General features: G+C 43.3%; 2 protein-coding genes and 1 non-coding gene across 4 annotated transcripts; 2 read left to right on the forward strand and 1 right to left on the reverse strand.

Annotated features, from left to right (window-relative positions):
* Positions 1-7,613: 7,613 nt before the first annotated feature.
* LOC143526559 (cystine/glutamate transporter-like) lies at positions 7,614-23,999 on the reverse strand. Its single transcript, XM_077021029.1, has 12 exons — positions 23,410-23,999; positions 18,954-19,080; positions 14,848-14,963; positions 14,438-14,563; positions 14,029-14,128; positions 13,887-13,931; positions 11,442-11,565; positions 10,735-10,838; positions 10,265-10,361; positions 9,245-9,394; positions 8,874-9,051; positions 7,614-8,752 (listed from the first exon to the last, which is right to left on the reverse strand). Exons 1-12 carry the CDS (start codon positions 23,693-23,695, stop codon positions 8,697-8,699), a joined length of 1,509 nt encoding a protein of 502 aa, XP_076877144.1. The 5' UTR covers positions 23,696-23,999; the 3' UTR covers positions 7,614-8,696.
* A 17,392-nt stretch (positions 24,000-41,391) lies between these two features.
* fgfrl1b (fibroblast growth factor receptor like 1b) lies at positions 41,392-82,206 on the forward strand. Of its 2 annotated transcripts, XM_077021031.1 has the most exons (6): positions 41,392-41,896; positions 54,851-55,123; positions 61,296-61,379; positions 62,882-63,160; positions 76,785-77,138; positions 79,356-82,206. In XM_077021031.1, the coding sequence occupies exons 1-6, from the start codon at positions 41,755-41,757 to the stop codon at positions 79,736-79,738; spliced, it is 1,515 nt and encodes a 504-aa protein (XP_076877146.1). In that variant the 5' UTR covers positions 41,392-41,754; the 3' UTR covers positions 79,739-82,206. The 2 variants fall into 2 exon arrangements, with proteins under 2 accessions (XP_076877146.1, XP_076877147.1); XM_077021032.1 differs by lacking the exon at positions 54,851-55,123.
* A 25,406-nt stretch (positions 82,207-107,612) lies between these two features.
* LOC143527712 (U6 spliceosomal RNA) lies at positions 107,613-107,719 on the forward strand. Its single transcript, XR_013134247.1, has one exon. It is a non-coding gene; the product is annotated as a U6 spliceosomal RNA (small nuclear RNA).
* The last annotated feature ends 36,460 nt before the right edge of the window (positions 107,720-144,179 follow it).

Genomic DNA, 144,179 nt, shown 5'->3' on the forward strand with positions numbered 1-144,179 from the left:
AATAGGGTCTCTGGATGGACATGGTCGTATCAGTTCATACTGGCACCACTGGGACATCCACTGGGACATCCACTGGCCTCCTCTAATAGCAGAAAGCTCACTGGAAGCTTGAGGAAAAAGTCTTTAGGATTAAAAGATTGGGCGTGTGTCTGAGACTTGGATGAAAGATATAAGGGTGTTTATCGGAGAAGCTCCACCCCCAACTATAATCTGACCAGTCTTGGGGACTAGGAGAAGTCCTGCATGTTGAGTGTGGTGGGGTAGAAGTGGGTTAGTAAATTATAGCTGCATCTCAGAGGGAGGAAACTTAGTGTGTTTGTGTTAATGGGGCCCTCACCACCACATAAACACACCGTCCCACCCAACACACACAGCTACTGGGCATAAGCATGCTACACACATCTGATGATACACTTACTGTATCTGTCTTTATTGGTAAAACCGTTTGATAGTTAAACAGCATTCCACGGCATCAGATATTCATTTATTGTATTATTAGAAATCATGCTTATACCGAGCATGTTAAGAATAAGTAATTATCTATTTGTTTTATCTTCCATTTTGTAATGTAAAAAATGGACCAAGGCTGAAAGTTATAATATATATATAAGTTATAATATATATATATATATATAAGTTATAATATATATGTCACGTTGAGGACCCCGGCCCCTCCCTTTTGGGCGTGTGTCAACGTAGTCCACGTGCTTTGTCTGCGTCAGTGTATATACGTGGGTAGGGTTTTGTTGTGTGATTAATAAGTCTCACCTGTGAATCGTCTCGTGATCACGTGGGGCTACTGTGGTTTGTCTATTTAATGTGCGCTCGCGCAGTGTCCTGTGCTCGTCAATGTCTAAAGTCTACACGTTGCTGTGTGTGTGTGTATCGCTGTTCTTCGTGCGCTATTGCGCAATACCCGTGATTAAGTAAAGTGACGTATCTGTGAAGGATTGTGTGTCTCGTTCTTCGCCGCGACCCCACCGTCACAGATTGACGAGCCGCAAGAGACACAGAAATGCCAGGATACGCAACCCGGCCAAAGAAGGCACAGCGCCCCAGCAAGCGGCGTCACCGTACCTCTTCCTCCCCTCCACGCAGTCCAGCCACGCCGACTATGGAGCAGCTCCAACAGGACCCGGAGTGCTCCTATATGCTGTGCGCAGCTCGGGAGACCGCCATTCCCTGGCTGGCGGAGGAATACCGCCAGACGGCGGTAAAGGTGTGGCAGGAGCGACACCCCTCGTCTTCCCGGGAGCCCTCGCCCATACGGGTGGGCTTCGCCGAACTCTACGGAGAGGGGAGGACACCAGAGGAGGAGCCTGAGGAGAACCCCTCTCCGCGACACGAGGCTATGCCGACGGTCGAGGAGTTGGAGACCGACCCAGTGTGCGCCCTCCAGCTGTCCACAGCCCAGGGGCTAGTGGAGAGGGACCCCGAGCTGGCGGAGTTCTTCCGCCAGGGCGCGGTGAGGCTTTGGAGGGAGCGACACTCCCCTCCGTCCCGCGCTCCCTCGTCGCCGAAGGTGGACTCCGGGGTTTTCGGAGCGGTCGAGACCTCCCCGGAGAACGAGTTCGGGGCAGGGGACTCCACGGAGGAGGAGCAGGACGAAGAGGAAGATGAGGGCGAAGAACCCGCTCCCTCGGTGTGCGACGCCTCCACCGTAGACTACGGTGGAGAGGAGGAGGAAGCCTACCCTCCGTCTTTATGTGACGCATCCACCGTAGACTACGGCGGGGAGGGAGAGGACTACCCTCCTTCAGAGAGCGAGTCCGCTACCGAGGACTACGGTGGAGAGGAGGAGGAAGCCTACCCTCCGTCTTTATGTGACGCATCCACCGTAGACTACGGCGGGGAGGGAGAGGACTACCCTCCTTCAGAGAGCGAGGCCGCTACCGAGGACTACGGTGAGGAGGAGTCGGAGGAGTCGGAGGACGACGACTACCTCCCTCCGCCCGTGGGTTCCGCTCCTACCGAGGAGGAGGAGCAAGAGGACTACCCTCCATTGGGGTGCTCCACGCCTACCCCCGACTACGGTGAGACGGAGGGGGACTCCTATACGGAGGAAGAGGAGGACAGTCCGCCTGCCTCGGTGAGGTCGGTTAGGACCGTGAAAGGGAGTGCGGAGCGTCGTCCACACTCCGATCGCTCCGGCGAGAGCGCGATGGACTACTCCCGGGGTGGCAGCCCGGAGCAGTCCATGGAGTGGAGCCGGGGGACGGAGGACATGGACATCGACGGGGAAACACCAAACGGCCCGCACGGGGCGTCTGCCAGCCGCGCTGTACCAGGCGCGCAAGCCAGCCGCGCTGTACCAGGCGCGCAAGCCAGCCGCGCTGTACCAGGCGCACAAGCCAGCCGCGCTGCATCAGGCGCACAAGCCAGCCGCGCTGCATCAGGCGCACAAGCCAGCCGCGCTGCATCAGGCGCACAAGCCCGCCGCGGAGCACCTGGCGCGAACGCCAATCGCGCTGTACCAGGCGCGCAAGCCAGCCGCGCTGTACCAGGCGCACAAGCCAGCCGCGCTGTACCAGGCGGAGACCATGCAGCAAAGGCTGGAGCAGGACAAGTACCCGCAGCGCCTGCAGCACCCGATCTCTCTCCCCTAGTCGCTCTCCTCCTGGCGCGCAGCCTGGCGCCTGTCTCATGTGTGAGTGTGCCAGTGTTCGTATGTCTGCCCGTTTGTGTACCAAACCCCCTTTTCCCGTTTATTCCGATGTATGTCAGTGTGCCTGTGTGTGTATTCGTGTCTGTTCCGTTTAATGTGTCTTCCGTCTTTTCCCCCGTCTTCCCAGGGAGGGTGTTCTAGGCGGTCCGTGGCGGACGCTTCCCCAAGGGCGGTCACCTCCCAGACGCAGGACTGAGCGCGTCGGATCCGCCCATCGTCGTGGGTTCGGGGCACTCGGTCCTGTTGGCACCCCGGGACGGGTAGTGCCCTTGGAGGGGGCGTCTGTCACGTTGAGGACCCCGGCCCCTCCCTTTTGGGCGTGTGTCAACGTAGTCCACGTGCTTTGTCTGCGTCAGTGTATATACGTGGGTAGGGTTTTGTTGTGTGATTAATAAGTCTCACCTGTGAATCGTCTCGTGATCACGTGGGGCTACTGTGGTTTGTCTATTTAATGTGCGCTCGCGCAGTGTCCTGTGCTCGTCAATGTCTAAAGTCTACACGTTGCTGTGTGTGTGTGTATCGCTGTTCTTCGTGCGCTATTGCGCAATACCCGTGATTAAGTAAAGTGACGTATCTGTGAAGGATTGTGTGTCTCGTTCTTCGCCGCGACCCCACCGTCACAATATATAAGTAATTACACTACAATGCAGCCTCACCTCTGGGACATTCAAAAGCATAACTTATATAGATTAAGTGTTAAAGTGTCTTATATACAATACATGTTAAAAGTTCATCTTATACAGAACACATGTTAAAAGCAGAAAGGTATTTATCATTAAGGAGGAGCACATGGATTTCGTTCTGTATTTTCTAGAGGTAACATTTCCACTCACCCACCATTCTCCAGCACTCGTTTTAACGAATGATTACAGGAATAAATTAGCAAGTGCTAAGCATCACATGCATGGATGGCTAGATTCTCCTGGATGTTGAATCGACATAATCAAGGGTTGGAGAAGCACCCACATGGGTGCACTGTTGTTGTTTAACAGTCATTACATCCCCTCATCACACACCAGAATGTTCCAGTGTTCTCTCTCTCTCTCTCTCTATCCTCCTCTCTATCACCAACTCTGAACGCACATCTTCCCTCTCTCCTGTCTTCCAGAGCTCCATTAGTAGACGGTTAATCCTGTGGACAATATTCCCACACTTCATATGACTTTAAAAATGGAGAAGATGGTGCAGGAGTTAGGAGAGTCAGTGAGGACATGTGGGTAGTGTGGCACTGCAGGTACAACTAGGGTTAGTAACAACATACAACACACAGCAACCCTTCCTAAATCTAAACCTTCCCCAGTGCCAAAAGTACTTCTTGTCTCTTCAGTATTTCAAAGGCCTCCCAGTAAGTGTAACGTATAGTTGCTCCCTAAAGGTGTGCAGGTGTGCCCATGTGACTGAAGTTTCCCGCTTTAATCTACAGCAGGACTTTGAATGAAACACAAAGTGAATAATAGCAAACACAGTTTGAGGCCAAGTGCACACGAGGGGGCGCGGTGAAGGTGTGGCTGACGTGGTAAAGGTGTGACTGGCGTGGTAAAGGTGTGACTGGCGTGGTAAAGGTGTGACTGACGTGGTAAAGGTGTGGCTGGCGTGGTGAGGGTGTGACTGGCGTGGTAAAGGTGTGACTGGCGTGGTAAAGGTGTGGCTGGCGTGGTAAAGGTGTGACTGGCGTGGTGAGGGTGTGACTGGCGTGGTAAAGGTGTGGCTGGCGTGGCAAAGGTGTGACTGGCGTGGTAAAGGTGTGACTGGCGTGGTAAAGGTGTGACTGGCGTGGTAAAGGTGTGGCTGGCGTGGTAAAGGTGTGGCTGGCGTGGTAAAGGTGTGGCTGGCGCGGTGAAGGTGTGGCTGACGTGGTAAAGGTGTGGCTGGCGTGGTAAAGGTGTGACTGGCGTGGTAAAGGTGTGACTGGCGTGGTAAAGGTGTGGCTGGCGTGGTAAAGGTGTGACTGGCGTGGTAAAGGTGTGGCTGGCGTGGTGAGGGTGTGGCTGACGTGGTAAAGGTGTGACTGGCGTGGTAAAGGTGTGACTGGCGTGGTAAAGGTGTGGCTTGCGTGGTAAAGATTGTGGCTGACGTGGTAAAGGTGTGTTGGGTATAGAGACTGGCAGGCAGAGAAGATCCTGGGTGCCGCAGGAAAACGAAACAAGCCAACAGTGAAGGCTGAATGAAACCAAAACAGAGCTGCATTTCCTGACAGAATGCCCAAAATTCACTTATATTCAAAACAAATTCTACATAAAATTCAACAATAAACACCCCACATTCAACAACCTCTCTGGTCTAGAGAAACTCCCTTATCCTACTAGGAGAGCACAGATACTGCTGCACACTCACAGCTCAATACGTCATGGCCACCGTAAGAGGGACAGTGAGTGATCACACACACACACACACACACACACACACACACACACACACCCAACCCTTGCCTCTGATGTGTGTGTCTGCATATATACATGTGGTTTCCCCTTCTTACCTTCTTATCCCCTTATGTGTTTATTATTTGATTACAGCTACTGATTTTGATATTTACTTAAGGACTTTATCATTTAATTATTTTTTTTTGTTTTGATTTATTTTTTTATTCCTTAACAATTTTGCAGTGTTGAGCTCTGAGCTCAACTGTTATCTGTTCATTGTTCAGTGTTATTAGTATTGTAAGTGTTCAGGCTTTGGCAGTACAAATGTAGCAATATCTGTCATGCCAATAAAGGACCTTGAATTGAAAAAGAGAGAAAGATAGAGAGAGGAGAGACAGACAGACCGAGAGAGAGAGAGAGAGAGAGAGAGAGACATGAATATTTGTAGTAGTTCCTGTGGACCACTAGAAACACCTACACCACCTACAGCACCTATTTTATGGTTATAAAAGATCTGTGAAAGAATTGTAATTCAGTTCTAAAGACCAAACTAGATATGCTGGAAAATAACTGAACGAGTGAGAAGACAGATTACAAAGAATTAAGTGCAGCCCGTGTGAACCGCAGCTGACGTGTCTGCTGACTGACAGGATCTCGCAGCTATGTAGTTGTGCCCCGGTGTTTTCATTATATTTGTTGATCTGTTCAGTTTCACTCTATTGCCATCAAGTGACCACATTGGGAACTGCAGCAGCCAAAATGAAACCGATAAAATGCAACAAGGAGAATACGTAGCCTACTGATAAGTGCTTCAGTGACTCATCTGTAGGAGAGAATGAGGATTGGTATTAGGGCTATCAAATCAAGTCTTTACTGCACTATTTACATGTGATATATGCACTAATTACAAATTCTAAGTGTGAATTGGAGGTGAGTCTGCCCTTAGCAGCTGGAGACAGCTTGACAGGTTCAGGTTCATCTTTTCAGACCAAGATCAAGGTTACGCTTCATGTTGAGTTTCAGGACTGTGATGTTGAATGCTGAGTTGTATTATGTGTTCCTCACACATTGAATGAATGTTCAATACCCAAGGTCACGTTACACATTTTATTTAACACATGTACAAGTCTTACACAACCAATCACACACACCAGCATCCAGTTGCACACAGCGTACTCTCTACCTGAAGCCACAGCCCCCTAGGGGACTAAATCAGGTGCATGAAGGGGAGAGAGGACAGACCACCATCCACCTCTGGGCATGTACACACACAACTGGTGTTTGACATAGTCACACACACATAGTCTGTTGCATCATGTGAATTTAGGATAAGGGAAAGGTCAGAGTTATGGTGTTAATCTGAAAGGTTAGAGTTAGAATTAGGGTTATAACCATGAAGGGTTAGGGTTACTGATTTATACCATTTTTATTAGGTTTCTCTGGGGCTATGTAAAACCATATGTCTAAGTTAAAAGAACATGTTTGCAAAATTGTTTCATATGTCATGATTCTGATACACACACACACACACACACACACACACACACCCAATTCTAGAGCACCTGCTTCATGTTGTTGCATTTGGTATTTGTCCAAGAGTGAGAGGGCTGCATACTAAAGTGTGTGTGTGTGTGTGTGTGTGTATGTGTGTGTGTGTGTGTGTGTGTGTGTGTGTGTGTGTGTGTGTGTGTGTGTGTGTGTGTGTGTGTGTCTATCAGAATCATGTGCATTACTCACAAACATGAAGATGGATGATGAGTGTGTGGCTGAAGAATCGCTTCCATACTTTGCAAAGTTTCAACTTCTTTATTATTTCTTTCTCTTTCACCCCCCCCCCCCCCCCCCCCCCCAGTGCCCCTGTGACTGTCTGAGACGTTAAATGTGTAATACAGTTTAAATGTGTAATACAGTTTCTCTCCTGGAGTGGATCAATCATGCTGCCTCCAAATCCCATTCAAATGCCAAAACCATGGAAACAAATACACACACACACACACACACACACACACACACACACACACACACACACACTCACACACACAGAAAATGCCAAAACCACTCCTTAGAAACACACATACTTGTTTCTGCTCATGTTTAATCAACAGATATCTGTCTGTCATTGGCTCCACAGATATCATGCCTGTAGCGTGAGTTAGCCTGTAGCGTGAGCCTGTAGCGTGAGTTAGCCTGTAGCGTGAGTTAGCCTGTAGCGTGAGCTTGTTGCGTGACTTCTCCAGGAAAGGGGGAGTGTGCCAGACTTTGTTTTCCCCTTTTGTGTTGGTTCTTTTTCTGCCGTAGTTGTTAGGAGGTAGTTTTTGTTTGTTTGTTTGTTTCGTTTTGTTGTCATTTTTGTCCTGAGAACCATCAGTGAAACACCACCGAAAACATTCACGCCCTAACCATAACACCACAGGGTTGCCAACTTTTCAAGATCACTTGGAGTGAGATTTGAACCTGGAGGGGGTGACGAGTGTAAGTTGTTGATGGGGGGGTGTGTGGCGAACGTAAATTGTTACCAGGCGGGGTGTAAAATGGACACAAATTAAGTTTATATCGCGATCGATCGATCGCCAGTGGTTGATGCCAGAACGAACTAGTAACTCATTGAATCATAGATATGGATCAGAGGTACATAAACTAGATTTTTTTTTTTTCGCGTGAGAAATCTGTGTTGAAGACAAATGTGTGTGCCTCATGCTCAATGCGTGAGAGTTGGCAACCCTGTATTACCCCCCATCACCCTAGTGTTATACTATTACCCCCTACCCTTAACTTACATTCTACCCCCCTGCATTAACTTTTATACCCCACGCCCTTACTCCTTACATTCATGTGCGTGTGGCTTTGTTCTTCCTGGGTGCGTCTTGGTATTTTTTCTTTCTTTCTTTTTTGGTTCAGTAATAAACACTAACAGCATATTTTGTCAGCCCTGTCAGTTTTGCTGAGTCACTGTATTACTAACTCACTGGCCAGTGAGAAAAAGCATATTGTGTGAGATTGCTAGAATGATGAAGAGTAAATTTGAATGGTTGGAAACTGAATGGCTGATGGTTGGAAACTCTCTAGATGTGATATCTGATTTAGCCTAACACTGCTTCTGAGCTGTGATGTTATATTTGAGTCAGGATAATGATAATGTGTAAAAGGATATGTTCATATGTCAGTATTCAAAAACATTTCATCTGTCACCCACTGCATCTGCAGTAAGACAAATTTGATTTCTGAGGAGCCTCTGGCAACATGGTAGACACACTTTCACACTGCCTAAACCTGATTGATAGATCTGAAAACCCGGTGTGTGGTGTATATAAATACTGAATATATATGTGCTGGAATTCCATCACAGATCAAAGAAAATGTAATGACGCTCAGTATAGTGAAAATACAGCCAAAAAAATACAGCAGGGAAACAAAACAGGGTAAAAAGAATGAATGAGTGTACTCGTGCAAACATGATTCTGATTCAGCCATGAGTCTGTGTTCTCCTGTTTGGGTTAGGGTGAGGGTTAGGGTGAGGGTGAGGGTTAGGGAGAGGGTGAGGGAGTGAAGCAGTGGGCCCTTATAAAACATAAAAGGAATGAAAAGGAGAGAGGGATGAATGCACTGTGTTTTATGCAGAGCAATGAAAGCCAGAGACGATTAGGGTATGGATAGGGAGGAAGAGGGAAAGGTCAGTTCTCAGCAGGGACCACCTCCAGCACAATCTGTAGAGACCTGTTCACAAAGTCTGCAGAAAAAAACAAAAACAGATATTTTCCTTGATTACTGTCTACAAAATAGATCCATATTTATTACACAGACTAAATCATCATTTGTATTCAGCTGCTGTGATGGAAATGACTGCTGACCTGTGAGTCTCAGGAGCCATTTGGGTTTGGAGTCGAAGACAATGAAGATATAATATGCAGGAACTCCTGTGAGTGAGATAGCGAAGCCAATGCCTGTGTTGACCGGGTCAGAGTACAGTGAGAGGAAGACCATGAAGAAGCAGGTGAAGGAAAAAACTGCAGGAATGAAGATTGGGACCTGAGGAAATAGCAGGATAGCAGGATTACACTCAGGACAGTAAGATTACTCAGGATAGAATGATTACAATCGTGGGGCGTGGCATGTTTACTGGGTCTATGCCTATTACCTTAAAGGGGCGTGGCATGTTTACTGGGTCTGTGCCTATTACCTTAAAGGGGCGTGGCATGTTTACTGGGTCTGTGCCTGTTACCTTAAAGGGGCGTGGCATGTCAGGCCGTGTATAACGCATATAGATGAGTCCCACAACAGCCACTCCAATGAAGAGCCAACGCTGGAAGCTCAGGAAGTTCAGAAGGCTGTAGATGTCCCCCAGAAACAGGATGAGCAGAGTGACCGGGTACTGCAGGAACACAAGAGCAAACACTGTGAGGCTTAAACACACACACACACACCACACAAACACTGTGTGGCTTACACACACACACCACACAAACACTGTGAGGCTTAAACACACACCACACAAACACTGTGTGGCTAAAACACACACACACACGGCACAAACACTGTGTGGCTAAAACACACACACACACACACGGCACAAACACTGTGTGGCTAAAACACACACACACATGGCACAAACACTGTGTGGCTAAAACACACACACACGGCACAAACACTGTGTGGCTAAAACACACACACACGGCTCAAACACTGTGGCTAAAACACACACGGCTCAAACACTGTGTGGCTAAAACGCACACACACACGGCTCAAACACTGTGTGGCTAAAACGCACACACACACGGCTCAAACACTGTGGCTAAAACACACACACACACACGGCTCAAACACTGTGTGGCTAAAACACACACGGCTCAAACACTGTGTGGCTAAAACACACACGGCTCAAACACTGTGTGGCTAAAACACATGGCTCAAACACTGTGTGGCTAAAACACACACACACGGCTCAAACACCGTGTGGCTAAAACACGCACGGCACAAACACTGTCAGGATTAAACACACACGGCACAAACACTGTCAGGATTAAACACACACACTTCATGAATCCACTCAGGAGTAAATACATATGCATTCATGACCATAAATAAAAATTTCATGTGAATATGATATGCAAGGGGTTTGATAAGAAAGATCTATGGTATATTTCAGTGCAGTGTGTGTGTCTGTGTGTGTGTGTGTGTGTGTGTGTGTGTGTGTGTGTGTGTGTGTGTGTGAAGTTGTGTGTGTCTTGTCAGTAATAATCACCAGAACAATCACAGCAGCTATTGGTGTGTGTCGTCGGATGTGAACCATAGACAGAACTTCTGGAAGATGACCTTCTCGTGATGCTACATAAAACATTCTGGAGAGCAAGAGAGAGGTTTGTTACCACAGAGCCTAAGATTCGCTAGCTGGATAGCTCAAACAAGGAATGCACCATTTCAAATTGGTTTTGATGGGAAGAAAACATTCTGGCTGATGTTAACTTCTAGGTTTAGGGAAACCATGATAGGGTTAGAAAAACTACACAATGTTAATTATATAACTACACAGTGTTAATTACAAAACTACACAGTGTTAATTACATAACTACACAGTGTTAATTACATAACTACACAGTGTTAATTACATAACTACACAGTGTTAATTACAAAACTACAGAGTGTTAATTACATAACTACACAGTGTTAATTACATAACTACACAGTGTTAATTACATAACTATCAAAGGTCACCTGGAGAAGGCAAAGAGGCACCCATTCATAGAACCAAAACACGACAGGGACACAAATAAGGGAACTGCCAAAGAGAAGTTACCCATCAGCTTCTCAGCAAAGGTCTAGAGAGAGAGAGAGAGAGAGATGAATCCATGGAAACAATCAAGGACCCAACATTGAGCTTTCATTTTCTTCCATTGTGAGCATTATGCTTGTTTTTAACAAGTCTGCTAAAAAAGGTTCCTCATAGGAGTGACATGATCAACAGACCGAGAGAATTACACTGGGCTAATGGGAGGAGAAAGCTTTTAGAACATCTCCGAGCCCAGCTGGAGATCTCCACACACACACACACACACACACACACACACACACACACACACACACACACACACACACACACACACACACACACACACACACACACACAGCTGCTGTCAGTTAGAGGTAGAAATATGTGATTATTGCAGCAACAGACAAGTAAATGGCTGTATAAAGGACCCTCTCCTGAGGAGGAAGGTGTTTGCTATTAGTCATTAATGGTGAAGCAGATATGATGGTGCTGGAACTCTTTACTATAGAGCCAGTCTGCCTGTGCCTACACACCTGCATAAATATAACGGTGAGGAAGATCCTTGGGCAGGAGAACACACTAACCCAACCCTAACATTATACTAACCCAACCCTAACATTATCTTGAATTGTGTTGCTAAGCACTCACTTACCACAGCAACGGCGCGCGAGGCCAGCAGCTCGTGTGCTGATATCACTGTATAGTACGCCATGTTAGTCAGAGTGTACCAGACAGTCACAATCACCATGGAGATGCAGATAGCCAGTGGGACAGTCCTTGATTTAAAAAAAAGTAATCAATCCCAACCAGATTCACTAATGACATCAAACATCACAGATTAGATTTTTCTAGAAGTTAGGTACGGAGTTAGAGTTCATGTTAACGTGGCCCCGAGACTTGTCAGACTCCATGTTTGTTAGGCTCAACCGCACTGACGTTGTTAACTATAGTATCTGTGAAATCTGTCACATTTCATTGATGTCAAAGGTTTGAAGGAATGTTTTGTAAACAATATATTCTAGTGTGTATCAATTTGTATCTTGCATGTTTTCTAGATTTAAGTTTCGAGAAATGTACTTTTAAAACGGTTAATTTGCCCATTTAACTAAAGTGCTGTATGAAGTACTTAACCATATTTACTATTGACATCTCTAATCATCTTCTTGCTCTATCCTCTAGCTAGCTAAGAGGTGTATGAATTACATAAATCAATTATCGAGTGAATTACCACACTAGGTCATCAAAAAAAAATTAATAAATGTGAATCGGTTTATCAGCCTCTTTGATATATTGAACTGTTTTGGTCTGACCTTGTTCATGAATGACGGGAGACCAAACCTGGCAGGTGGAGCTCGTAACTATTCCATACTAACCCTAACCCTATAGGACCTATAAACCCTAACCCTATATGACCTATATACCCTAACCCTATAGGATCTATAAACCCTAACCCTAATCCAATCTCATAGACTCTCACCATATAATAAGTGCAATAATAACAAGTGCAATAATATGTGGAATATGTGCAATATTACTATTTAACTATTTAACATGCAAATCTTAGTGTTTAAACTGTTTATCCTATAACTGTACATAGAACTGGAAATCCTCTACACCTTTATTGTATTTAAATTTAAAAAATTTTATTATTCTATAGTGTAAAAATTTTTCTTATACTTTTTATATTCTGTATGTTTGCACTGAAAAGGGGAAGCTTTCAATCTCATTGTACATGTGTATAATGACAATAAAGGCATTCTATTCTATTCCTATATGACCTATATACCCTAACCTCTAACTCTTTATGACCTATATACTCTAACCCTAAGCATAAATGACCTATATGACCTATATACCCTAACTCCTAACTCTTTATGACCTATATACTCTAACCCTAACCATAAACTACCTATATACCCTAACCCCTAACCTTATATACTATAAACAGGCGCTTTTACCGCCATTGATTGGACATAAAAGCATAGTTTTGAGTACTTAAAGCTGTGTTTTTACTGCTTTAAAAAAATAACATTTAAACGTTGCAAAATGTGTTTGTGTTTGTTTTTCGTGGCATTTTCCCTCCACTCTGACAAATAAAGCGTGTTTGATTTGAGGCAAATCTTTTACTACTTTAGCTTTCCGTATATTGGTTAAACTATAATAAGGACATAACAGCTACATGCCTCACTAAATGTGCACCGTGAGATCAATGGTGACAACCACCACGGGTAGCTATAAAATCGGTTACTACTTTGTCACATAGCTAGTACTAATTTATGTTTTAGGATGGGAGTGGGACTGTCTTGTCTGGTCCTGTCCAGTAACATGCAGACATCTTTTTATTTCAAAACAGGAAATGTGGAAAATATGGAATCAACGAGGAGGAAACATTCAAACATTTCAGAACATGTCAACCTGTTGCTGTACAGTGTGCAACATTTTATTGTACATTATTTATTGTTCAAATAAAAAGGAGAAATGTTCAGCATCAGCTCTCTATGAGATATGAAAACCGAGCCCATGACTGCTATAATTTCTGAAAACCACAAGGTGCTGCTATTTTGACATTCGTGTTAAATGCTCTAATACTTCAAATCCTTTACCAGTACTAACCCTAATCCAGTACTAACCCTAATCCAGCACTAACGCTAATCCAACACTAACGCTAATCCAACACTATCCCTAATCCCTAACCATAAAAATCAGGAAGAAGCCGCAAAAGCTTCACAATGTTTGGACTAGATCTGTTGTTATCTAGAATTAACACCTAACTCTAGAATTAACACCTAACTCTAGGGTTAACACCTAACCACTCGGGTTAACACCTAACTCTAGGGTTAACACCTAACCTCTAGGGTTAACACCTAACCACTCGGGTTAACACCTAACCACTCGGGTTAACACCTAACTCTAGAGTTAACACCTAACCACTCGGGTTAACACCTAACTCTAGGGTTAACACCTAACCTCTAGGGTTAACACCTAACCTCTAGGGTTAACACCTAACCACTCGGGTTAACACCTAACCACTCGGGTTAACACCTAACTCTAGGGTTAGCCTGTCAGAATTTTGCTTCTGATTTTGAACCACACTGACCGTTCAGGATTGTCCACCTCTTCTGTCACAAAATTCAAATAAAACCTGTAAACAAAAGTAATGATTTAAAAACAAGAAATAAACACAAGGAAAGCTGTCTTTTCCCTGTAAGCCCTATAGGGCAGCACAGAGTAGGACCCACCAGCCAGCGTACGCATACATCCCTGAATAGAAGGCCAGTGGAAGGCTGGAGACCTGCACCGCATCCACCTGAAATGCATTCTGGAAGTTTTTTGTCTCTCCTACAAACACAACAAACCAAACATGTAAGAACAGGCCTTGTAGCATGATCACGGCACGGCACGGAGTTTAGGGGTCATGACCGAATGACATATTGTTATTTTTCTTTATTGCTGGTCCAGTACTTGAGATTTTGAAATAAAGGTAATAACTGGAATGTAAATAACTGGATGGAGGCTAACATTCAAGTGCACTTGTGGAGGGGCTTTCCCTTGCTTACAATTAGAGGAGTTCCCCACTCATGTTCTTGTTTTCCTGAATAGAGTTCAACAAAGCTAATACAATTATTGTTCAACTGTGGTGAAGTTTACCTTGGACAAGTTGGTACATTCCTGGTATAGCGATGAGTAGCATCGCCAAAAGCTTGATAAACGTGAGGACAATCTGCAGTCTGGCCGTCCAGCTCACACTCATGCTGTTAATGTACATGACAGCAGCTACAAGGAAATCAAACATCAGTCCAGTGGTGAGGGTTAGGTGTGAGGGTGAGGGTTGGGGTTAGGATGAGGGTTGGGGTTAGGGTGAGTGTTGGGGTTAGGATGAGGGTTGGGGTTAGGGGTTAGGGTGAGTGTTTGGTGTTGGGGGTTAGGGAGGGTTAGTCCCTAATGACCGTGGCTTCTTTCAGCAGGATGGTGCACCAGACGAGTTGAAGTCCATAAAGCAGATTAAATGAATGTGTAGTGTTTGACATGCAGTATGTGCCCTTGTAAAGTGGACTTACTGATTCCCATTGCTGTTGTCAGTTTGATTGCCACCTCGGGTACTTGGCATGGCATAAAGATCGGCTCCAAAATGTAGCGACCAAAGGCAAGAGCGATCACAGCCAGTCCTGCAGGCCTTGAAGACGAAAGGAAAATACTGTCATTGTTATTCCAGAACATGTGCTGCTACACATGGTGAGGGTCAGATGGTCTGTTTAGGCTCAGATGGTCTGTTTAGGCTCAGATGGTCTGTTTAGGGTCAGATGGTCATTAGGGGTGCAGGTGCGTTCTCAGGTTCCCCTGGTGGGTTTGGTCCTCTAAGGCAGTAGTGCTACCAGGAAGTGGTTTAAGATTACATCGTTTTCTCTAATGATGATGAGGCAGGATTCACGCTGCCATCACTCTGCTGGTCTCACTCCTGCACTTCTGACATGTCACTGTGAATGAGAGAGACTACAGTGTTTGGTACTACAGAGACTACAGTGTTTGGTACTAACACCAAACATGCAAACAAATGGGATGTTTATGTTTCAGGACGCATTTGTACATCAACCAGGAGTTCAAAATTATATGATTTGCACTGAATTTACCAAAGGTTAAAGGTAACAAAACTGCAAAATTAATCTCTGCAGTGAACAGTTTAATAGTCATTTATTATTTTTGGTTAAAAATAATTATACTAATTCTTAATATTACAGTTATATATTATTCTTCTATATATTTCAGTGCAACAAAAGGACTAAATTAAAGGATGTTTAAAAGTCTGCACACAGCATTTATTAAGAGAGTCTATGAAGGGAAATACATTTGTTTCCTTTGTAAATCACTTGCACATGTAAAGGGTCTTTGCAAAGTTACATACTGTATACGATGCTTATAATATAAATGTTATATTACCAATATAAATAATGGTAATTAGTGTTCTTAATTGTAATGGTAAATTCTGTTTCTTGGTCTGGGATACCCTCAACTCTGTGGAGTCACTGTGAAGGTTCTCCCTTTCACTTCTACATATTTGTGTGAGGCAGGGTTCTCAAACATGTCTGCACTCAAAACGATGGTCTGTGTTTTATCAAACATTGTGCCAAGAATTATGGATCTTTGCAAGACTCAGGTCTCACATTAACATCTCCTACGTGAAAGATAGGGGGCGCTAGTACAGATAGTTACTTTTAGGCCTAGTAATAAACAGCGAGAGTAACAAAGTCAGTGTAATTCGTTACTGTACTGTATTCTTGTTGTTTCTTTACTCAAGTATTTCCATTTTTGTACATTTCATAGTCAAATATTTCAAATGTTTTACTACATTATGTGAAATCCAGTGGCGGCTGGTGCTAAAAGTTTTGAAAGGGGCACAAAAAAACTGAAAAACCAAAACGCATACAAAGGTACAAAAAAGGTAACACACATGTCCCAGCAAGACTGTACTGTGTTTTGTCATAGCAGAAGAATAAGTGTATTACATTAACTTGTTGGTGTGTTAATATATACTTAAAATAACTGTTAGTTTGTTTAGGATTTGCTCCGGTAGCTAGTGTAGCCAACAAGCTAACCTATATTTTATTTAACGGTCATTTGTTTTCAAAATGCACAATCTTAAGGTCTTCACACACTCTCGAGTTTCCTGCTGGAATTACAAGAGGCGGGACATTTCTCACTTGTATTTGTAATGTAATATAAGAGAACCGTTCAGTCAGAGGCCTTGTAGGCTGAGGGTTAGGGTTAGGCTGAGGGTTAGGGTTAGGCTGAGGGTTAGGGTTAGGCTGAGGGTTAGGGTTAGGGCAGTGCAGTAGGATCTGACCCTAGGATTGTGCTCTTTTGAACTAAGATTGATGTCCTTCGTGGAATCTGTTGAAACACTCCTGCAGCTTGGGGGCCCCAGTCCTCACTGTCCCCACAACATTGGTGTTAACCTTCCACATTCAATCCCTGATATTCAAGGTCCCGTATTCCATTTTTAAAAATGTTTCCATAACCTGAGGTTTCTGTTACCACTGCTGTTTTCTGCATTTTATGTACAACCACGATGCTTGGTTGGTTTGACATTAGTGTGGGCTTCTGAAACATAGATGGACAGGCTTGATACACTGCATTCATACATTAATACGCAGCGGAACCATGATTGTTCCCTGCATGTATATATGGATAAATCCTACCAATGGCTCTAAGAGGCTGTAGTGAAGGAAGGCACAGAGGAATGGATCATGGCAGCAAAGGAACAAGCTTAGAATGCAAGATTAATAGTGGCTGGGATCTACCCCACCAGGCAGGACCCAGCAGAAGAGAGCCATAATGAATAAATGTTCAATTTTATATAGCGCCTTTCAAGATACCCAAGGTCGCTTTACAATTTTAACACAGGTACATGTCATACACAACTAATCACACACTGGCGAGAAGCGGCAGCCAATTGTGCACAGCGTACTCTCTACTGGAAGCCACAGCCCCCTGGGGGACTGAATGGGGTGCAGGAAGGGGAGAGAGGACAGACCCTAGTGGCAGAACACCATCCACCACTGGACATACAAGCACACACACACACATATACAACTGCTTTTTATTGAACAGAGACACACAGTGACACACTCGGGGAGAGTTTGTTAGGAAATCCACTAAGATAGCGACTTGAACCCAAGACCCCAGTGCTGAGAGGCAAACGTGCTAACCACCAAACCACAATGATAGTGGCGGATGTAGTGGCGGGTGTAGTGGTAGATGCCATTTGAACTACCAAGTCGTTTGGATGTTTGTTTGTTTGTTTTATTTAATGTTGTTCATTATTAACACTAGAAAAGCGGCTGTTTTGATCCACCACTAATGGCGCCTTGTGTCAATTGGCTGTCGCACTGCAAATTGTTTACAGATACATTACAGCCATGTTGTGATTAGTAGTAACATAGACATGAACAGAGCATTCACAGTGGTGTCAGCCTGCAACACAGCACGAAGCAGGTTACAACGTCTTCAATCTGCATGCTATAATCTTCAACTGCGTCAATTGACTCATCTCGCTGTTCTAGGTATAGACTGCTGTATCATGCACGCAACAATTGTAAATCAGCTGTTGTCTTTGTTTTTCAAGTGAGCATGCTAAATAAATACATTTTCCTACAAACGCATATTAAGTAGTCATGACGAAGACTTGTAATGTGCGTCAATTGATGTGTCCCGCTGTTCTAGTGTTAAGTGTTTATTGAAGTTCAGCATACACTTACATAACAATTTATATTAAATCAGGGTTGCCAACTTTTGATGTTCGCTTGGAGTGAGATTTTAACCTGGAGCCCGTGGCGAGTGTATTTTGTTGAGCGGGGGGGGGGGGGGGGGGGGTTGCAAACGAAAGTTGTTGAGCGGGGGGGGGGGGTGGCGAACGTAAAATGGACACAGATTCAGTGTTATATCGCCAGTGGATGGCGCCAGAGCTAGCGAACTAGTAACGTATTGAATCATATATGTGGATCTGAGGTAAATAAACTGGATATTTTTTTCCGGCGTGAGATATCGGAAGTGTGGCGTGAGAGCGTGTGAAAACGGTCAAATGCGTGTGTCTCACGCTCAATGCGTGAGAGTTGGCAACCCTGATAAAATCTAAGGTTTCTATTTAAATACATTTTTAGATTTTTCTTTCATTTGTGAGTAAGTGTGAATGGCCTTGTACAAAATGACCTGTATGAGCTGCTTCACTGTGCCTGGAGGTCAGATCAGATCTGGACACACATGTAGCATGTTCCCTTCACATTATTGATGCTTTGGGAGTGTTTTGCTGTTGGTTGCCAAAGGTCCCTTCATGAGATTCATAGCATCATGAATTCCACCAAGTAGCAGATATTTTATCTCTCAACCTGGTCTGCTAGGGCCACCGTAGCATCATGAGTACAGCTTGTACAGTGACTCAAAATGTCTAAACGAACACAAATGTCTCTGGAAACAATAAATGGTCTGCAGTGGCACTTCAGGCTCCAGACTTGTATGAACTGGACAGGACTGTATGTGCTATTTGTTTCAGTGCTTCTGATATAAGAGAACGTTGATATGAGGTCTGTATGCGTGTTGGGGGTGGGGGGGGGAGGTTTGTGTGTGGGTGTGGGTGTGTGTGAGAAGCAGGACTGTGGAATGTTGTACTGACCTAATGGCGATCATATCTGCCCAAAGTTGCATGAACGCCATCTGTGGCCCAAAAGCTTCCAAGATATAAGTGTAGTGACCACCTGACTTTTTAATGCAGGTACCCAGCTCAGCATAGCTCAGTGCACCTATGACACAGGGAAGAGGGAGGAGAGGACACATTCAGTACTATATACTATATATCAAACATGCTGAGATATATATATATATATATATATATAAAACCCATTCATGCCGCAGATAATGAATTGTTTAACATTTTGTATTTGTAACAATGAACTTACAAATTGTCTTGACTGTCAGAATCTCATATGAGTTTTGGAGGGTGTTACTACACTTGAGGTTTTATATCTCAGAACACAAAAAATTGTGCTGTGTGTGATATACCAGAGAAATAGACAGTAACCCTGGTAACGGTCCCTGGGATGTTTTCTATAGTGAACCACCCATCATCATCTGTGGCTGCCATTGCCATGGAAACAGGCAAGGTGCTGTCAGTAATGTGCATGTATACAGTAAATTTACCTAGTAATTTTTTTTTTTCTTGGTGTTGGTAGTAGTGGTGCATCTGCCTTACTTTCAAAGATAAAAATAAATGATTAGAAATTATTCTAATGCAGTAGGCATGGCAGTAAATCTACTTATCTATACTGAGATCAACACCGTACAGAACAGGATGTTCAAAGGTGGCTAGACTGGAGGGGGTAAGGTGGATGGGGTTAAGGTGGAGGGGGGTTAAGGTGGATGGGGTTAAGGTGGAGGGGGGTTAAGGTGGCTGGGGGTTAAGGTGGAGGGGGGTTAAGGTGGAGGGGGGTTAAGGTGGATGGGGGTAAGGTGGATGAGGGTAAGGTGGATGGGGGTAAGGTGGATGGGGGTTAAGGTGGAGGGGGGTAGGTGGATGGTGAGTCACTGTCAGAGTTTGCTGCTCCCATAAAGATCAGCTACACTCTGGGAGAGAAAACCACAGCAGTAAAGCCGTAACCCTGCAAACACAAAAGAGCTGAGAAGTGTGAAATACCTTCTGACACGCATGAATACACAAGCTGTTTAACAATACTGACACACACATGAATACACACGCTGTTTAACAATACTGACACACACATGAATACACACGCTGTTTAACAATACTGACACACACATGAATGCATGCTTCATACACACAGCCATCAACCTAGACAGTAAAGAAAAGACTGCCTGAGGCTACAAACCTCTGTCTCTCTCGCACTCAGGCATACACAAGCATATATATGTCAAGCTGTGGCCATACTGTTGTTTCACAGAAAAGTATTTTCATTTCTTATTTAATAAGTTTATATAGGTGTAATAATTTTTATGATTAATTCTGCAGTCTAATATTTAACTGCTGTGGTAACTGCAGTATTAGTGCTTAAATATGTGCTGTAATTTGAATCACTATCATGTTTATTTGTTGCTGAAGTTGCATAGACAATACCACCCTAACCCTGGTCAATACCACCCTAACCCTGGTCAATCAATACCACTAGGGGTGTGTTTAAAAAATCGATCTTTCGATTCAAATCGATCTTCATTTGAATGATTCGATATCGATTTATGAAACCTAACCCTGGGCCTGGTCAGTTTAACCCTAACCCTGGTAGGGGTGGAACGATTCCTCGAATAATTTGAGTTCCTCGATTACAAAAAATGATCAAGGAATCATAACGTCTTCATATTCTGTCAAGCTTGGTGCTATATATATATATATGTATATATATATATATATATATATATATATATATATATATATATATATATATATATATATATATATATATACTGTATATATATATATGTGTGTGTGTGTATGTATGTATGTATGTTTGTATATGTATATGTGTGTGTATGTATGTGTATTTATGTATGTATGTGTGTGTATGTGTATATATATATATAGTGTGTATGTATAACCAGAGTTGTATAGTAACGAAGTAGAACTACTTCACTACTGTACTTAAGTACTAAAATGCTGTATCTGTACTTTACTGGAGTATTATTTTTTTTCTCCTACTTCCACTTTTACTTCACTACATATTTTCCATCAGTTTAATACTTTTACTCCGATACATTTTTTATGTGCTGTATAGTTACTCGTTACAATTATAAACATGTTAACTGGCGCTGTCACCGGGTCAAGCGATCAGTCTGTCTCATGAGAAAACTGCGCATGCTCCGGTCGCGTCTCGTTTACCCTGCTGCTGCCTTCACTCAACACTTGATCTTCGTAATCTAGGTTCACTCGACACGTCGTGACTGCCGCAAGAGTCCGCGCGGCAAACATGATGCAATCACGGAGGCTCCGCCCATGCGCGTTGGCCACGCGCGCGGTCGCGTCGCGAGGTCGTGCACCTCTTGATTTATGTGCATGCGAAATTACAAGGTGGAATTCATGCAATTGTACGGCACTTTCAAGGTCCATTTTCAGTATTTTCCAGCACCTTCAGCTTAATTTACATATTTATACAAATACACATATACTCGAAATTATTACAAATAATTTGCTTTTTATCTCATTAAAAGAGATGGTACCGTGTTTGGTAACAGCAGAAGAGCAGCATAAGTGCTGCATAATAAGCTTCTTGGTGTTTTAATGTACATATATTGGCACCTTCCACACCTTCAACATTGAGTGATCGTGGCGGTGAGGGTGAGGAAGGAGACCGCCCCACATCAATGTAAGTTATAAATATAATGCACAGAAGACAGTTAGGTTAGATGTCTTAGCTAACTAGCCTAACCTAATTATGTTCATGGCGTGCTGCAGTATTCACTTAACATTAGCTGGCAATCATAAAGGCGAGGTCACGCTGAGTTGTGTTTTTAGCAACAGTAAGCCGTGTCTCTTCATGCTGACTAATTATGTGCCCATTTTTATAGTGTAGTGTTTTTATAGGGTAAGGGCATTTATTGAGGGTAAACGCAGGACAGTAGGCTCACCCTTAGAACCCGACGGACGGATTTTACATCCAAAATACACCTCTGCATCAAACCTACGACGTAGGTAACATAGGTTATCTGTTTTTTGTATACAAAGTGTTAAGCCCAGTTTTTTAAGTTGCTACTTGTTTATACATACAGACCACTTGTATTTGTCTTTGACATCTTTGATTTGTAAGTGATATATAAAAATAATTGATAATCAAACTTTGACGGCTTTCTTTAATTAATTCAAAACACAGTACTTGTACTTTTTACTTTCAGTACTTGAGTAATAAATGTTAGAATAAACTACTTGCAATACTTAAGTACAAAAAATGCTGAATACTTCTGTACCTCTACTTAAGTAAAGTTTTTAAGGAACACTTCAACTTCTACTCAAGTAAATTTTTTGAGAGTACTTGTACTTTTACACAAGTATGGGTCTCTAATACTTTATACAACACTGTATATATATATATATATATATATATATATATATATATATATATATATATATATATATATATATATATATATATAATGCATGTATGCAATGTAATCCAATATGGTATATAGCAGTGTTCTCAAGTCTCACGCATTGAGCGTGTGACACACGCATTTTACCGTCTTCACACGCTCTCACGCCACACTTCAGATTTCACACGGCGAAAAAAAAAAAAAAATCTATTTACTTCTGATCCATATATATATGTCGCCCTCCACTGAGAAATACAACAACAAGGCCCTTGCGTCTTGTACATGCCGACTCCGCATTACAAGTATAACACTATCCCTGATCTGGAATTAGGGTTAGGGGTTAGGGAAGGGGGGTGGGAGGCTTAGGGGTTAGGGTTAGGTGAAGGTTAGGGGTTAGGGCAATAATCAGCTGACATGAAGATACAGTAGATCTAGGGTTAGTGGTTAGGGTTAGTGGTTAGGGTTAGATCTAAAACTAGATCGAGCTGAAACATTTTTGTACAGCACTTATTGTTTTACTTACATTTTAATAATGTAGTTCAGTGTGGAAATAACAGTTTGAAATGCATCAGAACCTCTTCCACTCACTCATGCTGAGAGAATTTGATCAACATAACAGTGCAGTAGGAACCCAATACAGAAAATGCAAACTGGAACTGGTTTTGCCCAGCGTGTCGGATAGCGAGCGGTGAGCAGCTATAGCTCATGTTGCAGAATAGCAGTGGCAGTTTTTACACACAAACGCACACGCGATTCTGGGATCTTTTCCTACCCAGATCAAAATGTACTCACAGGCACATGTTGGGTCTGCCTGCAGTTCCTATCTGATAAGGAAACCTTCAGGCTTTGATTAGACAAGCTATTCTGATGTTTACACAGGAGTGTTTGACATTATTCTGTGTTCAGGTGCTCCACTGTAAAATAATAATGAGTGAATGTGCATCAAACTAACCAAGACTATGAATTGGAAGCAAAATAAAAATAAGTGTGTGTGTGTGTGTGTGTGTGTGTGTGTGTGAGTGTGTGTGTGTATCACTCACCAAACAGAGAGAGAACCCCACAAGTCACCCACACCACGAGGGACATCCCCACACTGCCTGAGTTTTTCAGGACTCCCTTTGGTGAGATGAAGATTCCTGCTCCAATGATGCTCCCAATGATAATAGATGTCCCTCGAAGCAGTGTGACCTTTTTCTTCAGTTCCACCTTCCCCGACACAGCGGCACCCTGGGGCTCCTTGTCCACTTGGGGATGGGGGGGTTCCGAATCCCTCTCTGAAATCATGGGGTCTTGAGGTTGTGGTGAAAATACAGTTTTTCTCATCATATTTACTACTCACACACTTGTTCACAGATGCACGCTCATACACACACTCATTCACTGTTCCTAAGACGTGCTCAGTAAGCTATTCCAGCTGGTGTTTATATCCTCTTTCCTGTATGCTGTGTGGTGGGAAGCAAATGCTGATGTCGCCACCCAAACCGATATTATCTTGAGTAGTCAAGGACCAACCTAACCCGACCCCCCCCCTCTCTCTCTCTCTCTCTCTCTCACACACACACATACACACTTTTCTCTTTTACTGCCGTGATCCTGTCTTTTCTGAGGTTTGCCCTTTCATTAGTGTTGCAGGTGGACAGGGAGGAGTCTTTGGGGAGGTCACAAACATTCCGTCATGGTGCAAAGTTGGGAGTTCTCAGCAGTCATCTGCGCTTGTGTAAATCTTTATTTAAAACCCTTGTGCTTCCTCCTTTATTCTTTCTCTACCTTCTTTCTGTTTTGTTCTCTTTCTCTTGTGTATGAAAATCGGTTAGTGTTGAACACAAGCCTGAAGGCAGATTCTTTGTTCTGTTCAAACCTACAAAGAAAGCAGGAACCATTCTTTACTGTTAACATAAACAGAAAGAGTAAAACTGGATTTTTGCATCAAAAATTGATGTAGATTCACTGTTCAGTTAAAGCCTGTAATGTGCATATTAACAACTTGTGTGTGTGTGTGTGTGTGTGTGTGTGTGTGTGTGTGTGTGTGTGTGTGTGTGTGTGTGTGTGTGTGTGTGATAGTTCCTGAAGAATAGAGCTAAGAGAAAAGAATGATGTAACATTTCATCAGCTCTAGTTTGACCACAGCCCCACCCCCAAACATCATCCCGTATCACTACCATAGGATTATATCCCCAACAAAGACTTTTGCTTTTATTGAGCTCTCTTAATCAGAATCTTTCTTTAAATGTACTTTCACTTTTAGACATACTGCCAGATTCACCAAAGATTTCAATTAGGAAGTGTTAGGGAAATGATGCTCTACTGGCTCATGCACTCTAATATTAGCCAGTCACTAAACTAAAGAGGAAACCAGTCCAAAATACACAGTGGCCTCAGATATGACTACAGTGTACATCAAAGCACATTTTAATGATGTGCTAATGCAGCTCCTGCTCTCTGAGTCTTCACCAACCCCTCATATCCAGCTGTGGCCTCCAAATCTTTTGTGTGATAGAATAAAATATTCATTAAGTAGCCAGTTAGAGAAATGAATTAACACTTGCACAGTACAATATTTTTCTACATCTTGCTGAATAGAAGTGTCATTTTTCTGTGCTCAGAATAGAAATGTCAAGCAAGGAAACTAACTTCTCAAAATGCTAACGATAAACATGAAAGGGAGCTTGAGCTTGATGTGAACGCCCTTAACCATTAACCCTAATGATCACACAGCAAACTGTACAACATGTCTTTTCCTTTTTGGGAGAGTCTGCTAAAGAAGGCAGAGGTGGGTTGGCACCACTAGTCATGGGCTCTGAAATAAAGCGTAAATAATAAATGAAGCTCAATCTGGCTTGGCCTTCTGTAGCTCACCTTGTAAAGCAGGTAGAGTAATATGCTAGGAATGTGTCATGGGTTCAATTCCCAAGGGCCACACAAACTGTCATGCTAGACGGAAAAGAATGAAATAAGACTTGCACAACTCGGCTCCCTGAAGTTCCTCTCTCTGATGTTCTGCTGAGATCATAACATCATCGTTGAGTGTATGAAGGTTGTGTGCTATGCCGCCTGATGAAACACAATGAAATAAAAGTAAATTTTATTCCCATTCAGAATGACATGCAGCTCTAACACTAACCCTAATCTCCCCCTGCACCTCTACTGCACCTCTACTAATACACATCATCCATTACGGGCATTTACTGCACCTGGAGGTCCCCCGTTGGACCAGGGGTAATGCTATGTAATCAGATAACAAACATAATAAAGTGTGCAGAAATGGAAAAAAACTCTAAATCTGCTCTAGGGTCCTGTAAGGTTTGATCTGGGGAATCCTACTGTACAGTTTGTATGCCAATATAAAGACTTTGTTCTGGCTAGTTTCAGGATAATGCAAGAGAAGGTATAACATCAGTATTTGTAGTATGTGTATGAATTGGATTCAGTCTGCAAATTAGGTAGAATTAGGCTGATTCTGTTTTATGTGGATATTTATTGTGGATGCAGGTCATTTCTAAGGTCTTTTTTTCTATAAACACACTAAAAAATGTTACTTTCTATTATTGCAGTTAACTGGTGTCAGTCTTTTATCTAGTTTACCTGTAATGTCCGGCGGCACAAGGAAGGATGAGACAGAATCCTTTGCGTCACGGACGCAACGTTTATTACCACACACAAAGATAGCGCAAACGGCGCACATCGAACACGGAACATACACGGTAATGTGTAGACTCAGACAACGACGAGCACAGGACACTGCGCAAACGCACATTAAATAGACAAACCACATATACCCCACGTGATGATGAGACAAGACACAGGTGAGACGAATTATCACAAGACATAACCACACCCACGGCGATCCGCAGACGAGTAGACGCAGACAACGTAAACACATGCCCAAAGGGAGGGGTCGGGGACCGTAACTTGACATTACCATATTAGATATTTTGTTTACTTTTACAGTATCATTGCATTTATGTGATTAGCTGTTATTCACTAGCTGTATTTTGCCATCAAATCCATCAGCATAGGTTAAGATTATAATATTAATTTATGCTGACGGATTTGATGGCAAAATGCAGCTAGTGAATCAATATAATCCCACCTTACCTTACATTTAAGGTAAGGTGGGATTATACTGAGCTTCAAGCGGGTGGAAGTTCTCCTTTAATTACCATGTATGAATCCGATGTATAAGGAATAGACAGCTAATCTTTGTGCACGCTGTGGTTTTAGCCACTAATTAAGGGCAACCTTAATATACTTAAGTATTTAATCAATCACTTCTATTAAGCTATACTTCAATAGTCTTTAGGTATTATTGAGGGGCTTTCTTTATCTTTGAGCTTCTGTTCTGTTGGGTTGGTTTTACCCCAAACATGTTCTACTAAGATAGTGTTAACCCGAATTCTAAGCTGTTCTGCTGGGTTAGAGTTAAAAATAGTCCTAACGTGTTCTGCCCAGTTAGTGTTAAAGCTAATCCTAACCTGTTCTGATGGGTTAGAATTAAATCTAATACTAATCTATTTATTCTTTTCATACTGGCTTTTGATTTAGGACTCTCCTGTGATGCACATATGTAAATTTTTACACCTATGCAATGTCACCAGATTTATTTTTTTGCAGAAGCTGAGATGCTCATTCATACTTTCATTACTCTAATGCTTGTCTAGCTAGCTGTCCTATTCAGAGCCTGAATTTCACTGCAGGATTGTGGGTATTGCACATAATTTTATCAATTTCTACTTTAGCTCTAATAGTGCAAGACGTAATGTTGGGCCAGTATTAAATAAGCATTAAAAATTTTGAGCCAGAATCAAATAAGTATTAACAACGTTCAGTCAATTTAAAAAAAGAAACGGACTAATTCCAAAGTAGTGATTTCACAATACCAGAAATGTATTAGTCGATACCAATAACCCTGAAATTCTATGATTCTCGTTACCAAATTCGATACCACAGCAAAAATAAAACCATGAACAAAGTATTTTCCAATGACAATATTTCGGGTTCTACCAAGAATTAGCAAAATAGCTCAAAGAAAACCACATTTGCTGTACACACAGTCTGTTAGTAGCCTGTACATATTATGAGCAGAGATTCAGAGTAAACTCAATTTATGTAGCTTTTTAAATATGAAGTTTTTGCCTCAACAAAACAGGCTTTGAACTACTGCAGCATGAGCCTATGCTAATGTTAGTAACTTGTGAATGCTGCATGCTGAGCATGACGAGAAGCAGCTGAGACAGTTCACAAACAAAAACGGTAATGTTTCAGGTACATTCGCTCAGCTTGAACTTTTTATACAGCTCTGGATGTCAGTAGTTGAAGTGCTTAGCTAAATTTGTGGTGTTTCCAACTTTAGTGACATGTTTTCAGACACTGTTTGCTTTATGCTTTTTTGACTCAAAAGCAAAATATTGTGAAAGCAAACCTGTTGCTTCTCCTGCTTTTGACGACACCATTCCTCATGTTGGTATTTGTGTTGTAGTTGATGTTTTAGAGTATTTGGCTTATTAGCATGTGACCTTCGGTACACCAGGAAACCTGAACCATACCATTTTCAGAATTTTGGTTTCAACTTGGCACCAAAGCTTTGGTTAGGATTGGGGTTACGGTTAACCTAGTGTTATGGTTAACCTAACCCTAACCCTTTTGTTCTTGTGACATCTCTAATTCCAAGATTGGTCATCTGGTAAAATTCACAAAAGAGATGGTTTGTCATTTCAGAAATACGAATACAGACACAGGGAGTTATATAAACAATTTCAATTTCCACCTGTCCAGCATCCAGGCTGAACACTGCATTTTGTTACTCAGCAGTGCATGTAGTGTCCACATTCATGAAGGAAACACACACAGATCAAGCTGATTAAAGCCACCAAACCTGTTCTCAACCTCTTGCCCCAGTCTGTTTATGACTTGAATTCTTCTCTGTAACTTTGTCAAAAGTGTCTTTCAGGCCTGTCTGCACAGAGGGGAAGTGCAGTAGGAAAGAATCAAGGTTTTAAATCTGATGTGTGCAGCTCCTGGAAGCCAGAGAGCTTGGGGCGTTGAAGACCAGTTGTGCTGCAGCATTCTGAATCAGTTATAAGTGAAGATGAAAGGGTGGATTTTTGTACACAGTTCTTTACAAAGAGAAAGCGCTATAAAAATACAACAAATGCATTAGGTTAGGATTTTTCATTCGTTTTGAACAGTAGATCAAATTGCAATATATGAGGACCATGTCAGGGCCTGGAGGTACAGCCACACAGGTCAAAGGTTACATCACTAACTGGGAAAGAATGTGGACTTTACCCCACAGGCAAGGGACCTGTCTGTGAATGTATTTTGTCTGTGAATGTATTCTGTCTGTGAATGTATTTTGTCTGTAAATGTATTCTGTCTGTAAATGTATTCTGTATGCATATGGACCGTCAGCCTGATTCCCAATGATGAACCTGTTTTTGATAACATCTTTCTGCTGGGTTAGATGAGAGGATGTTGCTGTATTTGCTTTAATTTTCCCTCCATCTCTTGGGGATCTTCTTCTCTTTATTGCACCAGTTTTATGGTGTATATTATGGTCTATATATCTGTTTCCATGTGTTATATTATGTTTTGTATGTTTTATGTACAGTATGTTTTATATAGTTCTGTTATTTCTAGTAGTTCTGATGTATGTTCTATCTTGTTGGTTAATTACTGAATCTGGTTAGTTGTGTAACCACAGTCTCCCCTAGTTATATCTATAGCCACATAAACTCAATAATAAGTACCTGATAAAGGTAAATGTCTGCCAACACCAATTCCCTATAAAGCAGTGCTCACCAACCTTCTTCTTGCATAATGATTAATGCAAAGGGCTCCCAGTATGATACACATCCAGAATAACAAATTTGCTCAATTTATCTTTTGTGTTGTTATTAATAATGATATTCATCTATGCGAAGACACCAATAATGTTAATGATTTCTCACAATCATTATAAACGGTGATTTAGATAGGAAATTGATATATTTCCTTCCTAAATAACAAATGTTCACTAGCCACTATTATTAACAAATCAGGCACCGTGTTTGTACTTTATACCTCAATAAAGTGAATTGAATTGAGGTTAGATTATCAATTTTGTAACACAAAAATCTACTCCGATTTTATCGAACTTATCACCCTATTTGCAGCATTTTAAACAAAATGATCATATGCTACATTTAACAAACACATTTGTCACGATTATTCAATAATTGAATTCAACTTTGCAATGCCACTGCCATGTTGCTACTGAGAACTGGGGTGTAACTTGCAACACTGCAACTGTCAGTGAGTCTTGCAGATTTGCATCAGTAAGGCGTGTTCTGTTCTTGACTCATGAGCAAACAAGTTCATGTCAGAAATGGCAGATGATTCACAGACAGGTTGAACCAAACAACCTTCATAGCTGCTGTACATACACCACTGTGATTTTCACACCCGCACAACATAAGGTACGCTATGTGTGAGCGCCGCATGTTGTGCGGGTGTGAAGTTGTGTGTCCCCAGGCAACGAATCCAATTGTGCTCTGCCACGACGATGTGGACGTCCCGTTGGCTGTCTGTCCTCACACCACTCCCTTCCGACGATCCTGTTGGCTGTCTCTTCTTTCATCACCCCATTTAAACCGGCCTGGGAATGAAGACTGATCAGGAAGGAAGAAGGAGAGGAGGCTTGTTCATTTTTCAGATTATGCTTAGTTGTTTGCTGTACAGTTGAATCCAGTTTACACTGTTCTGATTCTGTGCATTAGTTTGAGTGTTTGTTTATTAGTGTTTGTTATATGTATTAGATTCTGTGTCGGTTATGACCTTACGCTACTCCTTGACTATGATTACGATTCCCCCTTTATATCGGTCTGGTCACCTATTGTATATAGCCTCCTGTTTATAGAACACTTTGTGTGTGTGTGTGTGTGTGTATATATATATCTATTTTTGGTCCTTTTTTGTCCTCTGTTTACTGTTAGGGAGTTAAGATAGGTTATTGTATATTTTCTTGTTTCTTCTTCTGGTAAATAGGAAGTTAGTCATTTTGTGTTCCGAAGTTGTAATTTTTCTTTGACTATATCAACTCCCGAAGTCTATATTGTCCCGCCACTTATAAACTACTTTCTTTATTTACATATATTTTTCCGTCTTTTTCCTGTTACGAGCTGGTAGCCTAGGCCAGGTCGTAACATGTCAACAAGGGTTGGTGCAGCCTGATGGGCTTTGAGGTGGAGGTCATTTTGCAAAGTTACAGTTTCAATTTCCACCTGTCCAGCATCCAGGCTGAATGCTGCAGTTACTCAGCAGTGCATGTGTAGCAGATGTCAACGAGCTTGGAACTCAATTACGGAAGAAGGCCACAACGAGTTGGAGATCTCAATTGCCTCACCGTTTATTTGTGCCTGTACAAGACATAAGGCGCAATTGACACACACAGACTTAGTTGTTCTCTCTTCCTCTCCCATACAAGGTTCGCCGTCCGAGTGATGAAAACCCGGGAAAAAACTCTATGGACAAAAAAATAAGACAATACAGATATACGGAACAATGAATGACCACAAGATGAACAGCAGAAAAAATAGGCGGGAGCGAAGATAAGCTAACAAAGCACGACGCTAAACAGCGCAGTGACATTACAGATCGGCAATATCGATGCATATAGTTAATCTTACATTTTACATTTAATGATGAACAGCAGATAGAAACATACCTGTACAAGACATAAGGCGCAATTGACACACACAGACTTAGTTCTCTCTTCCTCTCCTAACGAATAGGAAAAGAAACACGAGGATCAAAAATTGTGCACAAAGTACCGCGTATGCAGTAAACTCAAACTAACAAAGTTAACAATGGTTCGTTAGTGTTTTTGGCAACCAAAGTTTCACTGCGGTTTTAATACTAAAGTCCCCAAAGAACAACTCTGAAGAGAGAGAAATCGTCGTGCCTACCCATACAAGGTTCGCCGTCCGAGTGACGAAAACCCGGGAAAACGCTCAATGGATAAGAATGGTGTTACATCAATTAGCGCCCTACGTGCAACCGATTAAGGGGAACCCCCCCAAAAAAATAAACATGTCTATATATAGTATCTATAACATGTCTAATCTCAAGCGGCACATTTTTAATAATCACTAAGCTTTGGGGAGTTCATTTCAAAACATTTCTGATGTAATAACATACAAAAAAGAATAAAAATTAAATAAATAAAAAACGAAAGCATCACTGCCACACATGTAGTGTCCACATTCATGAAAGGATTGGATTAGTCAAAAGATCCATACACTGTTCTTTACAAAGAGAAACAAAAATGCAGTAAATGTATCGGGCTGGGTTTCTTACATTCTTACATTTCGAACAGTAGTGAAAATTGCAGTTTTCCACTTGTAGTATGTAGTATAGTCTGTTTCTGGCCTTAGCTCCCTCCACATCTAGACACTGTTGAGAGCAGTTGGTCTATGTTGCTAGATTACTGTTTGGCCATTTTGCTCCAGTGGTTGGTTGATATTAGTCCCATCCACAGATGCTCAAACCACACATAGTTCATAGATTTCTGTATTGTGTAAACTTGACCACACTATTGGTATTTTGCTGGGACAAGTCTTTCAGAGAAATTTTGCAACTATCTATGTGACTGAAAAAGGTTTGTGAAGTACATGGCGTTGTTCAAAGTAATTCCAGTTTTGTAAAGCATTTAGTAATAAGAACAACCCCAGTGCTTTTTGTGCTCAGGCTATGAGAAAAAAAACCTTATTTCATGCATGACTAACTCTCTGTGAACAGCTAGCTAAGACACGAGTTTGTGAGTTATCTGATTTTGCTGGTTGTGTCCCCTTCTGTCAATTATGGAAGATCAAGTGAAATACACACAAAGGCATATGCTAGTTATGGCTTACATGGAGAAATTGACACTGACATCTGGGCATTGGATGTAGAACTTCCCAATTTTTCTTTGGCCCTGAAAAGTAGAAAGCAAGAAAGAAGTGCTACAAACCTGGGGCCTCATGTACGAATGGTGCATATGTACAAAAACATTGCGTACGCTATGTTTTACGCAAACGGTCAGATGTACTAAATGTGATTAGAATGTGAGAAAGTGCATAGCCCCATGACACTTTTCACTTTCACAGGCGTACGCATGTTTCTAATGTGTTTTCGTCAATTAGTGACACTTAGAGGTGATGCATTGAAATTACAACTATTAAGATATCATTTATGCACACATTGTAGTAAGCACTTATTGTGTAAAATAAAGTAAATTAATCAGACAATTTCACTGCCTCTCTGAAATAATCATTCAACGCGTTTCCACTTAGCCTAGATTATATAAACATGCATTAAATGTTGTGCTGGAGTATTGATAATGGCCGAATTCACAGAGTGCGTTTTCCGTGACCATTATGATTTTTTTGGCCCATGATCATGACTGGCTTATAAGCTGTTTCAGATTTCCAAGAGCTGTCCTCTGGTGCTGAGCTGTCCTTGAAGAGTACATGTCAACTGTACTCTGCTACATCAAGAACTGTGTGGACAATGCAACAGTGGACAAGAACATCAGGGTTTACCCTAATCAAAGCCTTATACTGCACGGCAAGATCCACCCTGAAGAAAGATCCACCCTGAAGAAAGATCCACCCTGAAGAAAGATCCAACCTGAAGAAAGGATTCAAGGAGGCCAAGACCGCCTACAAGAGGAAAATTGCTCACATTGACATATGAACAAGCAAACCACTTCTCCAGGAAGGCTAAGAAAGAACACAAAAATATAATCAGATACTATAATCGGAAAGCCTGAGTAAGTAAATTTCATCCTGGGGAAAGGCCTCTAATAAGCGTGTCATACAGAGACTAGGCAGGAGCTGGAGGACTGCTGGGAACCTTCTCTGTACGTGGTGGTGAAGAATCAACCAGGAACCCCAGTATACATTGTTTGTGGTGAGGAGGATGGACAGAAATAGGGGTGTCTGTTTTCACGCTCACTGGTCTAGCAGAGATTCAACACCCGAACACCCGAACAGGAACAAATCCCTTTTTCACATCAGCAACAACACGAGCTGCCACTAACCCGTCTGGAGGCTTTTAAGATGGCAGCTTTTCAATGAAGACGGTGTACGGTAAGCTCTTGGGTCCACGACCTGTCTTACACCTGTGTTACATCGTTTCATTACCAGGGAGAATTCTCCTTGTATGGTGCCCTGCAAACCTCACCGTGCCAATTTTTCCATCTGTCCACCAGGGGTCAGTGTTCACCACATCCATAAATGCTGAGTACCATTCTGGGTTAGGTTGCTTCACCATTGTAAATAACTGTATACCACATGAGGCCTGTAAGTGTTCCTTAGAAGCGCGAATAACATTGGTGCTGACTAGCAAGGGGACACTTGATCTATACTACATTTCTGGAATGACAAATGCCAGCACATTGTTAGATGTCATGGTGAGAAAATGGAAGTTAATGTCCAACACACCAATATACATTTACATTTACGGCATTTGGCAGGCGCCCTTATCCAGAGCGACTTACATTTTTATCTCATTTTTATACAAGTGAGCAATTGAGGGTTAAGGGCCTTGCTCAGGGGCACCTCAGTCATGGACTCAGGTCTGGGGATCAAACCCGGGACCCTCCGGTCACAAAACCAGTTCCCTAACCACCAGGCCATGACTGCCCCTATGAGGTCCCTGCTGGTCTGCTGTTCTTTATATATGGAGATTAATAGGTTTCAGGCTTTGTAAGCCAAGCTGCGGATGTGTTTTTCAAAACTTCTCGGTAATAGTGGTAACTTGAGAGCCTGAGTCAATGAGAGCATGGCACAAAGTTTAATTCCCCAACACTTGACCTTCATTACTAGAACCCATGAGTGGTGTGTCTTCACAATCTAGTACTTGTGGCATCCACATCAAGGAGACATCCTTCACAAACCCATGGTTGCCCCAACGACCACAGGTTCTAGGCGTTTAAAGATGGACTCGCCTCCACACCTTTCCCAGCCTGACCAAGTCAACAGCAATGAGTGCCGAGATCCACTACTGAATTTCTGGGTCTCGCAACACCACCTTACATTTACATCAAATATAAACTCAATATAAAGTTATACAGCAACTGAATATGAAGTATTCACAGGCACATGGTTCCCTGGCCATAAAAGACAACGTAAGAAGATAACATTTCTTCAAAAGATTGAACTACCACAGGAACACTGCGGAAAGAGAGAGAAAGAGAGATAATAAAAGTTGTAGTAATGTACACAAAGTTTCTAGATTTCTTTAAATTCATTATTTAATTGGTTTTATTTTCAATTTTCTTCCTATTTTTAAATATTATATTTTGTGGGCAATGACCTTCCCATGATCTCAGGTTGTAATAAGCTTCTTGTGTAAAGCACTAACTCTAGCTCTTGTGTAAAGCACTTTGAATTGCCAGTGTGTATGAAAGGTGCTATATAAATAAATATGTCTTGCCTTGCCTGAAGAAACGGGACATTTCGGACAGTGGTTGTGTTAATAAATGTATACGTAGCACATCTAGATGGGGTTGGAGATGCAGTCTGTACACCGTGTTTCAGTATATTATCACTGTTTTATAACTATAACCTATTAATATTAAACTATTCATAACTATAAATAATAATTAATAAAATATATATTTATAAATATTTATATTATATCTATATAACTATTTATAACTATAAAACAGTATATTTATAATTTATGAATTAATATTATCACAGTATCGACACAAGTTCAGTCAGTCTGAAGAGAATCTTCTCCATGCCACTGAGGTTTTCACGTGGCAACACCTCTTGTCTTCTGTCTTGGTTTTAACTTCCTGTTTTTTTCTTTTTATGTGTGCTTTTATTTTGCATTTCCTTCTTGTGTCTGCCTTCACGCCCTATCCTTGTTACCCACTGCCTCATTAACGTTTTCACCTGTACCTAGTTTCATTCCCCAATTCCTCAGCTATTTATAGCCCATGTTTTCAGTTTATCTTTGCTGGTCATGTATTGATTTTGTTTTGTTCCCAGGTTTTGCACATCACATATGTAGTATCACTTGGTGGTTGTCTAAAGCTGCCTTTTTCTATTTACGTAATATCGCCAAGCTGAGACACTTACTGTCATTAGCTGATGCAGAGAAGCTGGTCCATGCTTTTGTCTCGTCGAGATTGGACTACTGTAATGGTCTTCTAATTGGATACTCTTTTCTGGTTTCGGTGGGAGAACGCCGTGCGCACATGAGCTGCCACTTCCCGCTCTACTGTTTTTTGCAAATTCTCTCCTTCTCCAAATTCTGTGGATTTATATCTCCTGCTGATGTACAGCTCCTGTTGACTTTTACCACCTGCTGCTACATGTGGTCTTTTCCCCTGCTCTGCTGCTAGAGGTTTGTTTACATTCGCTGCTGGCTCCTTCCTCTGGCTACGCCGCTACTAACACTCTGCTAACTGCCTGCTATTGAGCTGCTACGAGTCCTCTCTCCTCTTCCCAGCTTCTCTGCTTACCTGTGCTGCGGGTTTAGCTCTTGCACTTACTGCTTTATGTTGCTTGTGCATGTTTAGTCACCTCTCTGGTGACTGGGTTGTGGTGTTTGGCTAACTTAGCTCTAGCCGTAGCATTGCATTGCTGGCCGTTGAGTCTGGTAGCTACTAGCTATGTATCCTGCCGATGTCTTGTTTTTTGTCATCTGCCTGTTGGGATCTGTGGATGTCGTCTCTGCTTTTACTGCTGCCGATGGAAGTGCCTCCGGTCTCAGGATTGTGTACACTTCGGATGATCTATGTTCTCTCCGCACTCACCATCGTCTTGACCCGTCCACATACAACGATTGCTGCTCTATTGGTATCGCTCGCCTATATCCACCGGGCACGTAAACCTCGACCAGTGCTGTTCCAATCGACTAAAACTAGTATCCAAGCTGTTTGGACAAATGGCCGTGGATATTGGAAGGATAAAGCCAAATCCAACCGTGGAGTCGACGCTGGCACCCTGTGCCCTGTCCTGCAAGCAATGGTCTCGTTCTCATCTCTGCCCTCTGTCTCTCCTGGCCTCTTCAACTTTGCCTTATTAAACTGTCTATCTCTCACAGACAAAGCTTCACTTCTCAGTGATTACCTAGATATCCTGTCTGACTGAAACTTGGCAGACACAGGGAGATTACATCTCCCTCAATGAAGCTACCCCTCCTGGCTTTACCTACATCTGTGCTCCCAGAATAACGGGCAGAGGTGGTGGTCTGGCTGTCATTTACAATCAAAATATAAGACTAACTCTGTGCAAACTACATAAAGTTTCTGCTTTTGAATATATGGCTCTAAAAGTGTCTGGCCTGTCTACCTTAATTCTACTGCTGGTATATCGCCCACCTAAGCTCTCCATAGCTGACTTTCTGTCTGAATTCGGTGAACTGCTCACCATCCCTAGCTCCATGTCTCCATCTCTGGTGATGCTTGGGGACTTGAAAATCCATATGGACATTGCCTCCTCTTTATCTGCTGACTTTTTGTCTTTGCTTAAATGTTTTGACCAAACTCAGCATGTCAATTTTCCTACTCACAAGCATGGACATATTCTTGATCTAATTTGCTCTTCTTCCTATGGTTGTAATGTTAGTAACATCTCTGGTTTGTGTTTGGGTATATCTGATCGCAAAGCTATTACTGCTGATCTGTCTTCCCATCTCTAAAACTTGCTCTTAAACTTCAATATCCTTCTGTAATTTTTCTGCTGTTGATTCCCCATCCTTCTCTTTGCATCTTAATGCTTCTCCTTCCCTACGATCTGTAACCTATCCTCTGTTGATGATGCAGTCTCTCTCTATAATGACTCCAACTCTACCAACCTTAATTCACTAGCCCCACTTAAAACTAGGGTTGTACCTTCCACTCACACATCTCCCTGGTTTACTCCCGAGATTCGCACACTCAAGACCGCCGGCCGTTGCCTTGAGCGCCTCTATAAAAAAACTGGGCTTCACCTGCATGCTCTTGCCTTTTTTGAGCATATGCTCATCTACAAAGCTGCACTTAAGTCTACTCGTTTCCTGTACTACTCCAATCTTATTCAAGGTTCCAGACATGATCCCAAGCAACTCTTCTCTCTTGTTAATAAACTCTCCAGGCCTCCTACTCCTACAGTCTCATCCTCTCCTGACATCTCTACTGCTTTTCTCAATCACTTTCAAGACAAAATTAGTTCCATTAACAAAGGCTTTCTCAACTCATCCCCTCCTGACCTCTCTCCCCTTCCTCTCAGTCCTGGTAGTGCTTCCTTCTCAAATCTTTCTCCTGTTTCCCCTGATGACATTGCTGTAATTATTGCCAAGTCCAAATCTTCTTCATGTCAACTTGATCCTGCTCCAACTCCACTTCTGAAGCGGTGTCTCCCTGCTATCACTATCCCCATTTCTCATCTCATTAATTAATGTTCCCTGCTCTCTCTCTCTAAAAAAAAAAGGCAGCTATTACCCCTGTTCTTAAGAAACCTGGCCATGACTGTTCAGACCTACAAAATTACAGAACTATCTTCAATCTGCCTTTTCTATCCAAAGTTCTTGAGAGGGCTGTTGCCATACAGCTACAGGCTTTTCTGTCCACCAATAATCTTTTTGAGACATTTCAGTCAGGTTTCCGCTCCTTTCACAGCACTGAGACGGCTCTCCTCAGTGTACTATGACCTCATGACCTTGCTCCTTCCTACTTAAGTAGGTTACTCCAGCCATACTCCCCGATACGTACGCTTAGATCTTCAAGCCAACACTTGCTTGTGGTTCCGCCCTATAAGTTAAATTCCACTGGGAAAAGAGCGTTCTGTGTCGCGGGTCCGATGCTGTGGAATGGGCTCCCTGATGAAATGCGGGCTTGTTCATCTTTAGATATTTTTAAAGCTGGTCTTAAAACTCATCTTTTTAAAGTGGCTTATGGGTGAGATTTGAAAATTGTAGTGTTATTCTATTTTTATGCATATTTATTTGTATTTATATTGTATTTTATTTTTCCTGTGTGTACAGTGTCCTTGGGTGTCCAGAAAGGCGCTTTACAAATAAAATGTTGTTGTTATTATTATTATTATTATTACTAAATAATCTGCTCCTTTCCTCTGACTCTGGTCATACATCTGTCCTTCTGCTCCTCGATCTCACTGCTGCTTTCGACACTGTTAACCATAAAATACTCCTCTCACGTCTTTCCAGTATTGGTCTCTCTGGCACTGTGCTTTCCTGGTTTACATCTTATCTTAGTGACAGGTCTCAGTATGTTAGTATTGAGAGCAGCCCCGTCGACAGGGGGGGACAACCGTGTCTGTTGTCCCGGGCCCCAGGGCCAGGGGGGCCCATCAAAGAGCACAGCAATTTATTTTTTATTTAAAGTCTATAATTTTAAATAATCTTGAAATATTTCATTAATATAAAATTCTGTACTCAAAATAAGCTCAACGGCTAAAATGTATGTTTTTTACCTATCTGCATATTTTCCATTAAGGGCATACACCCGCGCCTCCCACTGAAAAATGGTTTGATCCAGCACCAACTGTAGCCGGCTGGTACCCGCCCAACAGCGGGAAATACAGTGGTGGATAGTTAAAATAAACAGAAATCTGGAGCGCAGAAAAGAAAGGAAAAACATTTACCTGACGAATTTTAATGTTGTATTGTGTTCCAGGTTTGAAAAGTGCTGGAATTTAGGCTAAAGTACTTGAAAATGCTTGAAATTGTAACTACTTCGTTTCACAACAAATATCTGTCTGACTGAACAGTTCTCCTGTATTACGTTAACAAATACGAGCCTCTTGTAATTCCAGGATGAAACATGAGAGAACGTGAAGATGTTAAGATTGGGCGTTTTGAAAATAAACAACCATTAAATGTGATAAAAAGCGAATTATTTGGAATCATTTTGAGTATATGTATAAATATTTAACTTATATAAGTTTAATGTTCTGGGAAATATTGAAATGGACCATGAAAGTGACGTACAAGTGCTTTAATTCCAGCTTGTAAAGGTGTATGAACCCAGCAAACATGACTTTGTTCATCGCGTTGAAGCGCGGCACGCGAGAAGTTACAAAATTCGAGAGGTGCACGACCTTGCGAATCAACAGTGCGCAAGGCCCTCGCGCACGGGCGGAGTCACCGCGATTACGTCATTTTCGCCGCGCGGCAGGTAGCAGGGTTCTTCTCGTGTCTTCCATCAAGACAATGTTTTAAAGCTCTCAAACCATCTTCATTTGGGATGACTGTGTACAGACTTAATATCCAATGCAAAAAGCAAATTCACAGGTAGTGTTTGTCCTTTCAGGCATTCAAGAATTTGTATAAAGTGTGTTGAGTCTAACATATGTACATAAGGGTTAAACAATAGGTTCAAAAATGTCATCCAGAAACTGGTATATAATTCCTGTTGGGCAAGAACAGGCAGATACAATGGGATGTCCAAGATTATTTTCCTTATGAATTTTTGAGAGAAGTTAGAAATGGCTGCAGCAAGGATCTATAGTAAGACTGCATGCAGAATCATGGATGTCTCCTGCTGAAATGGCATGATTAACAGTGGCCTGAACAGAAGACTATCTGTGGAATGATATCAGAGTTGTTCTGCTGATAAGTGTCAGAAAGCTGGTTTGCTTCCTTCTTTTTTAAAGTCCAGGTCTAGATGGTGCTATCCAGTCGAATAGAAAATGTACAACAGTGTTAATGTGTATATCCCATTTTGTTCAATTTCAAAATGAAAGTGTCTATTCAAATCTTTACTATATTTAATTGAGAAAATGTGCCAAAACTGTATGTTATTAGCTACCTGTGACATTGGAAACAAGATGCCAGTGTGTAACTGGATCTACAGTGTGTTCTCCATGAAATAACAGCAGTGAGTCTGTCAGCTGGTCCTGTACTAACATACTACAACAGCCTTAGTCTAGCACTGCGGCTCACAGACCAATCTGAGTCAATATAGACACACACAGCCCAATCTTGCTTGTGTGAAAATGCTCCTTTTTGCTCTGAGGCACTACTGATCCATTTTAATATTATATAGTGCTAACATTTTTTTTTTTTTTTTTATAAACAGTTTCCATCTGTATGGAAGACAAAAACACAGATGAGCTGTATTCATACCGGTCCTAAAATGTCTGGTTTGAACACACACACGTATGCTGATACTGTCACACACTCTTCACTCACTGCACCACTGGTTTTGTTTTCTGTAGATTGGGTACTATGTTCCTGTTCTTTTCTGCATTCAGTGTTTTGAACTTTAAAATGTCCGCAGAATCCATCGTCCTGGGGAACCACGGCCTGAATTAGTGTCTCAGGTGCACTGGACATGGCACCTTTTCTTCTGTGTTTGGGAGTGTAGTTTTTCTGATACTGGTCAGGCGTGCCAGATACAGAGTCTGAACTGTACACATGTACCATGTGCTGAGTTCTTGATTTCTAAGTGGGCCTCACACCTCACAACATACAGGAAAGTTGGATTTAAATATTTTAGCCAGATTTTTATTGGGATTTCTACTGATAAGTGTTTTGTTTTATGGCATAGAAACCCTTCTATGCTTTTCCTTGCAGTTCTTGCATGTGAACATAAATCAATCCATAAATAGTTATACTTTTTGAGTACTCTAGGGTGAGGGTTAATACCTAATGTAATGTAAATGGTGTTTGTATCCTACTCCTGCACATCCTTTTAAAAGTCTGTAACTATTTTGGATTTATTTTGAGTAACATTTTGCAATGAGAAGGTGTTGCGTGTAAATATGACCAAAGTGAACAAAGGTTTCATAGAGTATGAGAGCTGACAAACCACATCGAGAGTAATAATATTTGTACTTTAACTTTGATGGTAGTATTATTTAAAAGTTATCTATCGTAATAGAGTAAGATCTGGACGTTCATTTTTACGACAATGCAAATGAAGTGTGGAATAGAAACATACTACATTATAAAGTCCTACGCTAGGTGGCGCTGGAGTTTAATTTCTGATTCTGTTTAGACGCGCTGCGTGAAGCACGGACTCCTCTGTGATTGGCTGTGAGGTCTCACCGCTGTTTAACTTCAGCTGAGTTGGGTTTTCCATGGTCGGGGATGCTGACGAACTATGTGAAGAAAGAAGACCCAAACGAAACGTGGCTCGACTAATCCTGGATTTCGGCCGTTTAGTTTTACCTTTTTTTCCATTAAAAGTAGTCTGCGTCGTACAAGACGTTAAGTACAGTGCCGCGTATGCTGCCGTTTTGTTGATTTAGTTTCTTTTACTGTCTCGGTCCTGTTTTCCTTCTGTTTTTTACGGTTCCGGGTCCAAACGTGTGTAGCCGAATTCAATCTTACAACACAGGCGGCATTCAGTGAATCAGCAGGAGATGTCGGTTTAGTTAGATGTTGGTTTAGTCTAGCTCCCTAACTTGATGTTATGTCCTAGTTTACCAGCGCTGTCCTTATTCGCTCCTTTTCTCTGGATGACAGCCCACATTAGGATGTTTTCAGACGGAGAAATCCTTATTTTACTCGCTGGTATATTGATCATGTCAACAACGTGTGAAACTGGAGGTAAGTTATATATATTTAAGTAAGTGTGTGTGTGTGCGTGCGCGTGTGTGTGTGTGTGCATTAGTTCACATGCCCAGATGATTAACTGCTGAATTGTAACCCTCTACTCGTATGTAAGGAGGCCTTTTTTCCCTTAATGCAAACACTTGCGTTTGGTGCTTGGCTCAAGAGTAAAACGCTTGTCGATGTAATGGGCTTTACTGCACTTTTAACCCACATAACCCTCAGTAGTGTCACTTGCAAAAGAAAGGGGGGAAAAGAAAAAAAATATATATATATATATATATATATTTTAAATTGAGCACAAGATATACTAGCCACTAATCACTAAATCTTTTTTCTTTGTCTTTTTGCATCCATAGAGATGTAATCTTTCTGTATGAACATAACCCTAATCCTAACCCATAGAGATGTAATCTTTCTGTATGAACATAACCCTAATCCTAACCCATAGAGATGTAATCTTTGTGTACATTTTGCAGCAAACACTTCCCTGCTTGTTCCTGTAACTTTGGCAGCATTAATTAAGGAGCATAAGTTTGTGACCCCTGCCAAGATGAAAAGCAGTTTATCAAAATAGTTTTGATGACACCTGCTGGCCACATTACAATATTTTGCATACACATATGTACACATACACATGCACGCACTACTCACAAAAATTTGAGATATTTGGCTTTCAGGTGAAATTTTTGGAAATGTAAAACGTTCACACTACAGTAATATATCATGAAAGTGGAGCATTTGAGTAGAAGCATGAAATGGTGATTTCCTCATTTCAAACAATTTATTGAAACAAATGACTAGATTAATGGCGCTATTTGTCACAAAGTGTAGGGCAGTTCTGTATTGACTAGACACACCTAGACCACCACCAACACTATAAAAGGCTCGTCAGGTGCCTACAGTGGTGCGCAGCGCTCTCCTTCATGTCTCCAACATTGTTGGTGTCCACCATTTCTCCTCAGTGTGAATCAATTTCCATCAGTGAACAGCACTGAGGCCCGCTGCCCCTTCATCCAGTGTAAATATCTGCTGGAGTGGTCAGGTACCCCTGTAGGTCATCTAGAATGCAGACAACTCTGATTATAGATTTAGGGATTCACTCAATATTTGGCAGCTGAAATTATTTAGCCATAAATGGCCAAAAGTCCATTTTCCATGTTCGACCGAATAAGTGAAAAGGCCAAACAATTTATACAGAGTGGATGTTTTACTGCTCTAGTGTAACACGCATTAACTAAAGCTCACTGCTCTAGTGTAATACGCGCATTAACTAAAGCTCACTGCTCTAGTCGAACACACACATTAACTAAAGCTCACTGCTCTAGTCGAACACGCGCATTAACTAAAGCTCACTGCTCTAGTCGAACACGCGCATTAACTAAAGCTCACTGCTCTAGTCGAACACGCGCATTAACTAAAGCTCACTGCTCTAGTCGAACACGCGCATTAACTAAAGCTCACTGCTCTAGTCGAACACGCGCATTAACTAAAGCTCACTGCTCTAGTCGAACACGCGCATTAACTAAAGCTCACTGCTCTAGTCGAACACGCGCATTAACTAAAGCTCACTGCTCTAGTCGAACACGCGCATTAATCAATCAATCAATCAAATTTTATTTATATAGCGCTTTTTACAACAGTTGTTGTCACAAAGCAGCTTTACAAGTGCCGAGTCCTAGCCCCCAGTGAGCAAGCCAAGGGCGACAGTGGCAAGGAAAAACTCCCTAGTTTTTTGCATGAGGAATAAACCTTGAGAGGAACCAAGACTCAGGGGGGGAACCCATCCTCCTCTGGCCGACACCGGTCACCATGACAACAACAACAATTTAAACAGAAAGAAATAAAGAAAAGGAAAAGCTGTAGTAATGTCCATCATGGTGTAGGCTCATCCGGTCAGGCAGTAGGTGGCTGGCACTGGATGGATCGCTTGTCTCTCCTCATCTCATTTTTCCTCGAGCAGGCGGGCAGCCATGTGGAGAAAATAAAACGGGGAAAATTAGTTCTGTATGAGGACATATACAGGACAGATAAAATTAAACACATTTCTGGAGTGTGGCAGCAACTCCGGCATTAAGTTAAACTATTACAGCCTAGCTAAAAAGGCAGAACCAGAAGGTAACATAGGCTTGGGGGCATTCTGAGACAATGGCATCCATCCACTGCCCTGTCAACAAACTTGAGTGACCACGAGCAGTGACAGGACGACAGCACCAGCGCCCCAGTCTACCATAAAACCCTTCGTCTATGAACCCCTGGATCTGTACCTTTTATCTAAGGGGGGATATTAATTATCAAACGCTAAACCAAATAGGTGGGTTTTCAACCTAGACTTAAAGATTGTGACTGTGTCAGAGTCCCGTATGCAATTTGGAAGGTTGTTCCAAAGCTGAGGGGCCTTATAAGAAAAGGCTCTTCCCCCTGCTGTTACCTTATTAATTTGTGGAACTAATAAAAGACCAGCACCCTGTGATCTTAGTGGACGTGGGGGTTCATAGTAGGAAATAAGTTCCTGGAGGTATTCAGGAGCAAGCCCGTGCAGTGCTTTATATGCTAATAATAGAATTTTAAAATCAATACGGAATTTAACTGGGAGCCAATGCAGAGCTGATAGGACTGGTGTAATATGTTGAAATTTTCTAGTTCTGGTCAGAACTCTGGCTGTGGCATTTTGAACTATTTGAAGTTTATTTAGATTCCTATTTGAACATCCTGACAGTAGTGCATTGCAGTAGTCTAATCTAGAGCTAACAAAGGCGTGCACCAATTTTTCTGCATCATCCTGTGATAATGCATTTCTTAATTTGGCAATGTTGCGTAGATGTAGAAAAGCTATCCTAGTAGTATTATCTATGTATTTATCAAATGATAGGTCGGAGTCGAGTATGACACCTAGGTTTTTGGCTACTGTGCCAGGTGTAATGGGATAGTCTGCAAGATTAAGCATTAGATCTGGAATTTTTTGTCTTGCGGCCTTAGGGCCCACAAGGAGAACTTCTGTTTTGTCCTCATTTAGTTGGAGGGAGTTGAGAGACATCCAGCATTTTATATCTCTTACACAGGCCTCAATTTTTCCTAAACTGAGTTTGTCATCGGGTTTGGCTGATATGTAAAGTTGAGTGTCATCCGCATAGCAGTGAAAATTGACACCATATTTATTTATAACTGTGCCCAGTGGTAGCACATATAATGTAAATAATAGTGGTCCTAAGATGGAGCCTTGCGGGACCCCATATTTAACTATTGTACGTTTGGATGGAATATTATTGAGCTCTACAAACTGATGGCGATTTGTCAAGTAAGAGTTAAACCATGAAAGGGCTGTGCCTGAGACTCCAACCCAGCGTTCTAACCTTTCTAGCAAGATCCTATGATCAATTGTGTCAAAAGCTGCACTAAGATCGAGAAGCACTAGCAGTGATACATAGCCTTGATCAGAAGCAAGGAGGAGATCATTTGTTACTTTGACTAATGCTGTTTCAGTACTGTGATGGGGCCTAAAGCCAGATTGGAACTTTTCAAATATGTGATTCCTATGCAGATATAGGCATAATTGCTGGGCAACAGCTTTTTCTATGATCTTAGATATAAATGATGTGTTCGAAATGGGTCTATAATTAGATAGCACAGTCGGATCAAGATTTGGTTTCTTGATCAGAGGTTTAATAATTGCTAATTTACATGATTTGGGCATGTGACCTATTGTAATGGAAGAGTTAACTATAGTTAAAAGAGGTTCAGTTACAGCTGGTAATACCTCTTTTAATAACTTTGAGGGAACCGAGTCTAGTGTGCAGGTAGTACAATTTAAGGAAGAAATTATTTTCTCTAATTCTGATTGTGGGAGTGGATGAAAAGCATCAAGTTTTTCTCCCGGTATGTAATTTAAATCAATTTCAACCAAACCAGATGACATACCAGTTGTATTACTAATAAAAGGTTTTATATTTTGTCTAATATTCTCAATTTTATTATCAAAGAAATCTATAAATACATTACTAGTGAGGTTTACTGGAATCTGAGGTTCTGCGCCTGCTTGATTTTTTGTAAGTTTAGAAATAGTATTAAAAAGAAATCTAGGATTGTTTTTTTATTTTTCTCAGTGAGGCTAAGTATGCTGAGCGTGCTTTAGTGAGAGCTCGTTTGTATTCAATAATGCTATCCTTCCAGGCACAGTGGAATACTTCCAATTTAGTAGATCGCCATTTCCGCTCTAATTTACGGGCTATTTGTTTTAAGTTTCTAGTTTGGTCAGTGTACCACGGGGCGAGCTTTTTGGATCTAGCCTTTTTATATTTTAGTGGAGCTACTATATCTAGAGCTGATCTGCAGGTATTCTCTAAGCAGTCGGTTAGACTATCTAACTCCCCTGGATCGGATGGCGAATGGGCTAAAGCAGTTAAATCAGGGAGGGTTTCAATAAACTGTGTTGCTGTTGATGAATTTATCGAGCGCTTTATACACTGCCGATGAGACGGGCGGGTATTTATGTTAAGGTGAAGATCGAATTGGACTAAATAGTGATCAGAGATTGCTACGGTTTGCGGAAGTATATTTATATTATCTACGTCGATACCCAGCGTTAAGATTAGATCTAGGGTATGATTTCGATAATGTGTAGGTCCTACTACATTTTGTATAATGCAGACAGAGTTCAATATAGAAGTAAAAGCCCTTGTCAGTGGATCCTCCGCATTATCAAAATGTATGTTAAAGTCTCCTACCATTATTATTTTGTCACTACATACTGCTAAATTTGCTGCAAAATCAGTGAAATAGTTTAAGAAATCCGAGTAAGGCCCTGGTGGTCTGTATACATTAGTTAGGGAAAATGTACTTTTATTTTCAGATGGACTAATTACATTAATAGACTGCATCTCATATGAGTTTGAGATATCTAAGTATTTCTGATGAATTTCTAAACAATCACGATAGATTATACATATTCCTCCTCGTCTGCCTGACAGTCTAGGTTTATGTATATAACTATATCCCACAGGAGTGGCTTCGTTTGAAGTTAAATAATCACCAGATTGAATCCACGTTTCAGTTAGACATAGAATATCAATTTTCTGGTGAGTTATAAGTTCATTTACAAAAACTGCTTTTGAGTTGAGTGATCGAATATTGATTAATCCGATTTTGAGATCGATCATATAGGTAATAATTGGATGTGAAGTCTGAATATTAGTTAAAAACTTAGGATGGACACAGTCTCAATCCTATGGGAACTTGGTGACGCCTCTAGGCAGCTCGCAGACAGGTTTAACCCGTTAGTCTGCGGCCTGGTCGCGACTCTGGTTAGTCAGCAGCTCCTAGTACTACACTGCCCACTAACTAACAGGCTACGGGCTATGCTGCAAGATAACAGGGCAGCGCCATCCCGGGTGGGGTGGACACCGTCCCTGCCTAAAAGACCAGGCTTGCCCTCGAACTCTTTCCAATTATTAATAAAGCCCACTTGATTTTCGGAGCACCACTTGGACATCCAGCGGTTTAGCGACATGAGCCTGCTGTATTGCTCATCGCCGCGCCTAAACTAAACTAAACTAACTAACATTAACTAAAGCTCACTGTTCTAGTCGAACACACACATTAACTAAAGCTCACTGCTCTAGTGTAACACACGCATTAACACGTTACTTTTACACTGTGAGTCTCGCTGGAGTAACCAAGTTTCCCAGATATTATTCAGCTTCAAACATTCAAGGCAAACAACTACAGAAAGAGTAAAGAAAACAGAACAGAGCTGCTGTGTTAACGATCATTATAGCTTATTGGGGTCTCTTTCTCTCTCCCCCTCTCTCTCTCTGTCTCTCTCTCTTCCTCTCTCTGTCTCTCTCTCTTTCTCCCATTCAGACACACACACATTGTTCTGCTGAAGGGGTGTGAAGTTACAGTACTGGAGGAAATAATTAATATATACACTAACAGTCAAATGTTTGGACACACCTGAATAAATGCATATTTATTTGGTCTGGGTTCTTCCCTGTTTTTTAGAAAACAGTAGGTTTGTGCAGACTTTTGACTGGTAGTGTATATATGTAGACCAGTAAATATTCTTTTACTTGCAGTTGTCATTGTTTTATCTTTAAAAATCAATCATTTATGCAACTATGTAAAAGTGGCAAAATTAGTTAAACTTTTTCATTTCAAAATTTTCATGGAAAATTAATTTCATTTCCTAATGGAAATGGTTTTGAATGGTCTGACATGTTGTGATGCTCACCTCCCTCAAATGTATCTTCCTTATCCAGTTGCACAGGGCACTGTTCACAATAAAGCCATCAGCAGTGTTTGATGGGACCATAGGACGTCCACTTTTGTACCTTTCTGTGACTCTTCCAAACTCTCTGTTGCAACCTGCTGTTGACACTCTGTAACACTCTAAGCTCAGTGGCCACTTCTGTCTGAGAACATCCTGTTTGAAAGTGGTTATGTTCTGATCAGTGGTTATGTTCTGATCAGTGGTGAGGTTCTGTAGATCAACTGTTGGGTGTTGTCTTGTTCTGATGATGTCACATTGTGAACACCATGATGATGAAGACTGTTTAAATACCTATTCTATTTGAACCAGAAAATCAAATACCTGTTGTGAATTTTGCTGTTAAAGGTCTTTTTGGAGAACATGAAGTTGTGCAAAAAGTACTGAAACCTTGAACAGTTGGACATGTGAATTCAGAGGTTTCTCACAGTTCACCTGTAAAGGTTAGAGTGCATTTTAGGTTCATCCTGAAATTTGAAATTAACCTGAAATTACACACATGCACACTGCCAGTCAAACATTTAGACACACCTAGTTTATTTATTTCTTCCATTTTCTATATTTTAGAAAAACAGTGAATTTAACAAAATAATGAAATACATGATTATGCTGTTAAACCAAAATAGCTGGTTTAATTGGTGTCTGTAGATTGTAAAGTTCTTCAGAGCTGCTCCCATTCCTGGACAGTTTGAGATGATCTCTGGATGCTCCTGATGTTCTTAACCAGATTCATGAGGCAGTGATGCCCTGAACACCTCATGTACACTGAGCACCTGTGATGCCCTGAACACCTTCTCATGTACACTGAGCACCTGTGATGCCCTGAACACCTTCTCATGTACCCTGAGCACCTGTGATGCCCTGAACACCTTCTCATGTACACTGAGCACCTGTGATGCCCTGAACACCTTCTCATGTACACTGAGCACCTGTGATGCCCTGAACACCTTCTCATGTACACTGAGCACCTGTGATGCCCTGAACACCTTCTCATGTACACTGAGCACCTGTGATGCCCTGAACACCTTTTCATGTACACTGAGCACCTGTGATGCCCTGAACACCTTCTCATGTACACTGAGCACCTGTGATGCCCTGAACACCTTCTCATGTACACTGAGCACCTGTAGGATGATTTTTTTTTTTTTTTGAGGAGGCACTAATTTTAGAATGCTATTTTAAATATAGTTTATACACTGTTTTGGAAAATATAATCATACATAGGCCATCCATTTATTTTATTTATGTATGTATTTATATTTGTCTTAGAAGTAAGGGTTGGGGTTTAAGGTTAGGTTAGAGTTTAAGGTTAGGTTAGGGTTTAGGGTTGGAGTCCCTGTTAGCACTGGCAGTGCTTTTTGCTTTCATTCATTCTAACTCAGTCCTACTTCCACACAGCTGTCTTACTTTATTCTCTCTCTCTCTCATGCGCTCTCTCTCTCTCATGCGCTCTCTCTCTCGCTCTCTCTCTCTCTCTCATGCTCTCTCCTCTCTCATTGTCTCTTCACACACAAATATACACACATTTACGCACACAGATAAACCCTGTTCATGTCTTTCTCAGGAATGTTTTCACCACTCGCTTTCCTGTGTAAGGTTGTTTGTTTTCTGTTCACTGAGGCTCCTGCCTCCTCCGGTGAGGGTGACCACCTTAGATCACAGTGGCTGCAGTGTCTGCCAAATGTGCCTGGATCTGCTCAAATCTACTGGCAGAGTATTCCCAGTGTTCCCAGTATGATGTGTTCCCAGTATTCAAGGATTCAAGGAGGTTTATTTGTCAATTACACTGTATGTCCATGACATATAATATAATCGAGATACGGTTTCTCTCTCACCTAACACTTAACACATAACATTTAATTTTAAAGAATAAAAAGTAAAGTAAGTAATATTCATAAAATAATGATAATATTAATAATAGTGCTGAGGGACTACAATGTTCACTGTGCAAAATAGCAGTAGTGCAAGTATTATTGTAAGGGATGAGAATAGTTGTAGAGTGGCTTTATAGCAGTGTAATTGAGTCAATAGCAGCATGATTGAGGTAGAGTTCTGGTGTGCAAAAGGATCTTATGTAGATATATGTAGAGCCAGTCTGTTGATTGCATTAAAGTTCAGAAGTATGAGGTAGATAGTGGATAGAGTTCAGCTTCCTGACAGCCTGATGGACGAAGCTGTTCAGCAGTCTTGTGGTGCGGGCCGGGCCCGAAGGCTCCGGTACCTTTTCCCTGATGGCAAGAGACTGAAGGATGAGTGCAAGGAGTGGGAGGGGCCTCCAGCGATGCTGATGGCTCTACAGGTGAGGCGGGAGTGGTAGATGTCTCTGATGGAGGGCTGAGGGCTACCAATGATCTTACTGGTAGTATTTACAATGCTTTGTAGACCAAGCAGAGATGCAGCCAGTAAGTACGCTCTCAGTTGTACCCCTGTAGAATGAGGACATGATGGGGGGGACTTGTGCACTCCTCAGTTTGCGTAGGAAGTACAGGTGTGTTTGTGCTTTCTTGGCCAACAACGCAGTGTTCTTGGACCAGGAGAGGTCTTCAGTGATGTTCATCCCCAGAAACTTGGTGCTGCTCACTCTCTCCACTGCAACTCTGTCAATGATCAGGGGGGAATGCTGTAGGTGGCCTCTCCTGTAGTCAACAACAATTTCTTTGGTCTTCCCCACATTTAAGAGCAGATTGTTTTTTGCTCCACTGTACCGGTTGGCTCACCTCATTCCTGTAGTTGGCTTGTTAGAGATGAGACCTACCACTGTTGTGTTATCTGCAAATTTGATTATATGGTTTGTGCTGTGTCTTGGTACACAGTCGTGGGTCACCAATATGAAGAGCAGCGGGCTTAGCACACACCCTTGTGGTACACCTGTGCTCAACATGATGGTTTTGGAGGTGTTGCTGCCAACCCGCACATACTGTGGACGTCCTGTAAGGAAATCCAGTACCCAGTTGCAGAGAGAAGTGTTAAGTCCTAAATGTCTAAGTTTCTGTATTAGTTGCTGGGGAATAATTGTGTTAAATGCTGAACTATAATCTAAGAACAGCACGCGCGCACACATGTGTTCCTTGAGTCCAGGTGAGTGAGGGCTGGGTGAAGGGCAGCAGAAATAGCATCCTCTGTTGACCTGCTTGACTTGTATGCAAACTGGAAAGGATCATGGGAGGGAGGGAGGACGGACTTGATGTTCTGCATTATCAGTCGTTCAAAACACTTCATGATGGTAGAAGTCAGGGCAATGGGGTGGTAGTCGTTGTAGCTGGACGGGAGAGGCTTTTTTGGCACTGGTGTGATACTTGTCACTTTGAAGCATGCAGGGACCACAGCTTGGTTCAAGGAGATGTTAAAGATGTCAGTGAGCACATCTTTGAGCTCCATAGCACAGTCCTTCAGAACACGACCAGGTATATTGTCTGGTCCAGCTGCTTTCCTCGGATTTATTCTGGAGAGTGCTTTTCCTACACTTGCTGGAGACAGACATAAGGCCTGCTCGCCCTGGGGGGGAGTTGTTTTCTGTGCTGGTGTATTGTTGTGTGTGTCAAAGCGTCCAAAGAAGTCATTTAGGCAATTTAATAATGTATGATGTGTGTGTATGTGTGTTCAGTATGATGTGTTCCCAGTGTGGTGTGTTGCAGACTCTTGTTCGAAATCCTCTGTGGGACTATGGACTCTACTGGACTGAGAGTTGAGTCGGATACATTTACATATCGGTTAGGTTGGCTTAGGAAATCCTGTGGCTCGTTTTTCTGATGGAGGGAGGAAGAAGGTGAAGAAGAGGGTGAAGGTTAATATGAGGGTGAAGAAGAGGGTGAGGGTTAGTGTGAAGGTGAAGTTTAGATCACACTGTTCACACTGCATGCATTCTGGCTCTGTGCTATAGCTGTAATGTTAGCTGTAAAATGTTACTTGAGGCAAGGTGACTATTAGCAGACTTACAACACTCTTGGCATGTTCCCAGTGTGCTCTTCAAAGAGTTAGCTATGCTGTGATTACTCCTTTCATTTGTAGTATAGGCAAGGATTATTTGGCAGATCTTACTAACTGTGTGTGTGTGTGCGTGCGTGCGCGTGCGTGCGTGTGTTGGTATTGTAAATGTCCACCAACACATTTAAATGAAAATGTAAATTATATATTTAAAATCTAATATAAATCATTATATTCATGATGTTTGTTGTCATGTGTATGTGTTCCCACATGTGCGTCTGCACAGAGCGTGTTCTAATCAAATCCTAACCCCTAAGCCATCCACTGAAGGATTCTCCTGGACTCTCTGTCTGACACACACACACACACACACACTCACACTCTCTCTCTCTCTCTCTCCGTATGTGTTTGATGGCCATGGCACTTCCTTCATCATTATAGTTTAGTGAAGCCGTGTGCTGTCAGTCCTGTTTGAAGCTCGTCCTGTCACACCAATACGCTGAGCCTTCAAAGCTCTTTCAGCACTGCAGCCGTCTATAAATCCTCCCCGGAACACATATCAAGATGTCTGTACCAGACAGGCTGGGGGTGGCTGGTGTGCGTGGTAGCTATAGTCGGCTTTTACACCATATGCCTGTACCCATATGCAAGCCTCTCCTTACACACACACAAACCACTCATGAGATGTGAAGAAAGTCAATGTCCAGTCTACACCTTAGACAGAGCTTCAAATTAAACTGATGGGCGGTCACTACTCTGTATGATTATTCTTTATCTATTCTGTATATAGTTCTAAACTAGAAAACAATTCTAAACCAGGCTGTTGAACTAAATAATTCTCAATCATAGCATTGTACTAAACCAGTATTGACTTGAACAAGAACATAACTCCACTGGTGTGTGCCCCCTGTTTTGAGGACTGATTCTGGGACCTTCTATCATAGAATGTGGGTGCCTAGTGAATCAGACTAGTGCAGTTTTTCTAAATCTGCATATAGCAGGTTTTTTAAAGATTTATGTTGCCTGAAATGTTTTTAGAAAGAGCCTCTTGGTATATGAGAAATTCTTTATGCCTTAACAGAAATGTACATTCCTGTTATAGAGGAACATTGCAATAAGATTGAAATATTAATTATAGACCAAAACCATTTTAAATAGTTTGTATTTATTTTTAAAAATATGTTTATTAAATAAAATTAATATATGCAAATAATATTTGAGCTCTGTTTGTGAAGAGGTATTTTTGATGCATTCTCAAAGCACAGAACTGTATTTTCAGTGAGGACGACTTAGTGAAACATTCTGGAATGCACTGAAATTAAATTCCAGCACCTAAACAATCCTCTCATGGTCCCCACAACCCTCTCATAGTATTTTCCTGGATGGCAACCAGAGGCTCCAGGTGAAAACATTTTGCTCCAACAGAGATATTTCTGGGAGAGTTTTGAAAACAGTATAATACAACATTTAAAATAATTTATTAATAATAATAATCTTGTGTTGTTCTATAATCTTTGCTGGTTGACTGGTTGACACAGCAGCCACTAACCCAGGCCACAGGATGTGACAATACACACACACACACCCTCACACACACACACACACACACACACACACACACACACACCCAGGCCAGGCCAGGCATGAATGAGAGCTGCTGTCCAACACACACACACACACACACACCAGGCCAGGCCAGGCATGAATGAGAGCTGCTGTCCAACACACACACACACTGCCACATGTTCCACTGCTGAAGCAGCTGGGGGTTGGGCTAACGGAAAGCTGGATTTTATGGAAGTCTCCCCTGTTTGAGCAAAGGGTATGAAAAGGGCCTTGTACACAACCTAACACTAACTCCAATACTAACACTAACCCAGCAACATGAAGGAAGAAACAACTCTGCCCATAAACAGGCATTTTGATGTCCAGGGTTCCAGTTAGAGTTAGTATTAGAGTTAGGGTTGGTATTGGGATTAGGCTGTTTAAAAGCGTGCTTGGTGTGTATGTTTTCTCATTTTAGTATTTTTTTGCATCTTGTGCTTAAGGCTGGACTGACAGCATCTCAGTATGTTTTTACCTCATATTACATAAATGACCTAGAATAAATAAAAATCTTGTCTGCTGACACCATGATATGAAATGTATTTTAAGCTCATTTGCTTTTGGAAAATGAGTACACAATGGGGTTATTCAGTGGAGGTGCTTGGGGAACTACCCTCATACACACATGGGTTAACTTTAACACTAACCTTAACACCAACTGTAATCCTAACACTAACCCTAACACCAACCTGACCCTAACACTAACCTTAACACTAACCATAAATCCTACCACCAATCCTCACCCTAACCCTGTGCAGGCAGACCCTCAAATGTTTATGGAGCAGTATCTTAATGTTCAGTTATGGTTGGAGTGTTGATTTGGACAGAAGTGCAAACTTTGCTAACAGCGCATGGGAGCTGGTAGATTAACGTGGCTGGCAGGTTGGCGTGGCTGGCAGGTTGGCGTGGCTGGCAGGTTGGCGTGGCTTTTCCATTTGCTGGCTTTCATTGCCAATGATCTTCACTGATCAACACATTAACATTCTGGGATTAAATATCTTGTAATGGGACAGTGGGAAAGTGCTGGTGCTGATGAATGAAAGCGTATGAGCAGTGACATTATTCTGCTTGGGGTTTGGGTTGTGGCTTTTAGCTGTGCTACACAGGACACTTGTGCTCAGTGTATGTGACACCTCTGCCTTTTCTTTTGGCTTTAGATCCTCCATGGGTGAGTCGCACGGTGGCAGAGAGACACACCGTTCGTCTGGGTCACACGGTGCGCTTACCCTGCCCTGTGGAGGGAGACCCAGCGCCACTGGTAGTCTGGGTGAAGGATGGCCGTGCCGTGCATGCTGGCTGGGGCCGTGTCCATGTCCGGAGGCACAGCTTGAGGATCACGCAAGTGGAGGTGGAAGATTCTGGCATTTACGCCTGCAATGCAGCTAACGGTTTTGGCAGTGTGTCTCTCAACTTTACCCTTATTGTCTTAGGTGAGGGCAGCTGTGTGTGTGTGTGTGTGTGTGTGTGTGTGTGTGTGTGTGTGTGTGTCTTTCAGATTGATAGATGTGGTTTTAGCATCAGACTGACATGACACTCTTAACAACCAGTGCTGTGGCAGCCAATCAGAATAGAATATGTTAGTAGCTGTTTAGCCAATCAGAGTACGAGCTGTTAGTGGCGGTTCAGCAGCACCACATTCCACTCCTCACATAGGGTTGATTGTAGCCCAGGAAGGTTTTGGAAGGTTCTGGACTTAATAGGAGGAAAGCTTTGACATGACAGCTGTGCCTGACAGGAGGCAGTGCATTAAACATGTATGGGTTCATTTATAACCTTAAACACTATAAGAACACGTGGTGGAGTATTTGAGCCACTAGATGTTGAAGTGGATTATAGTTGTAATGCCACATTTCATTATCCAGTGAACAAAGGAGGACTTCATTACATTCTGTCTTGCAATGCATTGTGTATGAAATCTGAAATCTAATGTGCTATTTCTTTGCTTTATCCCTGCAACAGGGATTTTTTTTTCTTTAACCCTGGTAGACTGCAAAATGAATGCAGTTCATATTGTAAACCAATGTGCACATCGGGAGAGTTTGGTGCAATGTTGTTGGGGAATATGGGACTGGTAGGTGTTTTGGGGTTAGGGTTAACCCTCCCCTAACACCTAACCCTAACCCTGGGTTAACCCTCCCCTAACACCTAACCCTAACCCTGGGTTAACCCTACCCTAACACCTAACCCTCTGTGCAGGGACACCTGGGACCCGCCACCTACTGTAGCTGTAAATATACTCCAGAATAACTTGTCTGTCTGACCCTGCACAGACAGAGCACCCTCAGATTCTTCCTCTGTGGCTAGTTGAGTAGGGGCGGCAGCAAACCGCTGCTTGCTCTACTGACTGCTGGAGTTGTTTTATAGACTGGGGCTGGCATGTCTCCCCCTCCAGCTTCTGTCCTGCTTATTCTGGGCCTCCCGCACTCACTGTTTTCCTGTTCCCTCCTCTACAGGACTGTGGAACTCACACAGCTCTCTATGGATCAAACTTCCTGTCTTTTACTGAAGTCGTTAACCACATTGACCGGCAGCTTCAGAACAAAAGGCCCATTAGAGACTGCAGTGTAGCTGAACATGCAGGAAAGAACAGGCCTGTTATCAGATGTAACATCAGAATGTACCACAGCAGGTTTTTCTCTGTGTAGACACATCTTGCTGAGCATCTCTGGCGATGAGACCTGCAGATCAGTGTTGGCAGCCCTCCTATGATACTGACACTTTATGCACATTTATGTCAGTCCCCAAACACAGTGAGGGGGAAACTCCAGGCAGACTTGATTAAATCGGAACAGAGGAATTTGGTGCCATTCGATATCACTCGTCATCACGCCGCAGCTCTGCAGGCTCAGACACAGCCCTGTTGGTTCATCTCCTAGTCACAGCAGCAGCAAATATGTGTGTCTATCATAACGGGGAAATTCTACCTTTTTAGAAGCTGTACCTCCCTTATCTCACTTGGTGTCATTTCTTCACACAGAACCGGGGTGAGGTAATGATGGTAACTTAATCTTTCACTTACAAAAACCACTGTGCCTATGCATTTTACTTTCAAGTGTGAAAACAATTATTTTTCCCCACATTATGTCCCTACTTATTCATATTATATATAAATTGGTACTACATGTAAGTAGACAGTAGAGTTACAACCTGGTTTTGTAACAATGCCATTAACTTATTTTTTATTTCAATTCCAGATGCTAATACTATGTTGGGGAAAACCTAGTTTTATTATTTTATTTTATTTATTGCAGTTTAAAATGCTCCTTAATAAAGAATGTAAAGGGTTTGTGTTAGGGTTAGTGTCATCCTTTATGACCTGCTAACATGGTTTACCCTAACACCAATCTCCTCTACTTAAGGTCAAAGTCAAATTTTATTTATATGGAACTTTTTACAACACATGTTACAAAGCAGCTTTACAAGTGCATGGGTCCAGATCCCTAATGATCAAGCCAGGGATGACAGTGGTAAAGAAATCTCCCTAGGCAGGGATTAGGAAGAAACCTCGGGAGGACCAAGACTCCAAAGGGAACCCATCCTTCATTGGGCGGCCTAGCTAGTAGAAGCCCATATTTATAGTTATGTTTCTAGGCCAAGCAGTCACAGTCCCTCCAATGTAGATGTTGAGCCTCAGGTAGGAGTCTGCATGGTGACTGGTGCACTGGTGACATTTCACATCCATCCATGGCAAGCCAAACCATTTTCTAAAGACTGACATGCTCTTAGTTTGGTGTGTAGTCCATGCTGGAACTGTGTGCAGCCACATGACACACTCTACTCTGCTGCTCCTATTGTAATGAGAGTTTGCACTGTGTAGAGACACAGTGACGGGGAGATGGTCTCACACCACTGAAGCTCTTATAGGCTCCTACAAGTTCTGCAGAAGAGCTTCCAGAAAGCTCTTTTGTTCTTTGTTTGTGGGCTGTGAGCTACATGTGTTGTAGTTTAGCCTACATCCCCCTCACCTAAATGGATAATTGTATGGGAATTGTGCTCAGCGGGTGATGTGAGCAGAGTGCTGGGGACACAGGGGTCTGACACAGGAGTGATGCCCTGCGGACAGAGCACAGCTACAAGACTAGAAAGGTTGATGTTAATAAAAATGTGTGATCATAACCCTTTTCATCTAAGCTTTTGAGAGACATTAAGACCTGCAGCAGCAGTGACTGCTTAACGGTCATCAGTAGGTCAGCACTTGTGTGATTTGATTATTTTCCTTGACGGGTCTTTCTTTGGCCTTTTAGGTATCTGGCTGACCATTTAAACCTTTTAAAGGGAACGTGTGTACCAGTACCACACAGAGATGGAGAAAAGCTGTAAATCTATCTGGGTTTAGCTGCTAAAAACATACACTGTATTTAGTTAAAGTTTGACACATCACTGTAACTGCTAAGAACAGAGAAACACACAGACCGTCTTTGATCATGCTTTTAGCGTTGTGATAGTCATGTACTTGGTAATTATGATGAGTGGTCTGTGATATTGAGCACTGGAGCTAAAGGTTTCTAGAACATATTTGTTTTGGGGTTTTTTTTCACGGTGGAGAAAGCAGGCAAGGACTTCAAAGCCTTGTGGACTCGCATATGGACATAAATGAATTCATGCTTGTGAGGAACAGAAGAGAGAGTGTTGCAGAAAAAACAGTGAAGATAAAAGACTGTTTGATGCAATTGAAACCATTCAGGCCTCGCATGAAATTAAGCTGAACTCAAAGCTACAGACATTTCTGCATTTGCAAAGCAGCATGAGCACAATGAAGTGACGCCAATAAGTCCTCCTTCAGAGTGCTGTGCAGGCATAAACACTGACAAATAAAAAAGAAGAGAAAAAAATATCATTATTGTCAACTAACTGGTCTTTATGGCAGGAGTCAGTTAATCCTGCACAGGGGAAAGAATACAAATGGAAAGGCAGCATTGCTGTATGTACAACCAGTTGGCCGAGGATATTAAAAGAGTGCCAGTGGTTTTGTGCCCAAATTAAAAGCCTTCTTATATGGGTTATAGGATTTGGGACCTACTGTTCCCTTCCCTCCTGTAGCTGTGCACTTTTAACCTGTGGCGCAGGCTAACACCTGAACACTTAAACACCTGAACACTAACATTTTGCACTTTGACTTGGCGCAGTAGTCCAGACACATTGATCTGTTGGAGTGAAACTTTCCCGCTGCCGTTTTCGCCCTTCTGTAAAAATGAGCGGATCAAAGAAAACAAAGTTGACGCTGAGTGTTTAATAAGTGGACATTTTTAAAAATATTTTTTATATTTTTTCACTGAGATAAAGAAACTTATTGCAAGAAACAAGAAACTTATTGCAGTTTTCAAAGAATAATATCAGTCGTCACTTTGCTACGAAGCATGCTAAATACGCTAGCAGGCAGTCAACAGAAGGACAAGCATTTACTGCTCGGAGGTTGGCAGGTGCTCTACTGTGTTATGAACACAAATGCATATGGAAAATTTGGAGGAGCGTCTTTTAATTAAGCACAATGTGCACATTTACGCAAGGCAGGGGAACAGTAACTTAATGAACACGCTGCACATCGCTCTCAGTTTAAAGAGCCCTTTCTAGTTCCTGCTGCAGGAAGGATATTTAACGCAGTCTGTCTCTCAGGACAATCCGTCCATGATTTTGCAGGTTTTAAAACAATTAGAAATTAATGAGCTCGAGTTTTTCGTTAGGTGTTTTGAATGTTGAAAAGTGTTCTTTTTGTATCTTTTTCCAGTAAATGTTGATTTCATTATCTTTGTACCTTCAATTGAAATGTATCAATTGCTCCTGACCCAGCCCCTCTGTCAAATTTTAGAACCCATTGTGGCCCAGAAGTCAAAAAGTTTGCCCAGCCCTGGTTTAGGGATTTGTTTAGGAGAAAAATGAATTGGAGAATGGTCGCTGTGCTATTTTTGTGATTATTTTAATATTCAGGTTTAAAATGATCAAGGTGCCTGTTTGTGCCTGGCGAGGAGACAGTTAGGGTTTAGGGCAGGGGTAATCAATTAAATCTTTCCGCGGTCCATTTTTGGCAGATAGCTCAGACCATAGGTCCGGGTCCGCGGTGGTGAACGAAAGTTGTTGAGCGGGGGGGGAACATAACACTCGTCTGAAAATAAATTCTCCGGTTTAAAATATAGTCTCCCGTTAAAATTTTTTTGGCATTTGGGTCCGTATCCAGTTAATCAGGAATGTGATTGGGTCCGGACAGGACGGCGTTCGAGTCCAGATCCGGACCGCGGTCCGCCATTTGGTGATACCTGGTTTAGGGTAAGGCGGGGAGAGGGTTAGGGTTTAGGGTAAGGCGGGGAGAGGGTTAGGGTTTAGGGTTTGGCGGGGAGAAGGTTAGGGTTTAGGGTTTGGCGGGGAGAGGGTTAGGGTTTAGGGTTTGGCGGGGAGAAGGTTTAGGGTTTAGGGCAGGGGTAATCAATTAAATCTTTCCGCGGTCCATTTTTGGCAGATAGCTCAGACCTTAGGGCTGGGTCTGCGGCGAACGTAACACTCAAATGGGTGGTGAACGTAACACTCATCTGAAAATAAATTCTCCGGTTTAAAATATAGTCTCCCGTTTAAATTTTTTTGGCATTTGGGTCCTTATCCAGTTAATCAGGAATGTGATTGGGTCCGGACAGGACGGTGTTCGGGTCCGGATCCGGACCGCGGTCCGCCATTTGGTGATACCTGGTTTAGGGTTTGGCGGGGAGAGGGTTAGGGTTTAGGGTTTGGCGGGGAGAGGGTTAGGGTTTAGGGTTTGGCGGGGAGAAGGTTAGGGTTTAGGGTTTGGCGGGGAGAGGGTAGGGTTTAGGGTTTGGCGGGGAGAGGTCTTTATTTTTCAGGTGATTTGGTAATGTAAGTGCATGATATTAATGTTCTAATATTGTTGTACTAGGGTGTGTGATATTAATGTTCAGGATTAGGGTTAATATCAAATGTGCATGGTTTAGGGTTAACCCTAAGCCTAATCCTAACCCTAGGGTTGAATAAAGGTTTTGCAGTTATTGTGTAACATCAAAATGATGATTTTCTTCATTTTCAGAGCTTATTTCTATCACCTGGTTTGGGCGTCTGGGTTATGCAGCCCTGAGAGACCAGACTGTCTATTTACACACAGAGAAAGAGATTACTTGAGTTATTTGAGTTTAGAGTCAAGTTCCTCCCAGTAGGAGTTTCTAAACATGGTGCGCACGGGAAGGACGTGAGGGGTTCGCTTTCATTTTGTTTCCAGCAGTCCCCCATCAGCGTGTGGTTGTGAGGGGCTGCAGCGGAGAGACGGGATTCTCGGCCTGGAGCTACAGACCCACGTTCATGCAAACTGAGTTAATGCAACTTTATATAAATGTACATATCTGAAAAATACACAGCAGATGTTGCCATTGGATCATTCAGGCATTATTTGTAGAATTAATTTACTGTAAACCCTTTAGCGCGAGAGTTAGCGCGAATAGCTCACACTGGTAGCTACACCATGTTTAGGATGAATGTGTATGTGAGAGAGAGTGCTTTGCTGAATCAGGGACCGTCTTCTCTAAATCCTCCTTTACATTACACCCCACACACAGATACAGGCTCAATGATGAGACACAGGCTCAATTCTGGTTTCTGGTGTTTCAGATGATGTTGTAGAAATGGCTCAGAACAACCCCCCAACATCTGCCATGCCACCACCAGGGCAGGATCAACCCGGACCACCATGGGGTAAACGCAATGCACACACAGCAGTCACACACGCTCACAACGCCATCTTGTTCACATGTACACAAATTCTCACACATGTTAATTCACAGAATCCTCATACTCGCACTCACATACAGACATACCTACCACTAACCTTAACACTAACCTTACCCTAACCCACCTCTAACCCTAACCCACCTCTAACCCTAACCTTACCCTAACCCTAACTCCCACTGCAGCCAGTCCCACACTCCATTTCCTAATTTACCATGTTGTTACCGTGTTGTTACCATGCTATTAGCACACTCCCTGCCCCACCACACTTTCTCACATATACCAACCACAATCCATCACGCCATCTCAAATACACACTGCCCAATCCAGTGCACCATCTGAAATGCACCATAATCCAGTGCAACAATCTCACATATACACTTGTTTCAGTTTATATATTACTTGTTTCTAGGCCAAGCAGTTATATTACTTGTTTTCAGTAATATTAACATCAGTACTAGTACTACAATTATGTTCCTCATTTTTATCATGCCTTTGTCACACAGATATCCAACATATTTCACCAGCGTTTCTGTTTTTTGGTAGATTTTTATGGAATAGTTTGTAAACAAACTTTGAGTTGTGGTGACAAAGCCCATTGTGACATCATGAAGACTGTTAACTGAATCAGCATAAAAGTTCCCAGTAGAGTCTAGTACAGGGGTCGGCAACCTATGGCACGCGGGCCCCCGTTGGCACGCCGAGGCATAATCACTGTCATGCGACACTCTGGACTAGCATCAGCAAAAAAAATTTATATTAAAAAATAGAGCACGATCCTCCAATCGAAATCGCTCCTCAACGCTCTGCTCGGCGGAGGCGTTTATACTCGGCGATCGATCGCGATATAATACTTAATTTGTGTCCATTTACAACCAACCTCCGCTAACAATTTACACTCGCCACTACATATAGACTAATACCTAAAACAAGAAGACCCAGAAAGGTATTCTTTTTGCATGATTTTTGACTGAACAATTGGAGCAAGATGCAGGTGTTAAGGGCACTACTCACAATCTTACTACTTATTACTGCTTACTCCCAATGCAGTGTGTAAAATAAATATTTTTGCTGTTTACATTAATCTTTGCTGTTGTTTTGAAAGACTTGATTACCAAATACTGGACGTATACAGCTAGGTTCACATTTAGGCATGACATCTGTTACTTTCTAGCTAGCTAACACTAGTAGTCATGTAGATAATGGTGATCATCATTTTCTGGCTGACGCCGGTCACCACTATCTAACCCTAAACCTGGATTAGGGTTACGTAACACGTTCAATGTTACGTAGTGTAATGTTTCTCACTTACCTTCTTACTTGGATTAGTACTATATTTCATTACAATGGGGAAAACCTAATTGCTTTTCATTGTAAGTCATGCTGTTTTAATGTACTAACTACAAGTATCTGAAGTGAATTGTCTTCATAAGAGGTAAATACAGAATAAAGGTGCATTGTGTCCACAGAGAAGCCCCGTTTCAGCCAACCGACAAAGATGCGAAGGCGAGTTTTGGAGCAACCAGTGGGCAGTGCTGTGCGGCTGAAGTGTTCGGCTAGTGGCTTCCCCACACCGCTAATCACATGGTGGAAGGATCACGTGCAGCTGTCCCGGTCTGAGCGTGGTCTGCGCCCCCAGTGGACACTCGCGCTGAAGAACTTACAGCCTCAGGACAGCGGCCGTTACACCTGCCGCGTGTCCAACGTAGCTGGACACATCAATGCCACCTACAAGTTGGACGTTATTGGTGAGTCATAGTGTTGGTTAATGGACAATGAATGTGCGTCTAGCTGTAGATGCATATTTGTAGATGCAGTTGTAGAAGATATTCTACAATTAGAATATCAAGTAATCACAATGACCCTTTTCTTTGTATAATAATCTGTACTTAATCTTTTTTTTGGCACAAAAAAGGGCAATACACAATAAAATTATTGTAACAATCATAACATGCAAAGACAACTTCAGTTTTTATATTAACACCCACACGTAGGAAATAAAAAAAATAATTAAATAATTTAATAGAAATAAGATGGAAGAAAAGAACCCCTAAAATGAACAATAGAGAATGAAGAGAATTATAGGGCAGGGGGATCCCCTATAATTAGATTAGATCCAGATTAAGGAAATAATAACCAGCAGTCAACCGGTACAAAGACAAGACGTATATAGACGAACAAACAACCCTCAGGTGAGACGGATCACGGGTCCCGCCCACCTGAAGGACGAACATCACGTGACCAAAAACAGGACCGCTGCTGCTGTAACCGGGGGCGACCGGCAGGGGGCCCCCCCACAACGTGACAGACAGGCACTGTGCAAAAAGTCAAAAATATTTTAAATAAAATATGCCTGCCTGAAAATTTAAAAACAATTTGCCACAGCAAACAACAAACAGCAAAAACATAAGTAAAGGTTCAAGTAACGGGGTCTAAAAAGCAAATAAAAACAAAAAATGTTTATAGGCCTACCTGCTGAGATGCACCGCGACGACACGACCGAAACAACGGCTGAACTGTTTTTTTTTTTTTCTCGCCTTACCCGTTTTAAATGGTATGCCATGTTAGTCGTGTGAAATGAAAGATGTTAGTGACATAACTTGCACTTTACTTTGTTTTATTCATCTTTATCTTTTTCAAAATACTCCCACACTGCAGGGTGTGATTTATTAATGTGTAGTAAGGAAGAAGCCTATTGTTAATGCACACACATCATTTAAAACTATTTATTAACAGAAATTAGGATGAAAACAAAGATATTTCATGTAACAACTAAAGCTTTGCAGCATCCTTGGGCACCCCCATGCAGTTAGAATGGTACATTCGACTATGACCAGAGCCGGCCCTGACCAATGTGGTGCCCTAGGCGAGGTTTTGGTTGGTGCCCCCTGCATCATCAATCATCGGGTTGATTGTATCACTATTAAAGAAACAAATAAAAAGCAAATGACTTAAATATTACTGTATAACAAGCAATAAATATAAAGGTGTTGCACAAAAAATATTTTAAGTAGAATAAGAGAACAACTTTTAAATATTAATAATAAATAAATAAATAATATGAAAAAACATCTGCCACCAGTGCAAATCAGGGCAATTTGCCTACTGGAACATTGTTATTATTTCAAAAGTGTATCTGCAATGAACAGAGGAGCATATGTTTGTTTTAATATATATTTATTTTAAAACTTGCTGAGCTAAGCTAATAATAGCACCTACTAGGATTGGGCAGTATGATGACGGTATTGTAAAATTGTGGCAGTATATTAACCATGTGACGTGACGCAACGTGGCAAATATGTACTTTGGAAAATGGGGCATTTTAAGACACTTTGTGCATCCATTAAAAATATCTGGGTGGGGTCAGCAGTTGGAGCTCACTGATTGGTTATGGGATCACTACGATCATACAGAGGGGAAAAAGCCACATTTGACAATTGAGTGTTAGTTGTGAGTCAAGCGAGCTGGTTTCAAATAAAAACACCACTACTACAGATTGGCAACATTTTGGATTTGTTTCTAATAAAAATGAGAGCCAATGACTGTAGTATTAAAACACGTCCACACCACTGTTGTCTGTTGTCATCATCGCGTGTACTATGTGCAAAGTACCTACACAACTTCTGCATCATTTAACCACCAATTGCCAGTCAGTTAGAAGTCCAAACATCTCAATTCATTCACAAATGCCAGCAAATTATTAATAGCTGAACACTTATTTATTATAAACATCATGTGATTTCATCCTTTCCGCTTGTAAAACCTCACGGTAGTGCTGGCTAGGAGCTGCTATCTAGCTAGCACATGAGCTAAAAGCTCACGAGACACCAACCACGCAGAACTGACGTACAAGGACCAGCGAGATGGGTTCCAATCTGAACCTGAGCACAATTTTGAGGAACCTTTTGTCTTCAATTGACAATTTACGCTTTTCCTCAGATGTACAGTTGTGATCAAATTTATTCAACCCCCACTGAAATAAAGTGTTTTGGCCAGTTTGACATTGATTTTGATCATTTCAGTCATCTTATTTACAATTATATCAAAGAGGCACTTATAAATTAGACAAACATAACATAATATTTATGATGGAATAACCACAAATGTCTTTACTGTGCTCACATCATTATCAGTTTTATTCAACCCCCTAGTGACATTATTTTTTAGTACTTAGTACAACATCCTTTTCCAGTTATGACAGCTTTCAAGCGTGAAGCATAGCTTGACACAAGTGTCTTGCAGCGACCTATGGGTATCTTAGCCCATTCTTCATGGGCAAAAGCCTCCAGTTCAGTCACATTCTTAGGCTTGCGCACTGCAACTGCCTTCTTTAGGTCCCACCAGAGGTTTTCAATTGGATTTAAGTCTGGTGATTGCGATGGCCACTCTAGAATGTTCCAGCCTTTCATGTTCAACCATGCTCTAGTGGACTTGGATGTGTGCTTCGGATCATTGTCCTGTTGGAAGGTCCAACGTCTCCCAAGCCGCAGGTTTGTGACTGACTCCATCACATTTTCCTCCAAGATCTCCTGGTACTGAAGGGAATTCATGGTACCCTGCACACGTTGAAGCTTTCCTGTACCATTAGAAGCAAAACAGCCCCAAAGCATAATTGACCCCCCGCCATGCTTCACAGTAGGCAAGGTGTTCTTTTGTTCATAAGCCTGGTTCTTCCTTCTCCAAACATAGCGCTGGTCCATTGTCCCAAACAGTTCTAATTTAGTTTCATCTGACCACAGTACACTGTCCCAAAACCTTTGTGGCTTGTCCACATGACTTTTGGCATACTGCAGTCGACTTTTCTTGTTCTTTGGAGTCAGCAAGGGGGTGCGTCTGGGCGTTCTGGCATGGAGGTCTTCGTTATGCAGTGCGCGCCTTATTGTCTGAGCTGAAACTTCAGTGCCCACATCTGACAGGTCTTTTTTCAGTTCCTTAGCAGTCACGCGGGGATTTTTCTCCACATTACGCTTCAGGTAGCGCACAGCAGTCGCGGTCAGGATCTTCTTTCTGCCACGACCAGGTAACGTTTCCACTGTGCCCTTTAACTTGAACTTGCGAATGATACTTCCGATAGTGTCTCTTGGAATATTTAACAACTTCGCAATCTTTTTATATCCATTGCCATTCTTGTGAAGAGCAATAACCTCTTCTCTTGTCTTCTGGGACCATTCTCTTGCCTTCACCATGCTTGGAAACACACCAGTAGATGTCTAGAAGGAGCTGAGTATCACAGTCCTTTTAAATCTGCCTAATTGGTGCTTATCATGCTTGATTGCTGCTCGTTGACATCCACAGATGTTTTCAATACCTGATGGAAAACACTGGAATGAACCTCTGTTCTTAGGAGTGGTAGTCGTAAAGGGGTTGAATAATTGTGTCAATGAAGAAATCACAAAAAGGCCATTTAATACTTTATGACAAAAAAAATTGATGCTATCTTAGTTGCATTTAGTTCTTTAACAAGTCCTTGTAAGATTTCATTATGAACACAATTACAAATGTGCACTGAATTCCATAAAACCCTTCGCAGCATTGGGGGTTGAATAAATTTGATCACAACTGTATCATTCAAGTAATGATTGTATTGCTTAATCAGCAATGTTTCAAGATTTGCTACAGAAATTCTATTAACAAAGGCAGATTGCCCTCTTAAGGGCCCATTGACTACCCATCCCAATAGGGTCCTCACAGCATAGGGTCCCTCACCTTGACTATTTATAATTTTCCAGGGTTCTATAACCTTTGGGGCGTTGGTTCCTATGAGCAGCTCAACATTGCTATCTATCTCTGGTATATTGACCTTTTTAAAATATGGCCATCTAATCAGATCCTGCTTTGTGTGTATGTTGTCTGCACTACTGGCATCTCCTTCTGTGTAAACACATCAGGTAACTGTACAAAATTGTCCTCATCCATGCCAGAAATCTCTAAACCGGAGACTACATATGTTGGTATTGACTTTTCCTGACTCATTGTTTGCAACAAAACATTTGTTTTCCTGCCTATAATATTCAGTTGGGACATTCTGTACAGAAAGTAGGCGTTCTGTACAGAAAGTAGTTGAACTACCAGGATCAATGAAAGCATACACTAGAATGACCTTTTCACCTTTACCTGCTTTAACTTTCACTGGCACTACTGAAGGTACACAACATGCACCATTACCGGCCCCATTATGCCCATATACTTTGGGATGCATCACTACAGTGTGGCTTGCTTCAGATTTGTCACTAATCTCTTGACACATTGGCTTTTGTCCTTCTTGCTCATTATGGAGGACACTGGGATGCTGCTTAGAACACACTACACAAATACATTTTGTCTACAATATCTGCTAATGTGTCCTTGCTGTAAGCAAATTCTTTTTTCCTTTTTCTCTTCCTAAATGTACTACAATCCTCCAAAAGGTGATTGCTACTACAAAGAGGACAGGAAATTACAGACTGACTACCTCTGTGTTGTATAGACTGAGAAGTACTAGCAGAAACAGTAGTCGCAAAACTGCTTCTACTAGACTTGGGCTTAGCTTTAACAGATACATTTTCTCTAACTCTAGGAAGCCTGTGCTGAATGTCCCCGTATACTGGATCTGAAAGAATCCATTCTTGCCTTTCCAAGAAAGCAACAAGGTCTGTAAATTGAGGTCTGCCTTTTGTTTCTCCTGGGACTCACACACATAAGAACGCCACCTTTGTCTAAGCATATATGGAAGTTTCATGACCAAGAGTTCCAAATTTGAGGACAGATTAATATTGTGAGAATACCTCATATCTTCCATTGCATTACAGCAGCTCCTCAAGAAAATCACAAAACCTTGTAGTGCTTGAGGGTCTTCAGTTTTAACTAGGGGTGGGACGCGATTAAAAAAATTAATCGAATTAATTAGAAACTTTGTAATTAATTAATCGCAATTTTAACTGATGACATTCATCATCACCCCATCAATCTCTAACTTTACACAGATCACCCTGTCACTTACACTCTTTACCTCCACTACGCTCTTACTAAACTCATCCTTCAGGATTACCCCTACTCCATTTCTCTTCCTGTCTACACCATGATAGAAGAGTTTGAAGCCACCACCAATGCTCCTGGCCTTGCTCCCCTTCCACTTGGTCTCCTGTACACACAGTATATCTATCTTCCTCCTCTCCATCGCATCAGCTAGCTCTCTCCCTTTACCTGTCATAGAGCCCACATTCAACATACCAACTCTAACCTCCACCTTCCTGCTCTGCCTCCTCTCCTTCAGCTTCAGAACCCTCTCCCCCCTCTCCTCCTCCTCCTTGTCCCAACAGTAGTCCAATTTCCGCTAATGCCCTGTTGGACAACAGCACCAGTGGTGGTCGTTGTTAAGGCTTCGACCGATCCGGTATGGAATTTCTTTCCATTTTTTTGATCCGCATCATTTGATTTGCCGCAGTTTTTACACCGGATGCCCTTCCTGACGCAACCCTCCCTATTTATCCGGGCTTGGGACCGGCACTAAAATACACTGGTGTGTGCACCCTAGTGGCTAGGTTCTAATTGGTTTTTATTTATGGCAGATGCTATTTGCACCCGGGTATATGCAGCAGTGTGTGTTATTTGCACCTGAATATATGCAGCAGTGTGTGCTATTTGCACCCGGGTATATGCAGCAGTGTGTGCTATTTGCACCCGGGTATATGCAGCAGTGTGTGCTATTTGCACCCAGGTATACGTAGCAGTGTGTACTATTTGCACCCGACATTTTGATTTATCAGAGATTAGTACTATTCTTTTGTGACAAAACACATTTTACTTACAAATTATTTTACAAGAGGTGAAGATACTTTTGTTTTGGGTTATAGGGTGGACCTCAGAGTTTGTTCTTATTGAATTTTGTTTTTCACTTGTGAGTCTCTTTGTTTTTCTTTACCATGCTCTTAGAATTTAAATAGCAATTTAATTATAGTAAGTCGCTTGCTGCTAATGGCAGTAATCACATGCTAAATACTACATTATAAGATACACTGCCAGTGATAAATGATAATGTTAAAACAAAATGTTACAAGTTATTATCTGTCTGTAGCACCCTCATATGTACACCATATTGTATGATGTATACAAATATTCTTCCTGCCAGTACATTATCAGCCCATTTAATTTAATTTCACAGAATGCAGAAGACAGATTTGACTTTTTTATTCATTTTTTTTCTGGATGGTTTGTACATTGTTTAAAGAAGTGAATTTAGGTTTTTATTATTTACATCATGTTTAAATAAATTTAAAAATTGTGCATTGGATGGTAGCCCTCTTCACTCCATAATCTCAGTGCTCTCTGGAATTTCTCACAACTGTCGAAGGAGTCTCCTTCACAAATGTTCTTTAGTTTTACTTCCTTCTTGGGAAAAAATACAAATATTTACGCAATAATACACGAGAGGGAGTGCTATAACGTGTAATATTGGCACTGCTGTGCTGCTGTCGTAGGCACGAGGCTGCAGGCCTGCAGACATTCATGTCTTTTGTGTGTATAGAAACAACACAAAAATAGAGAACAAAAAGACAAGATTATATAATTTTACACAAAACCCAAAAAATAAATGGGACAAAATTGTTTTTGTAAGATAGCAATGTGACTGTCACGTAGAGCTACGCCCCCCCTCTAACTGTCATTTCGGGTTCCTGCTCCTCGTGTATGTGTTGTTCCCTGCGTGTCTGTCTCCATGGTCCCCCGCCACGCCCGTGTCATCAGTGTCTTCACCTATGTCTAGTTTAGTTGTGTGTATTTATAGTCCCTGTGTTTCACATGTTGGTTATCGGTTGTTTTGTTCCAATTCGTTAGTTTGTGCTCTTGTTATTCATGCTCTTTGGTCTTTGTTCAGTGTTCTACGCTTCCTGATCTGTGAGTTCTACTCGTTTCGTTGCTTAGTCGTCTGTGTTTTCCGTTGCCTGATTGTCTAGTTTGTATGCGTTTACCCCGTGTTTGGTTTAAAGTGTTCGTTCGGTGTCTTAGTGCTTTGGGGTGGGTTTCCCGATAACGAACGATCTTGGAAAGTTACGAACAACTTTAAGAACGACGTAACTTTAAGAACGCCAAATTTACGAGTGTTTCCCAAAAGCCTTCATAGTCTCCAAATTTACGAACAAGTTCTAAATAGTTCTTAGTTGACTCCGCCTCTGCAGCTGCACTGGAAAATCTCTGCTAGTCGAAAACCGAACCACCGATTTACATAAATTTTTTCATTATTACGATGCAAAAGCATCATTGGCAAAATGACAATCATAAAAACTAACAATTAATAAGTGTAGAAATGTCAAGTATAAGGGAAAAAAATGAGAAGAACTGTAAAATTATTATCTTTGCAATTCTGACTGATCGTATATCAAGGGTATAAATAGGACACACAATTAACCTTTCACACCTCATTCAAAACCATGGCTAGCAAACAGAGGAAGCATCATTTTCTGGCGACGGGGCTGAGCCAAATGGTCGACAAAGTCGAAAAAACAGGCGTTTTATTTTCTAAAGCGCGAGGAAGTTCCTCGAATTCTCAAAAAAAAAACTGAGAAGATATTGCAAAGAATATCTGTGCCTGTAGTGGCATACAAAGATCGGGTGAGGAGATCAGAAAAAAGTGGCATGACTTTTCTAGTCAAGCCAAAAAAGGGGGGCAGAACAAAGAAAGGAGAGGGCTAAGACTGGTGGGGGTCAAATGTCCACAAGTGCCCTTACTGTAGAGGAGGAAAGGGCACTTGGGATACTGGGCCCCACAGCCACTCAAGGGATACCAGGGGGTATTGATATAGGTCTGGGTGAGATTCCCTCTACCCCACCTGAACCTGCATACCCAGGATGTAGCAGCAGTCCTGAGGTCTCTCCAGGGCTTTCCTGTGCTCAGGCCAGAGAGGGAGATCCTCCAGCAACGACTCCTCTAAATACCTGTGGGTGCAGTGTGGAGCTCATTGCACTGGAAAAAGAAAGGCTGCAGCTCAAAAGGGAAAAGCTCCTCCAAAAGGAGAGGCACCATCAGGAGCTGCTGGAACTGAAGAGGGCCAAACTTGACATCATGGCAAAGCAGCTGGCAGTAGCGGAGTACCAGACGAGCATCCTATTATATTGCCCTCTGAACAAGGTGATATACTTAACCAAGTAACAATAGTAAATGTGAATATACTTTACTGAATTTTCACTAAAACATCTATGAAATAACTCCCATTTTGTGGCACTGACATTAATGCATTTTCCTTCCAGATCCCAGTACTAGCACCACCAACACTGGGTAGGAGTTTTAGGGAAGATGAAAGACCTTTTTGTTTAATGAATTTTTATTTTTTATTTTTTGCACATGGTGTTTATTGAAAATAAAACTTGAACCACAACAAATGCCTCTGAGTGTATGTTTATAACAAAAATCGATCACCCACAGATCACTTATCCAAAGTATTTTATTTTTTGGTGTATCTAGGCAAAAACATTTTCTTGTAATTTGCCTTCGGTTGTCCAGGCCAGCCTGGTAAAGTCCTCTCCTTTCTCCTGGTAACTACCAGAATATTTATTTCCTCATCATCCTCCTCAGCTTCCTCTTCTTGAACATGTATGCCAGCTTGCACTGCAATGTTGTGCAGCATAGCACATACAACAATTACAGCACAGCTGCATTCTGGAGAAAACCGAAGGCCACTGGATGACTTGTGGAGGCACCGAAAACGCATTTTCCACATGCCCAAAGCTCTCTCGATCACATATCGTGTTCTGCTGTGTGCCATGTTGTATCTCTCCTCAGCCTCAGTCTGGGGATTTGATACAGGAGTGAGTATGTAGCTTCAGAGAGGATACCCACTGTCCGCTAGTAAATGTCCTCCATCAAATGCACCATCTCTAGCCATCTGACACACTCCAGAATTGGCCCAGATGAAGGAGTCATGAGTACTCCCAGGCCACTTTGCCACAATGTCCATAAAGAGGCCTTGGTGGTTACATATTACTTGGACATTCAGAGCAGAGAAGCCCTTTCAGCAAGTGTAGATTGGGCTCAAGAGGCTGGGAGTGTGTATGGAGATCAGAGTGCCGTCCACTGCACCAACAACTCCAGGAATGTTAGCAATTGTATGAAAACCAATTTTAGCTTCATATAATGCATCCCTAGTTCTTGGAAATTTGATGTATGCTGCTGCATGGCGAAACAATGCTTTGGTAACAGCATGTACACATTTAGGTACTGCAGCTTTGCTTAGTCCGTGTGCATCACCAACAGTCTGCAGAAACCCTCCTGTGGCATAAAATCAGAGGGCTGCCAGTAACTGCACCGTGTGTGTGTGTGTGTTTAAACAGGTACATGTGTATGTCCATGTGTTGGTGTACAATTGGTATGTTTGTTCATCTGTGAACAGACCGGCAACCACACGCAAGTTTGTGAGGGTTTAAAGATTGAGGGGGGTTATCCTTTTTTGTTTGTTCCGTGATATTGTTTAGTTTGTATCAATACCTTACTATGTCACGGTTAGTTTGGATTTAAACAGTTTTTGTACAATAACTGAAAATGTCTATAAATAAGAGTAAAAAAAAAAAATAAATACACACTGGCTATACCGAAGTTCACCTCTGACCTCCTGCAAAATCATGCAAAATCAGGGAGGAGCAAATATAAAAGCTTGCATCTCAGTCCTCTATCCAAATCATTCCTCATTGTGCCCTGAGTATACTGCAATCTGCATGCTCTCACTTTGAAAATGTCTTCTGGGAAAAGGTTTATTGTCAAAGATGTTTTGGAGCAGCTCTTGGACAGTGAAAGTGACTTAAAGGAGATTGTCTCCGAGACAGGACTGTGTTCAGGAGGACGCTGATGTTGAGGAATTCTCATCTGATGAGAATGAGTGTGTTGACCCTCCTGTTGTCCCTCAACCACCTGCAGACATGATCCCTTCCAAAAATAGAAAGATACTTTGGTCCCGTTCTCCACTGAAACAGCAGGGTGGACGTAGTGCTAGTAATATTATCAAAATGGTTCCAGGACCCACTAGATATGCAGTCAGCCATGATGACATCAAGTCATTATTCAAGCTCTTTGTAACGCCATTGATAAAAAAAAAATATTGTGCTTGGGATGACAGGTTTAGAGGGGAAGCGTGTATATGGGGACAGCTGGAAAGATTTGAATGTAGTTGACTTGGAAGCCTAGATTGGCTTGCTAATTTTGGCAGGAGTTTACAAAGGTGAAGCAACAGCAAGCCTTCAGAATGTTGAGACTGGAAGAGCAATATTTCCAGCCATCATGTCTCTGATGTCATTCCATCATTTGTCTCGTGTCATACGTTTTGATGACAAACAAACAACATTTACATTTACGGCATTTGGCAGACGCCCTTATCCAGAGCGACTTACATTTTTATCTCATTTTTATACAAGTGAGCAATTGAGGGTTAAGGGCTTTGCTCAGGGGCTCCTCAGTCATGGCCTCAGGTCTGGGACTCGAACCCACAAGCCTCCGGTCACAAGACCAGTTCCCTAACCACCAGGCCATGGTTGCTCAAACAAGGCAGGGCAGACGAGAATGTGTCAAACTTGCAGGAATAAGGGATGTGTGGGACAAGTGGGTGCAGCGTTTACCGCTGCTTTATAATCCAGGCCATGACCTGAGTGTCGATGAGTGCTTGGTTGCATTTTGTGGGCGCTGTCCATTCAGACACTATATGCCTAGCAAACCTGCGAAATATGGCACCAAAATATGGGCAGCATGTGACACAGTCCAGCTTTGCCTGGAATATGCAAGTGTACACGGCAAATCTGGTGAAGCACCATAAAAAATCAGGGCAAAAGGGTTGTGAATGATATGGCTGAAGGACTGCATGGCCATACCATTACGTGTGATCATTATTTCACGTCTAAAGCCTGGTTTATACTTTCGCGAGCGACCGTAGCGCGCAACTCCGCCCACCTCGCGCGACCCTGCGCGAGCGGTGTAGGCGTTTATACTTTCGCGAGCGTCGCTGCAGTGTTCTCCGAAACGATAGGTGGCGATAGGTGGCAGTGGAGAATAAAAAACCCATGCAAAACCGGTGAAAGAACATTTTTACCTGACCAGAGAGCGTATATATACACATCAGGCATCAAACGTAAATATGGCTTTGCAGTGTTGTCCGAAACGATACGTTAACAAATACGAGCCTCTTGTAATTCCAGGGCGAAACATGAGAACGTGAAGACGTTAAGATTGGGCGTTTTGAAAATAAACAACCATAAACTAATGTGATTAAAAAAAGCGAATTATTTCGATTCATTTCGAGTATATGTATAAATATTTAACTTAATTAAGTTTAACGTGCTGGGAAATATTGAAATGGACCTTTAAAGTGACGTACAAGTGCATTAATTCCACCTTGTATAGGTGTATGAACCCGGCAAACATGACTTTGTCCATCGCGCTGAAGCGCGGCGCGCGCGCGAAGTTACAAAATTCGAGAGGCCCTCGCGCACGGGCGGAGCCACAGCGATTACGTCATTTTCGCCGCACGGACCCTCGCGCCGCTCGCGGCGCATCGAGTATAAACCAGGCTTTACTCCCTGCGTGAGGAACTTCTCAAAAAGAAGGTTACAATGTTGGGGACAGTGAGAAAGAATAAACCAGAGCTTCCCTCTGAACGTCTTGCTGTCAAGAACAAGAAGGTAACATCACCTGTGTTTGCCTTCACAGATGAAGCAAGAAACGTGGCAGGTCTGTTCGACCCAAAACGATAAGACCAGCATAACCTTTTCAAACTGCAAAAAAATGTCTGCAAGGAGCATGCACATACACTCTGCACATCCTGTGTATAGTAGTGCAGACTAACAGCTTTACTGTGGACATAAAGAACTGTTTCATGTTTTGACTACTATCATGTTAACACTGTTTCACAAATGGGTGTATTTTCATGTTGTCATAACTTGTTTTCAAAGACTAAAAATTTACAGTGGGCATAAAAACCTTTAATATAATAAAAAAATAAAATAAAATCACTCCCACTGCAGGTCCCAAGCCCAGATAACAAAAGAGGAGAGGTGAGCGAGATCTTAAAGAAACTAACCACAAAAATATTACAAAAAATAGTAAATTAAAAATATGTAAATAAAGTTAAAAAATATGTAAATAAATGTTTATGAAGGCAAAGGGGGAGTCACCAACATTAATCAATATGGTCATTCTGTGAGAGTCATAAATGTGCTCTCAACCTGAAAGTTTTTCTATTGGTGGCGCTATAGTAAAGATCCTATCCATCATCACCAAAAGAAGACTTGTGGTCATTAATGTTGAGAAGTCAATTTGAGAAAATATATATGAAAAATTCAAGATAAATTCATTCTAATTTAAAGGTTTAGCTTGATGGTGGCGTTAGAGGACAGGTAAACTCACTGATTTTCAAGGGATTATTTATGTATTCGACAAATAAATGTGGTCAACAATATTCTGTAAATCATTTTCTGGAGGTAAATATTCAGTCAGATTGACCCAAAGGACGAAATGTATTATATTTGAGGACGATAAGAGGACGCTAAGATTGTTTTTATTTTTCTCTATCAGTGAGGCTACGTATTCTGAGCGTGTTTTAGTGAGTGCCCGTTTGTATTCAATAATGCTATCCTTCCAGGCACAGTGGAATACTTCCAATTTAGTAGATCGCCAGTTCTGCACTAATTTACGCACTATTAAGGTCCTTTGTTTTTAAAAAATCCACCTCTGTCTGCATTGCGAGCACATTATCAGAACATGTGGACAGAGTGTGTTGCATGTCTGAAACTGTCATTTTCAAAGTCGAGACCTTGTGGCACCTAATTCACAAATCATTTCCGTCCTCATCTCCTGCATCTCCACCTTAAGTGATTTCGACTCCAAAAGTTCAGCTTGTACAATTCGCTATGTTGGAGCTGTTTTTTCCATTGACGGGCTGGAACATCGCTCATCACAGACCGAGGGGTAATCAAAGCCAAGGGTCAAGGTTAACCTAGGGTTAAGGTCAGGGTTAACCTAGGGTTAGGATTAGCTGGAACATCACAGACCGAGGGGAAATCAAAGCCAATGATGTTCTCTGAAGAACAGGCCTTACCAGCAGCTGAGATTGTCCTGATTTCTTACTCTTTTTAGTAGCTTTTGGAGGCATGACAAGTGGTGATTAGCAACACCCTGCTTACTTAACATTCACAGTGGCTGATAGGTATGCAAATAAAAATTGCATTAAAAGCCCAAATTAAAACATTGCTCCACGGAAAATCCCCAACCCTTCATGCAACATGACAACCTGGAAACCTGTATGTTATTGTTAATGATGATCCTAGATCTTTTTTTTTGTCTGAATATTATGTTTCATAAGCAGTAAGATTCAGATATGCAGCCTCTATATAGACAGGACTGTCTCTTCTGGTTGTTTACAGAACGCACAAACTCCAAGCCTGTCCTGACAGGATCTCACCCAGTCAACACCACAGTGGAATTCGGAGGTGCAGCCTCTTTCCAGTGCAAGGTGCACAGTGACGTAAAACCTGTCATCCAGTGGCTAAAGCGTGTAGAGTCGAGCATGGAGGGTCACTCCAACTCCACCCTAGAGGTTGGGGGTCAACACTTCATGGTGTTGCCCACAGGAGGTGTCTGGTCCAGGCCTGATGGCTCCTACCTCAACAAGCTCGCCATCGTAAACGCCCGTGATGAAGATGCAGGAATGTACATCTGCCTCGGAGCAAACACGATGGGCTACAGTTTCCGCAGCGCCTACCTCACTGTACTTCCAGGTGTGTGTGTGTGTGTGTGTGTGTGAACGCGCGTGTGTACGAATGTGTATGTGTGTGTGTGTGTGTGTATTTATGTGCGTGTGCGCCTATGTGTGTGTGCGCGCGTGCGTGTGTGTATGTGTGTGTATATGTATGTGTGTGCGTGCGCAAGCATTTGTGTATGTGTGCACACATGTGCTTGTTTGCATGTACCTTTTGTCATTTGTCATTTGCTGCTTTTCCAAATGTTACAGTACATTAATAAGTTTCTAATGCTGAATAACCTTTTGAAAAAAAAGTATTTAGATTTTTACAGTTTTTCTCAGTCATTTCGGTTCATTTCTCACATCATGATTTACTTTGGCATCACAACTAGTGCATTTCTCAAAACAGTTAGTGCAAACAGCAAAACCCAATGAAATACCTGCAAACGCACATACTTCACTCAAAATTCTTTGTTTTAGCCTCAAAAGCAAATATTTAGGCCAGTCAATTTGTCAGTGCCATCAGAATATCTAGTCTGTGTGCCATTGCCTAAGAACAAGGCAGTCAAAATATACTTAGAAGTGTTGTCAGTGCAACTGTAAGTCACAGTCAGTGCAGACTGTATATTCTGATGGAAACTAGCTAAGCTTTTGATTTCAAGATTGCTGCACATTCTGTGGTATATCAAATACATGTTACACACATACAAACTTACACGGAACACAGTTACACATCACTGTATGTGGGAGACTGATAGCAAGAAATTGGACTATAATCAAATTTGTACAGCAATATTGTTTGGCTGTATTGTTCGCACTGCAATTTGTTGACAAAATCTGATTGAAATTCAGAAAAGACAGACAACTGACTGGAAAAACTGCAAAATTAGAAGCTTATTCTACACATTCAAAACAACCTGAGCACATACTGCCTCCTCTTATGTGAAAATGGAACCTCTGCTACCCCTATGAGCTATTCTTGATATCCTATATGGTATAAGAATCCAAAAATGCAAAACAAAAAAATTAATAACGTGTCAGAATTAGTCAATGTGCAGCATTACAGCGGAGAGCACATAACTGAATTACATACATGTTTTCTCTATGAAATGTTTTAATGACTGCAGACACAGTTGTTCTTCCAATATTCAGCTGCACCCAACGACCAGCTTCAGCCATTGTGACACCATGACTTACATGTAAAACATGGTCCACAATTGTTGCCCTTATTTTACTGTTTTGTCCCCTCAGCCTTACACCACACAGTCTTACCCCTCTACACCACAGTCTTGCTCCTCTTCTTGGCTGTTCAACCTGTACATGGCCTTGTCTTTCCATTATGAGACTTTGTGATACTGCAGTGTTTAGTGTCTATAAATGTTTGCCAATTACAGTAAAGGTCCAGTTCAATATTTCCCAGCACGATAAACTTAAATAAGTTAAATATTTATACATATACTCAAAATGATTCGAAATTATTCGCTTTTAATCACATTTATTTAATCAAAACACCCAATCTTAACGTCTTCACGTTCTCTCATGTTTCGTCCTGGAATTACAAGAGGCTCGTATTTGTTAATGTAATACAAGAGAACAGTTCAGTCAGACAGCTATTTGTTGTGAAACGAAGTAGTTGCAATTTCAAGCATTTTCAAGTACTTTAGCCTAAATTCCAGCACTTTTCAAACCTGAAACACAAAGCAACATTAAAATTTGTCATAAATGTTCCTTCCCCTGTTGTTGAGGGGTGTTTCTTTATACTACCACATATCGTTTCGGAGAACACTGCACGTGGAAAGTATAAACGGTTCTACCGTTCGCGTGAGGTGAGCGTAGTCACGCGCTACGATCACTCGCGACAGTATAAACCAGGCTTTAGAGATTTTTGCATATAATGACCTAGGCGATGACCTAAAGACTAAATGTTTTGGAGGGTAAGACAATTCAACAGACAATTCGTACAACACATTTTGATAAACATGACATAAGCAACTGATAATGTAAAAAACAACAGACCATTGTCCATGTCAATTTGCAAAATGCACAAAAGCATTTACAAAATGTTAAACACAATGAGAAATGCAATTATGATGTGTACAAGTGAGATATGGAGATATGGATATTGAATGAATAGTTTTGAGAATTTCAATTCTGATCTGAGAAATGAACCGAGTCGACTGAGAAAACCTGTAAAATGTGATTTTATAAAGCCTGCAGCTACTGAGTGTGTGTGTGTGCGTGTGTGTGTGTGTAGATCCCCAGGCTGAGAAACCCGTGTCTCCTCCCCACCTGAACTCTGGTCTCCCCTGGCCTCTGATTATTGGTATCCCAGCAGTGGCTCTCCTAATGATGGGCACCATAGTACTCTGGCTCTGCCACAGCCACCTCCGGCAGGGCCTCCCACGCAGGCCTGCACCCCAGCGGGACCATTCTGCCCAGGACAAACACCTGACCTCCCCTGGCAGCTGTAATCCTGATTTCCCCACTCAGAGGTACCTAGCTATGGGTGCAGCTGCCCTTGGAAGCCCCTCAAATATTTACTCCAAGGTGTATCCAGACATGCACACACATACACACACACACTCACATGCTCACCTGGATGGAAAAGTGCATCAGCATTTTCATTACAAGTGCTAACTGGCTACCCTCACATAGGCAATGGGTCTCTGCTCACAGAGACTGTAGACCAAGAACTTGAGTTTGAACTACTTTACCCACAAAAAGTGATGGAAATGTAGCTTGAAAATGCCATTTTCAAGTAGAGCAAAGATAAACATTCATGATACAGCCATTCTGACAGATCGGACACATTTATTTTGAACTCTCAGGATGGAAAAAGTCTGTATGTATATCTGTAATGGACATAAACCAGTGTGTTTTGCATTAGAATTGTCAAAATTGTACAATCACACATAAAATCAAATGCATCCGGACCTGAAAACTAAGCACACAATCAAAATGAACCCCAACCCTACTCCTAACCCTAACCGTAACCCTAACCAACCCCAACACAGGCAATATAAAGAGGCAAAACTCACAAAAAATGTATGTTACCAGAATTTTACAAAATGCCATACAAGAAAAATGCAGATGTGCTATACAAATGTTTGAATATTGTAATGTCTGATGAAATGATAAGAATAGATTCTGAAGTTCTGTTTACATATTCGTAACACACACTGTGGCGTTCATTATTTTCCCCCATTGTATTATTATTATTATTATTATTATTGTTATGTGGACTCTGCCCAGACTGGATCAGATCAGGAAACAAAAGCTGGCTGGGTGAAGAAAAGGAGAAATGATTTTCATCTATATTGCTAATCAGCTTTATTTTTCTAGTATTTTTCTGAGTGTTATTTTGCAGTGTCAGTGGCTCATGTGCACTATGCTGAAACAGAATAACAGTTACATTCACATTTACTTGCAATATTTGCAAAACATGTTTGCTTCAGAAATATTGTAGAAAATTATTAATTTTTGACCAGGTTTTGTGAAATAAGTTTATATATCACAGTCTGAAAACACACTAAAATATGCAGCAGGTTACTAACCCTAAACCCAATCCCTAACCCCTAACACCTAACCTTAACCACTCACCCCTAACCCTAAATCCTAAACCGTAACCTTTGCATGTGCAGTTTCCCTTGTCAGATCATATATGCACGTCCTGCTGCAGACATGATCGTTTTCTTAGGAGGTTCATGTAAGCCTGTTACAAGAATATTTTTGTAATAAATTTTTTTTTCTATATCTGAGTTTAATGTTTGACTCCGTTTTGATCAAGTTTGCATTTGTAGTGAGACTGAATCAACTGGCCACTGTACATACCAATGTTGATGTGCTCTACATTGTGTTGAACACTGTTTACCCTGAGAAATAAGAGCTATGGATTGGATGATTATTAATACTGGGTTAGGGTTTAAGAGTAGGGTTATACCTATGGAATTATGTACTCTACATTTGCAAAGGGATACACTGGCAGGCACATTTGACACTTCCTAACCCTAACCCTGGCTAAACTGATGAATAAGCTTTATTATTGTCCCTCTATGACAGAAATGCTCTTACTGAAGACATTAGATGGGTGTACTGCGCCATCTAGTGGCAAAGTTAAGATGTATCATCAGAAATGTCTGCACTCTAACCAGTACAAGCCTTTAGGCTTTCTTGCCAACAGTTCAGTATAACAGAGCTAGGGCCAAAATATTTAGATACAACAGACATAACGACCCTTGACCAACTCAACTCAGCTTTATTTATATAGCACTTTATAAACAGCCAAGGCTGTGCTAAAGTGCTGTACATAGGAATACAAACAATTAAAAGAACATAGCACAAGGTATGTAACCACCCGTGAATATAGCATGTTAAGAAATAATACAATATAAAAACTAGAAAAACCACTATCTGAGTAAAATATATATTTTGAAAATGTCCATATCTGAGTTAAATGACTTCAAGAGAGGATTGTTCCTTCTGTGGTGTCAAATAACACTTCACAGGTTTGTGTGATGAGTTTATACTTGGATTCCTCACTGTTATACTGGTTTAATGGTTCAGGTATTGATGTTTTAAGCAGGGCTCGGTTTTGGGAATAGGGTTCGGTTCCAATGTGGAAGCCAAGAAGCCAACAGTGATGCCGGAGCTTAAGTAAACATTATTTACTGTCTCTAAGCATTTAGTAAAGAAATTTATCCGTAGACTTCAATTAAATCTATCCGTAGACTTCAACTCGTACAAAATGCTGCTGCTCATGTTATCACCAAAACTCCCTCAATACAACACATCACCCCGGTCCTACAGCAGCTCCACTGGCTTCCCATACATTTCCGCATCCAGTTTAAAATCTTGCTTCTTACTTTTAAATCTATCCATAATTTGGCTCCCCCTTATCTCTCTGATCTTCTCCAAATTACCTCACACTCCCGTACCCTTAGATCCTCCTCTTCCATTCATATAACAGTTCCCACTGCTCGTCTTAGTACCATGGGCAGCAGAGCCTTCAGTCACTCTGCTCCTCAACTCTGGAACACGCTCCCACCTGACATCCGTAACAATCATTCTTTCACACATTTTAAAAGCAGACTTAAGACGCACTTTTCTAGATTCGCTTATATTACCTGCTTTTTTTTTTTTAAGTGTTGTTTTCTTGTGTGTACTACATTTTACTTGTATTTTATTGTGTGTACTGTGTCCTTGAGTGTCTAGAAAGGCACCTTGAAATAAAATGAATCATTATTAATTATTATTATTTACTAAGATTGAAGCATTTAGTAAAGAAATTAAGACACACCATCAGTAGTGTAACTCAGAATGAGTGTACCTCAGAATAATCAGTGTACCTCAGAATATGTTTCATCCTTCTAAAGACTACATCCTCCTCTGTGGCAGCTCATCTTGTGTTAGGGTTAGTGGTAGGTGGGGGATGGATGGATGGATGGGTTGGTTTGGTTGGTTGGTTGGTGTCTCTTTGTGTGTGTCTGTGTGTAACATCACAATTCATGTCAGGAGGAAGGAGGAGGTGTCCATGCAGCCAAGGCGGCACTCACGATGGCGAAGAACACTGCAAGGCAGTCAATGAACCCTTGAGGGAGGCGGTTCCAGGTGTATTGTTGACCTCTAAAGGTGAAGGTAAAAATCTGACAACAATCAGGATGCACTGCCACTGAGAAAACGGCAGAGCAAATGTTGATAACAGTAAAGTTACTATGTGATGCCGAAATGGTAGGTAAGTAAGTAAACTTTATTTATATAGCACTTTTCAGACAGAATCATCATAAAGTGCTGAACAAACATAACTAAGAACAAATCCCGGATAATACAATAATTAAAACACAATGAACAGTACTTAAAAGAAAGCCTGCCTAAATAAAAATGTCTTACTCCTATCGTGTTGTGGGTCAATTTGACCCTTTTCAAAGTTTGAAGATGTAGGAAAACTATTTAAAATAATTTTTTTCAGTATGAAACTTCTTCTGCTAGGGTTAATTAGTGTAATCAACATATTATATGAAAATAATTCATGTCAGTTATTTGCAACCACCCCCTGCATGTTTATATCACATAGATACCGTTCGGGTAAATTTGACCCTTTTTTAAATTTTTGACCCTTTAAAAAAAAAAATTATTTTTATTTTTTTTTTATTTGTGTGTGTCTATGTGTTTGTTTGTGTGTGTGTGTGTATGAGAGTGTGTGTATGAGAGTGTGTTTGTGTATGAGAGTGTGTTTGTGTATGTGTGTGTGTTTGTGTATGTGTGTGTGTGTGTGTGTATGTGTATGAGAGTGTGTGTGTATGTGTATGAGAGTGTGTGTGTATGTGTGTGTGTGTGTGTGTATGTGTGTGTGTGTGTGTGTGTGTGTGTGTGTGTGTGTTTTTGTGTGTCTGTATGTGTGTGTGTATAAGTGTATGAGAGTGTTGTGTGTGTTTGGTATCATAGTTTGAACATGGAAATTTTCACATTTTTATGAAAAAATTATTTTTTTATTATTTCTTCTTATGATTTATTTTTACGATCCTAATTGAACCATTACCTGTTACAAGTAAGGAACACCATTGCACTAAATATTGATAGAATAATTAGTAATGTAGTTAGTAATTAAATATTCACACTGTTAGAATTTTTGTGGTTTCAGACATCTTTTGAACAATTAAACATGCACCAGGGTTAAAGTGACCCTAAACATCACGGCTGTTTTACAAGAATGCACATAATAGGAGGGTTAAGATGTTTCTTCAAAGAGTCAGAAGAATCAGAGCAGCGAATGGACTGTGGTAGAGCGTTCCAGAGCTTTGGAGCCACCACCTGAAAAGCTTTGGCTCCACGAATTTTATAACGGGTTCGGGGTACAGCCAGCAGCATTTGATTTGAAGACCTCAAAGTCCTGGATGGACAGAGATGCTTCAAAAGATCTAATATATATTTGGGGGCCTGAACATGAAGCGCTCGGAAGGTTAAAATCAAAATTTTTAAATGACTCCTTAAGTGCACAGGTAACCAGTGCAGAGAGGCCAGAACAGGTGTAATATGGGCTGTCTTCCGGGACTTTGTTAACAGCCTCGCTGCAGTGTTCTGCACAGACTGAAGCCGAGCCAAGGAGGATTTATTAAGATGTATAAAAAGACTGTTACAGTAATCTAAACGAGAATAAATAAGTGTGAACAACCATCTCTAGTTCCTTTTGTGATACAAAAGACGTCAGTTTTGAAATGTTCCTTAAATGATAAAAACAGTTACGAAGGGGGTGTCACATGACCCATTGGAAGATGGCTGCCTGAGTTTTTGCTCCGCTCCGTTTACTCTTGTTTTTTTTACATTTTTCCTTTTAATATTTTTTGAATATACAATTTGGTTGTTAATGTGGTCTAACATGTCAGAGAGTCAGGATACGCGTGATTTCCCGCTGTTCTCGTCTTCTCGGTCGCTTAGAAATGCGAAAAAGAAACCGACCGACCACGAGGAACCACCACCGTCTGTTTCAGGGCCGCAAGACGCCCTGATAACCGAGAATCGCTCGATGGGCTCTCGGCTTGACGGCCGTTTGGACACCATCGATGGGCGGTTGGAAACTTTTAATGCTTCCCTCTCTACACTGTGTACAGCACTTTCTGATTTATCAGAAAAAGTGTCTTCAAATGAATCCAGGTTAACGGAAGCAGAGAACAGAATCTCGACTACTGAAGACACGACAATATCACACAGTAACCGACTGGACACACTGGATAAAAGATTGGAGCTGTTACAGGCTAAAATCGACGACCTGGAGAATCGCGGACGGTGTAAGAACATAAAAATTGTCGGCCTACCTGAAAAAGTGGAGGGCTCCGTACCCCTTGCCGACTTCTTACGCGCCATGCTACCGAAATGGCTCGACCTTCCCTCCGATTTCACTCCTGAAATCGAGCAAGCTCACAGGTCTCTCGCACCGCCTTCACCTGGACATGGTCCACCACGGAGTGTGTTACAGTTTTTGACGACTGCTAACGTGCGTTTGTCCAATCTGTAGTCACATTTTCAAAACTCCAAACACAGTGAACACAACATCAGTTTTCAGTGGCTATACTATTAGTTCAATTCATGTTGTTATGGCACAAAATGCAGTCATTTTACATGTTTTTATAATGCTTAAATTTTCTATACACACAAGGTTATCCAATAACAAAATTCTGGATCGTTTTTGTCTTATTTACAATTGCTTGTACACAGCATGCCAAAAATGAAAACCTAAGGTTCAAAACCTTAAATATCGTATAAAATGCCAAGTTCTGCAAAAACAAAGGCAGCTGAAAAGTTATTACTGTTGTACACATTTTTTGCACATATAGATAAATGAAGTATAGTATAAAATATATATATATTTATAAAAGGATATAAAATGAAGTACAGTAATGTACCGGGTCAGAGAGAAGCAAATATAACAATTTGTCCTGCAATCTCAAGTGCTGGTTTGGTCCTTCACAAATGCCAGATTGGTCCCTATAACAGTGACCTCCTTCTTTCGTTTTTGAATAAACTCTACCAACAACTTGTTCAAGAAGCAGAAAGGGAACAGGTGAGAGGAAACACGAGGACATTTGTGATGGGACGATGTAGCATTTTGTCATTCTCATGTCATCACAAAGAGTGATGTCCCTTTTTCTCCCGCCCTACTCGCCTTTCCTCAACCCCACTAAGGAACTTTTTTCAGTCTGGAGGTTGAAGGTGTATGATCATCGGCCCCATGACCAAATGTCCCTCCTGAATGCAATGGATCCCGGCTGCAGAGACATTTCAGCTGAAGACTGCCAGGGGTGAATAAGGCATACCAAGCTTTTCTTTCCCAGGTCCATGGCAAGGGCCAACATCAGATGTGATGTGGATGAAAACATGTGGCCAACTGCTGAAGGCCGTTTAGATTAGACCTAACAAGACTGTTCAGTTTTGTATTCTGTTTTTCCCCCTTGTGTGGCTTTTTTTGTATATGTGTATTTTTTTTGTATGTGTGGGACCATGGCTAATTATGTTTACAATTACGATAATTTTTTTTTGGGTTAGGCCACAATTTACAGTAATGTCCCTAATACAGTAAAATATACCCTTTACTGCAAAACTGTTACTGACTCATTTTTTTGTCTAATCTACATTCCATATAGTACCTAACAGTAAATATCACTCATTGTGTAGACAGTATGTTGCCAAAAATGTACATTTGAAAAAAAGTCCAAATGAAGCGGATTACAGTAAAAATGAACTGACTAAGAAAACAACAGATGTTACTGTAAAATGTCTTGTTTGCTGGGAGAGGGTAAAATATTACATGTAATACTGTTTCTGTATTGCCATCAAATGCTAGTTTTTTTACAGTGGTTGTGCAGTGATTGACTATGTTCATCTCGAAAAGAGAATATGTGCTAGTGTTTGAAAGAATGATTGGATACTGAACCAGGTTTGCTGTGTTTTAACAAAGTTGTTTGTATTGTGAAATGCAGAGTTGTTATTTAGTTAGGAAAATGTGCTTTTGAACACGATATTAACTATTTGGCTATTTGTGTGAGGTCAATGTGTTGCTGTGTTTAGAGTTTTGACAATGTATCACAAGTATTGGGAAATGCACGTTAGCAGTCGTCAAAAACTGTAATACGTTTTCTCCGTTATCCGGATAAAGAAACGGTTCTGCGGGCTGTGCTGCAGAAACGTGAAATAAAACACGAAGGGAACCATCTTCGATTCTACCAGGATCTTTCAGCTGAAATCCTCAGGAGATGCTGTGAGTTTACCGAGGTGAGGAAAGTATTCTCCAGCCACCTAATATACCGGGGATTCGCGTATCCTGCTAAGCTCCGGTGTGTCCATAACGGGAAGATCCGTCTGTTTACAACGGTAGAAGCAGCGAAAGATTTTCTGATCAACATGGAGAAAGATAAGTGACACTAATGTGGATGGACTTCACGTTTGACACAACCTTCTTTCGTGAACTTTAATAAGGGAAACATTTCACCCAGTTCTCATATTTATTCTCAGGATGTTTGTAAGATGGTTATCCGACGGTAGCCTAATTAAACTAACTTTTTTTTGTTATTACTATTATTATTTAATTTTTGTGAGATCTGGTTATTGGTCTAGAGTGAACTATCGGAGCAATGCTCGTTGTTTTTTTTTCTCTGCGCTTTGCGATACAAGCTCGACCATGGGGTGAAGTTTTTGCTTTTTTGTTTTGTTCTTAGTTTTTTGTTTGGCATTTAATGCCTTGTGGTTCTGGTGACCAAATTTTGACGAGCGTGTCCTGTCGTTTGGGGACAGGGCTGGGGACGGGGGGGAGGGGATGTTTGTGTTTTTTTCTGTTGTTGTTAAAATCTAAAATGGTTGCACTTGTGAAATTCTTTAAACTAAATACTGCACACTTTATTTTTGCAGTTACATCATGTTTGTTTACTTTTGAGATTGAACATGGATAGCTATCTTAATTGTATAACTTGGAACGTGAAAGGTTTGGGGCATGTTATTAAGAGGAAGAAGATTTAAACCTTTCTTAAGAGGGAGAGAGCATCGGTTGCCATGATTCAAGAAACTCATCCTTCAGATCTTGAACATTTAAAACTTAAGAGATTGGGTAGCACAAGTTTATTCTGCATCCTGTAAATCAAACCCAAGAAAACGTGGCGTGGCCATTCTAATTAACAAACATTTACCATTTGTATGTGAGAAACAGATAACTGACCCTGAAGGTAGATATGTTTTAATTTCAGGCTTACTGTTTGGACAACATATTACTATGCTCAACACTTATGCACCAAATGTGGATTGCTCTAAGTTTATGTCGGATATTATTCTGCTTTTTAATGAGAATCGTAAGAATTTGGGTATTATGGCTGGAGATTTCAATTGTACCCTAGATCATAATTTGGATAAATCCTCTGCCCCTTCAGCATATTTGAGATCTTCAGTAATACTTAATGAGACATGCAGGGAATCTGTATTGATTGATATTTGGCGGGAATTCAATCCTTTGGTCAGAGACTACACTTTCTATTCTAACCCTCATAACTCATATTCACACATCGACTACATCTTCATACCCAATAGTTTAATTCACCTTGTAACAGACACCAGGATAGGCACTATTGTCTTATCTGATCACGCACCAGTGTATATGCAAATTAAATTGGACACTCCAACTTATAATAACAGGACTTGGAGATTTAATTCCTCCCTGCTTAGTAATAGAGCATTTTGTGATTACATGCGTCAATGTATTCGTGAATTTTGGGAGGACAATAAGCTTTCCCCGGTGTCGCCTGCTGTAATATGGGATGCAGCCAAGGCAACAATCAGAGGCCATATTATTTCTTATTCTTCTTGATAAAAAAAAACTCACTCAAATACGGTTAAATCTGGAGGCAGAAGTTGCTCGATTGGAACAACTGCATAAATCATCTCCTGTACAGTCAAACTGGGTGTCATTATGCCAGGCAAGAGCCAAACTTAAACTGAACCACACAAATCACATACGAAAACTACTCCACTTCTCAAAACAAAAGTATTATGAACTGGGCAATAAATCAAGTAGTCTGCTTGCACATCAATTAAAGAAGGAACAAAGTGAGAGAGCTATTAAATCTTTAAAAAATAATGATGGTTCTATTAACTATGACCCTTTAGCTATAAATGGTTCCTTTAGAGAATTTTACCAGTCTCTCTATAAGTCCGAGAACACTGCGTCAGAGACAGACACCCTGCCACTTCTTAACAAAATCTCTCTTCATGTTACTTCAGAGGAAGACGGGGCCAGTCTAAATGCTCACTTCACTTTAGAGGAGATCTTTAAAGCTTTGCAGGTCATGCCCTCCAACAAATCGCCTGGCCCTGATGGTTACCCACCAGAGTTTTTTAAAACCTTTTGGCCGGAGCTCCACCCAATTTTAATACCCGCTTTTCATGACCTACTTGAAACTGGCTCAATACCTGAAACGTGGAAAACTGCAACAATTTGTCTAATCTTGAAAAAGGGCAAAGACCCCCAGGATTGTGCTTCTTACAGACAGACCAATTAGTCTAATAAATACTGACTGCAAAATTTTAGCTAAAGTATTGGCTCGCAGATTGGAAAAGGTTTTGCCAAAGTTAATTAAACCTGATCAAACTGGATTTGTGACTATGCGGTATGCCTCTGATAATATACACCATCTAATAAATATTGTGGACTTTGCTAATTCGTCCAAATCCCCTGCTCTTATTGTGTCGCTTGATGCGGAAAAAGCTTTTGACTGTGTGGAGTGGGCCTTTTTTTTGCCACACTTAAAAAATTCAATTTAGGATCAAATTTCATTGACTTAGTTAAACATTTATATTCTGACCCCCGGGCCACAGTTATAACTAATGGTCAAATTTCACAGCCTATACATGTCCAAAGAGGCACAAGACAAGGATGCCCTCTTTCGCCTCTCATTTTTTCTTTGTTCATTGAACCATTGGCAGAGCTTATAAGGACAGATGTCAACATTTCAGGTATTAAAGTGGGAGATGAAGATCATAAAATTTCCTTATATGCTGATGACATATTATAGGCCGTAAGGTGAACCTCGAAAAGTCCTTCAGAAAAGAAATTCCGCTCCGCGCTCTCCGAACCAAACACGCTTCAGCTCATAAAAAAGAACGAGTTATGTTGAGGTTTAAAAAAAGTTTCGCCGCTCAAAATACAGTACTTTTTTTGTTCGCAGTGTTTAATGCAAGGACTAGTGCCCGGCAAGGCGTATGTACATATTCGGCAGGCGTAATAACATTTTTGCTCGCGAGAGGTGCCACGGTTGAGACGTCATCAGAATGGACCAATCGGATAGCTGGTATGTCAGCTGAGCTAGTAAACACAAGCAGACGTAGTAGCAGCGCGTTCATCCAGCGGTACCGAAGAAGAGGAAATCTCATCCAAAAGTGTTCAAAAAAAGAAATCTTCGAAATGTAAGTTTTGTTACATGCATACATCGTCTGTTAAGCATGAGGAAATAAGGAATTTCTCCAGCACAAGGTGGAAGACTTATCAAAATAGTCTTCGGCAGTGGCTAGAGTTGAAGGGCGAGTGCAGAGACGTAGCAGAAAGTTTCAAACAGTCTTGAACTGGATTTGAAGAAATTCACGATGATGCGGCTTTCCATCCCACACGGTACCGGAGGATTATTGACAAGCGAGAGATCGACAGAACTAAACGGCGTCTCGTACGAGAAACAGAGAGGGGAGATGACCAACAGGACCCCCAAACTACTGGGACTACTCCGACCAGGAAACTTCGGTCCAGATCAAGCCTGTCCATCTCGAGCTCTGGCCCCGTTCTTCCTGCCATCTGCATAATTTGCAAGAAAGGCTGAAAATTTGTCGTCGCGGGTGGCAGACGCCAAAAAGAAGCTTTGTCAAAAACACAGACTTTAACTGCAGGTAAGACTGGGTATCACCCTCACCCCCACCACACAGTAGGTAGTCTATGCAAATGCATCCCATCCCCCAACACACACACACACACACACACACACACACACACACAGAGGTTGGGAGAAGTTGAATGACTATGTGGCCTACACTGCTACACAATACTTGTATTTGTCTAATTCTAATATCAATGTATGTCTGAATTGCCATAATGTGTTGTGCATGCGTGTGGGTGTGAAATTACTTTCCAATACATAACATTCCCATGCCTATAATATGCCCCCCCCCTCAGTGTTTTAGATCTTTGATATAGATTGAAGCACACTTTGACTTTAATGGGGTACTGGGTATGTTTGTATAAATGTCATAGCATGCCTGATGTTAATATGCCACTGAATACCTGTTTAGAATTGTGGCTCCTCAGCCTGATGCCCTGTCTGGTCAACACACTGCTTTACAGCATCAAGCCCCTCCCCCGGTCCATTCCCCCACCCCCCACAGCTCCTCTCTCACACTTGTACACTTGGGACTGTCCCTGTGTGTTGCTGGGCAGCCCCAGCAACCAGACTTGTCTCTAGAGGTGTGTCCTGGCTGTGCTGTACATCTGTGTGCACAAGAAATCCTTTTTTTGGGTGCAACACCTAGCACCATTTTTACAACACCACACCACCAGGAAAAATGAAGTCTTCATTTTTTTGCCTGCCTATTTATTCATCCTTTGTTCTTTTCTTTTGTACAAGGCAAGTTGCAGGAAGCTGCTGAAGTGAAGGATGACCAGAGCATCCTCATTCACATCAAGGACAGAGTGTGTGTGTGTGTGTGTGTGTGTGTGTGTGTGTAGAGCATCCTCATTCACATCAAGGACAGAGTGTGTGTGTGTGTGTGTGTGTGTGTGTGTGTGTGTGTGTGTAGAGCATCCTCATTCACATCAAGGACAGAGTGTGTGTGTGTGTGTGTGTGTAGAGCATCCTCATTCACATCAAGGACAGAGTGTGTGTGTGTGTGTGTGTGTGTGTGTGTGTGTGTGTGTGTGTGTGTGTGTGTGTGTGTAGAGCATCCTCATTCACATCAAGGACAGAGTGTGTGTGTGTGTGTGTGTGTGTGTGTGTGTGTGTGTGTGTGTAGAGCATCCTCATTCACATCAAGGACAGAGTGTGTGTGTGTGTGTGTGTGTGTGTGTGTGTGTGTGTAGAGCATCCTCATTCACATCAAGGACAGAGTGTGTGTGTGTGTGTGTGTGTGTGTGTGTAGAGCATCCTCATTCACATCAAGGACAGAGTGTGTGTGTGTGTGTGTGTGTGTGTGTGTGTGTGTAGAGCATCCTCATTCACATCAAGGACAGAGTGTGTGTGTGTGTGTGTGTGTGTGTGTGTGTGTGTGTGTGTGTGTAGAGCATCCTCATTCACATCAAGGACAGAGACTGGAAGATGGAAACCTTCAAGTGACATGATGACAAGAAATCCAGCCCTGATTCTGTTCTACATGTCATACACTGTGTGTCATAGACTTGTGCAGGTGTTCCAGCTGTGTGAACGCAAAGGAAACTGAGGATAAAGATGATGATAGCTGCCCTGACACTGACAGTGAGGAATAGAACGTGTGTGTGTGTGTGTGTGTGTGTGTGTGTGTGTGTGTGTGTGTGTGTGTGTGTGTGTGTGTGTGAGAGAGAGAGAGAGATATATATATTTTACCGCTATTCTGTTTGTCATTGTCATTCCTTTTATTATGGTTATGTATATATGTTTATGCTGGTTGATGTAAATGCCAGTTTATGTGTATGCCCTCATTGTTTTGATTGTTTTTTTAATGTGTTAGTGAATAAATGAATACCTGAAGGGTCCTTATTGATAATTATTGATAATTACAATTATTTCCATTTATTTATTAAAATGTCAACATGAAAAGGTAACCTTATCATCCACTTGCACAATAGTTGTTTGTTCTATAAATAAAGGAATTCATTTAACCCCTGTTACAAACACATGGATGGCTATCAATAATTATTGGAATTGTTTCCATTAATTGATCAAAATGACAACATGAAAGGCCACTTGCATAATTGTGATTTGTGCTGTAAATAAAGCACTATTACTATTAATTTGGCCCAATTCAGAAGTCCATGAATGAGCATTATAATAATGCTCATTCATGTATTTCTGAGGGCCAAATAAATACTAAATAGTGCGTTATTGTATATAAAGTGGGCATAAAATAATATTAATCAATGCTATTGTTGATAATAATTATTTTATGCCCACTCTAAAATTATATTTTGGGAGATTCCTTTCTGTAGGTTATATTTGACAGCACTAGGCAGGTTGTCATTTTTCCAGTTTGTTGTCGTAAATCGGTTACGTGATTGGTTTAGAGCGGTCACGCGGTGTCATGTGACGTCAAAATCGTCATTCAGCGCGAGGAAAATAGTTCTTCAGAAAACGTCTCGGTTCAAACAAAGTACAGGATTCTGTGACGCGAAACTTTTTTGGTAAGTGCAATATAACTTCATCATTTTTATCAGCTAAAGGGCATGTAGTTCGGAGATCGCGGAGCGGATCAGAATGAAAACGGGGTTCACCTTACGGCCTATTACTTTTCATCTCCAATCCTGCTCAGTCACTTCCAGTATTATTAAATAATATTGATCAATATAGTACACTCTGGTTATAAAATAAATTTTTCTAAGTCTATGGCTCTACCGCTCAATGTCCCCTCTGCATCCCTAGCATCGTTTCTTGGAGACGATTTCCCATTTCACTTGGTTACTGAGGGTTTTGCTTACTTGGGCATTTTTATAACACCAAATCTTAGAAACCTTTTTTCTACAAATTATCTACCCCTAGTAAATAAAATTAAGGCTGATTTGGGTATCTGGTGCTCTCTCCCGCTATCTTTTTTTGGCAGGATAAATGTTTTGAGAATGAATGTTCTCCCTCGTCTTTTATATCTGTTTCAGTCTCTTCCTTGCTATCTTTCCAATTTGTTTTTTAAAGACTTAAATATTCACTTTTCAAAATTCATATGGAACAACAAAAAACCAAGACTTAAATTGGCAAACCTGATGAAGCCCCGGGACAAAGGGGGCGCTATGGAGCTATTATAGTGTCACCAGAACCTGAACCTGAAATCATTATTACTTGAAAAAACAGTCTGTAAAATCCTCGCAGGTATGCAAAAATTCGAGTTAAAATTCAGGTTCAGGTCGAAATTCAGGTTCGGGTCGCAATTCAGGTTCGGGTCGCAATTCAGGTTCGGGTCAAAATTCAGGTTCGGGTCGTAATTCAGGTTCGGGTCGAAATTCAGGTTCGGGTTGTAATTCAGGTTCAGGTCGAAATTCAGGTTCGGGTTGAAATTCAGGTTCAGGTTGAAATGCGGTTCATCCGGGATACGTAGGATGAGCAAACAAACTCAGAGCTAATCGAACTGCATCTGGCCAATCACAAAACATATCAGAGGTCATTAAGAGGCGCGTCTTTCTGCTAAATTTCCTGTAAGAGTGCGGTCCCTGTTTGGCGTGTAAGTAGCATGTAAGCAGCACGAAAGTGACCACTGTGCCACCCAGAAATGGCACCTTGTGGCAGCTGCCACATAATCGTGGCACTTAGTGTGACCAGTGCTGCGTGACTGTGGTCTCCGTTGTCCAGAAACGCCGCCTGCCTCTGCTGACAGACATCTAAAGACTCTTGGGTGACTCTGCGTATCGGCCACTCGCTTAAAATCATCCCGACGAGCTCCGAATCGCCATTTGTTGAAATGAAGATGGTTCATAACTTTTGTTTAAAAATTATGTTGAGTGAAATACTAGCCGACATCCAGCTAGACAGCTCTATATTACTAGTTCAGAATACTGTTTAGCGATAACGTCGAATTAAGATTATAGGAGGGTACGTGAATCTACAGTGGTAGACCGTTAACGACAGCACTAAATTTTAAGGGTTTATTATTATAGATGTATGGTTATCAGTGAATGTTCCTACACGCCATCAGCGTCATTTAAACCTCTGCGAGCGAATGGCATCGCATTTAGTATTTGTGCAATTTGTAGTATATTTCGCTTTGTATTGGTTTATATTGTTAGTCTAGATTGTCAGCCGAGCGGCTCCCGACATAATCGTTAAACAGCATCCTGAACTCGTAGTTTGGAGCTGTCGGTCAGCTCCGAATCGTTCACCCAACATAAATTAACAAACAAAAAATATAAACCATCTTCATTTCCACGAATCCTACAAATGCGATGCCACTCGCTCGCAGTGGTTTAAATGATGCTGATGGCGTGATGAACGTTCACTGATGAACAATCTGTAATAAATCTGTTTTATGTTGTGACGTGGGGGTGAAGTGTTATCAGTGGGAGGACACTTGATGAGAAGAGCATTTTATATAAGGGGTTTCACATTTAACATTAAATTAACTACGTTAATATAATAGAAGACACACGGACAGCACGATCATGATGAAGCATGACTAAACTAGACGACACCACAAACCACTACAGCGACACAACACGGATTGTAAATGACAGCCTTATATTTATTTATTTGTTTATTATTGAATATTTGATTATTCTGCTACCTCCTGTTATCGCTGAACTAAACTTTCGGCACGAGACTTTCAGCGCGAGCTCTTCAGCGCGAGTTCTTCTGTGCGCGTTCGATGTACGTTGCTCCAGAGTTTGAAAAAACACAAGAACAAACGAATTACTTGTTATATTCCTTGTTGACACTTGTGGAAGATATTTTACTGTAGTTGGCTTCGTTTTTTTTGTGTTGTTGTATGTCAAATGTAAAACAAAGTTCAAACTTAGCGCCATTGGAAGCAGAAGGAGGTAGGAAGAAAAATTGTATTAATCCAAAAGAGTGATTTATTTAATTTGAAACGAAGGGAGATGTGATTGTTGTTTTGTTTTCAGTAAGAGCTGCGGCTCATAACATAAAGTTGAGTTCATGTGCAAGTTTGCTAGGAGTGACGCATTTAAAGTTTGGACCCTGTTCTACACATTATCTGTGAGGTATGGTGCTAGGGCATTTGTGTTTATTTTTTTATTTTTTGCCACATTTTGTAGTTTTCACGGTGTCAAATGTCGGTGGCGAAAGGAGGAGAGAATAAAGATACACCAGTAGAGGCTCCGAGCATTGTTTGTGTGATTAATCCAAGTGGTCCGCTACACGGATGACTAAAGCGAACATACCAGAGAACGAGTACAGATAAACACGAAAACACTCAAACTTACCCATGCACAGTGGCGTGCACAATTAGACCCCAACTCTGCCCTTTATCAACGAAAGTGCCCTTTTGAAACTTCGTTTTTTATTATTATCATTTTACTGAGGTCGGTTTGAAATGATCTTTTGAAAACCTGAGCGATTAAAAACAATGCCCTGAAATGCGCCACCACCTCGCACACACCCGACCTCTCTATTCCTTTGTCACACCAGATGCGCTGCAGCAGCAGTTCAGTTCAGCGAGTGGAAGGAAGCGTCTTCAGCACAGCACACACGCTCACAGATAGACTTCTTCTCCCGTCCCCACCAGCCAGGTCACATACACATCAAGTCAAATCGTACCGTTTGTCCTCTAAGCCCAACGTGAAATCATTTTGTTGTGCAGTAAAATGTCTCATACAGCACCAAACTACTAAGCATTTTTAGCCGATGGTCACCTGATAAACTAGTCGCACTAGCCCAAATCAGTGATAGATAACGTGAGGACGACCACATACAAATAATTAAGGTAGAGTTTGCAAATCTATGTGTTAAGCTGAACGTTTTCTGTTGTATACGTTTTGTTAGGCAACATAAATTAACACATTCGTTTGTGAAAGAAGAAACGGGAAGTTCCCCATTACCTGTGAAAAATGTCCATCTGCATTCGTGTAATGACAACAGTCAGTAGCCTATAACTCATTCTCGTACTTTTTGGTCTTTTTACTGTCTTAATTGTAAGCCTATATTGATTTACTAATTGCAAAATATATGCAACAATGCCTGCAGACAGTGGAGGGTAAACAGAAGTTAACTGAAGGACAATGACTATAGTTAATATTGGATATGGATTTTATCAGTTGGCGGTGTGACTTTTTCCATTGAAAACTCACGTTTAGAGAATGTTACTAATAAAAGTCAAATTTCATTCAACATGCGCTTGTAATTTTTTTATAATGAATTGTTCCACGTGCGCTAAAAAGTGCCCCCCCCTTCCCCCCAGCACTTGCCCCCCAAAATGTCTGTGCACGCCACTGCCCATGCACACACCACATGCTCTCATACAGAACACATACTCTTTAACGATAATGTCGAATTTAGATTAGTGGTAGACAATGAGTGGCAGTAGCCGCTCGGTGGTTGATGGCTGATGCTGCGGTGTTACGTGAACTGTGGATTTTGGGGAGGTTGTTTTCTCTTTCGGTTAATTTTGGTTTAACAGGTGGATTGCCTCGGTACGGGTGGATTCTGTCGGCCAATCGAAGATCGTGATTTGGATGAGGGGTAGGATATTCGGCTTCATAATCTGCATGACGGAGTTGCTGGAAGTTGCCGGGAGGCGACGCGAGCATTTATTGCCTTTACGGTTGTGTGTGACTTTTGAGAAACTGTAGCTCATGATTCTCATGTGAGAGGTGAGGGTTTGTGCGATAGCTTTTGTCATGAATAGCGTTGTGAAAATCGCCACCATGGAGTAAGAACGTAGTAGCATGTGCACAATTATATAGACACCCATGCAGGGATATTTTATAAGAAACACCAGTATAGAGGCGGGCACCGTGTATGTATATTTGTTTGAGATTATCGTCGTAGATATATTTTCTTTATTTATGTTAGTAAGGTGTGAGTCTTGCTTTGTTAACTAGTATATTTTGTTTGTTTATTTTCTTTGGTGCCGTCTACTGCTCCTTTCCTTGGTTGGTTTATGGTCAATCGTGTATTTTTGTACGTACGTGTCTGTTCAGTGTTTTGCTGCGTAGAAAAGGCTCTTCTACCCATTACCACTCTGCAGTAAAGCGTTTTCTTACGTATCCGTCTGGTTTTCGCGTTCTTCTTTAATTTCATCTTGTCCACTACGCACATGCTACTACCCCACACCCCAAACCTAGACCCATGATATCGTGGGGTCGTAACGGACGTAATCTAGACTAACAATATAAACCAATACAAAGCGAAATATACTACAAATTGCACAAATACTAAATGCGATGCCATTCGCTCGCAGAGGTTTAAATGACGCTGATGGCGTGTAGGAACATTCACTGATAACCATACATCTATAATAATAAACCCTTAAAATTTAGTGCTGTCGTTAACGGTCTACCACTGTAGATTCACGTACCCTCCTATAATCTTAATTCGACGTTATCGCTAAACAGTATTCTGAACTAGTAATATAGAGCTGTCTAGCTGGATGTCGGCTAGTATTTCACTCAACATAATTTTTAAACAAAAGTTATGAACCATCTTCATTTCAACAAATGGCGATTCGGAGCTCGTCGGGATGATTTTAAGCGAGTGGCCGATACGCAGAGTCACCCAAGAGTCTTTAGATGTCTGTCAGCAGAGGCAGGCGGCGTTTCTGGACAACGGAGACCACAGTCACGCAGCACTGGTCACACTAAGTGCCACGATTATGTGGCAGCTGCCACAAGGTGCCATTTCTGGGTGGCACAGTGGTCACTTTCGTGCTGCTTACATGCTACTTACACGCCAAACAGGGACCGCACTCTTACAGGAAATTTAGCAGAAAGACGCGCCTCTTAATGACCTCTGATATGTTTTGTGATTGGCCAGATGCAGTTCGATTAGCTCTGAGTTTGTTTGCTCATCCTACGTATCCCGGATGAACCGCATTTCAACCTGAACCTGAATTTCAACCCGAACCTGAATTTCGACCTGAACCTGAATTACAACCCGAACCTGAATTTCGACCCGAACCTGAATTACGACCCGAACCTGAATTTTGACCCGAACCTGAATTGCGACCCGAACCTGAATTGCGACCCGAACCTGAATTTCGACCTGAACCTGAATTTTAACTCGAATTTTTGCATACCTGCGAGGATTTTACAGACTGTTTTTTCAAGTAATAATGATTTCAGGTTCAGGTTCTGGTGACACTATAATAGCTCCATAGGGCGCTGGTGTACCAAATATGCAACTATATCACTGGTCAGCTCAGATGAAACATATTATCAGCTGGGGGAACAACAGAGTTAACTCACTATGGGTTAATATGGAATCCTTGGCATGTTCCCCTCTCCCACTTCACTCGTTACCGTTTATTCATAAAATAGGGAGATTGAAAAATACCTCCTCTTTTTTGCTGTTTCAAATACCCTGTTGACATGGATGGATGTTAAAAAGTATTTAAAAATACCTAGGTGTCTTTCTCTGTCTTCTCCATCTGCCTTTAATCCTGATTTTCCCTCTCAGTTGCGCAATATAGGACTCATTAGTTGGTTTCAACAGGGAATTACACAGCTCTCCTGTCTGTTTTCAGATGGAGCTCTGTTGCCCTTTTCAAAGATTTCAGAGAGATACAGTTTGTCCGAGACAGATTTCTCATTTCATTAAAACTCTAGATAAAGGGGATCTGCGGTTGGAGCTGACAGAGATGGAACAGCTTTTTACCAAACAATATGACTCAAAAAAGCTGATTTCTAAGATTTATAACATACTGTCCAACAAGTCTGAGTCCTTTTTGACAAACCTAAAGTGCATTTGGGAAAAGGATTTAGAAATAGAGTTTGATCATGATTCATGGGATTCCATCTGTCTAAATTTATATCTTAAGTGCTCTTCAATCAGTATGCATGAACTTAATTTTAAGTTCATCCATAGATTGGACTGCTGCAAGATGGCGCCGAGTATGGCTGCTGTGTCGCGAGCTCCCCGTAGTTTATGCAACTTTTATGTCACTTTATGTTTATTTATAGCTTTTTTTGCACTAAATGCTGCCAGCACCCTCATCTACGACAGACAATCACTTCTGGACATCAGATCAGCGATTACCCACCGCACCCCGGACTTCGAGTTTCTGAGGAGCGTTCCTTTGTTTGGAAACAGAGATGAGACTCCATTCATCGGTACTGCACGTCCGAAGAAACGACGCCGGTGACGGAAGCGAGGCAGCAGGGCCGGAGCCTTGGTCAGGCTGAGGCGACGCACCAACCGCCCACCACTCCCCAGCATTTTACTGGCTAACATGCAGTCCCTGGAAAATAAACTCGGCGAACTCCACGCACGGATTTCGTTCCAGCGAGAGATAAGGGACTGCTGCGTAATCTGCCTCACAGAGACCTGGCTAACACCTGAAACTCCGGACCGAGCCGTCGAGCCTGCGGGGTTCTTGGTGCACCATACGAACAGATCTAAAGACCTTTCTGGGAAAAGCAAAGGCGGTGGTGTATGTTTTTTGATCAATAATGCTTGGTGTGATCAGAGAAATGTGCACTTTATTGAGACCTACTGCTCCCCGGTTCTGGAATACCTGATCATATCATGTAGACCGGTGTGGCTGCCGAGAGATTTCTCAGGGGTCACTCTCACCGCTGTTTACATCCCCCCACAAGCGGACACAGACCTGGCATTGGGGAAACTACATGAAGCCATAAACAAGCAGGAGATCATGCGCCCCGAGGCTGCGTTTATTGTCGCTGGAAACTTTAACAAAGCAAACCTTCGTAAAGTTGCTCCTAAGTTCTTTCAGCACATCACATGCAGCACGCGGAAAACACACGCTGGATCACTGCTACACACCCCTCTGGAATGCCTACAAAACCCTCCCCCGTCCTCCGTTTGGCAAATCGGATCACTCCTCCATCCTTCTCCTACCCACCTATAGGCCAACACTGAAACGGGAACCGCCCACTACCAGAGAGGTTCGTCTGTGGTCGGACCAATCGGACTCTATACTCCAGGACTGTTTTGATGACGCTGACTGGTAGATGTTTAGGGAAGCGTCCAACAATAACATCAACGAATATACAGACTCAGTTACTCGATTCATCAGAAAATGTATAGAGGACGTTGTGCCGACAAAAACCATCCGTGTTTACCCCAACCAAAAACCCTGGCTCAACTGTGAAGTCCGCTCCACTATTCACGCGCGCACATCTGCATTTAAATCCAGAAATGCGGCGGAATACAAACAAGCGAGCTACGCTCTTCGCAAGTCCGTCAAAGCAGCGAAACGTGACTACAGAGCCAAAGTGGAGACACAGTTTAAAAGCAACAGTGCAAGGAGTTTGTGGCAGGGGTTAAACACTATCACAGACTTTAAAACAAAACCTCGTGGAGCAACAAACATCCCAGCTGCGCTTCCGGACGAGCTGAACGCGTTCTATGCCCGCTTTGAGGTAAACAATGCTGCGCCTCTAGGAAACACCCCCTCCACCCCCTCCACCGCTGCACCCACCTCTCTCACTCTCTCCATGGCTGATGTGCGCAGATCCACCCCCTCCACCGCTGCACCTCTCTCACTCTCTCCATGGCTGATGTGCGCAGATCTTTTAAGTGCATTAACAGCAGGAAAGCAGCCGGACCTGACTGCATCCCTGGACGGGTCCTCAAAGCCTGTGCTGATCAGCTCGCGGGAGTGTTCACAGACATTTTTAATCTCTCCCTCTCTCTCTCAGTTGTGCCGGAGTGTTTCAAACAGGCCACTATTGTCCCAATCCCCAAGACCCACAGCACATCCTGCTTAAATGACTGGCGTCCAGTAGCTCTGACGCCCATTATAAGCAAATGCTTTGAGAGGCTAGTGAGGGACTTCATCCGCTCCTCAATACCTGCAACACTCGATCCACTGCAGTTTGCGTACAGGATAAACCGATCCACAGATTACGCAATTGCCCTGACACTGCACACTGTTCTCTCCCACCTGGAGAAAAGGGACACATATGTGAGAATGCTGTTTGTTGACTACAGCTCAGCATTCAACACCATTGTGTCCTCCAGGCTAGACACCAAGCTCCGGGACCTGGGACTGAACAACGATCTGTGCAGCTGGATCCTCAACTTCCTGTCAGGACGCCACCAGGCGGTGAAGATGGGCAACATCACCTCATCCTCACTGACACTCAGCACAGGAGTCCCCCAAGGCTGCGTTCTGAGTCCTCTCCTCTACTGCCTGTACACCTATGACTGCACAGCTAGAGACAGCTCCAACGTCATCATCAAATTTGCCGATGACACAACCATCATAGGCCTGATCTCCAACAACAACGAGACGGCCTACAGAGAGGAAGTCACCACCCTGTCAAACTGGTGTCAGGAAAACAACCTCTCCCTCAACATCGGCAAGACCAAGGAGCTGATAGTGGACTTCAGGAAGCAGAAGCAGGTTCACACCCCCATCACCATCGACGGAGCCACGGTAAAGAGGGTCAGCAGCTTCAAGTTCCTCGGTGTTCACATCACGGAGGAGCTAACATGGAATGAACACACTACAAGGACAGTGAAGAAGGCACAACAGCGCCTCTTTTTCCTCAGGCGACTGAAAAAGTTTGGCCTGAACCCCCGCATCCTCAGGACATTCTACACCTGTACTGTGGAGAGTGTTCTGACTGGCTGCATCACCGCCTGGTACGGGAACTGTACTGCCCTTGAGTGTAAAGCCCTGCAAAGAGTGACGCGGACAGCACAGAAGATCACCGGGGTTCAGTTGCCAAACCTCCAAGACCTGTACACCAGCCGTTGTCTGAGGAGGACTAACAACATCATCAAAGACCCCACCCACCCAAGCCACTGCCTGTTCACGCAGCTGCAAAGTGGGAAGAGATTCAGGAGCATCAAGTCCAGGACCAGCCGGTTCCGAGATAGCTTCTACCCTCAGGCCATCAGGATGCTAAACAGCAAAACCCACAACTTCCACCCCCACCATAACACACTGACTCATTGAGCACCAAACACAACACAGTAATAAACAACTCCATTCATTAATTCATTCATTCTTTTACACAAAACAATAAAAAATATCTGCCAACTGTACTAAATTACTTCAACAAAACGGAGCCAGCCATCTGTAAATATGTAATTCTCCCTTAAATTCAAATTTTATATATTATATTATTCTATCCAGACTTTTGGACTTCTTCTTCTATTTATATGTCTTCCTGCTGTAAATGTCACATAAGTTGCACAAACAGGGAATCACGCACAAAGATTTTCACTCACCCGTGTACTTGTACAAAGTGACGTGACAATAAAGAGATTTGATTTTATTTGAGATTCTATTTAACTCCAGTGCGTCTACACAGGATATTCCCAGACAGGTCGGACTTGTGTTTTAAATGTCAGACACACAAAGGTACTTTTATTTATTCTTTCTGGACCTGCAACAAAATTAACTCATTTTGGATGGCTGTACATTCTGTATTAGAAGACATTTTTGGCTTTCAGTTTTCTATGAGCTCTTCACTTTACCTTGTAAATAATCAGCTTAATGACATGTTTGGTTTTCAGTTACGACAGGTCTTTATATTTCTGGTCTTTATTACTAAAAAATGTATCCTGCTTCTTTGGTCCTCACAGCAAGCCCCAACGTTGGACCTTTGGTTCTCTCAGGTGGCTGCTCTGCTTCCTCTTGAAAAATTGACAATTGACCTACACCAGAGGTCGGAAAAATTTTGGCAAATATGGTCCCCTTTTTGGACGTATTTAGAAAATTTTGGTTAATGCCTTTCAATTTTAATTAGTGTCTTTGTTCTCTCTCTTTCTTATATGTTTGACTGCTGTAACTAATTGTTATAAGATGTATATTGTTGTAATCTGTTATTGTTATGTTTATATATACATTGTGCCAGTTTCTTTTTCTCACAACCTTAATAATATAAAATATTATAAAAAAATTATTATTATTATTATTAAAAATAAAATAATAAAAAAACAGTTACGAACTAAAGTTATACAATGGGTGTCATACGACAAGGAACTATCAAAAACAACACCCACATTTTTTACTGACTATTTTTACTAAAGGGGTTAAAAAAGCAAGATGCTGCCTGATTGCAGGGATTTTATCATCAGGAGCAACAATAAGAGTTTCAGTCTTGTTTGCATATTACTGCAGGTAGTTGTTCAGCCATTCTTAAGCCATACTAACTTGTGACAGGCAGTTAACTAGATCAGCCAATTTGTGGAATTCAGAGGCTCTAAAGGAACAGTACAGCTGAATGTCATCAGCATACAGATGATATGACACATTACTGTAACATTTTAAAATGTCTCCCAAAGGGTAAAGGTATAATAAAAAGAGGATTGGGCCCAAAACTGAACCTTGGGGTACCCCACAGGACAGTGGTGCAACATCAGAATTAACATGATTCATAAGAACAGTAAAAGACCTTTCAGATAAGTAAGAGATTAACCAGTTTAGCGCAGAGTCAGAAATACCAAACACATCTCTGTCTGTTAATAAGAACAGAGTGTCAAAGGCAGAAGTCCAATAATACCAACACAGTAAAGTTTCCTGAGTCAGCTGCCATCAACAAGTCACTTGAAACTTTTAATAAACGAAATAATACGAAATCCAGACTGAAAAATGTCCATAAAATTATTTTCCCCCAAAAAGCGGTTGAGTTGTTCAGCTACAACCTTCTCAAGGATCTTTGATAAAAATGGAAGTTTGGAGATAGGTCTATAGTTTTCAGGCAGAGAAGAGTCCAAATTTGGCTTTTTTAACAGAGGACAGACAACAGCTGTTTTGAAGCAGTGAGGTACAGAACCGGCGCCAAGAGAGAAATTAATCCATTTTACAATACTTGAGCCAATACAATAAAAAATATTTTTAAAAAGAGATGGGGGTATGACATTAAGGGGGCTAGAGGATATTTTCATTCGACCCAGCAATTCTGTAATGTCCTGAACTGACACTGGGGCAAAGGAAGACCATAAGTTAGAGGTCAGAAAAGGAGGCAGGACCAGACAGGGGGATGATAATGGAGAGATGCAGGCCCTAATGTTAGCAACTTTGTCTGTGGAATAATTTAAAAAACGATTGCAATCAGCATTTGTCAAAGCACTTACAGTAGAAGTAGTAGGTGAAACAATGTTCTTGATTGTATCAAACAAAATTTTTGAATTTTGTCCTTTTGGATTTGATGAGATCTGCAAAGTAATTTGTTCTGGCATTTTTGATAATCTCATTTAGGGAGCTGATCAGTTCTTTAGGATGGAGCCTATGAACCTCCAACTTAGAGCTTTTCCACTGACGCTCAGCCTTACAGAAAACTCTCCTCATACTAAGGATTTCATTGTTAATCAAAGGACAGCTTGTACGCTGCACAGTGCTCTGTCTTACAGGTGCTATAATGTCCAAAATATCAATACAGTGGGTGTTAAAATATGAAACATATGAGTCCACATCAGTGATGTTTAAATCTAAAGAGGCAGTATCAAAAAGAGAAATAAAAGCTTCAGGTGTGTGCTCATTTATGATCCGCCTTTGAATCAGATGACAAGGAGGAGTTGGATCAGGACTAAAAGACACATTAAAGTATATACAGTCATGATCACTTAAAAATATCTCCTCCACAGAAACATCCTCCACAATAAGGCCTATTGAGAAAACAAGATCCAATGTGTGGCCTTTTTTATGAGTAGGGACACACACATGTTGAGTAAAATGAAAAGAGTCTGTGATAGAAATTAGATCAGCCGCTGCCTTACAGGATACATCGTCAATGTGAAGATTAAAATCACCCAATATTAAAACATTCTCCAGCTTAATAATAGAAGACAGAAACTCAGACAGTGAACTCAGCTAAAAACACACTGGCTGCACATGGAGGATGGTAAATTAAAATACAATAAAATATTTTCAGAGAGCCAACTTTAATTATGTGAAGCTCAAAAGAAACGAAGGGGGCTGATTTAACTAGCCTACATGAAAAACAATCTTTAAACACGGCCACTAATCCACCCCCTCTGCGCATTTCCCAGGGAGTTGCAAGCACAGAAAAGTTACCTGGACAGAGTTCCCGCAGATGAACATATTCCAGGCTTTGCTGCCATGTTTCAGTTAAAAACATAGTCAAGGGACTCCTTCATAATAAGTTCGTCCATTGTAGAGTTTCGTGTTGTAGACTGGAGTTTTCTTCAGTCCCGTCCTATACCTTTAATAGAATCCCCACCCCTTGACCTGAAGCCCCACCCACCATATTACCCATCCCAGTGTTGGGGAGTAACGAGTTACATGTAACGACGTTATGTAATTTAATTACAAAAAAGTGTAACTGTAATTCGTTACAGTTACAATGAGAAAATATGTAATTCAGTTACAGTTACTTCTGGAAAAATTAAGAATTACAATTTTAGTTACATTTTAAAAATATAAACAAAAATATTTTCCCTAAAAAATATTAAATGATATTTTTATTGCTTTGCGCCCTCTATCGCCGTTTCCCGCTTGTTTCTGTGCTGGAGCAGCAAGCGCACGGTTGGTTTCAGCTCAAGCAGCAATAATGACAGACGCCTTCAAGCACTGGACATTTAAGGAGCATTTGTTTTCGCTACGTGTTGTAAATAAATGTGAACCATGTGCTACCATCGGCAACTATTTGTGATTATTTCCGATCAGAAGGCAACCACTATTGAGGTTGTAAGCGAGATAACAGCAAGGTATGCTGACCGTCAAACTGGTTTCCATAGTGCGCTACCTGCTGGGCTAACTACCATTCACTTGAATGTGTTTGTCCTTTAGTATGCTAGCTTGATTTACAGGGTAACCAAATTAGCTGTTTAAAGTCCTAAACAGGTATTCGTTGGAATCATACATGACATTATACAATGACAGACCGTATCAAATGAATATTTATGACTGTTTGTGTTGGAAAACCGTTTGTCGATGTCTATGACACGACCTAGCCTACCGGTATCATTGGATCTATCTTAGACCTACCGTTCAACAAGCAATACACTTAAATTAAATTTGTATGAACTAGTGAAATGCAGTTTGGTATCTAATCAAGTGCAACACGTGCAGATTGTATAGAATGCAGTATTTAGAGATAAAATGCAGTTATTTACAGCTAGTGTAAGTAAAGATGGTTAATAGATATGTGCAGAGTAGATAAATTAACTAGGGAAATGCATGTATGTGTAATGTAGTTATGGCAGTACAATGCACAGGGCAAAGAAAAATATACGGTATAAATAAATGTGATAAATACAGATGGAATCATACAGATAATATACAGATTATCCTATAACACTGTAGATAGGACTATACAGATGTGAATTGAAGAGGAACATTGCACAGATTTTGTGTGGATGGTAAGGTATGGATAGAGGGGAAGGAAAGAATGGTCTTTGGGGAAGAAGTGGTTTCTGAACCTGCTTGTGTTAGTCTGCAAACTGAAAATGGTAGAGCCTGGGGGAGGAGCAGAAAAGAGTATGGCCCGATGATAGGAGTCTGAGAATCTTACATGCCTGGTGCAGGCATCTCTTCTTGTGGACCTCCTGTGATTGCCTGTCAGCAATTCCCTCTCAGCTTAGAACTCTTTTAAGGTTCACACTGTTAGTTCTCAAAAATTAAATGTTGATTAAATGTTGATCATGGGTCAATATGCATTTAAACCTTAAAGTAATCAAAAAGTAATCCAAAAGTAATTAGTTACATTACTTTTCAAAAGTAATCAGAAAAGTTACACTACAATTACATTTTAAACAAGGTAACTTGTAACTGTAACGAATTACTTTTTTAAAGTAACTTACCCAACACTGACCCATCCCACCCCACCCTGTCAGGTTTTGCCCCGCTCTTCATTTTGCCCTATCTCCTTTTCTATGTCGGTATGGGGCAGGCTTCCTAACTATCTGCTTGGTCAAGTCATACTTACTGGGCACTTTAGGTATCTGACAATGTGCGCATGTGTTTTGACTTTGTAACTGACTCTCTTGGCTGTTTTTAGCTTGTAGGGTTACATTTTGAGGTATAAACATCAAAAAGGCTTGGTCTTGGTCTTGGGCTTGGGGGTGGAGTTATTTAGGTCCATGCCTAAGGGGCGTGTCCTTCTTGATCTCTGAGGGATCATAGTGATACTAGAGGAATTTCTGGGACCTGCCCTTTTGCAGAGCCCTTTTCCTGGCACGAGGAGTTATATGCACGCCCCTGCATATCATCTACTGTGCTTGCTACGGCAGCACATATACTAAAATTGGATCAATACAGAGAAGATTAGCATGGCCCCTGCGAAAGGATGACACGCAAATCCGTGAAGCGCTCCACATTTTGAGGAACCCGGAGAAATGGCACGGCAATCCTGCGGCGTTGACCTTCTGCCAACCGAGATTCGCGCCAATACTGTTTTTATTCTCAAATTTGCTGGCTTGTCTCATGGTCAAGGTCGATTGGCAGAAACAGCATAGGGTAGAAATACCACTTGCGACTGAGTGAAACAAGATAAGGCACTAGGGATATAGGTAAAGCAGTGTGATTATCAGCAGGGATATACTATCCGATAGCACTACGCAAAGAGCCTATGTTTCAGCTGTGGTTTAAATATTGAAATCAATAATATATCAGGACACCTCTCTCTGGAGCTAGGGATCGGTCCATGAACAATTGAACCATGCTTGCCAGAGCTGGCAAAACAACATGCAGCAGGGGTTGTATCCCATCTCATACCTTTAATAGAATTCACACCCCTTGACCTGGAGCCCCACCCACCATATATTACCCATCCCACCCCACCCTGTCAGGTTTTGCCTGGCCCTCCATTTTGCCCTACTTCCTTTTCTGAGTTCAAATACATTGACAAAGTATTTTAATTTAAATAAATGACTGAAACACTTCAAAAACCATTTATTCATGTTTCCCATGTCTTGTTTATGCAAGCTGAGTGGTCAGAGTTTTGAAATTCCACTGTCCAATACCCCACTATTTTGATGACTTGAATAAATTGGAAGTGAGATCTCCAGATCTCAGCTTTGGAACATGATAGCACGATTCTTTTACCACTCCTCTCTAAGTTTGAGTCCCCCTGACTCCCTATGTGAGTTTGGTGAAGTTTGCAGAAAGTCAAAATTTTGGCTCAAAAAAACTCAATTTTGACTTTCTGCAATCTTCTCCAAACTCACACAGTGAGTCAGGCATACCTAAACTTAGTGCTGAGCGTTGAAATGCGTGGCCAGAAGTAGGTGTTCCCATGGGCCGATCGGCTTGAGACTTGATAGGGGGGTGGTGGGGGGCCCCTGGAACAACATATTGAAGCCCCGCCCCCAAAAGTGGGCGTGGCCGGAAGTAGGTGTTCCCATTGGCCGATCGGCTTGAGACTTGATAGGGGGGTAGTGTGGGGCCCCTAAAACAACATATTTAAGCCCCACCCCTAAAAGTGGGCGTGGCCGGAAGTAGGTGTTCCCATGGGCCAATTGGCTCGAACCTTTGCAGGGGAGTTCTATTACGGACCACAAACAACATACTAAAAGCTCGTGTCCGTAGGTGGTTGGGAAGTCGAAAAATGAACCAGGAAGTGGAACAGGAAGTGACTTTCTCCGAGGTCGTAGGGTCAAGAAATTTCATAGGGGATGTCTGGGAGGGCACTGGAGCAACATACTGTAAGCACGAGTCCAAAAGCCAAGCAGAATTTTCACGGAATTTTCCACTTCCAATCTATTTGAATGGGATCCCACTTCCAATCTATTTCTGTTATTATGGGATGCCTATTCAAATAGATTGCTATTGGGATGTTTTGTGATTACCGATCCCACTTCCAATCTATTTCTAGTATTATGGGATGCCTATTCAAATAGATTGCAAGTGGGATGTTTTGTGATTACCGATCCCACTTCCAATCTATTTCTGTTATTATGGGATGCCTATTCAAATAGATTGCAATTGGGATGTTGGCCACTACCCACCCCAGGTGGGCGTGTACAAAGTTCAGAATTAGAGTTAAGAGCACAGGAAGAGAACCGAATGTCGCAGGGGCCCGAAACTTGATAGGGGGGTAGTGGTGGGCCCCTGGAACAACATATTGAAGCCCCACCCCCAAAAGTGGGCATGGCCGGAAGTAGGTGTTCCCATTGGCCGATCGGCTTGAGACTTGATAGGGGGGTAGTGTGGGGCCCCTAAAACAACATATTTAAGCCCCGCCCCTAAAAGTGGGCGTGGCCGGAAGTAGGTGTTCCCATGGGCCAATTGGCTCGAACCTTTGCAGGGGAGTTCTATTACGGACCACAAACAACATACTAAAAGCTCGTGTCTGTAGGTGGTTGGGAAGTCGAAAAACGAACCAGGAAGTGGAACAGGAAGTGACTTTCTCCGAGGTCGTAGGGTCATGAAATTTCATAGGGGATGTCTGGGAGGGCACTGGAGCAACATGCTGTAAGCACGAGTCCAAAAGCCAAGCAGAATTTTCACGGAATTTTCCACTTCCAATCTATTTGAATGGGATCCCACTTCCAATCTATTTCTGTTATTATGGGATGCCTATTCAAATAGATTGCTATTGGGATGTTTTGTGATTACCGATCCCACTTCCAATCTATTTCTGTTATTATGGGATGCCTATTCAAATAGATTGCAATTGGGATGTTGGCCACTACCCACTCCAGGTGGGCGTGTACAAAGTTCAGAATTAGAGTTAAGAGCACAGGAAGAGAACCGAATGTCGTAGGGGCCCGAAACTTGATAGGGGGGTAGTGGGGGGCCCCTGGAACAACATATTGAAGCCCCACCCCCAAAAGTGGGCGTGGCCGGAAGTAGGTGTTCCCATTGGCCGATCGGCTTGAGACTTGATAGGGGGGTAGTGTGGGGCCCCTAAAACAACATATTTAAGCCCCGCCCCTAAAAGTGGGCGTGGCTGGAAGTAGGTGTTCCCATGGGCCAATTGGCTCGAACCTTTGCAGGGGAGTTCTATTACGGACCACAAACAACATACTAAAAGCTCGTGTCCGTAGGTGGTTGGGAAGTCGAAAAACGAACCAGGAAGTGGAACAGGAAGTGACTTTCTCCGAGGTCGTAGGGTCATGAAATTTCATAGGGGATGTCTGGGAGGGCACTGGAGCAACATACTGTAAGCACGAGTCCAAAAGCCAAGCAGAATTTTCACGGAATTTTCCACTTCCAATCTATTTGAATGGGATCCCACTTCCAATCTATTTCTGTTATTATGGAATGCCTATTCAAATAGATTGCTATTGGGATGTTTTGTGATTACCGATCCCACTTCCAATCTATTTCTAGTATTATGGGATGCCTATTCAAATAGATTGCAAGTGGGATGTTTTGTGATTACCGATCCCACTTCCAATCTATTTCTGTTATTATGGGATGCCTATTCAAATAGATTGCAATTGGGATGTTGGCCACTACCCACTCCAGGTGGGCGTGTACAAAGTTCAGAATTAAAGTTAAGAGCACAGGAAGAGAACCGAATGTCGCAGGGGCCCGAAACTTGATAGGGGGGTAGTGGGGGGCCCCTGGAACAACATATTGAAGCCCCACCCCCAAAAGTGGGCATGGCAGGAAGTAGGTGTTCCCATTGGCCGATCGGCTTGAGACTTGATAGGGGGGTAGTGTGGGGCCCCGAAAACAACATATTTAAGCCCCGCCCCTAAAAGTGGGCGTGGCCGGAAGTAGGTGTTCCCATGGGCCAATTGGCTCGAACCTTTGCAGGGGAGTTCTATTACGGACCACAAACAACATACTAAAAGCTCGTGTCCGTAGGTGGTTGGGAAGTCGAAAAACGAACCAGGAAGTGGAACAGGAAGTGACTTTCTCCGAGGTCGTAGGGTCATGAAATTTCATAGGGGATGTCTGGGAGGGCACTGGAGCAACATACTGTAAGCACGAGTCCAAAAGCCAAGCAGAATTTTCACGGAATTTTCCACTTCCAATCTATTTGAATGGGATCCCACTTCCAATCTATTTCTGTTATTATGGGATGCCTATTCAAATAGATTGCAAGTGGGATGTTTTGTGATTACCGATCCCACTTCCAATCTATTTCTGTTATTATGGGATGCCTATTCAAATAGATTGCAATTGGGATGTTGGCCACTACCCACCCCAGGTGGGCGTGTACAAAGTTCAGAATTAGAGTTAAGAGCACAGGAAGAGAACCGAATGTCGTAGGGGCCCGAAACTTGATAGGGGGGTAGTGGGGGGCCCCTGGAACAACATATTGAAGCCCCACCCCCAAAAGTGGGCGTGGCCGGAAGTAGGTGTTCCCATTGGCCGATCGGCTTGAGACTTGATAGGGGGGTAGTGTGGGGCCCCTAAAACAACATATTTAAGCCCCGCCCCTAAAAGTGGGCGTGGCCGGAAGTAGGTGTTCCCATGGGCCAATTGGCTCGAACCTTTGCAGGGGAGTTCTATTACGGACCACAAACAACATACTAAAAGCTCGTGTCCGTAGGTGGTTGGGAAGTCGAGAAATGAACCAGGAAGTATAACAGGAAGTGACTTTCTCCGAGGTCGTAGGGTCATGAAATTTCATAGGGGATGTCTGGGAGGGCACTGGAGCAACATACTGTAAGCACGAGTCCAAAAGCCAAGCAGAATTTTCACGGAATTTTCCACTTCCAATCTATTTGAATGGGATCCCACTTCCAATCTATTTCTGTTATTATGGGATGCCTATTCAAATAGATTGCAAGTGGGATGTTTTGTGATTACCGATCCCACTTCCAATCTATTTCTGTTATTATGGGATGCCTATTCAAATAGATTGCAATTGGGATGTTGGCCACTACCCACCCCAGGTGGGCGTGTACAAAGTTCAGAATTAGAGTTAAGAGCACAGGAAGAGAACCGAATGTCGTAGGGGCCCGAAACTTGATAGGGGGGTAGTGGGGGGCCCCTGGAACAACATATTGAAGCCCCACCCCCAAAAGTGGGCGTGGCCGGAAGTAGGTGTTCCCATTGGCCGATCGGCTTGAGACTTGATAGGGGGGTAGTGTGGGGCCCCTAAAACAACATATTTAAGCCCCGCCCCTAAAAGTGGGCGTGGCCGGAAGTAGGTGTTCCCATGGGCCAATTGGCTCGAACCTTTGCAGGGGAGTTCTATTACGGACCACAAACAACATACTAAAAGCTCGTGTCCGTAGGTGGTTGGGAAGTCGAGAAATGAACCAGGAAGTATAACAGGAAGTGACTTTCTCCGAGGTCGTAGGGTCATGAAATTTCATAGGGGATGTCTGGGAGGGCACTGGAGCAACATACTGTAAGCACGAGTCCAAAAGCCAAGCAGAATTTTCACGGAATTTTCCACTTCCAATCTATTTGAATGGGATCCCACTTCCAATCTATTTCTGTTATTATGGGATGCCTATTCAAATAGATTGCAATTGGGATGTTGGCCACTACCCACCCCAGGTGGGCGTGTACAAAGTTCAGAATTAGAGTTAAGAGCACAGGAAGAGAACCGAATGTCGTAGGGGCCCGAAACTTGATAGGGGGGTAGTGGGGGGCCCCTGGAACAACATATTGAAGCCCCACCTCCAAAAGTGGGCGTGGCCGGAAGTAGGTGTTCCCATTGGCCGATCAGCTTGAGACTTGATAGGGGGGTAGTGTGGGGCCCCTAAAACAACATATTTAAGCCCCGCCCCTAAAAGTGGGCGTGGCCGGAAGTAGGTGTTCCCATGGGCCAATTGGCTCGAACCTTTGCAGGGGAGTTCTATTACGGACCACAAACAACATACTAAAAGCTCGTGTCCGTAGGTGGTTGGGAAGTCGAAAAATGAACCAGGAAGTGTAACAGGAAGTGACTTTCTCCGAGGTCGTAGGGTCATGAAATTTCATAGGGGATGTCTGGGAGGGCACTGGAGCAACATACTGTAAGCACGAGTCCAAAAGCCAAGCAGAATTTTCACGGAAGTTTCCACTTCCAATCTATTTGAATGGGATCCCACTTCCAATCTATTTCTGTTATTATGGGATGCCTATTCAAATAGATTGCTATTGGGATGTTTTGTGATTACCGATCCCACTTCCAATCTATTTCTAGTATTATGGGATGCCTATTCAAATAGATTGCAAGTGGGATGTTTTGTGATTACCGATCCCACTTCCAATCTATTTCTGTTATTATGGGATGCCTATTCAAATAGATTGCAATTGGGATGTTGGCCACTACCCACCCCAGGTGGGCGTGTACAAAGTTCAGAATTAGAGTTAAGAGCACAGGAAGAGAACCGAATGTCGTAGGGGCCCGAAACTTGATAGGGGGGTAGTGGTGGGCCCCTGGAACAACATATTGAAGCCCCACCCCCAAAAGTGGGCGTGGCCGGAAGTAGGTGTTCCCATTGGCCGATCGGCTTGAGACTTGATAGGGGGGTAGTGTGGGGCCCCTAAAACAACATATTTAAGCCCTGCCCCTAAAAGTGGGCGTGGCCGGAAGTAGGTGTTCCCATGGGCCAATTGGCTCGAACCTTTGCAGGGGAGTTCTATTACGGACCACAAACAACATACTAAAAGCTCGTGTCCGTAGGTGGTTGGGAAGTCGAAAAATGAACCAGGAAGTGGAACAGGAAGTGACTTTCTCCGAGGTCGTAGGGTCATGAAATTTCATAGGGGATGTCTGGGAGGGCACTGGAGCAACATACTGTAAGCACGAGTCCAAAAGCCAAGCAGAATTTTCACGGAATTTTCCACTTCCAATCTATTTGAATGGGATCCCACTTCCAATCTATTTCTGTTATTATGGGATGCCTATTCAAATAGATTGCAAGTGGGATGTTTTGTGATTACCGATCCCACTTCCAATCTATTTCTGTTATTATGGGATGCCTATTCAAATAGATTGCAATTGGGATGTTGGCCACTACCCACCCCAGGTGGGCGTGTACAAAGTTCAGAATTAGAGTTAAGAGCACAGGAAGAGAACCGAATGTCGTAGGGGCCCGAAACTTGATAGGGGGGTAGTGGGGGGCCCCTGGAACAACATATTGAAGCCCCACCCCCAAAAGTGGGCGTGGCCGGAAGTAGGTGTTCCCATTGGCCGATCGGCTTGAGACTTGATAGGGGGGTAGTGTGGGGCCCCTAAAACAACATATTTAAGCCCCGCCCCTAAAAGTGGGCGTGGCCGGAAGTAGGTGTTCCCATGGGCCAATTGGCTCGAACCTTTGCAGGGGAGTTCTATTACGGACCACAAACAACATACTAAAAGCTCGTGTCCGTAGGTGGTTGGGAAGTCGAAAAATGAACCAGGAAGTGTAACAGGAAGTGACTTTCTCCGAGGTCGTAGGGTCATGAAATTTCATAGGGGATGTCTGGGAGGGCACTGGAGCAACATACTGTAAGCACGAGTCCAAAAGCCAAGCAGAATTTTCACGGAATTTTCCACTTCCAATCTATTTGAATGGGATCCCAGTTCCAATCTATTTCTGTTATTATGGGATGCCTATTCAAATAGATTGCTATTGGGATGTTTTGTGATTACCGATCCCACTTCCAATCTATTTCTAGTATTATGGGATGCCTATTCAAATAGATTGCAAGTGGGATGTTTTGTGATTACCGATCCCACTTCCAATCTATTTCTGTTATTATGGGATGCCTATTCAAATAGATTGCAATTGGGATGTTGGCCACTACCCACCCCAGGTGGGCGTGTACAAAGTTCAGAATTAGAGTTAAGAGCACAGGAAGAGAACCGAATGTCGTAGGGGCCCGAAACTTGATAGGGGGGTAGTGGTGGGCCCCTGGAACAACATATTGAAGCCCCACCCCCAAAAGTGGGCGTGGCCGGAAGTAGGTGTTCCCATTGGCCGATCGGCTTGAGACTTGATAGGGGGGTAGTGTGGGGCCCCTAAAACAACATATTTAAGCCCCGCCCCTAAAAGTGGGCGTGGCCGGAAGTAGGTGTTCCCATGGGCCAATTGGCTCGAACCTTTGCAGGGGAGTTCTATTACGGACCACAAACAACATACTAAAAGCTCGTGTCCGTAGGTGGTTGGGAAGTCGAAAAATGAACCAGGAAGTGGAACAGGAAGTGACTTTCTCCGAGGTCGTAGGGTCATGAAATTTCATAGGGGATGTCTGGGAGGGCACTGGAGCAACATACTGTAAGCACGAGTCCAAAAGCCAAGCAGAATTTTCATGGAATTTTCCACTTCCAATCTATTTGAATGGGATCCCACTTCCAATCTATTTCTGTTATTATGGGATGCCTATTCAAATAGATTGCAAGTGGGATGTTTTGTGATTACCGATCCCACTTCCAATCTATTTCTGTTATTATGGGATGCCTATTCAAATAGATTGCAATTGGGATGTTGGCCACTACCCACCCCAGGTGGGCGTGTACAAAGTTCAGAATTAGAGTTAAGAGCACAGGAAGAGAACCGAATGTCGTAGGGGCCCGAAACTTGATAGGGGGGTAGTGGGGGGCCCCTGGAACAACATATTGAAGCCCCACCCCCAAAAGTGGGCGTGGCCGGAAGTAGGTGTTCCCATTGGCCGATCGGCTTGAGACTTGATAGGGGGGTAGTGTGGGGCCCCTAAAACAACATATTTAAGCCCCGCCCCTAAAAGTGGGCGTGGCCGGAAGTAGGTGTTCCCATGGGCCAATTGGCTCGAACCTTTGCAGGGGAGTTCTATTACGGACCACAAACAACATACTAAAAGCTCGTGTCCGTAGGTGGTTGGGAAGTCGAAAAATGAACCAGGAAGTGTAACAGGAAGTGACTTTCTCCGAGGTCGTAGGGTCATGAAATTTCATAGGGGATGTCTGGGAGGGCACTGGAGCAACATACTGTAAGCACGAGTCCAAAAGCCAAGCAGAATTTTCACGGAATTTTCCACTTCCAATCTATTTGAATGGGATCCCAGTTCCAATCTATTTCTGTTATTATGGGATGCCTATTCAAATAGATTGCTATTGGGATGTTTTGTGATTACCGATCCCACTTCCAATCTATTTCTAGTATTATGGGATGCCTATTCAAATAGATTGCAAGTGGGATGTTTTGTGATTACCGATCCCATTTCCAATCTATTTCTGTTATTATGGGATGCCTATTCAAATAGATTGCAATTGGGATGTTGGCCACTACCCACCCCAGGTGGGCGTGTACAAAGTTCAGAATTAGAGTTAAGAGCACAGGAAGAGAACCGAATGTTGTAGGGGCCTGAAACTTGATAGGGGGGTAGTGGGGGGCCCCTGGAACAACATATTGAAGCCCCACCCCCAAAAGTGGGCGTGGCCGGAAGTAGGTGTTCCCATTGGCCGATCGGCTTGAGACTTGATAGGGGGGTAGTGTGGGGCCCCTAAAACAACATATTTAAGCCCCACCCCTAAAAGTGGGCGTGGCCGGAAGTAGGTGTTCCCATGGGCCAATTGGCTCAAACCTTTGCAGGGGAGTTCTATTACGGACCACAAACAACATACTAAAAGCTCGTGTCCGTAGGTGGTTGGGAAGTCGAAAAATGAACCAGGAAGTGTAACAGGAAGTGACTTTCTCCGAGGTCGTAGGGTCATGAAATTTCATAGGGGATGTCTGGGAGGGCACTGGAGCAACATACTGTAAGCACGAGTCCAAAAGCCAAGCAGAATTTTCACGGAATTTTCCACTTCCAATCTATTTGAATGGGATCCCACTTCCAATCTATTTCTGTTATTATGGGATGCCTATTCAAATAGATTGCAATTGGGATGTTGGCCACTACCCACCCCAGGTGGGCGTGTACAAAGTTCAGAATTAGAGTTAAGAGCACAGGAAGAGAACCGAATGTCGTAGGGGCCCGAAACTTGATAGGGGGGTAGTGGGGGGCCCCTGGAACAACATATTGAAGCCCCACCCCCAAAAGTGGGCGTGGCCGGAAGTAGGTGTTCCCATTGGCCGATCGGCTTGAGACTTGATAGGGGGGTAGTGTGGGGCCCCTAAAACAACATATTTAAGCCCCGCCCCTAAAAGTGGGCGTGGCCGGAAGTAGGTGTTCCCATGGGCCAATTGGCTCGAACCTTTGCAGGGGAGTTCTATTACGGACCACAAACAACATACTAAAAGCTCGTGTCCGTAGGTGGTTGGGAAGTCGAAAAATGAACCAGGAAGTGTAACAGGAAGTGACTTTCTCCGAGGTCGTAGGGTCATGAAATTTCATAGGGGATGTCTGGGAGGGCACTGGAGCAACATACTGTAAGCACGAGTCCAAAAGCCAAGCAGAATTTTCACGGAATTTTCCACTTCCAATCTATTTGAATGGGATCCCAGTTCCAATCTATTTCTGTTATTATGGGATGCCTATTCAAATAGATTGCTATTGGGATGTTTTGTGATTACCGATCCCACTTCCAATCTATTTCTAGTATTATGGGATGCCTATTCAAATAGATTGCAAGTGGGATGTTTTGTGATTACCGATCCCATTTCCAATCTATTTCTGTTATTATGGGATGCCTATTCAAATAGATTGCAATTGGGATGTTGGCCACTACCCACCCCAGGTGGGCGTGTACAAAGTTCAGAATTAGAGTTAAGAGCACAGGAAGAGAACCGAATGTTGTAGGGGCCTGAAACTTGATAGGGGGGTAGTGGGGGGCCCCTGGAACAACATATTGAAGCCCCACCCCCAAAAGTGGGCGTGGCCGGAAGTAGGTGTTCCCATTGGCCGATCGGCTTGAGACTTGATAGGGGGGTAGTGTGGGGCCCCTAAAACAACATATTTAAGCCCCGCCCCTAAAAGTGGGCGTGGCCGGAAGTAGGTGTTCCCATGGGCCAATTGGCTCAAACCTTTGCAGGGGAGTTCTATTACGGACCACAAACAACATACTAAAAGCTCGTGTCCGTAGGTGGTTGGGAAGTCGAAAAATGAACCAGGAAGTGTAACAGGAAGTGACTTTCTCCGAGGTCGTAGGGTCATGAAATTTCATAGGGGATGTCTGGGAGGGCACTGGAGCAACATACTGTAAGCACGAGTCCAAAAGCCAAGCAGAATTTTCACGGAATTTTCCACTTCCAATCTATTTGAATGGGATCCCACTTCCAATCTATTTCTGTTATTATGGGATGCCTATTCAAATAGATTGCAATTGGGATGTTGGCCACTACCCACCCCAGGTGGGCGTGTACAAAGTTCAGAATTAGAGTTAAGAGCACAGGAAGAGAACCGAATGTCGTAGGGGCCCGAAACTTGTTCCAGGGGCCCCCCACTACCCCCCTATCAACATATTGAAGCCCCACCCCCAAAAGTGGGCGTGGCCGGAAGTAGGTGTTCCCATTGGCCGATCGGCTTGAGACTTGATAGGGGGGTAGTGTGGGGCCCCTAAAACAACATATTTAAGCCCCGCCCCTAAAAGTGGGCGTGGCCGGAAGTAGGTGTTCCCATGGGCCAATTGGCTCGAACCTTTGCAGGGGAGTTCTATTACGGACCACAAACAACATACTAAAAGCTCGTGTCCGTAGGTGGTTGGGAAGTCGAAAAATGAACCAGGAAGTGTAACAGGAAGTGACTTTCTCCGAGGTCGTAGGGTCATGAAATTTCATAGGGGATGTCTGGGAGGGCACTGGAGCAACATACTGTAAGCACGAGTCCAAAAGCCAAGCAGAATTTTCACGGAATTTTCCACTTCCAATCTATTTGAATGGGATCCCACTTCCAATCTATTTCTGTTATTATGGGATGCCTATTCAAATAGATTGCAATTGGGATGTTGGCCACTACCCACCCCAGGTGGGCGTGTACAAAGTTCAGAATTAGAGTTAAGAGCACAGGAAGAGAACCGAATGTCGTAGGGGCCCGAAACTTGATAGGGGGGTAGTGGGGGGCCCCTGGAACAACATATTGAAGCCCCACCCCCAAAAGTGGGCGTGGCCGGAAGTAGGTGTTCCCATTGGCCGATCGGCTTGAGACTTGATAGGGGGGTAGTGTGGGGCCCCTGGAACAACATATTTAAGCCCCGCCCCTAAAAGTGGGCGTGGCCGGAAGTAGGTGTTCCCATGGGCCAATTGGCTCGAACCTTTGCAGGGGAGTTCTATTACGGACCACAAACAACATACTAAAAGCTCGTGTCCGTAGGTGGTTGGGAAGTCGAAAAATGAACCAGGAAGTGTAACAGGAAGTGACTTTCTCCGAGGTCGTAGGGTCATGAAATTTCATAGGGGATGTCTGGGAGGGCACTGGAGCAACATACTGTAAGCACGAGTCCAAAAGCCAAGCAGAATTTTCACGGAATTTTCCACTTCCAATCTATTTGAATGGGATCCCACTTCCAATCTATTTCTGTTATTATGGGATGCCTATTCAAATAGATTGCAATTGGGATGTTGGCCACTACCCACCCCAGGTGGGCGTGTACAAAGTTCAGAATTAGAGTTAAGAGCACAGGAAGAGAACCGAATGTCGTAGGGGCCCGAAACTTGATAGGGGGGTAGTGGGGGGCCCCTGGAACAACATATTGAAGCCCCACCCCCAAAAGTGGGCGTGGCCGGAAGTAGGTGTTCCCATTGGCCGATCGGCTTGAGACTTGATAGGGGGGTAGTGTGGGGCCCCTAAAACAACATATTTAAGCCCCGCCCCTAAAAGTGGGCGTGGCCGGAAGTAGGTGTTCCCATGGGCCAATTGGCTCGAACCTTTGCAGGGGAGTTCTATTACGGACCACAAACAACATACTAAAAGCTCGTGTCCGTAGGTGGTTGGGAAGTCGAAAAATGAACCAGGAAGTGTAACAGGAAGTGACTTTCTCCGAGGTCGTAGGGTCATGAAATTTCATAGGGGATGTCTGGGAGGGCACTGGAGCAACATACTGTAAGCACGAGTCCAAAAGCCAAGCAGAATTTTCACGGAATTTTCCACTTCCAATCTATTTGAATGGGATCCCACTTCCAATCTATTTCTGTTATTATGGGATGCCTATTCAAATAGATTGCAATTGGGATGTTGGCCACTACCCACCCTAGGTGGGCGTGTACAAAGTTCAGAATTAGAGTTAAGAGCACAGGAAGAGAACCGAATGTCGTAGGGGCCCGAAACTTGATAGGGGGGTAGTGGGGGGCCCCTGGAACAACATATTGAAGCCCCACCCCCAAAAGTGGGCGTGGCCGGAAGTAGGTGTTCCCATTGGCCGATCGGCTTGAGACTTGATAGGGGGGTAGTGTGGGGCCCCTAAAACAACATATTTAAGCCCCGCCCCTAAAAGTGGGCGTGGCCGGAAGTAGGTGTTCCCATGGGCCAATTGGCTCGAACCTTTGCAGGGGAGTTCTATTACGGACCACAAACAACATACTAAAAGCTCGTGTCCGTAGGTGGTTGGGAAGTCGAAAAATGAACCAGGAAGTGTAACAGGAAGTGACTTTCTCCGAGGTCGTAGGGTCATGAAATTTCATAGGGGATGTCTGGGAGGGCACTGGAGCAACATACTGTAAGCACGAGTCCAAAAGCCAAGCAGAATTTTCACGGAATTTTCCACTTCCAATCTATTTGAATGGGATCCCACTTCCAATCTATTTCTGTTATTATGGGATGCCTATTCAAATAGATTGCAATTGGGATGTTGGCCACTACCCACCCCAGGTGGGCGTGTACAAAGTTCAGAATTAGAGTTAAGAGCACAGGAAGAGAACCAAATGTCGTAGGGGCCCGAAACTTGATAGGGGGGTAGTGGGGGGCCCCTGGAACAACATATTGAAGCCCCACCCCCAAAAGTGGGCGTGGCCGGAAGTAGGTGTTCCCATTGGCCGATCGGCTTGAGACTTGATAGGGGGGTAGTGTGGGGCCCCTAAAACAACATATTTAAGCCCCGCCCCTAAAAGTGGGCGTGGCCGGAAGTAGGTGTTCCCATGGGCCAATTGGCTCGAACCTTTGCAGGGGAGTTCTATTACGGACCACAAACAACATACTAAAAGCTCGTGTCCGTAGGTGGTTGGGAAGTCGAAAAATGAACCAGGAAGTGTAACAGGAAGTGACTTTCTCCGAGGTCGTAGGGTCATGAAATTTCATAGGGGATGTCTGGGAGGGCACTGGAGCAACATACTGTAAGCACGAGTCCAAAAGCCAAGCAGAATTTTCACGGAATTTTCCACTTCCAATCTATTTGAATGGGATCCCACTTCCAATCTATTTCTGTTATTATGGGATGCCTATTCAAATAGATTGCAATTGGGATGTTGGCCACTACCCACCCTAGGTGGGCGTGTACAAAGTTCAGAATTAGAGTTAAGAGCACAGGAAGAGAACCGAATGTCGTAGGGGCCCGAAACTTGATAGGGGGGTAGTGGGGGGCCCCTGGAACAACATATTGAAGCCCCACCCCCAAAAGTGGGCGTGGCCGGAAGTAGGTGTTCCCATTGGCCGATCGGCTTGAGACTTGATAGGGGGGTAGTGTGGGGCCCCTAAAACAACATATTTAAGCCCCGCCCCTAAAAGTGGGCGTGGCCGGAAGTAGGTGTTCCCATGGGCCAATTGGCTCGAACCTTTGCAGGGGAGTTCTATTACGGACCACAAACAACATACTAAAAGCTCGTGTCCGTAGGTGGTTGGGAAGTCGAAAAATGAACCAGGAAGTGTAACAGGAAGTGACTTTCTCCGAGGTCGTAGGGTCATGAAATTTCATAGGGGATGTCTGGGAGGGCACTGGAGCAACATACTGTAAGCACGAGTCCAAAAGCCAAGCAGAATTTTCACGGAATTTTCCACTTCCAATCTATTTGAATGGGATCCCACTTCCAATCTATTTCTGTTATTATGGGATGCCTATTCAAATAGATTGCAATTGGGATGTTGGCCACTACCCACCCCAGGTGGGCGTGTACAAAGTTCAGAATTAGAGTTAAGAGCACAGGAAGAGAACCAAATGTCGTAGGGGCCCAAAACTTGATAGGGGGGTAGTGGGGGGCCCCTGGAACAACATATTGAAGCCCCACCCCCAAAAGTGGGCGTGGCCGGAAGTAGGTGTTCCCATTGGCCGATCGGCTTGAGACTTGATAGGGGGGTAGTGTGGGGCCCCTAAAACAACATATTTAAGCCCCGCCCCTAAAAGTGGGCGTGGCCGGAAGTAGGTGTTCCCATGGGCCAATTGGCTCGAACCTTTGCAGGGGAGTTCTATTACGGACCACAAACAACATACTAAAAGCTCGTGTCCGTAGGTGGTTGGGAAGTCGAAAAATGAACCAGGAAGTGTAACAGGAAGTGACTTTCTCCGAGGTCGTAGGGTCATGAAATTTCATAGGGGATGTCTGGGAGGGCACTGGAGCAACATACTGTAAGCACGAGTCCAAAAGCCAAGCAGAATTTTCACGGAATTTTCCACTTCCAATCTATTTGAATGGGATCCCACTTCCAATCTATTTCTGTTATTATGGGATGCCTATTCAAATAGATTGCTATTGGGATGTTTTGTGATTACCGATCCCACTTCCAATCTATTTCTGTTATTATGGGATGCCTATTCAAATAGATTGCAATTGGGATGTTGGCCACTACCCACTCCAGGTGGGCGTGTACAAAGTTCAGAATTAGAGTTAAGAGCACAGGAAAAGAACCGAATGTCGTAGGGGCCCGAAACTTGATAGGGGGGTAGTGGGGGGCCCCTGGAACAACATATTGAAGCCCCACCCCCAAAAGTGGGCGTGGCCGGAAGTAGGTGTTCCCATTGGCCGATCGGCTTGAGACTTGATAGGGGGGTAGTGTGGGGCCCCTAAAACAACATATTTAAGCCCCGCCCCTAAAAGTGGGCGTGGCTGGAAGTAGGTGTTCCCATGGGCCAATTGGCTCGAACCTTTGCAGGGGAGTTCTATTACGGACCACAAACAACATACTAAAAGCTCGTGTCCGTAGGTGGTTGGGAAGTCGAAAAACGAACCAGGAAGTGGAACAGGAAGTGACTTTCTCCGAGGTCGTAGGGTCATGAAATTTCATAGGGGATGTCTGGGAGGGCACTGGAGCAACATACTGTAAGCACGAGTCCAAAAGCCAAGCAGAATTTTCACGGAATTTTCCACTTCCAATCTATTTGAATGGGATCCCACTTCCAATCTATTTCTGTTATTATGGGATGCCTATTCAAATAGATTGCTATTGGGATGTTTTGTGATTACCGATCCCACTTCCAATCTATTTCTAGTATTATGGGATGCCTATTCAAATAGATTGCAAGTGGGATGTTTTGTGATTACCGATCCCACTTCCAATCTATTTCTGTTATTATGGGATGCCTATTCAAATAGATTGCAATTGGGATGTTGGCCACTACCCACTCCAGGTGGGCGTGTACAAAGTTCAGAATTAAAGTTAAGAGCACAGGAAGAGAACCGAATGTCGCAGGGGCCCGAAACTTGATAGGGGGGTAGTGGGGGGCCCCTGGAACAACATATTGAAGCCCCACCCCCAAAAGTGGGCATGGCAGGAAGTAGGTGTTCCCATTGGCCGATCGGCTTGAGACTTGATAGGGGGGTAGTGTGGGGCCCCTAAAACAACATATTTAAGCCCCGCCCCTAAAAGTGGGCGTGGCCGGAAGTAGGTGTTCCCATGGGCCAATTGGCTCGAACCTTTGCAGGGGAGTTCTATTACGGACCACAAACAACATACTAAAAGCTCGTGTCCGTAGGTGGTTGGGAAGTCGAAAAACGAACCAGGAAGTGGAACAGGAAGTGACTTTCTCCGAGGTCGTAGGGTCATGAAATTTCATAGGGGATGTCTGGGAGGGCACTGGAGCAACATACTGTAAGCACGAGTCCAAAAGCCAAGCAGAATTTTCACGGAATTTTCCACTTCCAATCTATTTGAATGGGATCCCAGTTCCAATCTATTTCTGTTATTATGGGATGCCTATTCAAATAGATTGCTATTGGGATGTTTTGTGATTACCGATCCCACTTCCAATCTATTTCTAGTATTATGGGATGCCTATTCAAATAGATTGCAAGTGGGATGTTTTGTGATTACCGATCCCATTTCCAATCTATTTCTGTTATTATGGGATGCCTATTCAAATAGATTGCAATTGGGATGTTGGCCACTACCCACCCCAGGTGGGCGTGTACAAAGTTCAGAATTAGAGTTAAGAGCACAGGAAGAGAACCGAATGTTGTAGGGGCCTGAAACTTGATAGGGGGGTAGTGGGGGGCCCCTGGAACAACATATTGAAGCCCCACCCCCAAAAGTGGGCGTGGCCGGAAGTAGGTGTTCCCATTGGCCGATCGGCTTGAGACTTGATAGGGGGGTAGTGTGGGGCCCCTAAAACAACATATTTAAGCCCCGCCCCTAAAAGTGGGCGTGGCCGGAAGTAGGTGTTCCCATGGGCCAATTGGCTCAAACCTTTGCAGGGGAGTTCTATTACGGACCACAAACAACATACTAAAAGCTCGTGTCCGTAGGTGGTTGGGAAGTCGAAAAATGAACCAGGAAGTGTAACAGGAAGTGACTTTCTCCGAGGTCGTAGGGTCATGAAATTTCATAGGGGATGTCTGGGAGGGCACTGGAGCAACATACTGTAAGCACGAGTCCAAAAGCCAAGCAGAATTTTCACGGAATTTTCCACTTCCAATCTATTTGAATGGGATCCCACTTCCAATCTATTTCTGTTATTATGGGATGCCTATTCAAATAGATTGCAATTGGGATGTTGGCCACTACCCACCCCAGGTGGGCGTGTACAAAGTTCAGAATTAGAGTTAAGAGCACAGGAAGAGAACCGAATGTCGTAGGGGCCCGAAACTTGATAGGGGGGTAGTGGGGGGCCCCTGGAACAACATATTGAAGCCCCACCCCCAAAAGTGGGCGTGGCCGGAAGTAGGTGTTCCCATTGGCCGATCGGCTTGAGACTTGATAGGGGGGTAGTGTGGGGCCCCTAAAACAACATATTTAAGCCCCGCCCCTAAAAGTGGGCGTGGCCGGAAGTAGGTGTTCCCATGGGCCAATTGGCTCGAACCTTTGCAGGGGAGTTCTATTACGGACCACAAACAACATACTAAAAGCTCGTGTCCGTAGGTGGTTGGGAAGTCGAAAAATGAACCAGGAAGTGTAACAGGAAGTGACTTTCTCCGAGGTCGTAGGGTCATGAAATTTCATAGGGGATGTCTGGGAGGGCACTGGAGCAACATACTGTAAGCACGAGTCCAAAAGCCAAGCAGAATTTTCACGGAATTTTCCACTTCCAATCTATTTGAATGGGATCCCACTTCCAATCTATTTCTGTTATTATGGGATGCCTATTCAAATAGATTGCAATTGGGATGTTGGCCACTACCCACCCCAGGTGGGCGTGTACAAAGTTCAGAATTAGAGTTAAGAGCACAGGAAGAGAACCGAATGTCGTAGGGGCCCGAAACTTGTTCCAGGAGCCCCCCACTACCCCCCTATCAACATATTGAAGCCCCACCCCCAAAAGTGGGCGTGGCCGGAAGTAGGTGTTCCCATTGGCCGATCGGCTTGAGACTTGATAGGGGGGTAGTGTGGGGCCCCTAAAACAACATATTTAAGCCCCGCCCCTAAAAGTGGGCGTGGCCGGAAGTAGGTGTTCCCATGGGCCAATTGGCTCGAACCTTTGCAGGGGAGTTCTATTACGGACCACAAACAACATACTAAAAGCTCGTGTCCGTAGGTGGTTGGGAAGTCGAAAAATGAACCAGGAAGTGTAACAGGAAGTGACTTTCTCCGAGGTCGTAGGGTCATGAAATTTCATAGGGGATGTCTGGGAGGGCACTGGAGCAACATACTGTAAGCACGAGTCCAAAAGCCAAGCAGAATTTTCACGGAATTTTCCACTTCCAATCTATTTGAATGGGATCCCACTTCCAATCTATTTCTGTTATTATGGGATGCCTATTCAAATAGATTGCAATTGGGATGTTGGCCACTACCCACCCCAGGTGGGCGTGTACAAAGTTCAGAATTAGAGTTAAGAGCACAGGAAGAGAACCGAATGTCGTAGGGGCCCGAAACTTGTTCCAGGGGCCCCCCACTACCCCCCTTTCAACATATTGAAGCCCCACCCCCAAAAGTGGGCGTGGCCGGAAGTAGGTGTTCCCATTGGCCGATCGGCTTGAGACTTGATAGGGGGGTAGTGTGGGGCCCCTGGAACAACATATTTAAGCCCCGCCCCTAAAAGTGGGCGTGGCCGGAAGTAGGTGTTCCCATGGGCCAATTGGCTCGAACCTTTGCAGGGGAGTTCTATTACGGACCACAAACAACATACTAAAAGCTCGTGTCCGTAGGTGGTTGGGAAGTCGAAAAATGAACCAGGAAGTGTAACAGGAAGTGACTTTCTCCGAGGTCGTAGGGTCATGAAATTTCATAGGGGATGTCTGGGAGGGCACTGGAGCAACATACTGTAAGCACGAGTCCAAAAGCCAAGCAGAATTTTCACGGAATTTTCCACTTCCAATCTATTTGAATGGGATCCCACTTCCAATCTATTTCTGTTATTATGGGATGCCTATTCAAATAGATTGCAATTGGGATGTTGGCCACTACCCACCCCAGGTGGGCGTGTACAAAGTTCAGAATTAGAGTTAAGAGCACAGGAAGAGAACCGAATGTCGTAGGGGCCCGAAACTTGATAGGGGGGTAGTGGGGGGCCCCTGGAACAACATATTGAAGCCCCACCCCCAAAAGTGGGCGTGGCCGGAAGTAGGTGTTCCCATTGGCCGATCGGCTTGAGACTTGATAGGGGGGTAGTGTGGGGCCCCTAAAACAACATATTTAAGCCCCGCCCCTAAAAGTGGGCGTGGCCGGAAGTAGGTGTTCCCATGGGCCAATTGGCTCGAACCTTTGCAGGGGAGTTCTATTACGGACCACAAACAACATACTAAAAGCTCGTGTCCGTAGGTGGTTGGGAAGTCGAAAAATGAACCAGGAAGTGTAACAGGAAGTGACTTTCTCCGAGGTCGTAGGGTCATGAAATTTCATAGGGGATGTCTGGGAGGGCACTGGAGCAACATACTGTAAGCACGAGTCCAAAAGCCAAGCAGAATTTTCACGGAATTTTCCACTTCCAATCTATTTGAATGGGATCCCACTTCCAATCTATTTCTGTTATTATGGGATGCCTATTCAAATAGATTGCAATTGGGATGTTGGCCACTACCCACCCCAGGTGGGCGTGTACAAAGTTCAGAATTAGAGTTAAGAGCACAGGAAGAGAACCGAATGTCGTAGGGGCCCGAAACTTGTTCCAGGAGCCCCCCACTACCCCCCTATCAACATATTGAAGCCCCACCCCCAAAAGTGGGCGTGGCCAGAAGTAGGTGTTCCCATTGGCCGATCGGCTTGAGACTTGATAGGGGGGTAGTGTGGGGCCCCTAAAACAACATATTTAAGCCCCGCCCCTAAAAGTGGGCGTGGCCGGAAGTAGGTGTTCCCATGGGCCAATTGGCTCGAACCTTTGCAGGGGAGTTCTATTACGGACCACAAACAACATACTAAAAGCTCGTGTCCGTAGGTGGTTGGGAAGTCGAAAAATGAACCAGGAAGTGTAACAGGAAGTGACTTTCTCCGAGGTCGTAGGGTCATGAAATTTCATAGGGGATGTCTGGGAGGGCACTGGAGCAACATACTGTAAGCACGAGTCCAAAAGCCAAGCAGAATTTTCACGGAATTTTCCACTTCCAATCTATTTGAATGGGATCCCACTTCCAATCTATTTCTGTTATTATGGGATGCCTATTCAAATAGATTGCAATTGGGATGTTGGCCACTACCCACCCCAGGTGGGCGTGTACAAAGTTCAGAATTAGAGTTAAGAGCACAGGAAGAGAACCGAATGTCGTAGGGGCCCGAAACTTGTTCCAGGGGCCCCCCACTACCCCCCTATCAACATATTGAAGCCCCACCCCCAAAAGTGGGCGTGGCCGGAAGTAGGTGTTCCCATTGGCCGATCGGCTTGAGACTTGATAGGGGGGTAGTGTGGGGCCCCTGGAACAACATATTTAAGCCCCGCCCCTAAAAGTGGGCGTGGCCGGAAGTAGGTGTTCCCATGGGCCAATTGGCTCGAACCTTTGCAGGGGAGTTCTATTACGGACCACAAACAACATACTAAAAGCTCGTGTCCGTAGGTGGTTGGGAAGTCGAAAAATGAACCAGGAAGTGTAACAGGAAGTGACTTTCTCCGAGGTCGTAGGGTCATGAAATTTCATAGGGGATGTCTGGGAGGGCACTGGAGCAACATACTGTAAGCACGAGTCCAAAAGCCAAGCAGAATTTTCACGGAATTTTCCACTTCCAATCTATTTGAATGGGATCCCACTTCCAATCTATTTCTGTTATTATGGGATGCCTATTCAAATAGATTGCAATTGGGATGTTGGCCACTACCCACCCCAGGTGGGCGTGTACAAAGTTCAGAATTAGAGTTAAGAGCACAGGAAGAGAACCGAATGTCGTAGGGGCCCGAAACTTGATAGGGGGGTAGTGGGGGGCCCCTGGAACAACATATTGAAGCCCCACCCCCAAAAGTGGGCGTGGCCGGAAGTAGGTGTTCCCATTGGCCGATCGGCTTGAGACTTGATAGGGGGGTAGTGTGGGGCCCCTAAAACAACATATTTAAGCCCCGCCCCTAAAAGTGGGCGTGGCCGGAAGTAGGTGTTCCCATGGGCCAATTGGCTCGAACCTTTGCAGGGGAGTTCTATTACGGACCACAAACAACATACTAAAAGCTAGGGTTAAGGGTTAGGCGCTGTTAAGATTTTTCAAAGTCCAAGAATATACCAGCAGCATAGACACTTAGAATAAAAAAGAGGCCGTTTTAAATAAAATATACCAGTAGCATAGACACTTAGAATAAAATAGAGGCCTTTTTAAATTAAATATACCAGAGGCATAGACACTTAGAATAAAATAGAGGCCTTTTTAAATTAAATATACCAGAGGCATAGACACTTAGACTAAAATAGAGGCCGTTTTAAATTAAATATACCAGAGGCATAGACACTTAGAATAAAATAGAGGCCTTTTTAAATTAAATATACCAGAGGCATAGACACTTAGACTAAAATAGAGGCCGTTTTAAATAAAATATACCAGTAGCATAGACACTTAGAATAAAATAGAGGCCTTTTTAAATTAAATATACCAGAGGCATAGACACTTAGAATAAAAAAGAGGCCTTTTTAAATTAAATATACCAGAGGCATAGACACTTAGAATAAAATAGAGGCCTTTTTAAATAAAATATACCAGAGGCATAGACACTTAGAATAAAATAGAGGCCTTTTTAAATAAAATATACCAGAGGCATAGACACTTAGAATAAAAAAGAGGCCTTTTTAAATAAAATATACCAGAGGCATAGACACTTAGAATAAAATAGAGGCCTTTTTAAATAAAATATACCAGAGGCATAGACACTTAGAATAAAATAGAGGCCTTTTTAAATTAAATATACCAGTAGAAAAGACACTTTGAGTAAAAAAGGCCATTTTAAATAAAATATACCATGGCCAAATGAACTTAGAATAAAAGAGGAGAGTTTAGTTTAAATTATACCATGGTTAAATGCTGTTAGAAAAAAGTGCACAGTTTAATCTTATTTGGAAGGCGCATTGACTCTTAAAGTCCACAAGATGTCACCGGTACTCCATCGTTTTTTTTCTGTTATACCATATGTACGTGCCACTGGGTGGATCCTCCAGACACATCTGTCCACTTGGAGTGTCCAATGAAGGTGCACTCATCTGGGCATGAGGTAAAGTTATTATACCAACATCATGTGGAGGTTTTCAAGTCAGAATTTGCACAAAGTCCATAAATATACCAGAAGCATGGAGTTTTATGAGTGAATTAGTCTATGTCCCTTACTTTGTTAGACCATACACAAGATATTTTCTTCAGGAAATGCACAGAGTCCAATGCTATAACATTGCCAGGTGGTGGCTTTTAGTGAAAAAAGCATAAAAGTGTCCAAAAAACATGCTCTTTAGCTCGGGTACATCCCCAGGATCAAGAAAAATTGTCAGTTTTTTTTTCTATCTTGCTTAGAAATAGGTGTAAATTGACTCTGAAGTGTCATATCAGGCAATGCACAGAGTCCTTAAATATACCAGTAGCATGAGGTTTTTGTTGGAAATTAGTCTATTTCCCTTCCTGAGTTAGACCATATACAAGTAGTAATCTTCAGGCAATGCACAGAGTCCTTAAATTTACCAGTAGCATGAGGTTTTTGTTGGAAATTAGTCTATTTCCCTTCCTGAGTTAGACCATATACAAGTAGTAATCTTCAGAATATGCACAAAGTCCATAAATATACCAGCAGCACGAAGTTTTCAAGTGGAAAATATTCTATGTCGCTTCATTTGGTATACCATAGGCGTCAGTTTTCGGCGAAAATAATTCTATGTCGATAAAAATGTTATACCATACGTATGATTTTGTGTTCAAAAATCGCACTATGTTCCAATTTTGACCAAGGGGTGGATCATCCAGAGGCCTCGATCCTCTGACAGTGCCCGCCGAATGTGCACCCAGACGGACATGCATCTCATTCCCCCTGTCTGGATGATTTTATGAATGGGTGATATGCAAACACCTACCATCAGGTATATAGGGGAGAGGGTCTTCTGAAAGCCACATATATGGTATACCATAAATGAAGACAAGGATTATGGCGCACGCTTTGCCCGACCAAAGGTCACTCCCTGGGCATTTTAGAGGATTTGAGAGGCCTCTTTATGGATCTCACAAATGATCCATGCATGGAATTTTGCACACTTTATCCGAATAAAGTGCACTTTTGGGCTTATGAGAGTAGGTTGGTATGCCTCTCTCTGGATGTGAGGAAGGATCCAGGAATAAAGGCATGTAATGCCACACAATTTATCCGACTAAATGACACTCTTGGGCTTATGAGAGAGGATGAGGGGCCTCTCTGTGGATGTCAGAAAGGCTCCATGCATGAAAGCATGTAATGTCACACACTTTATCCGATTAAAGTGTACATGTTGGGCTTATGATTAAGCATGAGGGCCCTATATGTGGATGTCAGAAAGGTTCCAGGCTTAAAGGCATGTAATGTCACACACTTTATCCGATTAAAGTGTACATGTTGGGCTTATGATTAAGCATGAGGGCCCTATATGTGGATGTCAGAAAGGTTCCAGGCTTAAAGGCATGTAATGTCACACACTTTATCCGATTAAAGTGCACATTTGGGCTTATGATTAAGCATGAGGGCCCTATGTGTGGATGTCAGAAAGGCTCCATGCATGAAAGCATGTAATGCCACACACTTTATCCGATTAAAGTGTACATGTTGGGCTTATGATTAAGCATGAGGGCCCTATATGTGGATGTCAGAAAGGTTCCAGGCTTAAAGGCATGTAATGTCACACACTTTATCCGATTAAAGTGCACATTTGGGCTTATGATTAAGCATGAGGGCCCTATGTGTGGATGTCAGAAAGGCTCCATGCATGAAAGCATGTAATGCCACACACTTTATCCGATTAAAGTGTACATGTTGGGCTTATGATTAAGCATGAGGGCCCTATATGTGGATGTCAGAAAGGTTCCAGGCTTAAAGGCATGTAATGTCACACACTTTATCCGATTAAAGTGCACATTTGGGCTTATGATTAAGCATGAGGGCCCTATGTGTGGATGTCAGAAAGGCTCCATGCATGAAAGCATGTAATGCCACACACTTTATCCGATTAAAGTGTACATGTTGGGCTTATGATTAAGCATGAGGGCCCTATATGTGGATGTCAGAAAGGTTCCAGGCTTAAAGGCATGTAATGTCACACACTTTATCCGATTAAAGTGCACATTTGGGCTTATGATTAAGCATGAGGGCCCTATGTGTGGATGTCAGAAAGGCTCCATGCATGAAAGCATGTAATGCCACACACTTTATCCGATTAAAGTGTACATGTTGGGCTTATGATTAAGCATGAGGGCCCTATATGTGGATGTCAGAAAGGTTCCAGGCTTAAAGGCATGTAATGTCACACACTTTATCCGATTAAAGTGCACATTTGGGCTTATGATTAAGCATGAGGGCCCTATGTGTGGATGTCAGAAAGGCTCCATGCATGAAAGCATGTAATGCCACACACTTTATCCGATTAAAGTGCACATTTGGGCTTATGATTAAGCATGAGGGCCCTATGTGTGGATGTCAGAAAGGCTCCATGCATGAAAGCATGTAATGTCACACACTTTATCCGATTAAAGTGTACATGTTGGGCTTATGAGAGTAGGTTGGTATGCCTCTCTCTGGATGTGAGGAAGGATCCAGGAATAAAGGCATGTAATGCCACACAATTTATCCGACTAAATGACACTCTTGGGCTTATGAGAGAGGATGAGGGGCCTCTCTGTGGATGTCAGAAAGGCTCCATGCATGAAAGCATGTAATGTCACACACTTTATCCGATTAAAGTGCACATGTTGGGCTTATGATTAAGCATGAGGGCCCTATGTGTGGATGTCAGAAAGGCTCCATGCATGAAAGCATGTAATGTCACACACTTTATCCGATTAAAGTGTACATGTTGGGCTTATGATTAAGCATGAGGGCCCTATGTGTGGATGTCAGAAAGGCTCCATGCATGAAAGCATGTAATGTCACACACTTTATCCGTTTAAAGTGCACGCTTCGGCTTAAGAGAGGAGTTGAGAGGCCTCTCCCTGGAAGTCACAGATGATCCAGGCCTGCAATGGCAGACACTATATCACTTTATCCGAGTAAGAGGCTCCCTCTGAGCAAAGTAGGGGGGGAGTGAGGCCCCCCCCGGAGGTCTGAAAAGATCCAGGCCTTTAAATGACACGGGCTGTGCCCGAGCAAAGTGCCCACGCTGGGCAAGGGTGGAGGCGTGATGCTCCCCCTTATGGAGGTCGTCCTACCTCCATCCTCACGTAATGTATTTCGACCTGTGCGTATCCGGAGGGTGCTATGCGCAAGCCCGGAAGATGCTGGTTTCGGCTGGCCTTACCGGATCCAATGGTATAGCACCTAGGTGCGCTCTAAGGCCGTAAACCCCCCCCATGTGTTTGAGAATGGTAGGTGTTATACCATTGCCACGAACCACTTATTGAATCAGCCATGCCCTTTCGGCAATCGAGTCTCAGAGGTGTGTCCGAGGGAAGATTTGCCTTGGCGGGCATGGCTGTCTGGCATCTCCCCGACCCTGGAGGAATGCGCTAACGGTGTAATGCAAACACCTACCAGCAGGTATATAGGGGAGCATGCTTTCTGAGCCTTATATGATTGTACCATAATAAGGATCAGAAGAAAGGCAGTGCGTTAAGGTGAACTAGCCCGACTCTAATGCACCTTGACGGCTTAAGGGGAGGGATAAGTGACCCCTGCTGATGGAGGTCAAAGACATCCGTGTCTCTCAGGCCTTCGAACCACTGCTTGCGCCCGACCGAAATGCCACTGCTGGGCATGGGTGTAAGAGTGGTGACCCCCCTTATGGAGGTCTGTCCAACCTCCAGCCTGCATGCTCCACCTCGGCCTGTGCGTATCCGGAGGGTGCTGTGCGCAAGCCCGGAAGATGCTGGTTTCGGCTGGCCTTACCGGATCCAATGGCACAGTACCTAGGTGCGCTCTAAGACCGTTATCCGAACCCAAGTCCGCCAGGGGTTTTTCAGTTATACCAGTAGCATCGACCATCACTTTGATCAGCCAGGCCTTTTCGGGGGTCGAGCGTCCGAGGTGTGTCCGAGGGAAGATTTGCCTTGGCGGGCATGGCTGGCGAGTACCTCCCCGGCCGTGGAGGAAAACGCATACGGTGCATTGCAAACACCTACCAGCAGGTATATAGGAGAGCATGTCTCTTGAGTTCATCCTAACCTTATAATGGTTATCCCATTCATAAGGCCTGGATGCAAGGCGGTGCGTGAAGGTAACATTAGCCTGACTCTAACACTTTCACCGGTTAGGGGTGGAGTGGTGACCCCCCTAACACTGGAGGTCTCGCCGACCTCCAGGCACCAGCCTCACATGCTCTACCTCGGCCTGTGCGTATCCGGAGGGTGCTGTGCGCAAGCCCGGAAGATGCTGGTTTCGGCTGGCCTTACCGGATCCAATGGCACAGTACCTAGGTGCGCTCTAAGACCGTTATCCGAACCCAAGTCCGCCAGGGGTTTTTCAGTTATACCAGTAGCATCGACCATCACTTGGTTCAGCCAGGCCTTTTCAGGGGTCGAGCGTCCGAGGTGTGTCCGAGGGAAGATTTGCCTTGGCGGGCATGGCTGGCGAGAACCTCCCCGGCCGTGGAGGAAAACGCGTACGGTGGATTGCAAAAACCTACCAGCAGGTTTTTAGGGAGAGCGTCAATCTCGAGGGCGTTCGGAGCTCTCCCGATCTATTGGCATACGATGCCCGCCAGGGGTTAGGCTCTCGGGTTACCACTTAAGGTTTCTCCCTGTCATAAGAAAGACAACCGGTCAAACCAATGCGCAATGTACAATGAGGTGTGAGCTCATGAATGAATATATGGGATAGAGCCACAACCTCGGTGCGACATACCTAGGTACAGGAATAGGGCGAGAGGTGGATGCGCTCCTTCAGGACGGGTAGGTCGGCAGCCTCTCGGGTATGATCGTTCACCAACGAAAGCTGTACAAAAGGGGTGACTGCGCTCATTGAGGACGGCAGCCTCGACATGACATACCTATCAAAAACTCTCCCATGAGGTGTGTGCGCTCCTTCAGGATGGGAGGTCGGCAGCCTCGGTATGATCATGATGACCGAGACACAGGCCTTGGGTTGGGCCTAGGGTTGAAGCCTTCTGTGCCGCCCGGGTAGTTCCTCCCCAAACCAGCGGGCATGCCTCTATGGGGGGGCCTCGGTCTGAAAAGACACGATCCTCACCCGGAACCGTCTGAGGGAAGCGTTGAAGGCCGGTCTGTCTACACAGGTGTCCGCTATCGGCGTCCATGGTGTACGGGTGAGAGCCAGCAGTGGATCGGGTTAGTTCAACACATGCTTGGCCTCACCCCGCCTGGTCACGGAATCACTCATTTCTCGGTTACGTCCCACAGTAGCGCGCGCGCGTGCTGGGAGCTGACGAGGGCTCTCTCCCCCACGCTGACGGCGCACCCCTGCTGCACCGATGGTGGGCGTCCGGTACCGAGGTGGGCCCCTGACCCTGCCCGGGGGATGGAGCACGCCGAGGTGGCCGCGACGTTAGCTGGTGTCCCTTTCACCACCGCGGTGCAGCTACCTGGTTGATCCTGCCAGTAACATATGCTTGTCTCAAAGATTAAGCCATGCAGGTCTAAGTACACACGGCCGGTACAGTGAAACTGCGAATGGCTCATTAAATCAGTCATGGTTCCTTTGATCGCTCCACACGTTACTCGGATAACTGTGGTAATTCTAGAGCTAATACATGCAAACGAGCGCTGACCCCTCTGGGGGATGCGTGCATTTATCAGATCCAAAACCCATCCGGCGGGGCGCGGGCCCCCCGGCCGCTTTGGTGACTCTAGATAACCTCGGGCCGATCGCGCGCCCTCCGCGGCGGCGACGTCTCATTCGAATGTCTGCCCTATCAACTTTCGATGGTACTATAGTCGCCTACCATGGTGACCACGGGTAACGGGGAATCAGGGTTCGATTCCGGAGAGGGAGCCTGAGAAACGGCTACCACATCCAAGGAAGGCAGCAGGCGCGCAAATTACCCATTCCCGACACGGGGAGGTAGTGACGAAAAATAACGATACAGGTCTCTTTCGAGGCCCTGTAATCGGAATGAGCGTATCCTAAACCCATGGGTGAGGACCCATTGGAGGGCAAGTCTGGTGCCAGCAGCCGCGGTAATTCCAGCTCCAATAGCGTATATTAAAGTTGCTGCAGTTAAAAAGCTCGTAGTTGGATTTCGGGAGTGGGCTGACGGTCCGCCGCGAGGCGAGCCACCGCCTGTCCCAGACCCTGCCTCCCGGTGCCCCTCGGATGCCCTTGGCTGGGTGTCCGGTCGGGGTCCGGAGCGTTTACTTTGAAAAAATTAGAGTGTTCAAAGCGGGCCGCTACTCGCCCGAATACCTGAGCTAGGAATAATGGAATAGGACTCCGGTTCTATTTTGTGGGTTTCCGGAACCAGGGCCATGATTAAGAGGGACGGCCGGGGGCATTCGTATTGCGCCGCTAGAGGTGAAATTCTTGGACCGGCGCAAGACGGACGAAAGCGAAAGCATTTGCCAAGAATGTTTTCATTAATCAAGAACGAAAGTCGGAGGTTCGAAGACGATCAGATACCGTCGTAGTTCCGACCGTAAACTATGCCAACCCGCGATCCGGCGGCGTTATTCCCATGACCCGCCGGGCAGCGTGCGGGAAACCACGAGTCTTTGGGTTCCGGGGGGAGTATGGTTGCAAAGCTGAAACTTAAAGGAATTGACGGAAGGGCACCACCAGGAGTGGAGCCTGCGGCTTAATTTGACTCAACACGGGAAACCTCACCCGGCCCGGACACGGAAAGGATTGACAGATTGATGGCTCTTTCTCGATTCTGTGGGTGGTGGTGCATGGCCGTTCTTAGTTGGTGGAGCGATTTGTCTGGTTAATTCCGATAACGAACGAGACTCCGGCATGCTAACTAGTTATGCGGCCCTCCGTGGTCTGCATCAACTTCTTAGAGGGACAAGTGGCGTTCAGCCACACGAGATGGAGCAATAACAGGTCTGTGATGCCCTTAGATGTCCGGGGCTGCACGCGCGCCACAATGGTTGGCTCAGCATGTGCCTACCCTTCGCCGAGAGGCGCGGGTAATCCGCTGAAACCCAATCGTGATTGGGACTGGGGATTGCAATTATTCCCCATGAACGAGGAATTCCCAGTAAGCGTGAGTCACAAGCTCGCGTTGATTAAGTCCCTGCCCTTTGTACACACCGCCCGTCGCTACTACCGATCGGATGGTTTAGTGAGGTCCTCGGATCGGCCGCACCGGGACCCCTCGTGGGCCTTGGTGTAGTGCTGAGAAGTCGATCAAACTTGATCATCTAGAGTAAGTAAACGTAGTGGGCTTTTGGGATTTTGATGAACTAAATAAATTGCCATTGTACGCAATAGTGGGGCAATGGGATTGTAACCCGAATTTGGATCCCAATTGCCGTTTAACTAAATTGCCGAATGGACACCTTTGTGATTTCCTTACTGACCACACTGGTAAGTCAATAGGGGCTTCGTGGACGCCTGTAGGGGCGCCCTCGCGCTGTCCGTGGACCACGCCCGATACCGGCCACTGATCCGAAGTCAGTTTTAAGTCGTGGCACGTGGCATAATGGGCAAGCTGGCAAGGGATCCCACTTCCAATTTATTCAATGTGTTGGCATGCTATTCAAATAGATTGCAAGTGGGAGGTTTCAACACACCTCCCCCAAACCCCACCCACATCCCATTTCTAGTTTATACCATGTGTTTGCTTGGTATTGAAATAGATTGCAATTGGGATGTTGGCCACCACCCACCCCAGGTGGGCGTGTACAAGTTCAGGAATTAAAGGTAGGGGCACAGGAAGAGAACCGAAGGTCGTAGGGGTCCGAAACTTGGTGGGGGGGTAGTGTGGGACCCCCTAAACAACATATTGAAGCCCCGCCCCCAAAAGTGGGCGTGGCCGGAAGTAGATGTTCCCATGGTCCGATTGGCTCGAGACTTGATAGGGGAGTAGTGTGGGACCCCCTAAACAACATATTGAAGCCCCGCCCCCAAAAGTGGGCGTGGCCGGAAGTAGGTGTTCCCATGGTCCGATCGGCTCGAGACTTGATAGGGGAGTAGTGTGGGACCCCCTAAACAACATATTGAAGCCCCGCCCCCAAAAGTGGGCGTGGCCGGAAGTTGTAGTTCCCATGGGCCAATCGGCTCGAAACTTTGCAGGGTAGTTCTGTTAGGGACCTCAAACAACATATTAAAAGCTCGTGTCCGTAGGTGGTCGGGAAGTCGAAAAACGAACCAGGAAGTGGAACAGGAAGTGACTTTCCCGAGGTCGTAGGGTCATGAAATTTCATAGGGCATGTCTGAGAGGGCTCCGGCACAACATACTGTAAGCCCGAGTCCGAACGCCAAGCGGAATTTTCACACCGCCCAACCAAATCCTTACTAACCCTTTCGCATCCCAATTCCAATTTATCTCACATAGTGCTCATAGATGGTTCGTGGACACAAATCCTATTCACCTAGTCCATTGAAAATAATTTTCAGGAATATTTTTTTCTGATTTTTTTACAAGGCTCTGGAAGGGCCTAGACATGCGGTTTTCGGATATGTGGTCGAGGGCCCCGGGACGAACCAGCATTCGACGCCCCGACTTCGAAGCTCCTCCCTAAACCCTGATTGGCCGCATCCCAATTCCAATTTATCTCACATAGTGCTCATAGATGGTTCGTGGACACAAATCCTATTCACCTAGTCCATTGAAAATAATTTTCAGGAATATTTTTTTCTGATTTTTTTACAAGGCTCTGGAAGGGCCTAGACATGCGGTTTTCGGATATGTGGTCGAGGGCCCCGGGACGAACCAGCATTCGACGCCCCGACTTCGAAGCTCCTCCCTAAACCCTGATTGGCCGCATCCCAATCCCAATCTATTTCCATTCATTTTTCGTGGACACATTGAAAAAGCAATTACCTGTTGGCATGCTTAAATAGATGGCAAGTGGGATGGTTAGACACACAATAGATTGCAATTGGGATGTTGGCCACCACCCACCCCAGGTGGGCGTGTACAAAGTTCAGAATTAGAGTTAAGAGCACAGGAAGAGAACCGAATATCGTAGGGGCCCAAAACTTGATAGGGGGGTAGTGTGGGACCCCTAAAACAACATATTGAAGCCCCGCCCCCAAAAAGTAGGCGTGGCCGGAAGTAGGTGTTCCCATAGGCCGATCGGCTTGAGACTTCATAGGGGAGTAGTGTGGGGCCCCTAAAACAACATATTTAAGCCCCGCCCCCAAAAGTGGGCGTGGCCGGAAGTAGGTGTTCCCATGGGCCAATTGGCTCGAAACTTTGCAGGGGAGTTATGTTAGGGACCCCAAACAACATACTAAAAGCTCGTGTCCGTAAGTGGGCGGGAAGTCAAAAAACGAACCAGGAAGTGGAACAGGAAGTGACTTTCCCGAGGTCGGAGGGTCATGAAATTTCATAAGGGATGTCTGAGAGGGCTTTGGAACAACATACTGTAAGCATGGAGCCCTAGGTCATACCGTTTGGGCGTGGCTAAGTTTTAAAGGTGTTTTTTTTCTAACACAGAACAGTCACAAGCATACATTTGGGGCCGCTGAAGGGCCAAAATTTGACGTAAAGGTCCCAAAATCGGTCGGGGTCATGTATGTTATGGCCTAAAAGAGGATCCCAAGGCCCAAGTCCGTAGCTCAAAGCGTTGGCGTATGGCAACAAAAAAGATAATGCACTGTAGGGAGAGGCCTAAAGTTTAAACGCAAATTTTCATACATTTGGGGCCGCTGAGGGGCCAAAATTTGACGTAGGGGTCCCAAAATCGGTCGAGGTCATGTATGTTATGGCCTAAAAGAGGATCCCAAGGCCCAAGTCCGTAGCTCGAAGCGTTGGCGTATGGCAGCAAAAAAGATATTGCACTGTAGGGAGAGGCCTAAAGTTTAAACGCATATTTTCATACATTTGGGGCCGCTGAGGGGCCAAAATTTAACCTAGGGGTCCCAAAATCGGTCGAGGTCATGTATGTTATGGCCTAAAAGAGGATCCCAAGGCCCAAGTCCGTAGCTCGAAGCGTTGGCGTATGGCAGCAAAAAAGATATTGCACTGTAGGGAGAGGCCTAAAGTTTAAACGCATATTTTCATACATTTGGGGCCGCTGAGGGGCCAAAATTTGACGTAGGGGTCCCAAAATCGGTCGAGGTCGTCTCTGTGATGGCCCGATGGAGGATCCCGAGTTGCAAGTCCGTAGCTCAAAGCGTTGGCGTATGGCAGCCTAAAAGATATTGCGCTGTAGTCGTAGGCCAAAGGTCAAACAGAAATGTACATACATTTGGGGCCGCTGAGGGCCCAAAATTTAACCTAGGGGTCCCAAAATCGGTCGAGGTCGTCTCTGTGATGGCCCGATGCAGGATCCTGAGATACAGGTCTGTAGCTCGAAGCGTTGGCGTTTGGCAGCAGTCAACGTGTTGCTGTGTAGGCCTTTTTTAATAGGAGCAACACACACACTTGTGGCCCCTGAGAGTCTAAACCTGCACGTATCCACACGTGCCTGCAGAGTGTTATTAGACCCAACAAATTGATAAAGATAGTGCATGCACAGACCCAAAGGTCATATGGTTTGGGTGTGGCTATCATTTGAATTTGCTCTTTTAGGCAGTAACTCTTCTAACACAGCACAAGACCATGTGTGCGGGGCCCCTGAGGGACCAAACCTGCACGTATCCACACGTGCCTGCAGAGTGTTATTAGACCCAACAAATTGATAAAGATAGTGCATGCACAGACTCAAAGGTCATATGGTTTGGGTGTGGCTATCATTTGAATTTGCACTTTTAGGCAGAATCTCCTCTAACACTTAAAGCACAAGACCATGTGTGCGGGGCCCCTGAAGGACCAAACCTGCACGTATCCACACGTGCCTGCAGAGTGTTATTAGACCCAACAAATTGATAAAGATAGTGCATGCACAGACTCATAGGTCATATGGTTTGGGTGTGGCTATCATTTGAATTTGCACTTTTAGGCAGAATCTCCTCTAACACTTAAAGCACAAGACCATGTGTGCGGGGCCCCTGAAGGACCAAACCTGCACGTATCCACACGTGCTTCCAGAGTGTTAATATACCCCACCCACTGAGGAAGATACTCCGAGCACAGACCCTTAGGTCATACGGATTGGGCGTGGCTAACTTTTGAAAGTGATTTTTTTCTAACACAGAGAGGTCACGAGCATACATTTGGGGATGCTGAGGGGCCAAAATTTGACGTAGAGGTCCCAAAATCGGTCGAGGTCGTCTCTGTGATGGCCCGATGGACCATCCCAAGTTGCAAGTCCGTAGCTCGAAGCGTTGGCGTATGGCAGCCATTAATCTATGGCGCTGTAGTCGTAGGCCTTAAGGTCAAATACAATTTTTCATACATTTGGGGCCCCTGAGGGGCCAAAATTTGACGTAGAGGTCCCAAAATCGGTCGAGGTCGTCTCTGTGATGGCCCGATGGACCATCCCAAGTTGCAAGTCCGTAGCTCGAAGCGTTGGCGTATGGCAGCCATTAATCTATGGCGCTGTAGTCGTAGGCCTTAAGGTCAAATACAAATTTTCATACATTTGGGGCCCCTGAGGGGCCAAAATTTGACGTAGAGGTCCCAAAATCGGTCGAGGTCATCTGTGTGATGGCCCGATGGATCATCCCAAGTTGCAAGTCCGTAGCTCGAAGCGTTGGCGTATGGCAGCCATTAATCTATTGCGCTGTAGTCGTAGGCCTTAAGGTCAAACCCAAATTTTCATACATTTGGGGCCCCTGAGGGGCCAAAATTTGACGTAGAGGTCCCAAAATCGGTCGAGGTCGTCTCTGTGATGGCCCGATGGACCATCCCAAGTTGCAAGTCCGTAGCTCGAAGCGTTGGCGTATGGCAGCCATTAATCTATTGCGCTGTAGTCGTAGGCCTTAAGGTCAAACCCAAATTTTCATACATTTGGGGCCCCTGAGGGGCCAAAATTTGACGTAGAGGTCCCAAAATTGGTCGAGGTCGTCTCTGTGATGGCCCGATGGACCATCCCAAGTTGCAAGTCCGTAGCTCGAAGCGTTGGCGTATGGCAGCCATTAATCTATTGCGCTGTAGTCGTAGGCCTTAAGGTCAAACCCAAATTTTCATACATTTGGGGCCCCTGAGGGGCCAAAATTTGACGTAGAGGTCCCAAAATCGGTCGAGGTCGTCTCTGTGATGGCCCGATGGACCATCCCAAGTTGCAAGTCCGTAGCTCGAAGCGTTGGCGTATGGCAGCCATTAATCTATTGCGCTGTAGTCGTAGGCCTTAAGGTCAAACCCAAATTTTCATACATTTGGGGCCCCTGAGGGGCCAAAATTTGACGTAGAGGTCCCAAAATCGGTCGAGGTCGTCTCTGTGATGGCCCGATGGACCATCCCAAGTTGCAAGTCCGTAGCTCGAAGCGTTGGCGTATGGCAGCCATTAATCTATTGCGCTGTAGTCGTAGGCCTTAAGGTCAAACCCAAATTTTCATACATTTGGGGCCCCTGAGGGGCCAAAATTTGACGTAGAGGTCCCAAAATCGGTCGAGGTCGTCTCTGTGATGGCCCGATGGACCATCCCAAGTTGCAAGTCCGTAGCTCGAAGCGTTGGCGTATGGCAGCCATTAATCTATTGCGCTGTAGTCGTAGGCCTTAAGGACCCCATTCAAATAGATTGGAATTGGACGATTTGTACTTACCGATCCCAATTCCAATCTATTTGAATGGGACCCCATTCAAATAGATTGGAATTGGACGATTTGTACTTACCGATCCCAATTCCAATCTATTTGAATGGGACCCCATTCAAATAGATTGGAATTGGACGATTTGTACTTACCGATCCCAATTCCAATCTATTTGAATGGGACCCCATTCAAATAGATTGGAATTGGACGATTTGTACTTACCGATCCCAATTCCAATCTATTTGAATAGCATCCCAATTCCAATTTATTTCCACGTGTCAAATAGATTGGAATTGGGATGCTGTTTTTTCAGCCAAATTATGACTTTGTGCAAACTTCACCACATGCACACAGTGAGTCAGGGGGACTCATACATGTGTGTGTGAGTGTGTGTGAGTGTGTGTGTGTGTGAGTGAGTGTGTATGTGTGTGTATGAGTGAGTGTGTATGAGTGTGTGTATGAGTGTGTGTGTGAGTGAGTGTGTATATGTGTGTGTATGAGTGTGTGTGTGTGTGTGTTTGTGTGTGTGTGTGAGTGTGTATGAGTGTGTGTGAGTGAGTGTGTATGTGTGTGTGTGTATTGGAAAAGGGATGGTAATCATGACTCATCCCAATTCCAATCTATTAGACACAGGGAAATAGATTGGAAGTGGGACATCATTCAAATAGATTGGAAGTGGGACGTTGTGTACTTACCGATCCCAATTCCAATCTATTTGAATGGGACCCCATTCAAATAGATTGGAATTGGACGATTTGTACTTACCGATCCCAATTCCAATCTATTTGAATGGCATCCCAATTCCAATTTATTTGACTGATGGAAATAAATTGGAATTGGGATCCCATTCAAATAGATTGGAAGTGGGATCGGTAAGTACAAATCGTCCAATTCCAATTTATTTGAATGGCATCCCAATTCCAATTTATTTAACTGATGGAAATAAATTGGAATTGGGATGCAGTAAAATGAGGTTATAAGTTATTTTAAAAAACACTTATTTTAAGCTTAGAAAACCATTTATCCATACTCCCCATGTCTGTCTGATGCAAACTGAGTGGTCAGAGTTTTGAAGTTCCACTGTCCAATACCCCACTATTTTGATGACTTGAATAAATTGGAAGTGGGATCGTCAGATCTCAGCCTTAGAATGACATAGCTTGAAAATTTCAACGCTCAGCACTAAGTTTAGGTGTGCCTGACTCACTGTGTGAGTTTGGAGAAGATTGCAGAAAGTCAAAATTTTGGCTCAAAAAAACTCTAAGGGGTTAGTGTGTGTTTTTTTGAGGCAAAATTTTGACTTTCTGCAAACTTCACCAAACTCACACAGTGAGTTAGGAGGACTCAAACTTAGAGAGGAGTGGTAAAAGAATCGTGCTATCATGTTCCAAAGCTGAGATCTGGAGATCCCACTTCCAATTTATTCAAGTCATCAAAATAGTGGGGTTTTGGACACCACAGTCTGACAACTCTGAACACCCAGCTTGC

This window comes from Brachyhypopomus gauderio, chromosome 11, assembly GCF_052324685.1.
Source record: "Brachyhypopomus gauderio isolate BG-103 chromosome 11, BGAUD_0.2, whole genome shotgun sequence".
Lineage (NCBI taxonomy): Eukaryota > Metazoa > Chordata > Actinopteri > Gymnotiformes > Hypopomidae > Brachyhypopomus > Brachyhypopomus gauderio.

Coding starts and splice junctions, on each gene's coding strand:
- LOC143526559 (XM_077021029.1), bottom strand. CDS start 23,695: ATGATGAGAAAAACTGTATTTTCACCACAACCTCAAGACCCCATGATT. Junction 19,081..23,409: donor TGGGGTTCTCTCTCTGTTTG/GTGAGTGATACA, acceptor CCTGTGTCATAG/GTGCACTGAGCTATGCTGAG. Junction 14,964..18,953: donor GCAGATATGATCGCCATTAG/GTCAGTACAACA, acceptor TTCGTCTTCAAG/GCCTGCAGGACTGGCTGTGA.
- fgfrl1b (XM_077021031.1), top strand. CDS start 41,755: ATGTTATGTCCTAGTTTACCAGCGCTGTCCTTATTCGCTCCTTTTCTC. Junction 61,380..62,881: donor TCAACCCGGACCACCATGGG/GTAAACGCAATG, acceptor TTGTGTCCACAG/AGAAGCCCCGTTTCAGCCAA. Junction 77,139..79,355: donor CTACCTCACTGTACTTCCAG/GTGTGTGTGTGT, acceptor GTGTGTGTGTAG/ATCCCCAGGCTGAGAAACCC.